Raw genomic sequence first — 144,179 nt, 5'->3', positions numbered from 1 at the left:
AATAATATTTTATTAAAGGTGTTCGGTAAGGGCTCCTCTTTACTTCACAGGATGGGAAAAAAACAATATCTAAAGATAATTCTGTAAGCACAACAGCATCTTTGGGTGGCCTGCTCCTGCAGGGCTACAACATACATGAATGCCTTTTTCTCAGCAGGAATTCTTACTAGTCTCTGGCCTTGTCCCTGGATCCAGAGTTACCAGCACAATCTCTAGCAGGCACAGAAGGCTGGCCTACAGTCGGCCAGGTCAAAACACAAGCTGTTCAAGATTCCAAGCTGAGCTAGTCCTACCTGAATATAGTGGTTGCAGTTTCTCAGCTTCAGGATGAAGGTATCTGCAGTGGCCGGCGTGACTTCCTCTGGGTTCTTTTAACCTAGCTCTGGCCAGGCCTTTTATACTTCCTGGGTCATGCCTTCCTGGCTCCACCTCTCCTGTGTCACTTCCATCTCGGGCGGGACTAAGGGTTTTAAGGTGACCCTGACACTATGGGGAAGTGGTAGCATCATATAGATTCCCTCACAGAGGCCTAGTGACTAATAACTGGAGTTAACAATAAAATAACATGTTTTAATGGTAGCCCCTTTATCTGTTCATTTTGGAAATGAATGCATGTAAAATTTGATTTAAAATATTAAAACAATTTTCTTGTACATAAATTAACTTTACAATTCAGAGATTTTATGTGTGTAAAGTCAATTTAGTGTGCATTCTTTATGCATATAAAAGTTTATGAACCAAAACTAGAAATAAATGAACATCCTTATATTTTACTCACTGAAGTGGGACCTTTGAGTATTGCTCAACTTTTCTGTTCAAAAAAGTATACATGCTTTTCAACAATGCACATACTTTGTGGATTTTAGAAACATTCCTAGAGATAAAGAGAGGAACAATGGGTGAAAGTTTGATTAATCAAACTTTCATGCACTGTTTCTGCTCTAGAAATTATCTGCAAAAAACTCATGTACAAAGCCACAGACTTTTTTTCAACATCGTTGAACTTTTTTTTTTTATCTGCTTTTGTCTGTTTTACCATTTTTTCTTTTGATCCAGTTGTTTGATAAGAGCTTTTATCTTATGTTTTGAACTGATCAAATATATAACCACAAAAACAAATATACACACTTTTGACTCGGCCTGTGGCTTTGGAAAAACAGCCAGTAGTAGAGAAAGTATGATATGTCATTTGATAATTTAGAAAGAAATTATAACATCTACTATGAACAAAGTGATTAAACAAATTGATGCCAATTTGGACTGAAAACTGGAAATTGCTGTTTTTCAAGTAGCAAAACTAGTTTCTATGGATCAAGAAAACAGTAAGCACTTTGATGAATCAGAGATGTGAGCTGGAGAATGAGCTGAGAACTGTGTTGCAACAGCCCTGCTTGACAGAGACTTCTAGAAATCTATAAACAGTAGGGATGCACCTTTAACCTGAATGGATGCGAGTCTGGTTTGAACTGAATCCACATTCATTTAATTCATTCTTGGCAGCATACTATGCTTGATGGGAGGGGGGGGGGGGGGTGAGCAGACTAACTGGAGCCACTTTGGGAGGTAAAGGCAAAAAGCATGAGACACTTCAGTAATTATGCTGAAACTTTTTGACAAGCAGCCAAACCTCCCAGCCCTGCCTCCTACCATGGCTGATGATGTCATAGGCACCTGACTAGGAAAGTGAAACGAAGTTGCAGTTGAGCGCACCATTTTCTTCCCTGCATTCAGAGAAGACAGAGAAAAAGGTACTTGTCTGTAAAAATTTGCTTCAAGTTAAAAACATGAAAAAAAAGAATCCAGTGACAACAACAAAACTTCAACAGACAGGATTCTCAGAGACCGAAAGAGGCAGCAGTTTCTCTCAGTGACATAATAAAACCTAAGGGCTGTTTTACCAAACAGCGGTAAAAAGTGACCTTAGTGTGTACCTTTACGCAAAATCTTTCCTGAATGCAGGTGGAATTTCCCATTTTTTTGTAGTAATGGCCATGCACTAATTTTGCCTTTTGTGTGTGGCCATTAAAACATATTAGCACATGAACCCTTACCGCCACCCATTGTGTAGGAGGTAAAGGCTCATGTGCTAATCACGTGCTGATCGGTTAGTGCGTGGATAGTGCGTGTACATCCTGAAATTACCAGGGGGAATCCTTTTACATATCTAGTACATAATGTGCTCGATGGTGAGAGGTTCAGTAGCTCACCGCAGCACTAGTTGTATAAGGAAAAGACAAAGGGAGGTCAAAGAGGCAATATTATCCAGATAGAGGCAATTTTCAGCTCTTATGAATAAGCTAAACAGCAGACTTAAACTAAATATATAGTAATTGCAGCAAAATGGATAGCCCTATGGTCTTTATCAGTTTCCATTTTGATATGTTTCTGTGTGTGCTATGTTTGCCATAATTTTTCTCTGTTTGTATGGGGCCCATTTTCAAAGCTGCGGTAAGCACTAGCGTGTGCTTATCACAGCAAAATATGTCGTGGGATATCTTACACCGACCCACTTGCATTTCTTTTCAAAGAAACAAAACCATAGTCTCAGAGGTGGACGTTCAGTGGCAAGTGGACTTAGTAGATCTGTCAGTGCTGCCTTCTTTTAACAATTGCTATAAATACATACTGACAATTATCAACATCTTATCCAAATATGCTTGGGTTGTGAGTCTACGAACAAAAACTGCTCATGAAGTGGCTGAAGCCTTTGAAAGAATATTTACTTTAAGCTGTAAATCTAAAAAAAATACAGACAGACAAGGGTAAGACATTACTGAAAAGAAAAGGAATCCATCATTTTCTAAACAACAATGACATAACAGAAGCTGTGGTGGAGAAGTTTAACTGCACCTGAAAGTCTAAAATGTGATGGTACTTCATGTCATGTCATGTCACGCTAAGTAGATGTATTGCAGGCCTATTATAGGAACTGTTTTGTTTATCTGAACTGTTTTGTACCTGCAATCCACTGCAGAGCCATCTGTGATTTTTAGCAAATCAACTGGGTTCCGTTGTATCTGGTGACTCATAGTCTGTGTGCCTTTAAGGGCATGTCTGTAGAGCTTTGGTAATACCTCAACAAGAGAACACTTAGATTTGTGCCTGCCAGAGAGCTAAGCAGAGAACAGTCAAATGGTTTGGTTTAGTTTGAGTCAGATTCTGGATTTTGTTGGAGAGCTGTGCAAACGATACAACTGTGGAGCAAGGAGGGCATTCCAGATATCTGCACTTCTTAGTGTTGTCTCGGTAATGAAGCTAGTCTGATATACTGTAGGTGTAAGATACTGATTTTATATTAAGTAATATTAAGTAATAAACAAACCAAAGAAATAATTTCTTTACTCAACTTGTAATTAAACTCTGGAATTCAAATTCACTTTTATTCTTATCTTCTTATGTATGGATTTCCTCTGTTGAAAAATGAATGTTTATCTGCATAGCCCAATGGTTCTAATCTGTGGTCGAGCAGATTAGAACCACTGATAAGAACATAAGCGTTGCCATACCGGGACAGACTGAAGGTCCATCAAGCCCAGTATCCTGTTTCCAACAGTAGCCAATCCAGGTCACAAGTACCTGGCAAGATCCCAAAACAGTACAATACTGTGGATTTTCCCAAGCCCATCCAAGTCCTTGCACATTAAAGTCCTGTTGGCATGCCAGGTCACCACATCTATTGAGCAACGTTTTTCCTACAATGCAATCAGGTTCCTTTTAACACTTCTTGAAGAACAGGGTCAGGTGCCCCATTATTATCTAGCGGGGTCTCTGTTTGTTGATGACCTTGTTCGGGTAGATACAGGTTTATTTTTTCTCTTTCCATTTCCCTTTGTCTGGCAAGTGATAGGTAGCACTGTAACACGGCTAAATAATGTTTGGTCTTTACATAGTCAGTCCAGAACTTTCAAGAATACTGCTCATTTCTTTAGTAAGCTTTTGGACGGCATTCATTCTAATATTTTCCAAGGGTCCAGGTGGACCTCTTAAATGATCTAGCTACTGGCTAGAGACCAAGTATATCTTTTCAGTGTACTGCATTGCCTATAAAACTCATAATCAGCAGCAAGGCAAAACTTAGCAGGGGTCTGATAAAACCCCCAGATTACATCACCAGCTTCTTCTTTGAAGAATGTGGATATTTCTGTGTTCTCTTCTAGGTGTTGATTTTCACACTGCCCTTGTACATGTAACTGCAAAATTCATAGGTACTTTTTTACCTGTGGACTTTCCATCATTACAGGAGAAAGTGTATAATTGACTCAATCCACGAATATATGATCTACCATTAGGTCTGGGTTATTATCAAATAGTAGGTTAAGCTTTAAACAGTGTCATAGTGAAACAGGTGGGAAATCAGAAGACGAAAGGCAAATATTTGGTTCCAAACAAGGCAACTTTATTGCTAGCAAGTGAACAGCACCGAGTCGTCTCGGGACACTGTGTGTCATAAACCATCTGACACTTACATTTATACTTCCCTACTGGGCCTGCGCATTTGGCCCCTTACACGTCACAACCGACATGCGCAGTAAACATTTGTAGTTCTTACAGTACAAAATTGTAGTCTCAGTACGTACACACGTCATAACACTGAAATGATACTGGCAAGAAAAACGAAACTTAGCAGCTTATTCTTTACACACACAATGCTCCTTTCTAGCACATGAGATAAGGTTCGGCTCAGGAATGCAGGGGGGTGTCAGCACCCACCAAGGTCGTCTATTCAGATGGCGTTGCTACATGCAAGCTGGTCTTGTATAAGCCTTGCTAACTATTGTTACAAGCTATATGTCTAATAGCCCTGCATTCTGTCTGTACATTAGTAAACAGCAAACTTCTTTTGTTAGTAAACAGTAGAACTGGATAAGGCACAAATGTCCAGTGCAGTAATAGGGTGTGGCTAAACAGCCAAAAGCAGAGGTAGAGTGCATAAGTATAAGTTCATCAGTAGGCACAAAACATGAGGTTGTCCTGTTGCTCAGTAGTATTCATAGTATTTGAACAGTATCCGGCGTTCCACTCCTTCATTCCCCCCTTTTGATACTTGAACATCCATTTTTGTGGAGAGTATCACCTCCATGAGCCCTGAAAAGGAAAGAAAGGACAAGGGTAGTCAGCGAGAGAGGCAACAAGCGAGCCCTAAGCCCTTGCGCAGCCGTTGGTTGCTTCGCCGGGGTTGAGACGGAGGGCCCCTAGTGGAATCCCCCCCCCTTTGTATCCGGTCTTGTGCTGACACAAGGGTAATGGCCCCTTAAGTGACTCAGGAGGTTCAAAGTGCACATCAGCCACAAGGTGCTTCGTCGTAAGCTTCATCAGACTGGGGAATGGGGGAGTACATCTGGAGAGCCATGAGCTGGGCAGCAGCCCGGCGGTCAGCGATGCTCTCCATGGTGGAGCGGAAACATCTGAAAACAAAGGGAAGAGATAAAGGAATTAGTAAGCAGGACAACAAAAACAGGCCACCCATGACAAGGAGGCCTTGCAGGCTCCCGGAGGTTGGCAACCAGCTGGTGAGGGAGGAAGTCCAATCCCACGCACTGTTCCAGGTCTGGACGGGGACGTGGGCGAGTTTCACCATCCGGTCAGTTATTTCTCTGATGACATGGCTCTGGTCATCAATTTGTAAGCAGCAATTACTGAGGTTAAACTTGCCACACACCCCCCCCTCCTGGGCTAAGAGGTAGTCGAGAGCCAAGCGATTTTGGTAAACGGCGGTAATGAGCTTAGTGTTCTGTCGAGCTAGGATATTGAGGGCAAGGGCCGAATCGTTAGTGAGGATTTCGAGTACGGCCTGTAGGCGAATAATACGATTCAGCATATAGATAGGGGTACGGTACCCGTATGTACCATCTTCAGCCCATGTGGCCGGTCCATAGTAATGAATGATGCGTTCAGGCGGCCACTCGTTGTCTTTCCAGTCTCCAATTTGGACTTTGGGCTTGGTATCTAGGAAGGACCGTTTACGTCTGGCCGGGTTATCTGGCCCCTTTTCCACGTATAGGGGGATACCCAAAGTTTCGCCAACTCGCAGGGGCAAAAGGAAAAAGCTAGGTCGAACAGTGCCCAAGAGACAGGTACCGTACCAGCGGGCCGGGAGCTGTTCGTAGGCCCTGCGCCCGCAGATATAGTAGTAGCCCGCTGGGGCTACCCACTTGAGGGAAGCGTTGCCTCCGTATGTCCATGTCGTGTTCAAGGTGGGTTCTGTCCAGATAGGCTCCGGGGCGGGCAGGTTATCCGTTTGCCACCAGGTCGTCCGGCTTCCATTATACTGAAGGACCCCCGTGCAAGCAGAATCTCCCACTGGTACAGAGTACCGCTTCGATGGCGCTCGACTAGCGCAGAGGGTACCTATTATATTTGTTCTCAGGGCCCATTCGTACGGCTTCGGCCGTTGGGGAAAGGTAATGTTAGTGGTGTTGAGCGCATCCCATGTTTGCTGTCGGATCTCTCTCACTTCCCAGGGCCATTGTTCACCCATGTCGGTTCCTCCACAGACGAAACAGTTGGCAATTCCGAGGGAGAGGGCGATGTTTTCAGCCAAGTTGAGGAACATATTCCGGGCTTCTGGGGAAATGGGGAATTTGGTCTCGGTCTGCTCAGCACGAGCAATTTCATCGAATACGTCTTGGTAGCCGACAACAGTAGTCTGGTAGTGCGTAGGAGGCTTCGTTTCGAGACTCTGATATATGGTGATATATGTCAACGGATCCATTCCTCCGCCGTCAATACCGAGGCCCCACGTCCCTCTCCAGGGCATGTCGTGTCCTCGAATGGGCCAGTCTAGGGACACATAGTTACCAGAACCTCGACGAAACTCGCCCAGGCCGGTGCATCCGGCATATCCTCCTCCCGTATAAGCACATACTCGGTCCCAGCCCGAGGCTCGAGTGTCGCCGGCGCATGGGAGCCAAACCCACGGGGAGCAGCATCTCATGTCTGGGCTGAAGGGGCAGACATACTTGTGGTCGTTAACATATGCCGCACGCCAACTTTGGCTGCCACACTTGCGAGACCAAGGGTGTTTGTCCATGGCGGCACAGACATCGAAAGTTAGGGTTGCTACAGTTTGGATGCCACCGACAAGGATGCGAGTGGAATTAATGTAATACAGAATGCCATCTCCCTCGACTCCCGGAGGCCCGGCCACATACGCAGGGAGTCCTACGCTGAGGGTGACATTGTAGTATCTTGATTGGTAGGGCTGTGGCAGATAGTGAGATTTCCTTGGAGGCATCTGTGGAACTGTTGGAGGCCATTCGGAGTGATGAGGGCACAAGTCGGGAGAAGCTGGCAATCGCCTTCCGGGGGCTGCGTCTGGTGAATGAGGGTAGTGACTAGGTGATATCCTCCCTCTATACGGTGGCGCACGAGGCGCAAACATTCAGTGCAATTCAGGCTCAAAGTGGCAGGATAGCTCGGGGCTGCACACAGGAGAAGGAAGATGGTCAGCATCATATATATGGTGGAAGGTATCCAAGCTTTTGCAGCAAGAAGATAATGAGGCCCACGATGAAGGCAGCAATAAACAGAGAGCCGAAAACGCAGTGGGTCCAGAAGCTAAGTTCCTGTTGCTGGGCAGGCATGAATCTGGTGGTTTACGTCTTCCTTAGAGTCAGCCGTAATGGAGCGTCAGGATGTTGGTGCGCAGTCCAACGCTTCAGGGTGCTGCTAGTGGGAGCAGCAGGTTTCAGTCGGGTCCAATGTATCCACACTGGGCTTCCTGCAATTTTAACAGCGGTTGAAGTCGTTAGGAGAACAAGGGAGGGCCCCTTCCATTTGGGCTTTAGGCAGTCAGATTCATCCCACTCTTTTACCCAGACCTCATCTCCTACCCTGAACCGATGTGTGGGATTGGAGAGAACCAAGGGAGCTACTCTTTCAGTGTATTGCTGGATGTCTTGCACTACCTGGTGTAAAGCTCTCATCTGTTTCACTAAGGAACTCTCACCCTGTATCTGCAAGGAGTCGGGAAAGGAGGGTAGTGGTGGTGGCCTAGCATACATCATCTCGTAAGGAGTAAGGCCGGTAGCCTTGGGGGTACACCTAAGATGCAGCAAGGCCAGTGGAAGCAGGTCGGGCCATTTGGCTTTTGCTTCTTGGCATAGCTTGGCTAGCTGGTTCTTCAGGGATCGGTTAGCCCTCTCCACTACCCCACTGCTTTGGGGTCTCCAGGCACAATGCAACTTCCAATCGAGGCCCAGTCTGGTACTGAGCTGTTGTGTTACTTCGCTAGCGAAGGCGGGACCGTTGTCAGAGTTGATTTGCTTGGGGAGACCATATCTGGGTAGGATTTGATGAAGTAGTAGGGAGGTAACTTCTTTAGCCATTTCCGTTCTAGTGGGCTGGGCTTCAATCCATCCGGTGTAGGTACACACGGCGACGAGGATAGCTTTGTAGCCGCGCGCCGGGGGCATGTGTGTGAAGTCAATCTGGCACACGTGGAAAGGGCTGGTGCCTCGGAGAACATGTCCTGGCATAGGGCCGGGCCCCGTTCGAGGGTTGTTCCGGGCACAAGTCGCGCATCGGCTGGAAGCGTTTTTTGTCCACAGGGATAGTTTGTTGATGTAGTAGGTCTTTTCAAGTAAGCGCCCCAGGGCGTCCCTTCCCAGGTGGGTACGGTCGTGAGCCTCCTTGGCCACCGTCCAGGCCAAGGCTTCGGGTATCCATATGCGCCCATCCTGCAGTATCCACCAGCCATTGCGTGACTGTAGACCCTCTTGTTGGGCCCATTCCGTTTCTTGGGGGGTGTAGATAGGGGTCTCCGTAGGGAGCTGGACGACGAGTACGGGGTCAGAAGGGTGAGAGGAGTGGGGGAGCTGACTTGCCCTTTTTGCAGCGTCGTCTGCCCGCTGATTTCCCCGGGCAATAGGGTCCGTTCTCCCGGTGTGGGCCCTACAGTGCATCACAGCCACCTTCTTCGGTTTCCATACTGACTCAAGTAACTGGCAGATCTCAGCGGCATTTGCAAGTCCTTTCCCCTCAGCTGTCAGAAATCCCCTCTCCTTGTACAAGGCTCCGTGCACCTGGAGGGTGAGGAAAGCGTATTTGGAGTCTGTGTAGATGTTAACAACCTTTCCTTCAGCCCACTGGAGGGCTCTGGTGAGGGCAATCAGTTCCGCCTTCTGGGCTGACGTTCCGGGCGGCAGAGCCATAGCCTCGATCACGTGGTCCTCAGACACAACAGCATAGCCAGCTCTTCGAATTCCCTCTATCACCTGGCTGCTTCCATCGGTAAAAAGGGTAATCCCCCCTTGCCAGGGTTGGTCCTTCAGGTCAGGTCTGCTCGAGTGCACAGTGGCCATTACCTCCTCACAGTCGTGGAGTGGTGATTCAGGGGCCGGAAGGAGGGTGGCAGGATTAAGGTTGGTTGTGTCCAGGATCCGCACCTCCGGATTTTCGCACAGGAGGGCTTGGTATTTAACCAATCGGGAGTTGGTCATCCATCTAGGTCCGTGGCTCTCGAGTAGGCCGCGGATGGCGTGGGGTGTGGTCACAAAAAGTGTTTGGCCAAACGTGAGTTTATTGGCCTCGTGTATCAGCAGACAGGCCGCCGCAATGCTTCGGAGGCAGCCCGGCCATCCTCGTGCCACGTTGTCCATGCTCTTGGAGAGGTATGCTACAGGGCGTTGCCAGGTGCCGACCAGTTGGGTGAGGACTCCAAGGGCCAATCCCTTCTTTTCGTCGATGAACAAGTGGAACGGCTTAGTCACATCTGGCAGTCCGAGCGCTGGTGGGGCCGCAAGGGCATCCTTAAGGTCCTGAAGGGCTTTCAGTTCGCTTTTCTCCCACCGGAGATCTTGGCCCTCGAGTTCAGGCCCCTTAAGTTTGGCATACAAACTGTGGGTCAGGATAGCAAAATTGATGATCCAAATGCGGCAATATCCAGCGGCTCCGAGGAGTGCCCGTAGTTCCTTCTTATTTGCAGGAGTGGGTTGGTTGCGGATGGCTTGGGTTCGGGGGGTACCGAGCCTTCGGGTTCCTTCTCGGAGGCGGAAACCCAGGTATTCGACTTCGATCTCGCATATCTGGGCCTTCTTGCGACTGGCCCGGTACCCCTGGGCTTCCAGGGTTTTCAAGAGGTAAAGGGTAGCCTCTGCACAGTCCGTGTATGTTTCACGGGCCACCAACAGGTCATCCACGTATTGGACGACAGGCCCATACTCGTCCTGATACGTCTTCAGGTCCTGGGCGAGTTGGTCGCCGAAGAGGGTAGGCGAGTTCTTGAACCCCTGGGGAAGACGGGTCCATGTATATTGCTGCTTGGTTCCCGTCTGCAAGTCTTCCCACGTGAAGGCAAACAACTTTTGGCTGTCAACAGCAAGAGGGATGGAAAAGAAGGCGTCCTTCAAATCAATGACACTGTACCACTTAGTCTGGGATGGCACTTGGGCTAGGATGGAGTAGGGGTTTGGTACGAGGGCAACTATGTCGGCTACCTGGTTGTTGACTTTTCTCAGGTCCTGGACGGGTCTGTATTCTGATGTTCCTGGCTTCTTGACGGGCAACAATGGGGTATTCCACGCGGATCTAGTCGGTTTAAGGACCCCTTGTTGGAGGAGTTTCTGTAGGTGAATTTGCATACTATGCCGGGCCGCATAGGGGATATGGTATTGTCCTTGGGTGACAACTTGAGCGTTCGGTTTGAGCTCAATCCAGATAGGGATAGCGTTAACGGCCAGTCCTCCGGGGTTCACTTCTGCCCATACATCAGGCACTTCATCCATTATGGCTCGTCTCTGCTGGGCAAAAGAGGTATTCTGGTCGTAACGGCAGCTGCCAGGCCCTACAGTTGGGGGAGCGTGTAGTCTCCATTCTTCTCTTACTGGGCAGATGAGTGTCACTGGCCGATCTTCAAAGCGAGCTTCTACCTCACCCGTGGTCTTGAACTTCAAGGTGGCCTGGAGCTTACAGAGTAGGTCTCGACCAATTAAGGGGACTGGGCATCCAGGGATGTGTATGAACTGATGGGACACCATCGTCCCTCCGATCTGGACTTGGCGCTCTTTGAGGAGGGGGGCCGCAAGGGATTTCCCGGAGGCTCCCACAATTGGTATAGTTTCTTTCGTGGCTGGGGCTATGGCGGTGGTGATAACAGATCGCTGGGCCCCCGTGTCTAGTAAGGCCTTCATAGATTCTGTCCCCACCCGAATTTCCACCAGAGGGTCAGTGGGGACTCTGCCCTCCCGGTTTCTTCATGCTGTGCTGTCTCGGGTGGCGTCCACAGCCATCTGCCATTCCCTCCGGTCATCCCGTCCTCTCTCTCTTCGGCCCCTTCCCCGGCCTCGCCTGGGGGCCCCCGCACGGTCGCCTGTCTCCTCCTCTCTCTGCCGGTCCCATGATTCCTCTTCTCTCGGGCTGTCCCGTATCTCCTCTGGACAATCAGCCCACCAGTGTCCTTCTTGTCGGCAATTTGCACACTGGTTACGCCCTATGGGGGACCGCGTTCCTCTTGTTCTCCTGCCCCTCCCTCTTGGTCTAGACCTCATTCGTTCTTCCAGCACCGTGGCCAACACATCTGCCTTCTCCCGCATCCGCCTGGTCGATTCCTTCCGGGCCTCCACCTTCTCCTCCTGGTCGCGATATCCGAATACGCGATCAGCTATAGCTTTCAGTTGGCTGAGGCTCATCCCTTCGAACCCCTCCGTTCTCTGTAGCTTTCTTCGTATATCCGGTGCTGACTGGCTAACAAAACTCATAACCACGGTTGGGAGGTTCTTAGGGTCTTCGGGATTTATCGGGCTGTGCCTCCTGAATGCGTCCATAAGTCGTTCAAGGAAGTCCCCTGGACTCTCGTCCTTCTGTTGGACCACACTGTGGATTTTCCCCATGTTGGTAACCTTCTGCTTCCCCTTCTTTAAGGCGGCCAGGTACGCCTGCTGGTATCGGCGGATAAAGGTTTGGCCTTCAGCGGTTCGGTAGTCCCACGTAGGGGCAGCGATGGGCGCCTCCGTTTCTATTAGGTTCTGTAAATTGGCATGGGCTGGATTAGCATCCCGGATGGCTTGCTCCATATTTTGTTGTAAAAGGCGGCGTTCTTCAGTGGTCAGGATGTGGGCGCTCAACTGCCTAAGGTCTGCCCAAGTCGGATTATAACTGTATATAATGCCTTCCACCAGCTCTACCAACTGCTCGGGTTTCTGGTCGTAGGACGGCCCATGGAATTTCCAGTTATACAAATCGGCACTTGAGAAGGGAACGTGGCTATAAACTGTTGATTCAATGGGCTGGCCCCCCCCTTCCGCCGGGTTAGGGGTATAGGTGGTAGACTGTCGAACTGGGAATAAATGGGAGGTTCCCCCTTTTCGGCCGGACGGGAAGGCCTGATGCGGACTCGATTGGGGGAACCGAGTAATGTTCTTCACAACCCGTTTACTTTTCCGTGTGGTTGCGGGGCCAGGTGACTCAGGTGAGGCTGGTTGGGACGTCTCCCCGGCATCTGACTCTGACCCGGAAGTCTCGGCGTCAGCGGGGCCTTCTGCTAGGCCCGTAAGGTCAGGGTATATAGGGGCATATGGCGGCGGCGCAATGTCGTCTTCGTATGCGTCCGCCGTAGCAAGTATCGGGGCTTTTGGAGGCTTCTTCTCGGGCGAACCCTGAACTTTCCCTGCGGTTTTCTTTGGGGGTTTCTTTCTAGAAAGTGTGTTGGTAGTACTGGGCGTGGTTCCTGCCTTGGCTATGGTAGCAGGGGGGGTGGTCTCAGTGGCTTCAGTGCTAGGGGCGGTAGGCCGTATGGGGGCGGTCCCTGCGGCCTTCGGGACGGCAACGGTTGCCGAGCTTTGGAGAGCGAAGGCATGGGTCGGCAGGGTTCTAAGTTTAGTTTTCCGGCCTTTTCTCTGCTTTACCAACATGAGGGCGGCCTTTTCTACCTTCCGTTGGGCCCAAGCCGGCGGATCCCGGACTACATCCAACCACGCTTCTATGTATGGAATGTCCTCGGGACAGCCTGGGTTTCCCTCAATTATAACAATATTCATGACCGCCGCCACTTTTGCATACTCGAATGACCCTTCCGGGGGCCATCCAGCAATTCCTAGCCCCGGCCACATAAATTGACATCTCTGTATCATCCCGGCCCTGCTACATTTATCTAGGTCGAACACTTCGCTAAAGTGTTCCGTCATTAAATCTAACGGTGAAGACCCACCCCCGCCCATCCTAACCTGAGTGCCAAAGGACAGGTGACGGACAAAGGGGGAAAGGGGCGGTGGAGGAGTAAGGGGTCTCGTTCCACCAGACACAGAAGGGTCAACACTCGGCCTGACCAGGACGCGGTCGCCCGGCCTGGAACTGCAAGCCCATTCACACACTTTCATACGCCACAAGAAACCCTCCCGTTCGCCGCTCGGTTTCGTCGTCGGAGCCTAGTGAGTTTCGGGACCTAGTCGGATACCAATAGTCCGTATTAGTCACTGGCTAAAAGAGGGTGATCACGCCTCTTCTTCGGTCCTTACTGGGCCGGTCACTACGTAGAGTATACTCGCCTGTCCGCCGGGGTCGCAGGCCGCGCCGTCGTACGCTTCTCTCTGAAATAGAAAAAGGTGCCTTGTCGGAACCACACAGCCCCCTCCACAGTCAGGCGGAGTTGATCGGCCCTCCTCCGGGAGATGGACGCTGAAATCAGCGGTGGCCACTCACCACCTTCGCGGGTGGGGGTCGATGACCCGGTCCGACCGCAGTGGGGGAGGGGAAGAATATAATCCGATTCCCCTTTCTACTTCCATCCCATCTGGGTCGCCAATGAAACAGGTGGGAAATCAGAAGACGAAAGGCAAATATTTGGTTCCAAACAAGGCAACTTTATTGCTAGCAAGTGAACAGCACCGAGTCGTCTCGGGACACTGTGTGTCATAAACCATCTGACACTTACATTTATACTTCCCTACTGGGCCTGCGCATTTGGCCCCTTACACGTCACAACCGACATGCGCAGTAAACATTTGTAGTTCTTACAGTACAAAATTGTAGTCTCAGTACGTACACACGTCATAACACTGAAATGATACTGGCAAGAAAAACGAAACTTAGCAGCTTATTCTTTACACACACAATGCTCCTTTCTAGCACATGAGATAAGGTTCGGCTCAGGAATGCAGGGGGGTGTCAGCACCCACCAAGGTCGTCTATTCAGATGGCGTTGCTACATGCAAGCTGGTCTTGTATAAGCCTTGCTAACTATTGTTACAAGCTATATGTCTAATAGCCCTGCATTCTGTCTGTACATTAGTAAACAGCAAACTTCTTTTGTTAGTAAACAGTAGAACTGGATAAGGCACAAATGTCCAGTGCAGTAATAGGGTGTGGCTAAACAGCCAAAAGCAGAGGTAGAGTGCATAAGTATAAGTTCATCAGTAGGCACAAAACATGAGGTTGTCCTGTTGCTCAGTAGTATTCATAGTATTTGAACAGTATCCGGCGTTCCACTCCTTCAATAGCATCCAAGAACTAATCAAGGCAAGACATGTATGAACCAAATTAGCAACTTGCGACAAAGAAAAGGGAACTGGGATAACAACAGAATTGTTATCAGCATAACTGTGAACATTGATAGTTCTAAACCCAGGGAATGCAGAAAGAAATTAAACATAGTGGGCGATAAAGGGGAGCCCTGGAGGATACCACAGGTATTACTCCAAGTATCTGACAAAACTGCATTACTCTTAACCCTATAAGAGCAAGACAACAAAAAGCCTCTAAACCAGTTCAATACTCTCCCGTCTATACCAAAATGATTTAATTCAGAAAGTATCAAGTTGTAATCTACTAGATCAAAAGCAGACAAGAGATTGAACTGAAGTATCAAAGCTTTGTCATTTACAGACATCATTTGACGGGCAGTATCACAGATAGAAATTACTTCCATCTCAGTACTAAAGATCGAACACCAGACTGACTAAAGTGGAGAATGTTGTGTTTTGGCAAATATAAGTCTGAGAACAAACCAAACCATACGGCCAAATCAGCGCACACAACCTAAGGAGCCATTTATAGAATTTGGGGATTAGTGTTGAGAACATCCTATTTCCTTAAATTTCTTTGTAAATGTCTAGTGTCTCATAGAGAAAATTCATGTTTTTCTTGATCCCCTACAACTAGAGAATTTCCAGAGAATTAATAAAACTAATGTAACTTGTTTTATGATATTTTTATTTTTAGTCAACATGGTTAATTAGGAATCAGATTGTGATTACCTCTCTCTTGCATATTAATTGAATATTTGGATTTTGGTGCACTTTCCAGGTTTGGGGGAGGTTTTCCTTGAAGTGGGCTAGAATGTGTTAATGTAATCCTTTTCTTTGTGGGATTTGTTTTCTTTATTTCTCTTTGATGTATTGTTAAATCCATTTTGAAATTTATAAAAAAACAAAAAACAAAAACTATTAGGGGTACAGTCAACATACACAAATATACAAAAAATTAACCACCAGAAATTAACCACCAGAAAAGTGTCAGTGCATATTAGAGAGTTGCACGGGGACAGAAATCTTACCCATCCCCGCCCGTCCCCACTGGAATCTTACCCATCCCCATCCATCCCCACAAAAATGTAACCCATCCCAACCCGTCCCTGCAAGAATTTAACCCATCCCCACCCGTCCCCGCAAGAATTTAACCCATCCCCACCCATCACTGTAAGAATTTAATGGTACATAAAAGAAAATTCAGTCAGCTCCCTCAGTCTCTCTCAGGATTTGAGCTACAGCACTGTAGGCAAGGAAGGAATGGAAGCTGAAACTTGGAACACTCTGGTGTGTACATGTAAGATTTGTCTCTGATTTTCAGGCACTGTGTGCTGAGAGGTCACCACATGCACGCGCCAGTAGATCAGGCAACATCTGATGCTCATGCCTGTGTCAGAGCTGAGGTCTGCTTATCAGCCCAGGAGCAAAGAGGATTAATTGTAACATAGTAAGTGACAGCAAATAAAGACCTGAATGGTCCATCCAGTCTGCCGAATAGTCACACTCATTATCAATTCATGATTAAATCAACCAGTGTGATATTATATACTTGATTATGGTCTTTCTTTTGTGTTTCTGGAACATAGACCATAGAAGTCTATCTGGCCCTATCCTTATGTTCCAACTGCTGGAGTTGTCATTGAAGCCCACTCCAGTCTATTCATCTTCTCATTTGTGGGACACAGATCGTAAAAATCTGTCCAGAACTATCCTTATGTTCCAGCCACTGAAGTTGCTGTCTAAGCCCTTTCTAGCCCATCCTAAACCAGACTTCCATATATTAGACACAGACCATACAAGTCTGCCTAGTATTGGCCCTAGTTAATTACAGCCAGAGTCGCCATGTAAGCATTACTTCACACATTCACACACATGCAGCCATTTAAGGTTAGGTTTTATATAACTTCCATTTTCTAATTAGAGATCCTCTGTGTTCATTCCACACCTTTTTGAATTCCATCATCATTTGTGTCTCTACCACATCCTTAATGGAAAATTTTCCACATTTGTGCTGTTAAAGCAAGGAGGAAGAAGAGGAGGAGGAGGAGGAGGAGACAGCACTCAAAGAACTTGGTACTCGGTAGATGAGAGGCTGGTGCAGGTGTAGCTTACACTTCCACAGAAACCCCGCAGAACTGCTTCTGTCCCTGCGGGAATCCCGTGGGTTCCATGGGATTCCCACAAACATCGTTCTGGTGCAGCTCTCTAGTGCATATACCTTTTCATCATCCTGTCCAGTTCTGCTCAGTTAACTAAGAATCAATGATAATTCCCATTGTACTCCATTTAGGATTTTGTAGATCTGAATCATATCATATCATACATATCTGGTTACAGCTTCCGTGTGCACTCTCTGCCCATGCCCTGCCCCCTCCTCCCCAAAATTAAAAGAAATACTGCATTTGGCCATTTTTGCTGTGTTAGGCATGTGTTAGTTGTTGGATTATTTGTAGTAAATAATTAGCAGATTTTAGTACACACAGCTTCAGCTTTAGAAATGTTAATTTCTTTCTTCATCTCTCTCTCATTCACCCCTGAATAATTCACTGCTGAGTCACTTTAAAGTTGAAGTAACAAAACATCTGTTTACTCACAGTTTGTAGTTAGATTATAATCAGACAGGCTTATATTTACATATTACTATACATTTGTCTTATCAGCTCCTTCCATGTGCTTAGATGGTAATGGATGCTCACACCACCATAGATCCTCTCAGGTTAGGAGAGATCATGAGCTCCATGTGCTCCATGTGCTGCATCTGCTGCATCTAACCCCCACAGGAAGTTGCATAGCTATGTGACCTCTCTAAGTAATTCACATCAGAGGTCACAGAGTAATCACAGAGAAATAATAGGTGACAGGCAATGCATGTAAAATACAATAACATTCCAACAAACCCCTTCTCATGCATAACTGTCATGCAATTATTTATTCATACAAAGTCCAAGCTTTATACGCAGATTCACAAAATGTTCTCTGGGTAACGGTTTGGTCATGATGTCAGCTGTCATCTCACTGGTGTGACAATAGTGTAGACTGATGACCCCTTCTTTTGCCAACTCTCGCACGTTGTGGTATTTCGTTGCGATGTGCTTGGTGCGTGACTGAACCTTGTCATTCTGTGACAGTCGGATGCAGCTCTGATTATCTTCCATTATCTGGATTGGTCTCTGTTCAGCTATTCCGAAATCCAGCAAAAGTTTTTCAATCCACATCAGTTCTCTGCACGCTTCCGATACGGCCACATATTCAGCTTCTGTAGAAGACAGACTCACAATACTTTGTTTATGACTGGCCCATGAAATTTGTACATTTCCATACATAAACACATATCCACTTGTGGATTTATAATCAGAATGATCCCCTGCCCAATCTGAATCACAGTAACATATTAGTTTTGGATTACTATTGGCTGAAATCTTTAATTTACAATCAATGGTACCCTTTAAATACCTTACCATCCTTTTAACTGCAGTCCAATCTGATTTGGTAGGTGAGCTGACCCTTCTGCTCAAAATTCCTACTGCATTTGCTATATCAGCCCTGTATGTGGTAGCTAGATATAAAAGCTTACCTATGGCTGATCTATATTGGATGTTATCTGGTAAAGGTTCTCTTACTGTTTCATCCTTCAGAAAATCAGTGATCATGGGAGTGCTTACAACTTGGGCATCTTGCATACCTAAACTTTCAATAAGCTCATTTATTTTCTGCTTCTGGCTTAGAAGATAAGAACCATCATTTTGTTTCTCAATTTCTATACCAAGATAGTATGACACATTACCCAGTTCTTTTATCTCAACATTGTGGTTTAAACATTTTACAATGTCCTTGTACTCTTGCTCACTTTTGCTTGCAATGAGCAGATCATCAACAAAAGCTAAAATGTATGCATATTGTCCATTTGTGCACCTAGTGTACAAGCATTTATCTGCTTCACCTTGCTTAAATCCTAAATTTGTCAATATTTCATGCAATTTTTCATTCCAACATTTTGCACTTTGCTTTAATCCATAAAGACCTTTGTTTAATTTACACACTAGCTGTCTTTGTTTTGTATTTATGAAACCTGTTGGCTGTTCCATGTACAAGTCTTCAGTTATATCTCCGTGAAGAAACGCTGTTTTCACATCAATGTGGTTGACTTGCATGCCTTTTGAGACTGCAATGCTCAGAAGTGTTCTTATTGTCGTGTGTTTCACTACAGGTGCAAACACTTCATCAAAATCTTCTCCATATTTTTGAAGATATCCCTTTGCCACTAATCTGGCTTTATACCTTTCCACTTTTCCTTGTGCATTCTTTTTTTAACTTGAATACCCATTTGCATCCTATAGCTTTCTTGCCAGGAGGTAATTTTGTAAGAATCCAAGTATTATTTTTATCCAATGCATCAATTTCTTCTTGTGCAGCTTTATGCCATTCAGCAGCTTCTTCTGCTGGCATTTTCTCAATCTCATCCCATGTTAAGGGCTCTTGAGCTTCTGCTGACTTTGTTAGGTAAGACAGTCTTGGGGGTGGAACACCTTTGTTTTCCCTGGATGAGCGTCTGACAACAGGTTGGTCCGACCTTTCTGCATCCTCTAAATCTGAGAGTCCTTCTCCAATTGATTCCCCTTCTCCAACTGTACTGTCTTCTTCAATGATCCTTTCTGTGTCTGTTTCCTCTGCCTGTTCCTCGTTAGATACAGATGAGTTGCTTTCAGACATCTGCCTTGGTATGGCATTTATATACACTGGCATGTCTATTATGGTTCTAGTTTCATATTCTGGATGATAAGGCTCATCTGGGATAATCCAGCCTTTATCAACCCTTTTGTTTTCATCAAAATATGTAACATGTCTTATGCCAACAATGCCAGTTTTCAGATTCAAAATTCTATATCCTTTGTGTCCTGGAGCATAGCCAACTAAAATGCCCCTTTCTGTTGTGGAATCCAGCTTATGCCTTCTTTGCTTTGGTACATGAGCATATGCTGTACTTCCAAATGTTCTTATGTGTGACAGGTTTGGCTTCCTACCATGCCATGTCTCATGTGGTGTGCGCTCAGCGCCTTTAGTTGGCATTCTGTTTTGTAGGTACACTGCTGTGAGAATGGCTTCCCCCCATAGTCTTTTAGGGAGATTGCTATCTGACAGCATACATCTGGTCATTTCCACAATTGACCTAAATTTTTTCTCTGCAACAGAATTTTGCTCTGGTGTATAAGCTACTGTTGTGATATGTTGAATGCCTTCTTGTTCTAGAAATGTGCGCATGCTTTGTGAAGTGAACTCACCACCATTGTCGGTCTGAAGAACCTTTGGTTTTCTTTCAAATTTATTGCTCACCATGGCTACGTATTTCTTCAGCATGTCTGTGACTTGACTTTTCTCTTTCAGCAAATAGGCCACACAATATCTAGAGAAATCATCCAAGAATATTAGCACAAATCTGTTATTTCCCAATGATGGGATATTAAACGGTCCACATAAGTCACTGTGTATTAAGTCCAGCACTTTATTACTCCTATTTCCTGTGTATGCAGGAAATGAGGGTCTCACACCTTTTTGAGTAACACAGTCTATGCATTTCTCCATTTTACCAGCATCTGCACTTATCTGAATGCCGGTGGCCAGTTGCTTACTGTAAAGATCCTGGATCACCTTAGAATCACGATGTCCCAGGCGGCGATGCCAGATTTCCAGACTACATTTACCATCATTCTTCCTTACTTGCGCCATATGTGAGGCTTCACCTGAAATGTTCAGCTTATAAACATCATTATGCATAAAAGCTTCAGCATACACTTCATCATTTTTAGAGATTGTGCACTTACTATTTTCAAAATGAATCACAAATCCCTTCTTATCTAATGTAGATACACTAAGCATATTACAAACTGCTTGGGGAATATACAAGACATCACTTACAGGAATTTCTTTAACTTCATTAGACACTTTGCATTTTAAGAATCCAATACCTTTTGCTTGGATCTTAGCAGTCCCTGCGTTTGCAGTTTTAAGAATACCTTCCTCTGGACACATTTCCTGAAAGAAATTCTTACAATTGGTTAAATGGCATGTGCTCCCTGAATCCAAAATCCAAGTACTTTCATTTGAATTATTATTTACCATAGTCAAAGATTTTTCTGCCATTAGAAAGCCCTTGTGTTTATCTTTGTCCTTCATACATTTCCTGGTTTGAAAATTCTTTAGTTCCATTGGCTTAGGTGAGCTAGAGGGAGTGTTTTGTGTTTCCTTACACCATTTAGATACATGTCCCTCCTTTCCACATGAGTAGCAAATCAGCTTGCCCTTGGGTGGAGTTTTCCCATAGCTCCGCCTTCCTCTGTTCTTTGCCAAGAAATTTGTTTCATTTCTCTCTGACTGACTTTGAGAACACATCTCCTCAGAATCATTTATTATGCATTCCTGCCTTAGTTTTGATGTTGCCTGTTCAAAAGATTGCCCTTCAATGGCCTCATTTACAGACCTAAAAACATCAAACTTCTTTGATAGTGAGGTAAAAAGAAATGCTCTTTTCAATGCATCACACATGGGAATTCCAGAAAGTTCTAGCTTTTGAAATGAAGACATAAGATGCATAATGTGATCATTACATTTACTTTTATCCCTTAATTTGGTTTCATTCAACTCTGCCAACCAAATTGGTTGCTGCTTTGCATATGTAGTTGCATACATAGTTCTCAGTTTATATAAAATGTCCTTTGGTGTATCTTTTCCCTCCACTAATATGGCTTGTTTCTCTGAGAGAGCTTCCAAAAGCATGCACTTCACATAATAGTTTGCATTGTCCCATTCAGCCATATTTTCAGCTGTTCTGTCTTGGTCTAAGCATATACCTAATCTTTTTGCTCGAAGGAAACATATGAATCTTAATTCCCACTGCTGATAATTAAACTCAGTTAATCTAGGCACCTTGAGAGAATAGAACAATGGTGAATTTCTTCCCTCAGCCATTTTCCTAGCCTTCTGTCTGCTGTGTGGGGGGAGAGAGAGACAGACTGAATCTTTCCTTTAAAACTTAAGAGAAAAATGTGGCCTTTTTTTCTGCCTGGTAATATTTCTCTTCTTTTTCAATTCCTGAGCCCTGGGCCCATAACCCTTTTGTTGGATTATTTGTAGTAAATAATTAGCAGATTTTAGTACACACAGCTTCAGCTTTAGAAATGTTAATTTCTTTCTTCATCTCTCTCTCATTCACCCCTGAATAATTCACTGCTGAGTCACTTTAAAGTTGAAGTAACAAAACATCTGTTTACTCACAGTTTGTAGTTAGATTATAATCAGACAGGCTTATATTTACATATTACTATACATTTGTCTTATCAGCTCCTTCCATGTGCTTAGATGGTAATGGATGCTCACACCACCATAGATCCTCTCAGGTTAGGAGAGATCATGAGCTCCATGTGCTCCATGTGCTGCATCTGCTGCATCTAACCCCCACAGGAAGTTGCATAGCTATGTGACCTCTCTAAGTAATTCACATCAGAGGTCACAGAGTAATCACAGAGAAATAATAGGTGACAGGCAATGCATGTAAAATACAATAACATTCCAACATTAGTGCCTAACGCAGCTAAGTAAAAGGGTCCCTTAATCACCTCACTTGTTCCCATTTCTAGATCATTAATTAATATGTTAAATAGCACTGCTCACCAAACAGATCTTTTTTTCCTCTATTTATCTTTCTCCATTGAGAAGATTACCCATTTAACACTGTTTTCTAACCTGTTTCCAGTGAACAACACAACATTGCCTCCTATCCCATTGCTTTACACATGCTCAGCATCCATCTCTGATCAGCCCTTCAGCATATTTCCTTTCTTCCATTGTGCAGTTTAACCCCTACATGCTGCCCTGCAGGAACAGCCCTGCTCCAATTGTTTTCATCATAGAACTGGTGAGTGGTGATGCCTCTGTTTCCCCCCTCCCCCACTTTGTTCTTTCCTCGCCACATTGATTGGCTGAAAGATCCTGTTATTTATTTTCCAACTGGCTGGTCCAACCCTACCATGTAGCTTCTGATTGACTTATTTAAACGGGTGGTCTTCCCACACTTACTCTTAGCCACTGATTGGCTGAGCTGAGCCTGCTACTCTGTTCCTGATTGACTAGGTTGGAGTGTCAGTGGCCCCTCCCTTCAACAGGTTTAAGTATAGCAAACCCAAGAAGTTTTTTTTTTTTTATTATAGCATTCTCTCCAGAACATAAGGGTGCAGGACCATAGCAGATTCAGTGCCTCTTACTGCCTGAAATGGGGTTCAACGAATCTTTTCTAGCTGCTTCAACTTTCAACATTCTACAGTTTTAATACCAACCTAATCTGAACTTTTCTCATAGCTATAAAAAAGAATAGTCTGCCACATAAATTATACAGAAACCAAAGTGAAATAATAAAAATTATGGATCTGTGCCATTATACATGCAAAACTTAGACCTTAATTGTCTCATTAGGGAATAAAATGTATTAAAAATGTAATTTGTAATCTGCCTTTGACAAAAAGTATAATTAATACAGTCCTATTGTCTATATATAAGGCCCCAGCTTTATGGTTGTATATCAAATGTGAAATTATAGTTGAAGGATGACACAGCTGGTACAAAAAGATGCACTTCTTACAGATATGATATGAATATCCAGCCTGGAAAAGGTTGCCAGCTACTGCTGAGTGGCTTGAAATTCTGGTGCCACAGAAATGGGGAAAAAAAATAATACATTGTTGTCAGGTAAAGTCATTAACAATATATTCGCTAATAAAATAGAAGTCAGCTTGTACTGCATCCATTGAGTGTATATCTATTTCATGCAAGTTCATGAGAAATATTTATTTAAACATAGCTACAGAGAAAAGTGAAGGTAGATAAAGACTATGTGGCCTATCCAGTCTGCCCATTCCTTCCTCTCTCTTAGAGATCCTATGTACTTATCCCGAGTTTTCTTGAAAAATCAGATACAGATTTTGTCACCATTGAACAGACTTGGAGCCAGTAGCTGCAAGTTGTGCTGCAGAGCGTGCGGGAGAGAGAGCTACTACTTTATCACATAGGTAATACCTATGTTTTACGCCTAGTGGTATATTGATATGCTTCCATTGTGTTTTTAGACTCCGACAGGAAGGACACAATACGGTGTAAGTTCAGTTTGACCCCTGATACAGGCTTTTACAGAAACACAGTCTGTTTCAGGTCCTTGAATAAAAATTCCTGGAATTATGATTGCGCCTGTTGGTTTCATCTGAGGCCCTCTACACTGGTTCTGCTCCACATTTATTTGTAGTTGTTGTTTCCTTCTTATTTGGTTTGTCATTCTAGATAGAGAACAATTAAAAAGGACACATAATTCAAATAAAAATTAGAAACCTCCCAAATATCAAAACACATAAAAACAAAATAATAACAAACACAAATTGTATCTAAAAGTGTCAGAACGAACCAGAAGCTAGGGTTGCCTTGTTTCCAGATCCTAAAGTAACACTGCTCTTTTCTGAATTCCTTTGATAATTATTCCGTAATTGCAGACCCCTAAGCAAAATAACTCTGTCTCTGGTAATTTTCAAATTTGCCTCCTTTGGAGGTGGCACCTGCAGCAAAAGCTGATAAAATTTGAAGACAGAAGGGGGTGAGCTGGAATGCAATCCTTGAACAAATTCATTAAGGGATCCTTTTACTAAGCTGTGGAAAAAAGTGGCCATAGCGCTAAGGCCATTTTTACTGCAGCCATAAAAATTGCCTTTTTAAATTTTTTGTATTAACGGCTGTGCAGTAATGTTGCCATTAGCATGAAGAGAGTAAAAAAAGTTTTACCATGTGAGCAGTTACCATCCATTTTGTTGACGGTAAAGGCTGACACGCTATCAGTATGCTAACCATTCACAGAATCTATGACAAGGCTGAATTGGTGTGTAGAGCCTGAGCTCTTTCATTAAAACTTGGGGGTCCATGGGTCAATTTTAGCAGACAATGGAAAAGGTGCCGGTACTCTGTACCCCCAACTGCCCCCTCAAAAAAAGCCCTGGTTCAGCTGCTCCATTTGTAGCACTTCTAAGATTGTATATGGCAAGCCCAAATCTGTAGCATTCCAATAATCTAAAGAAGAGAGCAGTACTGCTTGTACAGTGATGTGCAGACCCTGTGCTGCAATTATATACTTCAGCTTCAAATCATAAGAAGCTTTAAAAAAAACTACCTAGGCTACCGATTTAAAGTGAACAATCTGAGAAACTGAACCTAGAAAACTGGCACAATTCAGAGAAATTGTTTTCACATCACTGGTCCAAATGTAATTTCTACTAATTGTAAATCTTTATCTCAAGTTGTTTGATGACATTTCTGCAAGGAGAGAAAGTGCTGTCAGTCCATTTCTCAGTGGATATACAGTGGTGGAAATAAGTATTTGATCCCTTGCTGATTTTGTAAGTTTGCCCACTGACAAAGACATGAGCAGCCCATAATTGAAGGGTAGGTTATTGGTAACAGTGAGAGATAGCACATCACAAATTAAATCCGGAAAATCACATTGTGGAAAGTATATGAATTTATTTGCATTCTGCAGAGGGAAATAAGTATTTGATCCCCCACCAACCAGTAAGAGATCTGGCCCCTACAGACCAGGTAGATGCTCCAAATCAACTCGTTACCTGCATGACAGACAGCTGTCGGCAATGGTCACCTGTATGAAAGACACCTGTCCACAGACTCAGTGAATCAGTCAGACTCTAACCTCTACAAAATGGCCAAGAGCAAGGAGCTGTCTAAGGATGTCAGGGACAAGATCATACACCTGCACAAGGCTGGAATGGGCTACAAAACCATCAGTAAGGCGCTGGGCGAGAAGGAGACAACTGTTGGTGCCATAGTAAGAAAATGGAAGAAGTACAAAATGACTGTCAATCGACAAAGATCTGGGGCTCCACGCAAAATCTCACCTCGTGGGGTATCCTTGATCATGAGGAAGGTTAGAAATCAGCCTACAACTACAAGGGGGGAACTTGTCAATGATCTCAAGGCAGCTGGGACCACTGTCACCACGAAAACCATTGGTAACACATTACGACATAACGGATTGCAATCCTGCAGTGCCCGCAAGGTCCCCCTGCTCCGGAAGGCACATGTGACGGCCCGTCTGAAGTTTGCCAGTGAACACCTGGATGATGCCGAGAGTGATTGGGAGAAGGTGCTGTGGTCAGATGAGACAAAAATTGAGCTCTTTGGCATGAACTCAACTCGCCGTGTTTGGAGGAAGAGAAATGCTGCCTATGACCCAAAGAACACCGTCCCCACTGTCAAGCATGGAGGTGGAAATGTTATGTTTTGGGGGTGTTTCTCTGCTAAGGGCACAGGACTACTTCACCGCATCAATGGGAGAATGGATGGGGCCATGTACCGTACAATTCTGAGTGACAACCTCCTTCCCTCCGCCAGGGCCTTAAAAATGGGTCGTGGCTGGGTCTTCCAGCACGACAATGACCCAAAACATACAGCCAAGGCAACAAAGGAGTGGCTCAGGAAGAAGCACATTAGGGTCATGGAGTGGCCTAGCCAGTCACCAGACCTTAATCCCATTGAAAACTTATGGAGGGAGCTGAAGCTGCGAGTTGCCAAGCGACAGCCCAGAACTCTTAATGATTTAGAGATGATCTGCAAAGAGGAGTGGACCAAAATTCCTCCTGACATGTGTGCAAACCTCATCATCAACTACAGAAGACGTCTGACCGCTGTGCTTGCCAAACAAGGGTTTTGCCACCAAGTATTAGGTCTTGTTTGCCAGAGGGATTAAATACTTATTTCCCTCTGCAGAATGCAAATAAATTCATATACTTTCCACAATGTGATTTTCCGGATTTAATTTGTGATGTGCTATCTCTCACTGTTACCAATAACCTACCCTTCAATTATGGGCTGCTCATGTCTTTGTCAGTGGGCAAACTTACAAAATCAGCAAGGGATCAAATACTTATTTCCACCACTGTATGCAGAATTTGTAATACACTGCGATAAATATACTGCTGTAGTTTGTGCTACATTGAGTACACTATTTAAATTTTGCTCTATGAAAATGTTCATGCAATAGATTTACTGAAAAAATGTTTTTCTTCACTTACAGTATGGTGATGAAAACACACAGGTGGAGGGGAATTTTCAAAAGAACGTTGAAATCAGAATTGGATTGTCCTGCTCATAACGTCCAAACCCACCCCCTCCCCCACAATCTATCTCACAGTCATTCTCAAACAGGAAAAATGTTGGCATTTCCTGTTAGAAAATATGTGAGAAGGATGTTCTTCTTCTGAAAATGTCCAAAATGAACAGCCATTGTCCAAAATGAAATGTCCAAAATATGAACACCAAAAAAGCAGGCACAAAAATGTCTGTCTGGCAACATTTATTCAAAAATGACCATACAAATGTCTCTGCAGAGCAGAGGGGCAGCCTAGTGGGCAGTGCAGCGATCTTTAAACAATGGGACCCAGGTACTATTCCCACCTTAATTCAGTTATATGTTACTGTGAGTCTTCCAGGAACAGATAAAAACCTACTGTACCTAAAAGGTATATTCCTGCAATAGCCATCATGCTTGCAGGTGTCTTATGTATTCAGGTACAGTAGATACACCTGGGTCCCATTGTTTAAAGTCCACTGTACTGACCATTAGACTACTCTTTACACTTGCTTGCTGCTCTATTAGGAATGGCCAAATTACCAGAGAGTCATAGAGCCTAGTATCCACTGACACTTTCACTTCTTGGGGGAGGGGGTTAGGAGGGGGTCAGTAGCCATTGGGACATTAAGGAGGGGTTATGCTTTCATCCCTCCAGTGGTCACCTGCTCAATCAGGGCACTTTTTTGTGCCATGGATATGACTGAAATAGGTCTAGACAAAAACATTCTGCTATCTTGCCTTGGACGTTTCTTCTTGTTCTGTTATTGCTGAAAGACATCCTAATTTGGAGCTCACCCACAACATGCCTCCAACACTACCCCTTGCTATTTGGATGAACTGCAGTGTAAAATACGCAAATTCTGCCTTTCGAAAACAACCTCTTGCTATTTGGATGAACTGCAATGTAAAATACACAAATTCTGCCTTTCAAAAATCGAGATTTGGGCCTTTTGAAAATCGAGATTTGGACGTTTTTGGCAGATGGATCTTTTTTGGGGGGCCAATTTGAGACATCCATCTGCTTCAAAAATGAGCATCATAGAGTACATTAGAAAGCTGGATGGGACTTACATATGGTGTGGTCATAACACCAAATATTATACTCCACTTTTTCACACACAAATATTTTTTTATTTTTTTATTGACTATATTGACTGTTTTGTGCTAAAATTAAAAATCGTTATTCACATTAGTATATGTTTCACACCATATAGAGGTGCTGAGTTTCCCGAACGCTGCTGCATTGTGAGGTGCGGGGCCTATCAGCACTTTCAGAGATAGATTCCTGCTTAGGAAACATCAAATATACACACTATTTTGGTTGATCTTGGCATGGGTGGCCTTCTTTATCACACATGCTGTATGTCAAGGAGACGTGGATGGGCATTTTTGATATGATGTCTAAGTCCAACTTTGTACATTTTGCTTAAAATGTCCAGAATCCGAATAGCAAATATAACAATTTTTGAAACAGCAAAACGTCTATCTGTTTTTTTTTTTTTTTTAAATAACTACTTGTTAGATGTTTTTGTGCTCTGTGTGTTTATGTTTTTGGTCCATTAAAAAAAAAAAAGTCCAAGTGAAAAACACACAAAATCAAGCCATTGGGATGTAGTAGGAGCCAGCATTCCTAGTAGACTGGCCACACAGACATCTCAGCAGAGCAGTGGGCACCCTAGGAGACGCTGCAGTGGACTTCAAAGCTCCCAGGTACACATCTCACCGTTGCTCTCTTATATTGTATAGTGAGCCCTCCAAATCCCACCAAAAACCTACTGTACCCAACTGTACACCACTACAAAAGCCCTTATGGCTGCAGGTGTCACCTATATGTGGGTATACTAGGTTTTAGGGGAGTGTGGGAGGGCTCACACTTTCCACCACAAGTGCAACAGTTAAAGTGGATTATGGGCCTGGGTCCCCTTCTCAATAGTGCACTACACTAACCACTAGGCTACTCCAGGGACCTGCTTGCTGCTGTAATAGGCCTGGCTATAACATCTGAGGCTGTCATAGAGACTGGTATGTACTGTTTCTTTTACATTTTGGGGGTGGGGAGGGGGGAGAGGGTTAGTGACCACTGGGAGAGTAAGGGGGGTCATTCCTTTATTCCTTCAATGGGCATTTAGGGCACTTTTGTGTGGCTTAGTCATTATTAAAACAGGTCTAGCTCAAAACATCTTAGTTTTTGCCCTGGATATTTTTGTTTTATTCCATTATGGCTGAAAAACATCCAAGTCTTAGGAACACTCGAATCCCACATGCCCCTGACAATACCCCCTTGAGATATGGATGCACTGCAGATGAACTGCATAGAAAAATGTCTGGAAAATGGGCTTCAAAAATACCGATTTGGACGTTTTGGTGAGAAAAACATCCAAATGCTTCTTTATGCCACTTTTTAGATGTTTTTCTCTTTCGAAAATGAGCCCCATAGAACCCTTGTAGTGTTGTTCTCAGTACTGGTAAAGTATGTATTCCTACCTAGGGTTAAGATCTTTATTTAAATTTTATATATCACCAGTAACAAGAAAACCATTACCTCAAAGTGGTTACATAAGAACATAAGAATAGCCATACTGGATCAGGCCCAGTATCCTGCTTCCAACAATGGTCAATCCAATTCACCAATACCTGGCAGAAAGCCAAATATTAGCAACATTCCATGCAAGCAGTGGCTTCCCTCATGTCTATCTCAATAACAGACTATGGACATTTCCTCCAGGAACTTGTCCAAAACATTTTTAAACCCAGGTACGCTAACCGCTGTTACCACATCCCATGGCAATGAGTTCCAGGACTTAACTATTCTTTGAGAGAAAAAAATATTTCATGCTGTTTTAAAAGAATTTTCATATAATTTCATTGCGTGTCCTCGGGTCTTTGTACTTTTCGAAAGAGTCAAAAATCGATTAATTTATACCCATTCTACACCACTCAGGGGCCGATGATCAATTCTCCGCACTGTTCAGAAACAGCGTCCTAAAAATAGCACTGGAACAGCGAGGGGAATTAACTACCCAATGATCAACATTAATAACATGCAAATGTATTAGTGTTGATCATCCAGTGGTAGTGCGGGAGGATTGTGCCTGAGGATGCACTCAGTCACAATCCTCCTGCACTCGTTAGACATGTCTGGGCTGTGAAAAGCTTGATCTGTCAAACAGGGGCTGGAGGTCCATGGGACCTCCAAACCCCCCTCCAAAAGCGAGGCCCTGGTGGCCTAGTGCCCCCCAAGCTCCCCCATCCCTGGGACAGTGACATGAGGGGTTATTGGTCCGATGGATCAAGCCCCCCTAACCCCCAACCCCCCCTCAAAATCCATGGTGGCCCAAGTGGACTGCCATACCAACTCTCCACCTTCCCTGGTGGTGTAGCGGACCCCTTTCCCCTCCCCCTGTACCTCTGTGTTAGAGGAGGGAGTAGCACACTCCCTCTTCTTTCCAGTGCCACCTTCAAAATATCCTGAGATGCACTGGGCTGGGCGTCCCAACCATATAAGGGAGTTTCTTATAAGGATATAAGATATAAGGATGCAGAGAGTGGCACCAAGCTATGGGCTACATGTACTATATATCCATTGTGAGCACTCACTGCCCTACCACCACAAATTCCATGTCATCACTGGGATTTCAAAGGAGAAGGGGAACCTCGTCAGCTAAAGATGGGTTGAAGTAGCTTTATTCAGCACCAGACTTGTATGTGACCCGACACGGGACTGTGTTTCGACAGATTTACCGTCTGCCTCAGGGTTCAAACACTTGTGATGAAAATCACAGAATGTGAGTGCAAAAATAAAGAAAAGTAACTGATGATGATCTCTGCAGTGTTTGACCCCTGAGGCAGATGGTAAATCTGTCGAAACGCGGTCCCATGTTGGGTCACATACAAGTCTGGTGCTGAATAAAGTTACATCAACCCATCTTTGGCTGATGAGGTTCCTTGGATCACCCCCATTCCCTTGTTTGGCTGTTGGTTTACACATGGAGGTTTTCCTACCATAACCTGTTGGTTGCTGGTTTGACGCATCACTGGGATTTCACCAGTTTCTGATTTCCTAGCTTCCAGCTAAAAGAATTCTGGTTCCACTACAGTACAATCATATTCTCTTTGAAAATAGGCATCCTGCTTTTTTTTATAGCAGAATACAGAGTACATGGGGCTAGGACATAAACAAGACACAATGATGACACAGGCTCACTGCCAATATTCATTACAAACTCTGTTGTTAGCTCTGCTGCTGTCAGCGCTTTCATAAGTTCGTAAATGGTGATGTACTTCATTTCATTGTTAATACTGGCCAATACATACAGCAATAACATTAATATTGGCGGTGAACTCCTATGAGAGATATAAGCCCGTATTCCAGAGCTTAGTAAACCAGAATAGCTCCTTTATTAAAGTGTGTATGTCAATGCCAGCAGAAGAGCGTAATGCAAATATCTCATTAGAACCTGGGTTTTGAGGTTTGGGTGCAAAACATGAAAGGCGGCTTAGCAGAAGTCACACATTTTTAACTTGAAAATTAAACCATGACCGTCAGTATTAAAACCTTTAAACCCAGAACTTTTACCTGCATTGTAGTGGTGTTTCGGGGGGGGGGGGGGGGGGGGGGGGGATTACATAGGGGAATAAAATAACATACACAGATCTGCTGCGAAAATAACCCTTTAGAAAAAGGAAGTGTGAATCCTTGGTTTGCTTTTTTTCTTTGGCCTGTGCTTTCACTTTGGAAATCAGTGCAAAGACCACAGGCTAAAAGTATCCCCAGGTTTTGCAGCAATGCAGGCAGCTGGACACTTGCACTTTAGAGCTCATAAGTACATTTTATTGCCATACTGGGAAAGACCAAAGGTCCATCGAGCCTAGCATCCTGTTTCCAACAGTGGCCAATCCAGGTCACAAATACCCGGCAAGATCCCAAAAATCAGTTTTCTTAAATGTTTAACTTAAAGGGGAAGTATTGTGCTGTTTAAAATGAAGTACAAATGGTGCTATTTAATTTATTACATGCTGCAAGCATGCAAACAGCCAGTTTATATTTTCCTGCTTGCAGTGTGGTTTTTTTTTGTCTTATCTCTCCTTATGCCGATTAGCATCCCGAGATATATCTCTCCAAGGCATTGGAGTACTCTTTCCTATGCTGTCTAAGAACTGCAGTGCAAGTGTTCCCTCAAACATACCTCCAGCTGCTACACCTCGGTCCCCTGAGACAGAGTGTACAAACCATGTATCTGCATAAGATGGCAAACCCTGGGGATGAAAAGAACAGTGATGTCATGTTTTTGAACTTGTTGGAACGGAGGCTGCTGCTGGAATATGCTGCATGTTGCCTTGTCACCAGGGGCGTAGACAGACAACAGATTTTGGGTGGGCCTAGGTAAGAAGTGGGTGGGCACCAAATGTTCTCCCCCCTCCACACACACAAAAAAAAATATCTCCGCTGGCAGGAAAATGCTTCTTTCCACCTTGGTAGTCTGCAGCAGGCATGCGCTGAAACCTGAGCATGCGCAGGTGCCAGTATTGTGGAGAGTAGAATTCTGTTACTATCAGGGGAAAGTCTTCAGCTGACAGAGCTTGGGATCTCCACCAGCTACCGCTAAACATGTGCTACTGTTGGGCGGACCCGAGCCCTAAGTGGGTGGGCCCTGGCCCACACAGGCCCACCTGTGGCTACGCCACTGCTTGTCACAACAATGAACCTGCTAGTGGAACAGAAAATGTCACTGGACTCAGATTCTGAGCAACAGCACATGAAACTCCACTTATGATATCCTTCTGCCACTCAGCCAATAGAGAGGCTGTGCTAAAGTAGAAGTAAATCAGGAGAGGCTGAGATCTGCAAGAACCAAGGCACAGAGAACCACAGTAGATCGATACCACAAACCACAAGAAATGCAAAAACTTGAACTATAACATTTGGAGATGAACCTAAAAAATCAAAATCCAACATGGCCACGTTTCGTCCGCATAAAGGTCTGCATCAGGTGAATAACACCAATAAGAGGTTAAGGGAAGATTCACTACAAGACTGTGTTGCTTTGGAGAAGATACTTTGCATTATCCTGATACTCAGTATCTGTGATTGAGGAGGTTTTGGTGAATCTTTCCTTAACCTCTTGTGGATCCCTGAGCTAAAATAGCAGCAGCACTGGTGAAGTGGCATGCATCTCGAGGTCCTCTGAGGCAAGAAAATAAGTGAAAGAGAAGGTGGGGCAGTTTGTTGCTGCTGGCTGCTCCTTTCCATCATTTATTTATTGCATTTGCATCCCACATTTTCCCACCTATTTGCAGGCTCAGTGTGTCTTACATTATGCCGTAATGGCGATCGCCGTTTCCGGAATGAGAAATACAAAGCGGTATTGCATTAAAGTTCATAAGTGACAGAGTAAATTAAGCAGTCAAGTATAGAGAGTTCATTTCCGGAATGAGAAATAAAATGGTATTGTGTTAAAGTTCATTAGTGACAAAGTAAATGAAGCAGTCAAATATAGAGAGTTCATTTTTGTCCAGTTCTGGTATAAGTTTCGTTGTCTGGTGTTTAGGATGGATCATTGTGGTATGTTTTTGAACAGGTTGGTTTTTAGTGATTTTCGGAAGTTTGTTAGGTCTTGGATTGTTTTTATGACATTTAGTAGTGCATTCCATAGTTGCGTTCTTATGTAGGAGAAGCTGGATGCATATGTTGATTTATATTTTAGTCCTTTGCAGCTGGGGTAGTGGAGATTCAGGAATGTGCGTGCTGACCTTTTTGTGTTCCTGGTTGGTAAGTCTATGAGGTCTGACATGCAGACTGGGGCCTCGCCATGAATGATTTTATGAATCAGGGTGCAAATTTTGAACGCAATACGTTCTTTAAGTGGGAGCCAGTGTAGTTTTTCTCTTAGGGGTTTGGCGCTTTCGTATTTTGTTTTTCCAAATATGAATCTGGCTGCTGTGTTTTGGGCAGTTTGGAGCTTCTTAATGATTTGTTCTTTGCATCCGGCATAGATTGCTGCAGTAATCTAGGTAACTTAGCACCACTGATTGTACCAGGCTGCGGAATATTTCCCTTGGGAAGAAAGGTTTTACTCTTTTGAGTTTCCACATTGAATGGAACATTTTCTTTGTTGTATTTTTCGCATGGCTTTCTAGTGTGGGATTTCGGTCAATTGTAACTCCAAGAATTTTCAGGCTATCTGAAACAGGAAGGGTGTCAGGCTATCTGAAACAGGAAGGGTGTAGTCTGGGGTGTTTATGGTGGTGGGTTTGTTCGTGTTATATTGTGATGAGAGGATGAGACATTGTGTTTTTTTCTGCGTTGAGTTTTAATTGAAATGCATCCGCCCATGAATTCATGATTTGGAAGCTGTGTTTGATTTCATTTGTGATTTCTGTTAGATCATGTTTGAACAGGATGTAGATCGTGACATCATCTGCGTAGATGTAAGGATTAAGGCCTTGGTTGGCTAGCAATTTGGCTAGAGATGTCATCATAAGGTTGAAAAGGGTCGGTGAAAGTGTTGATCCTTGGGGTACTCCACATTCTGGTTTCCATGGTGATGATGTTTTCGAATTTGATATCACTTGGTATGTTCTTGCGATTAGGAAGCCTTTGATCCAACTAAGTATGCTTCCTCCAATCCCAAAGTATTCTAGGATGTTTAATAGTATTTTATGGTTTATCATCATGGATCCACCTATCCTTCTGATATGGTATAAACCCTCCGGTGCCTCAAAGATCCCCAAACATTCTAGCAGAACCTTCTTCTGGCACTTCATGGATCATTGCGCTTCATAAGCAAGGCTAGAGGGAACTACAGGAACTGAGTTGGACTGCCAGAGATTGCGGAATAATTTAGAAGGAACTGCAGGATTAGAGCAGAGTGTCTGTCTGCAGTGTGAAGAGATCCCCCCGTCATATAGGATAAGAAGGATGATGTCAAGTACAGCATCTGACATGTAGGCAGAAGGAGGAACAGCATAAGATGCAGAGCCAGAGAAAAGAACAATCCTGGACACTGAGCCAGTATTATAGAAGAACTGCTGGAAATTTATTTTATTTTATTTTTTAAATTATATTTATACCCGCAATTATCCCAAACTGCCTTGGGCTCAGTGTGGCTTACAAGCAACAGAGTTGACTAACAATAAAAGGTTAACAGTAAGCATAGATTATTAAATCATGCTAAAAGACACAGGTTATTACTATCGGAGAAGTGTTGAAGACAGATAAGAACATAAGAACATAAGAGTAGCCATACTGGTTCAGAACAATGGTCCATCTAGCCCAGTATCCTGTTTTCCAAACAGTGGCCAAGCCAGGTCATAAGTACCAGGCAGAAACCCAAATCGAGGCAAAACACCATACTACAAATCCCAGGGTGAGCAGTTGCTTCCCATGTCTGCCTCAATAGCAGACTATGGACTTTTCCTCCAGGAATTTGTCCAAATCTTTTTTTAAATCCAGATACATTAACTGCTGTTACCACATCCTCTGGTAAAGAGGATAATATTGTTAACAGATGAATCATATTTTGTCGGTATTAAAAGCAGTACTCATGAAGAATGTTAGCAGCTGTCGGTGTGATAATGCCAACACAGCCCATTCAAAGTGGATGGAGAGTTTTCGGAGAAAGAGGCCCGATCTGAGCTACCAAATTGAAATGGAGGATTCCTGAATGAGTGGCCACATTCATGCACAGTATATGGAATGGACTATGGGATGATCCATCCAGAAGCATCATGTAGAAGCGCCAAGCGCCATATCACAGCGCCAAGTTCCATGGGGTTACCCGCCCCATTCGTGGTGGAGTGATGGTGCAAAAGCCTGATCTGAAATGTTGGTTGAGCCCCAGTTCATGGATTCTGTTGAACTTTGTTAACTAATGTTACTTGTTGAATTACTTGTAACCTGGATTAGCCACTGTTGGAAACAGGATGCTGGGTTTGAAGGACCTTCGGTCTGTCCCAGTATGGCAACACTTATGTTCTTATGACATTCATCAACTAATTCTAAATGTTGCAACTGGGCGATGGTAATGCATGCTGAAACATCTTATTATCATTATTGTTTAATAGTTAAGACAGCAATATTTGTCATTTTAGGGGGCATCTGACAAAATCTGTGTCTATAACAATAGAAATTATTTTAACCATGTTGAACCAGTTCTAAGTTTCATACCATGTCAGGACACCTCCTACATATTGCACGAATTAGCACATTGCAATGCTAGCTTGGAAAAAATATCTACACTGCTCAATCACTGGTTACATTGGATGTACAGTTGTCAGGCAGAAACATGATGACCAGATGACCATAACCCACTTTTTAATGGAATGGTTTAGTGTAACGGTTAGTTCAGTGGAATGAGAATCTGGTGAACTGGATTTGATTCCTACTGTAGTTCCTTGCTACCTTGGGCAAGTCATTTACACTAGGAACAGAGAAAGCACCTGCATATCATAACTGGGGACTTTTATAAATATCACTTAAAGTTAGGTAGTAATTCCGAGCCCAATTTTCAGCACAGAAATGTGTTTTAATGGATGCAAGGCATTGAAATGGGGCTGAAATGGCAGATCTGCAAGGAAATACACTTACGCTCCCAGTTATAGGATAGCATCTAAGTGTATTCATGTGCAACTGCAAAGAGGGCGTTCCTATGGGAGTGACATGGGCAGGTCAGAGGTGTTCTGGAAAATTACATCCACACACATGCAGCCATTTAAATTTTGGGGTTTTTAACCATCCATTTCCTAATTAGAGATCCTCTGTGTTCATCCCATGCCTTTTTGAATTCCATCACTGGTTTTTGTCTCTACCACCTCCCTCGGGAGGGCATTCCAGGAATTAAACAACCCTTTCTGTGATACAGGTATATAAATTACTGAGTGGAGTGGAACAGGTAGACGTAAATCACTTGTTTACTTTTTCCAAAAATACTAGGACTAGGGGGCACTCAATGAAGCTACAAATATTTCTTAACTCTACATGTAATTAAACTCTGGTATTCATTGCCAGAGAATGTTGTAAAAGCAGTTAGCTTAGCGGAGTTTAAAAAAGGTTTGGATAGCTTTCTAAAAGAAAAGTCCATAAGCCATTATTAAAATGGACTTGGGAAAATCCACTGCTTATTTCTGGGATAAGCAGCATAAATGTATTGTACTGTTTTGGGATCTTGCCAGGTACTTGTAACCTGGATTGGCCACTGTTGGAAACAAGATACTGGGCTTGATGGACCTTTGGTTTGTCTCAGTATGGCAACACTTATATGCACCAAACTTGCGCAGCAGGATTTACATCTGGTTTCAGGTTAGTTTAAGTTCTTGTGCCCAATGCTATTCTATACAGAGCGCTTATCCTGGAGTCCCTTTATAGAATAGCACTGGGCACTCTTTATTGAATCTTGCCCTTAATGTAAACTGCTTTAGTTGTACCACAGAAACACAGTATATCAAACTGATCCTTGAATATCATTAACCAACAGTGAAGAAAAAATGAATAGTTAACTTTGTCACCATTTTCTTATATTTATCCGCTGGGGAGGACTTATTGAGCATGTATGCAAACTTAGGAAAATGGAATTACCATTTGAAAACATGAGAGCCCAGGGATGTAACGATGGTTCACATATGAAAGGAAAACATTCTGGTGTCCAAAAATACATTTGTGTCATAAATTCAAGAGCTTTCTTTGTTCTGTGCACCTGTCAGCCTTGGGTGGTACTGCTTTTAGCACTGGAAAGGCAGTTAATAAGTACCTTTAAACAAATAAATAAACAATGAATGATATTGCAATGGCTTTCAGAGAAGCAGTTCCTCTCTTTGGAAATGTTCAAAAAATATATAGTTTATTGCCTCAAATTATCATTGGAGTGGGAGCCAAGTTGGCATCCTAAGGGATGATGTGTGTAAGAATTCTGGGAGGCTCTGCATGGAAATGTTACCTTTAGCCTCTGGATAATGATTGTTGCATATTTATTTATTTGTGGCATTTATATCCCACATTGTCCCAAACAAGTTTGAGTTCAATGTGACTTACAATAAACAATATTGGATACATAACTAAGAAAGTAATTTGTTGTAAGAATCCAATTTTACAATACAGTATCATAAACATACTGGGATAGGTATGAATGTTTAACATTTAGAAAATCTATTATGAATGAGAAATTGTACATGAAGCAAAGAGAAAATTAATGGTAAATAGAGTATTAACCAATTCAGGTAATAATTAATTGTTTGAGATATGGTTGTTCTTTGTTAGGGTTTGTTTGAATAGGAACAATTTGAGGATTTTGCAGAATGTAGTATATTCCTATATATTTATTATTTTGGGTGGTAAGGAGTTCCACCATTTGGTTCCTAGGTAAGTGAAGTCTGCAGAGCGGACAGTTTTGTAGATCACATTTTGCAATTTGGGAGGTGTAGTCTGAGATAGTTTCCTGCCTCATATTTAGTGTTTCTTTGGAATATGGAAGGAGAGAGTCTGTGTGAGTCCACTACTTGCTCCGGAAGACCTGTACTTTGGTTGAATACAATCCTCAAATAACTGCAATGCCTTTCAGCCATTGTGGCGGAGACAGTGGGAACTCCCTCTGTGTGAGACAATGAGACATCTTTGGGGTTGGATCAGGTGATGTTCTTAGGAGGATACAGGCTGTCATTGGAATTTCAGGTTGTGACGGGGGGGGGGGGGGGGGGGGGGGTCACAAGTGGATTTTTCTTTTGTTTGAGCATCAACTGGAGCCACCTCTTAATTAACAAAATTGCTCTGAAACTAAAATTTATAAAAATAAAACAAAAAACTCACAAATGACACAGTAAACTAACCAAAACAAACATTTTTGTGCCTGCATATCCTTTGCTATAAGGGTCAAAGTCCAGCAATAGGGTCTTGTAAGGCTGTCTTCTCCACAGATTCTCTTGGTGTAGAATAGAGGAGAATGCAGCAAGAGTTTTAAATTCACTACTTTTAAATTTTCCAAAAGTTTCTTTGCTTGTATTTGTTGCTGTATTTCAAAAGTAGCTGTGGGAAATTCTGAAAGTCCCTGAGGGTCTCCTCTCTCCTATACTGCCCTGCTAAACGAGAACGCTTTATCTGCAGTATATCACAATTCAAGGAATGTGAACTTTGCTAAACATTCATGTACCAACCTGACAATATATTTTGTTTCCAAATGTTTTTATAAAACATACACACTCACGTAAACCACCCAGATCTGCCATTTAGCTATAGCGGTATGGAAAGTTTTAAAAACATAAACAAACACACACAAACTTATTGAGAGTGCTTTAACCTTGTGGGTGACACTTGGAAGTGAGTGGTTGGGGAAGCCTGTATTTAGGGGAAGCTAGGGAGATGCGAGCAGGGGACTGAAGGATTGAGGGGGGATCTGAGAAAGGGAGGGATTGGAGCAGGGGGGTTGGATCGTGGGGGTGAGGAATGGATGGCACCACCACGAGTACCTGTTGAATTGACAACACCTGTACTGTGTTACATGTCTTGGTCAATATGTGTAGAGGCTTTGCTATCTGCCCAGTAAAGTAGTGCCTGTGTGGTACCTCTGCCCTGTGCGGTAAATGAAGGGAGAGCAAGGCACACACCTCTTGCATTTATCAAATAGGCTTTGCACTCACTTTCTTTCTGGGTACAAAGTGCCAATATTCCCAGCTGTGTCATCCACTACATAGAAATTTATACATGCCTTCCTTTAGCTTCAACCTAGGGCTTTGGCCTTAGGTATAAGTTTTTCCTAAAATGTCTAAGGAAATGTTTTATGAAGTCTAAAGGTCAGGAGTAGCGTATTTTATATTTGAGCAACTGTATGATATTACGGACACACCTTGTCACTTTTTCTTAGCGTTGATGTTAACTCTTGTCTTTCTAAATTTTATTTTAAAAGTTCAAGAAATATTGAATTGAAAAAAAGATGTAAACTTTATGGGCCTGATATTCGGCTTCTGCATTGAATTTCCAGGTTTGTGGAGTTGGCTAATGCATATACGATTAAGTGCAATATTCAGCACTTAAGTACATAAGTATTGCCATACTGGGAAAGGCCAAAGGTCAATCAAGCCCAGCATCCTATTTCCAACAGTGGCCAATCCAGGTCACAAATACCTGACACTTAACTGGCTATGGGCCACCGCATTAAGGCAAAACTGACTTTTATGCATTCCTATTTATGTAGAGATCTTGGCTGGTTAAACATAGTAAATGATGGCAGATAAAGAGACCTGTACGGTCCATCCAGTCTGCCCAACAAGATAAACTCATTTTACATGGTATGCAATACTTTATATGTATACCCAAGTTTGATTTGTCCTTGCCATTCTCAGGGCACATACCGTAGAAGTGTGCCCAGCACTGTTCTTGTACTAAAAGTTCTGAAGCTAACGTCGAAGCCCCTTAAAATTTACACTCCAGCCCATCCATATCTATTCAGTCATGATCAGGGCACAGACTGTAGAATTCTGCCCAGCATTGGTTTTGCTTCCCGTTTACTGGTGTTGCCACCCAATATCCGCTAAGATTCCGTGGATCCATTCCATCTAAACAGGATTCCTTTGTGTTTATCCCACGCCATGTTTGAATTCCATTACTGTTTTCATCTCCACCACCTCCCGTGAGAGGGCATTCCATGTATCCACCACCCTTTCCATGAAAAAATATTTCCTGACATTACTCCTCAGTCTGCTCCCCTTCAACCTCAATTCATATCCTCTAGTTCTACTGCCTTCCCATCTCCGGAAAAGGCTGGTTTGTGGATTAATACCTTTCAAATGTTTGAATGTCTGTATCATGTCACCCCTGTTTCTCCTGTCCTCCAAGGTATACATGTTCAGGTCGGCAAGTCTCTCCTCTTACGGTTTCCAACGCAAATCCCATACCATTTTTGTAGCTTTTCTTTGCACCACTTCCACTCTTTCTACATCTTTAGCAAGATACGACCTCCAAAACTGAACACAGTACTCCAAGTATTATGAACATCGGCATTTAACTGGTCAAGTGCCGACTGCACCTCCAGAATACCCCCAAAATAGCCAGTTTTGAGTTTGGTGCTAACCAGTTTTTTTCAGTGGCACTAACCGGTTAAATGCCACTGAAAATAGCAGTTAGCTCCAAATAGGTGATTTAACTGGCGAGGATCCATTTCTCACTGGTTAAATCACTTTGACCTCTATTCAATACCGTCTTGATTATCTGACCTACATTAATTTGATCATCTGGCATATCCAACAGGCCCCCCCAGTGACATCATTGCATTGCTGTGCTGTGTATACTGCTCTGTATTTAAGCTTAAATTGCTTGCAATACAATGAGGGGCATAATTGAAAGGGAAGGCCAAGTTTTGTTGAGGACGGCCTCGCAAAATGTCCAGATGGAGGGGCGGGGAAACCCGTATTATCGAAACAAGATGTACATCCATCTTTCGTTTCGATAATACGGTCGGGGACGCCCAAATCTTGAAATTTTGGTCGTCCTTAGAGATGGTCGTCCCTAGACTTGGTCGTTTCTGATTTTCTGCAATAATGGAAATCAAGGACACCAGTCTCAGAGACGACCAAATGCAAGCCCTTTGGCTGTGGGAGGAGCCAGCATTTTTAGTGCACTGGTCCCCCTGACATGCCAGGACACCACCAGGCACCCTAGGGAGCACTGCAGTGGACTTCATAAAATGCTCCCAGGAACATAACTCCCTTACCTTGTTTGCCGAGCCCCCCCCCAAAACCCCCCTAAAACCCACTACGCACAACTGTACACCACTACCATAGCCCTTACAGGTGAAGGGTGGTACCTATATGTGGGTACAGTGGGTTTGTGGTGGGTTTTGGAGGGCTCGCTGTTTCCTCCACAAATGTAAGAGGTAGGGAGGCGGATGGGCCTGGGTCCGCCTGCCTGAAGTGCACTGCACCCACTAAAACTGCTCCAGGGACCTGCATACTGCTGTGATGGAGCTGAGTATGACATCTGAGGCTGGCATAGAGGCTGGCAGGACATATTTTGAAAGATGTTTTTTGAGGGTGGGAGGGGGTTATTGATCACTGGGGGAGTAAGGGGAGGTCATCCCCGATTCTCTCCGGTGGTCATCTGGTCATTTCGGCCACCTTTTTGTGCCTTGGTCGTAAGAAAAACAGGATCAGGTAAAGTCGTCTAAGGGCTCGTCAAGGACACCATTTATTTTTTTCCATTATGGGTCGAGGACGTCCCCCTTGAACTTTGGCCGTCCCTGCGACAGAAAGCAGTTGGGGACGTCCAAAATCGGCTTTCGATTATACTGAGTTGGACAACCCTGTGAGAAGGACGCCTATCTTCCGATTTATGTTGAAAGATGGGCGTCCTTCTCTTTCAAAAATGAGCCTGATTGTTTTTCATTTATTTGTGTTGCTGATTCGTGTTAATAGATAATATTTTTAAAATAAAGTATGTTTTGTGTGTATTGTTTGAGGGGTCACCATTGTTTTCCCGTATTATCTGACTTTTCACTTATCCAACAACGGGTCGGTCCTGTTTACGTCAGATAATCAAGAATGTACTGTATTTACAATTATGAAATTCTACTGTGTATTGTCACTCAAATGCTCTTCAAAACTTAAAAGTTGGAATGGGCAAGAAAAACTGAAGTGAAGCCTTCAAAAAAAATAAAATGTATTTTTGGGCAGCTGATGATGTTTTCCAAGGAAGTACTAAGACACCTGTTTATTAAACTGTGATAAGCAGTTAGTGCATGCTGTTAGTACATAATTGTGACACCTGTTACTGTGCTGGCATGACAGTATGTGTTAATTCATGCATTAAATGTATACCATGCTACAGGGCAGGAACTGGGCAGATTATCAGAAGAGAATGCGTGTAGACTGCAGATTCAGGGACCAGTGCAGGAACATTGAGCTAGAGCTGTAATGCCAAAGTTTTGCTCCCTAATGTAGTAACCAAATAGGGAGTAATTTTCTATAGATCATCTAAAGTTAGGTGACAGGATGATGCATCCTAAGCACAAATTCTGTAAAGACAGTTGTGCGTGCAGCTGCTGTTATAGAATACCAGTGTAAATCTGCATTTACATGTCTAACTTTAAACTAGCACAATGGCTGGTATAAATGCTGACACCTAACTGTAGGCAGTTAGACACAATGCAATGCAATTTAATCTTGTATACTCCATATACTGTAAGGTTCAATGCAGTTAACAATCAAAGAGACCGAAGAAACCATTTGGAATTACATGATACAATTATAAATGTTAAAAAAGAAAGTAAAGAAAAAAACCAAAATAAAAGTTAATTAAAATACTTTCTAAAAAGATAAGCCTTTAAACATTTTTTAAATAATAAATAAGAACCTATTTTCCTTATAGAAAATGGTAATGAATACCAAGTATGTGGAAGTAAGTAATGTAAAGGAGACACATAAATGGTAGCATTCTATAACTGCCCCCCCCCCCCCCAGCTCCATGCTCCCCTTGGAACTGTGTGCGCCAGAATTTGAGTGTGCAATACCAACTAAGGGCAGTTACATGTCTCACTGCAAATTAGTGCCAATTAACACTGATTATAGTCAATAATTTTTATTTTTTTACATTTGTACCCCACGCTTTCCCACTCATGGCAGGCTCAATGTGGCTTACATGGGGCAATGGAGGGTTAAGTGACTTGCCCAGAGTCACAAGGAGCTACCAGTGCCTGAAGTGGGAATTGAACTCAGTTCCTCAGGACCAAAGTCCACCACCCTAACCACTAGGCCATTCATTAAGTGGGTCTTTTACAAAGGTGCACTAGAGTTTTTAGCGCACACTAATGATTAGCACGCGCTAAATGCTAGAGGTGCCCATAGGAATATATGTATATCATATAGTACTCAGCTTCAACTCTAACTTAATATCAATACCATATTCCATAGTCTGGTTCACCCTTTAATTGGATCATCAGATCCGCGCATCTGCCTCTGTAATGGCTAAAATGAGCCAAGCATATCTTGGAGGTAGTGTCGTAATCCTCATAGATCCTCTTATTATATTCTTTTTTCTATTTTTCTAAAGTTTTTCTCTTTTTCATAACTTATCAATAAGCTTAACAGCTAAATACTTAGCTTTTTTGAGTATTACTCTTCAATATGCATAGGAATATACGGGCATCTCTAGCATTTAGTGCACGCTTATTTTTTGCACACGTTAAAAATGCTAGCGTGCCCTTGTAAAAGGGGCCCTAAGTTATGCACACAACTGACCTTAAGAACATAAGAATAGCCATACTGGGCCAGACCAAAGGTCCATCTAGCCCAGTATTCTGCTTCCAGCAGTGGCCAATCCAGGTCACAAGTTCTTGTTATAAATTAATGTCTGCTTGCCTGTGTTGGTCTCCATTTGTCTGCTTCTACTTATTTGCACTATATCCTTGTGTCCCACACTCAAAACTTCTCTTTAGAGCTAGCTAACACAAATAAATGGGGTTATTCAAACACTTAACACAACACCCATCTGTTTCAATGTTTCTCATGCCTTTTAAACTGCTGAGTGCTTCCATTTCACAGCATCAGTTTAGCAGTTCAGATTTCTTACTAGTTCATCAAAGATTAATTGCCATCATGTTATAAATGGCCCCTGCCATGACAACAAAATTGACAAATTACATTAACAAGATGAAAGGTTAGAGCAAGTTGCTCCGGATCTCGCAGAATATATTTATGTAAAAGCAGAAGCATGAGAAATTCTCAGCAGAGAGTTTACAAACTCATTTATAGGAAGCGTATGGGGCTCTCTTACTAAGACCTTGTTCTTATAAGTTGCATATGCAAATTTGCACACTAGCTAGAAATTTGGGCATGCAACTTTCTAGAACTAGGGGATAGTGTGCAAATAGGCCTGGTACAAATGTATGCTAACTTGGGAACGTGCACTGGACAGATGCATACATGGGTATGAAGACAGCTATGTTTTGCCTCCAGATTGGCACCCGGAGTTGCATGTGTACACATCTGTGTATAGGCTGAAATGCTATTCTGTGCCCAAAAGTTTTCTAATACTAATATTTATGCGCAGAATAGCATTCCAGCACATGCACAGATATTTGTACATGCAAATTCAGGTGCCAATACAATTATTTTGTGCACAGACATGCACTCATGTAATTCTCAACAGTCCAACATATTGCTCTTTGTTCCAATATACCCCATTCCCTTTTTTAAAAATTTTGGCTATACTTTCTGGAAGCTAGGAAAACGTTTCAGATCTATATCCTCACAAGAAAGAAAATAAACAGAAATTAAATCCTCTCTAATGTTGACCACAGACGAATGAGTTAACCTATTACCCCTCTTCAGCCCTTGCCTTAAGGCCTCAGCATTATGCTCAACTTTTTGATCGTCTGCATACTTCTCTGCATCTGCACTGAATAGCTAATAGCTTCATTGTGTGCTGGTGGTTACGGAAGGCTTTGTGCATGTTTAGCCCATGTGCAAAACCCATTTTTATTTATTTATTTGTTACATTTGTACCCCACATTTTTCCACCTATTTGCAGGCTCAATGTGGCTTACATGGCGCCATGGGGCGAAAGCCTCCTCCGGTCAATAAACAAATATAGAGCAATGTATTACAAATGAAATTGATATGTGTAGACACATTAGGAAACATAGAGAGGGAAGTTATGTAAAGTTCACTGTTCAAAACAAGCCTGGGTTTACTTGAGTCGCTGGATTCAGGTGATTAAGTTGGATCATTAGGATATGCCTTTTCGAACAGATAAGTCTTTATTGATTTACGGATTTTTGTATTTTGCACCCAGAAAATTGTGCATTAAAGCCAAATTATGCCTTATGCACTTTTCTGCAACACCCCCCAAATTAACTTATGCTACTTGAACTATCATGGCTGCTAATAGTGTGGGTGCAGTCACTGTCTCAACAGGAGGCATTAACCCCCTCATTCTATAACAGGGTGCTTAAATTTAAGTGCCATCCAATGGATTGTGTATAGGTTGCATATCCACGAGTAAACTAATTAGCTAATTAAGCACAAATTATTGGAGTTAACAAGCACTTATTTGGCAGTAATTAGGAATTACACACAGATTTTCCCTATGCCCTATTCGATGGCATGTGTGCCTAAACTTCATTGCGAGTCCCAAAAAGCAAGTAGGTAAGCGATCTGCAAGATCCAATATTGTAAAAAAAGAGGGCACATCACACAGAAAAATCTTTAGTAAAATTTACTCACCACAAGCATAAAACTCTAGAACACCCATTCACCACAAGCAGCATAAAACTCTAGAACATTCATTCACCACAATAATCATAAAAGTCTAGAATGCATTCTAGAATGTTATGCTTGTTGTAGTGAATACATTTTACTAAATACTTTTCTGTGAGATCTGCCCTCTTTTTTAATACAAAATTTAATAGCGTGCAACTCCAAAGGGGGCGTGGCCAAGGGAGGGCAGGGGCATTCCCAGAAATTAGGTGCAATGTTATAGAATAGCTGCATTTGCGCTCCTAACTGCCATCAGTTGGGTGCTAGCATTTACACCAGTTTTAGCATTCCACCCAGAACACCCTTTATAGAATATTAACTTGGCATGGATCAGCGCCTAATTTGGAGTGCCATTTATTGAATTTAGCCCCATATGAATGCTTAAATTTATAGAATTCTAACATGTGGGTGAATGTACACTGACACATCGGCGATATTCTATAAAGTACATGCACAAATGCAAGGGGGCATTCACTGGGGAGGAACATGGGCAGGGCATAGCTAGGGCTCCCACTTACACAAGTTCCACACTTAAGTGCCTATCATGACTTGGGGCTTGGTAACTAGAAGCCCCAATATCATGGAGTATAACCCTGGCACACCAATCACCTGAAGTCTCTATTATTTTTTTGAAGTCTATTTATTGAATAAATCACAGATAATTTACTCACAGATAGATGTTCAGAGATGCTGCTTCAGGATGCAGAGACTTCTTAATCTGAAGGCTGTGGGAGGTGGAGATCTGAGGAGAGGTAGTTGTATTGTGGGGGGGGGGGGGGGGGGGGGGGGGGAGATAATTGAACAGGTACAAATAGTCCAAAGCTGGGTGACTGGAATGTGCAATATCTCATTTGGAGGAGATATTTTCAAGGTAAAAATCCAGGTTCGTTACAGGGAGTTTCAGCAGGACAGAGCTATCTGGCATAGGATGATGCATGCTCCATGTCTCTGGCTAGATGGTATTAGAAAGCCTCGTGGCTGAAAGGACAAAGAGGTGTTGGGGCTTTACACAGGCTCAGGGAGGAGCAGATAGAGGCCAATGGGAACAGAGCCTGCCATCGGGTAGCAAGGGGTGGTCCTAGAGATAGGAGGGAAAGGTCATTCATGGCTGACCTCTCAGGACAGAGATAGTAAGACTGAACAGGAAGTGATAGCAGGAAGACAAAAGAGCCAAGCTCAGCAGAGAGAGAAAGGAGGTCTGGGCAGCCTCACAACCAGTGGTAACAGTTCTTGCACAACCAAGCAAGTGTGGTTGCACTGCCTGTGAACTACATTACCCGCAGTGCCTTGCTCATGTATCTTTGCAATGAGAGACTGCGGCAGCGAAAGTCCTTAGAAATGAGAATAACAGTAAAGGCATTACACACATTTCAGTATCACGTTATGAACTAGTGCAAGGCTGTCTGGGGACAGAACAGTGCCACCTTTAGGCAGGCACACTGATGCCAACCAGGGGCATATCTGTAATGGGACCACGGGGGCCAGGGCCCCCGTAGATTTGGCCCTGGACCCCCTACCAACGGCCCTCGCAACCCCCCCTCCCGCCACCTACCTTTGCTGGCGGGGGACCCCAACCCCCACCAGCCGAAGCCATCGTCCTTCGTTCATTTGTTTTCTTCTTTCTGAGTCTGACTCGTCTCTGACGTCCTGCATGTACACAACGTGCAGGACGTGTGCAGGACATCAGAGTCAGACTCAGACTCAGAAAGAAAAAAACAAATGAACGAAGGACGACGGCTTCGGCTGGCAGGGGTTGGGGTCCCCCGCCAGCACAGATAAGTGACAGCGGGCAGGGGGGTCGAGAGGGTCGTCGGGTGGGCGACAGTTGTTGGAGGTGGTTCTGGTTCTGGCGGTGGTGGCGGGGGGAGGGGGTGGCGGTGGTGCCGGGGGGGGGGGGGGCTAAAATGTGCCCCCTCACCTCGACTCTGGACCCCCCTACCGGCGAAGTCCAGATACACCCCTGATGCTAACGTATGCTAATATTCTCTAATAGTATCTTGGTGCATAGAAGCAGTTATAGAATTGGTGCTCAGCACGTGACATCAGCGTACCTGAGAATTTCCCCCTTGTGCACCCATGCATTGGCATGCCTTTACAGTCACTACTGTGAAAATAAAAACCTGATTATTCTAATCAGCACTTTAGTAAACAGGTCCTTATGTGTCATCTTAAATTAGGCTACAAATATGCGCCTTCTTGGTCTTCACACAAGTTTTTCTAGAATTACCCTCAAACCCCCTCATTCTATAAAAAGTCACCTACATTTAAGTACCTTCTGTGCACTTAAATTTAGAGAATATTGCCATCCACATGGGTAAGTGTACACGTTAAGGTGCATAAATGGCAGTAGCAAACCTAACTGCTATGGACATGTTATTAGCTACTGTTATTACTGCTAATATACAACAAAAACCACAGGAGTGGAAAGAACACAAAGAATCACAGGAAAAAACAAGGAGTGGGAATGGAGTCAGGCTTATCCAAAAAGACCAGAGAGGTAAAATTTTTCTTAATAAGGGATGACTCAACAAGGTACCATGTTTCGTCACACAGGGTGCCTTCTTCAGGAGTGTTGTTTTTTGTGTCTAAAAATCTGGATCCACAATTTGTGAACTCTAAAAGGAAGTGGTCTTTAAAAAGACCTTTGGGCGGTAATGGTAAGTTTTGCCACTTCTAAATGCCGCTATGGAAAAATCACACAATGGTTACTTTCTCCTTTTAGTGGGCATCTGTTTGTAATATTCTTAAATATGAATAGATTATAAAGGAATGTAATAATACTTTATGCACTTTTCAAAAAACTTGGGATTCATGGATTGTATTTTGTAATACTACTTAAGTTTTTTAAATTATCACTATTCTTTTGTCTGTACCACTTATGCTTTATCTTTCCCCCTTTATTTTAATGAATGGATGATTCTTTTTTTTTCTCATTTGATAGCAGTACTGTATACAGTTGATGTTACCTTTATCAGGTTATGTCATTATTCTTTGCTTATTTTTGTTTGTGTATTTATATTAAAATGTCAATACAGATATTTGAACTTAAAAATAATTACATGCTAAAATAGCATAGTATGTTATTGTTAGAGGGGCATTCGCAGTGGAGCAGTGTGGGTGGGCCATGCTTAAATGTGGCTTTTAGGCTCCAATATTTACGCAAACCATGGAGCTGTCGTAAATGTGCACACCTACATTTTTGGGCATTGATGTGGCTTTACGCTCACTCTCTACCCATTGCCTCCAAAATATTTATTAGCTGCTGAACTCTCATTTATCTACAGGAATCCATTTACTGAGGTTCTGCTGGCCTGCGGTAGTTAACCTTCTTATATTTATACTTCACGGTATAAAGGAAAAGCTATGAAAATGAGACTTGTGGGGATCTTTGCTTGCCTGACCTTTCTGCTGGTACGAAACTCCTCTCTGGCCCAACAAAACAAGCACTATGGATCCACTACACAGGTAAGATTAAAATGGTTAACTAACAGAAACAGTTTATATCTCATTCATTTTTGCACTTGTAGAGTCATTGACTAATGGTTAATACACATTATCGCCATTATCATGTATTATCTGCTGAACTGTATAAAGTGGGCAGTTCAATAACTGAGCACCTTCAGGTGGGCACTCCAGAGGGTGTGTGATAGGAGCCTAATCTATAATGGAATGTAACCAGGGTCTCACCTCCAACCAGCTCACTCTCACCACCAAACCCGGCCCACAAACATTTATCTGTCTTTTTTTTTATTTTATTTTATTTATAAGAATTTAATTTTACAAGCACTAAAATAACGTGCCAGAAATACAAACAAAATAATACAAGAATTATTTCAATCAGGTAATTATAAACTCTTCCTTAGACCACAAAATAGGGAGAGTGAAACAAGACAAGGAGATCAATTAAACAACAGTAAACAAAGAAAATGTGGTATTAACCTGATTATCCCCAGTTATTTATTATCTGAATCATTATTCCACATTGATCATCTGGTTGGCTTCTTCAAACCCAAAATGGTGTATAGTCAATTTATTTTGTTGGAAACATACTTATTGTCCAATATTAGTGGAAATAATACAACTGATTTCATTTTTTCTCTTTTAAAACCAGAAATTATTTAACAATACAAACACTTGAGTCGCTAATTCAATTCCCACTGATTAAGGTAATCCAAGTTTCACAGGCTTCACTCCTTTTGAATAAATATACTAAGAGGAATCATATTTAGCTGTCTTTATCGCTCTCACAGTGTCAGTTCTCAATCACACAAGCTTGGGGGCAGGCCAGGGCTGGACTTACTCTGGTAGGCTGTAGGATATTAAACTGGGCTTTAGTTTCAGTATCCTCACCAGTCCTGGAGTCATCTTTTTACTCACTCTCTCGTTCTCTGAAAAGGATACTCGGCACACCCAAGGATTGTCTTTTAAGCAAATACTTACTAACTTCTGCAACGACAGTAAATCCTAACTTCAAAATCTTTATGTACAGTCAGCATTTGGTTTAAGAGGTTTCTTTGGTTTTAATCCAGCCAAGACTTTTTGGTACAGTCTTATTCACTATTTAACATTTCTCTTTTAATCCAGAGCTATGTACAATTATACAACTCCTCCTGTTCATCTTCCATCCCTTAAGGCTTTATAAACCAAGGCTGCTCCTGATGTCTCTGATCACAATCCACTTCCCTCAGGATCAGACCTCTATGTCTGTACTCCATACAGTGATGTACCTCTCAGGGCTACACCCTGGCCTTGAACAGGCTTCCTCTGCTCCAACTCCTGCTCCCCGACTGGGTTCCCCTTACCCACCCGGAGCTCCTCTCGCCCTCTCAGTTTCAGCTCTTAGGTGCAGAAACTCCTCTTTAATTTCAGCTCAAGTTTATTCTGCCTTTCTAGGATACCCCTTCTCCTCCTAGGGTCCTGGCAGGGGTGAAGGCAACCAAAGACCCTGTGCTTCAACAAACAGGAACTTTTATTACCTTCACATGCCACCCTGTCAGTCACAAACTAGAACCATTTCTTTCTTCAACATCTAATATAATAAAACGCACCGTGAATGTTCTGAAGACAACGTTCTGAAGTCACTCAAACACTCCCTGAAGGGTTCGTGGATTCATGTGGTGAAGCCAGCCAGCCGTCTCTGCCCCGCCCTCGCGTCAAACGGATCGCACCCACACAGCGAAGGTAAGGCTAGACGTCGGGAGCGCCGCCTCCTTCCCTGACGCTGCGCTGCCGGAACCGCCACGGAGGTAAATTTAAAAAGAAAAAAAAAAGAAAAGGGATGTTGGGGGGAGAGAAGAGGGTGGGCAGTAAAGTTGAACAATGGGAGCGGGAGGGCAGGGGAGAAACGACAGCATGGATGCGAAGGGGGGGGGGAGAAGAGGGCGGGCCAGGCTGGGACATGGGAGAGAGAGGAGCATGGATGCGAGGGGGGGGTCATGGAAGGGATAGAGGGGAATTGCTGGAAAAGGATGAATGGAGGGGGCAGGGGACAGAGGAGCATGGATGGGCATGGATTGGGAGGGCAGGGCTAAGGGAGAGAGGGGAATTGCTGGAAAGGGATGAATAGAGGGGGCAGGGGACAGAGGAGCATGGATGGGCATGGATTGGGAGGGCAGGGCTCAGGGAGAGAGGGGAATTGCTGGATAGGGATAAATGGAGGGGACAGATGGGCATGCATGGATATGGATTGCAGGGCAGGGCTCAGGGAGAGAGGGGAATTGCTGGATAGGGATGAATGGAGGGGGCAGGGGACAGATGGGCATGGATTGGGAGGGCAGGGCTCAGGGAGAGAGGGGAATTGCTGGAAAGGGATGAATGGAGGGGACAGGGGACAGAGGAGCATGGATGGGCATGGATTGGGAGGGCAGGGCTCAGGGAGAGAGGGGAATTGCTGGATAGGGATGAATGGAGGGGACAGATGGGCATGGATGGATATGGATTGCAGGGCAGGGCTCAGGGAGAGAGGGGAATTGCTGGATAGGGATGAATGGAGGGGGCAGGTGACAGAGGAGCACACACACACACACACTCTCTCTCACACTGTGTCTCACATACACACTTGCACACACTCTCATTCTCACACACACACTCTCTCACAAACACACTCACACCCAGACTCACTCTCTCTCTCTCTCACACACACACACTCACACTTTCACTCTGTCTCTCACACAGTCACTCTCACATACACTCTCCCAAACATACACACTCCGAGGAAAACCTTGCTTGCGCCCGTTTCATTTGTGTCAGAAACGGGCCTTTTTTACTAGTATCACATAATACACTCCCTTGGGCTAGGCTTTCCTCCCACTCAAAGACATCCCACATGCTGACCCCAGAGACTCCAGGGAAAACCCACTTCACTTAGTAATCCCCATATAATGGGGGATTATAGGAAAATAGGTGCCTATTTTGTTATAGAATACTAGTGTAACTAGGTATTAACATACCTAATATTTAGGGGTTTGCAGTTATACCAGCACATACATGTAAGTGCCTAAATTATAAAATGTCCCTGAAAATGGGCCCTCAATAGTAAATTACCCCTAATGTTTAATTCCTCCCCTTCCTTTCTCTTAGCTCCTAGAGCAAGGAACTAAGGCCCCAGGAGCTTTCCAGGAGGTATTTCCCCACCTACTACTCCTCTAGAAGCTCCTTGTTAGACGCCCTCTGAGGAAGGAAGGACCTGGCTGCGCTCCTCCGGGGTCCAGCTCCAGGGGCAGTGACGTGAGAGGCGAGAGGAGCGGCTGCAGAGCCGACAGCCAATGCCTGATGGTTGTCTGCGGTGCAGCGCTTGCTTTTTAAAAACATTTTGAGTTGTTTAATTAGCTCTTTTTGCTTTTGTAGCGACCTCTGCTGCTTAACAGGAGAAGCAGCAGTGGCTGAAAATGGGAGCTGGCGCCGTGTGTTTCGCGGGAGACTTGGCAGGTCTGTATTGGGTGGGCGGGCCTGGAGGGAAAGTGGCTGGGCCTGGGCCTGTCCAGGCCCGCCCATGGCTATGCCCCTGTTTGGTTTTCTATAATTTCCTTGCAAATGTATTATAAAGTATGGACCTAGTAAATATGCTTTTTTCTCTTTCTTCTCAGCCAGGGGCGTAGCTATAGGGGGCCACAGGGGCCTGTGCCCCCGCAAATTATGTCCAGAACCCTAGTTTGGCTGGTGGGGGTCCCCAACCCCCGCCAGCCGAAGCCTTCTTCAGCGACATCTCCAGAAGCCGCGTTCCTGCCCTGTTCTTCTTGCTCCTCCTGTCAGCGTGCACAGGACAGGAGGAGCAAGAAGAACAGGGCAGGAACGCGGCTGCACTGGAGATGGCGCTGAAGAAGGCTTCGGCTGGCGGGTGTTGGGGACCCCCACCAGCAAAGGTATTTGTGAGGCGAGGGGGGGGGGTGCGAGGAGGCACGAGACGGTGGCGGGGTAAGTGAGACAAAGTGAAGCGTGGTGGCGGGGGGCGACACTCAAAATGTGCCCCCAACCTTGGGCTCTGGCCTCCTCCCACCGTAAGGTCTGGCTACGCCAATCTCAGCTATCTTCATTTTTGGTTAATAAAAGGGTGAAGAGGCTCTGTAGCTCAACTCCCATTGCACTGTATAGAGTAGATACCTAGGGTAAGTGGGCCTATATCTTCTGTTTTTAATTTTCTTTTCATGATTTTTTTTGCAACTAATCTATACTGGATTTTCTTCATTAGTTTTATATCCTTTCTTTGATTTTCTTATTTGTTAATGGTACACATCATACACTTTCTGAACAAGCAAGATTTTGCTTGGATGGAATGTTATAAATTTGAAAAAATAAAATTGAAAACAAAATGTAAGGCAGCAAATACCAAAATTCCAGAGCCACCTTAATTAAATGTTTTACTATTTAAGGGCTGGATTCACTACAAAATTGTGTTACTGTACACAAACACTGCTACAGCACATTCTTCTTCATGAATAGGCAGGGCTTTTTTTGAGAGGGCACTTGGGGGTACTGAGTATCGGCACCTTTTCCATTGTCTGTTAAAATTGATCCGTGGACCCCAAGTTTTAATGATAGAACTCAGGCTCTACACACCAATTCTGTCTTGTCATAGATTCTGTGACTGGATGCAGGGGGCCTGGCTATTATGGGGTGGGTCTCTCAGTGATCACCCCAATCCTGAAGGGTGGCCTAGCATTTGAGTACCGGCACATTTTTTGCTAGAAAGAACACACTGTGAATAGGTCCCATTGCATAACACCAGAATGCTAGATCTAAATGGGCTATTTTAGCTCCTGGAAAGAGTCCACAAAAGTCTGACATGATATGTTTCATGTCCAACTGCTGCTTCAGGGACTCCATTCGTATTTTCATCACTTACAGGTGCTTAACTTAGGGCAATGTTTACTTATGAGCGCTGAGAGATAGTGTGTACTAATTCTCATAGGAATAACATAGGTGCAGTGGGGGTTAGAGTGCTCTTTACTGAATATGGCCCTTAATATGGTGAGTACACTGACTGAACACTGACTCCTAAATAGATAAAACTTTTAAATTAATTAAAGTAAACCTGTAAATATTATACTAGATTTATTTATGGTGCATCCTTGGCTATTATAGGTACAAAAGAAACAAGCTTAGAATGTCTGGCACAATGGCTAATGCTTTACAGTTATTTTTACAAACGTGATTTATCAATAGCAATTCCTTACAAGATCATGTTTTGTTTTCTGAGTAAAGAAAGATAAGCATGCCCAGTAACATTCACCTTCTGATGCAAACTATGTTTATGTTTCTGCATTTTGTTTTTGTTTTTTGTTCTGATATGTTCTGCAACCCTGCCAGGCCCATTATGGAGGGTTCAACCATGCTTATCAATTTTAACTAGAAATTGTTGGCTAGGTACCAGAAGCAGCTGGGAGGGATAGGGGAGCGAGAGAGAAGAAGCAGATTCTTGTGCTTAATGAGGAGGACTAGATATCTAAACTCACAGGTTTGAATCTTTGCTGTGCTACTGACACTCTCTGTGACCCTCGGCAAGTCATTGCAGCTACCTGAATCTCATTAAGGGGTCTTCCTTTTTTAAGGCACATTAATGTGTGCCTGTGATGGGCAAAAGGGAACCTCTTGTCAGTCAGCAGCATTTTGGATCTCAGCACAAATAGGTCAGGACAAACTGAGCAGAACCTCTGTCTTGGTGGGGGCCTAAAGGCTTCCATTGGATAAAGTGGGGGGGGGGGGGGGAATGGAGAGTATGGTCAGAGGTCAACAAACACAGGAGAGGGTGGAGAGCCTGGGGACTTTCCTGGAGGATGTCTCTTTAAAAATTTGATACAATATACTTAACAACTATTGCATTTATTTTTATCTTTATTACATCAATTAATCTCATAAACCTAACAATTATTGTCTAAAATCCCCATATATCTATCATTCATTCATTCATCCATTCATTTGATGAGGCAAAGCTTTTAGATGGGGAGGGGCTTTTTCAAATTGAGCTGTTTAATGAGGTGACTGTCAATGTCAAGAAGTTGAGAGGGAAATAAAAGTAGAGGAAAGAAGAAAGATGAGGAGAGGAGAACAGAGGAGTAAAACATTGGAAGAAAGAAGAGGAAAAGTAAAGAGTGGTAGAGGAAAGGGAAAATAAAGGAAGAGCAGCAAAATATAAGGAGGAGCAGGGAAGAACAGGAGATGATGGGAATAAGACAAGGCAAAAAAGCAGAAGAAAGAAGAGGTGGAAGAATCATTTCTACCAAGTAGCTGGAACACTGGACAATCACAAGCCAGGGTTGTCTCTGAACTCTCAAGGAGGGGAGAAAAAGACTAGGAGGGGTGCCCGGAGGTCCCCTCATTCCTAGACTGAGGAGAGGAAGGAGCATTAGAGCTGGTCCCCAGGAGATACTCTTGCAGCCCATAAGGCAATCCTATTCTATTTAACACAGGAACTCACCCTCAGAGCCTAAAAAGGAGCGAGTGAGAGGAATGCAAGGGAGAATCAAGTCGTCTTGCCAAGAGTGGAAGAGAGTAAAGCTGTTGTATATAATACTGTAGGAGAAATTATAACTACTTCAGGTGTCCCCTTTGCTGTTATTCAGCTTGATTAATGACTGTTCCAAAAGTTTGACCCTCCGCTGCATTACTATTAAATTCAGAGTTATATTATTTGACTGTGTACGGAGTGGACTTATTTCTTGGAGCATCCATACAGAAGAAGTCAAGGTGATTTAACTAAATATTGTAAGAGGTCTGTTAGAGTGAGGCCCTTGAAGATAATTCTTCCCACCACTCATGGGGCACAACATCTGATTGTGCTGCCCCAGATAACACCCTTAAACAGAGGTCCACCTGGGGGTCCCTATAATTACAAAACTGAACCAATTGGCCAAGTCAGCTATTTGATTATCTAAGTATAATTATATCATAACTAAAACTGCATCTGTACTTATACAGCATGATTTAAACAATTTTCTTTAAAATCTGACATTGTATTTGAATGTTTTCAGGACAGCCTGGAGCTTGAGAGAAAAAGAAGCCACAACTTTTATGCTTTGAAACAATATAAATATAAAGGTACTGTAAAACTTAAGAACATATTAGGCTGCTAGAGGCCCATATCCAATGTTTTTTAATGCTTTTGTGTCACAGGGAAAAGGATCTTTACAGTGTCCTTTAGCAGCAAACCTATGTCAAATCAAATCAATTCTTCTATACCGCTAATATCCCCTTTCCAGGGTTTAGTGTGGTTTACATTCTAAGTGAGACAAAAGCTGATAATGTTAGTATGAGGTATGAGAACAATTAGAGACCATTGGTGTAATGCATGAGTATCTTTCAGTTGAGCACAGATACATAGTAATAGCAATTGCACATTATAAAAGGTGTGCACACACCAATATTTTTTTTATTTTGTTTCACTTTGGTGGGCTTTTCTGGGGTTTTATTTTATTTTGGGGGGGTTTGTTCATTTTATTTTGTTTTTTATTTGGTTTTAACATGTAGTATTTCTATATAGTGCATGCTGAAAATGAAATGAAACAACATGAAACAAGCAGGAAAAGTATGCACAGGCATGGTTTCATGAATGTTTTTTTAATGTAGATTTATAGAAAGGGTGTGTGTGAGTGGCAGGAGGTAGGGAGGGAGTAGGGTGAGGATGGAGGAGGTTGTGGTACGGTTATGTGTGGGGGGAATGGATGAGGTTGCATGTGTACATGGGTGGGAGGGTGTATGTGTATGAGTGAGATATATATGACTGAGATATGTTTTGGGGGAAATGGAGGGGTGTGTGTGAAGGGGGTACAGGTCTCTCTTTTGGAGGTAATTTTATGACACATTGCCAGTGGCATACCTAGGGTAGTTGACACCCGGGGCCGGTCATTTTTTAACACCCCCCCCCCCCCCCAAAATCCAGTACTAGGCATACCGAGAATACAAAACATCAGGACCTATAGAGCAATTCTACCATACCATAAGCAGTAATTTCTACGAGTCACACAAGGAAAAGGAAAGCATCTTAAACACTACAGTGAGCACTAGAACATCAATTCACCTATTGTAAAATGAAACCAGACAGAATAGTACAGATCGTAGATCCTGCACAGTCAATGCCAACTGAAAGCCATGTCTTTTTCACAAACACAGATACACCCTAATCCACTATAGAATAAGTAATCTATTTAGACAAAAATTAAACTGAACCCCCGATGCCAGACTCTGCATACAATGCAATACCACAGAAACAGAAAACGTCCCCTAGTACTGTGCAAAATATAAAGACAGCAGATGTAAATTTGAAAAAACTAACAAATACCAATCACCACTTTACAAATTAACAAATAGAAATAAAACAAATAATATCATTTTATTGGACTAATACATTTAGCTTTCAGAGGCCAAAATCTCCTTCCTCAGGTCAATACAGTATAGTGCTGTTACATTATTCTATCCTGACCTGAGGAAGGGGGTTTTGTTCTCTGAAAGTTAAGTCAAAATGTATTAAAATTAGTCCAATAAAAAGATGACCTTATTTACATGTTCTACTTATAAACATTTATTAACACAGCTACAATACTATATCCTAAAGCAAAATAATTAAAATATATATTTACAGTTTGTTGTCTCTGGTTTCTGCTTTCCTCATCTTCTTTTCACTGTCTTCCTTCCATCCAGCATGTCTTCGCTCACTCTCTGCCATCCAGTGTCTGCCCTCTCTAATGTCTCTTCCATCCAGTGTCTGCCCTCTCTCTCTGCTCCTTCCATCCACTGTCTGCCCTCTCTCTACCTTCCATCCACATCTGCCCTCTATTTCTGCCCCTTCCATCCACCATCTGCCCCAGTCTGCCATCTCTCTCTCTCCCTTCCATCCACATCTGCCCTCTATCTCTGCCCCTTCCATCCACCATTTACCCCAGTCTGCCCTCTTTCTCTCTCCCCCTTCCACCCACCATCTGCCCTTTCTCTCTGCCCCTTCAATCCGTCTGCCCTCCCTCTCCCATCCATCCAAGGTCTGCCCTCCCTCACGCTCCCCACTTCCATCCAGGGTCTGTCCCCTTTCTCTCTCTGCCCCCTCTTTTCAGCCCCCTTATTCCACCTGCCCCAAGTTCCAGCCCCAGCCCACATCTCCCACCTGCCCCCCTTTTCAGCCCCACTATCCCACCAGTCCCCAGCCCTTTTCTCCCATCAGTCCCGAGCTTCAGCCCCAGCCAGTTCTCCCTGTCACCTTTAAAGCCCCCAGTTTCATCCCCTGCCCCGTTTCAGCCCCCAGTTCCAGTACTAGCCCCCTTATTCCCAAATACCCTCCTTTTCAGCCCCCAGTTCCAGCCCCCTTCATCCACCACATGCCTTGCATCCCCCCTTTTCAGCCCCAGACCCATTCTCCCACCTGCCCCAGGCATGGACCCATTTTCCCTCCTGCCCCCTTGTCAGACCCCCAGACCCCTTCTCCCATCTGAGCACTCCCCTCCCCAATCCCCTTCTCCCCTATGACCACCCCACCCTCCCCAATCCCCTTCTTCCCTCTGAGCACCCTCACCCTCCCCAATCCCCCTTCTCCCCTCTGAGCTCCCCAATCCCCTTCTCCCCTCTAAGCACCCTCCCCAATCCCCTTCTCCCCTATTAGCACCCCCACCCTCCCCAATCCCCTTCTCCCCTATGACCACCCTCCCCAATCCCCTTCTCCCCTCTGAGCTCCCCCACCCTCCCCAATCCCCTCTCCCCCTATGAGCACTCCCACCCTCCCCAATCCCCTTCTTCCCTCTGAGCACCCTCCCCAATCCCCTTCTCCCCTATGACCACCCACCCCAATCCCCTTCTCCCCTATGAGCACCCCCACCCTCTCCAATTCCCTTCTCCCCTATGAGCACCCCCCCACCCTCCCCAATCCCCTTCTCCCCTATGACCACCCACCCCAATCCCCTTTTCCCCTATGAGCACCCCCACCCCTCTCCAATCCCCTTCTCCCCTATGACCACCCCCACCCTCCCCAATCCCCTTCTTCCCTCTGAGCACCCTCCCCAATCCCCTTCTCCCCAATCCCCTTCTCCCCTCTGAGCTCCCCCACCCTCCCCAATCCCCTTCTCCCCTCTGAGCACCCTCCCCAATCCCCTTCTCCTCAATCCCCTTCTCCCCTCTGAGATCCCCTACCCTCCCCAATCCCCTTCTCCCCTCTGAGCACCCTCCCCAATCCCCTTCTCCCCAATCCCCTTCTCCCCTCTGAGCTCCCCCACCCTCCCCAATCCCCTTCTTCCCTCTGAGCACCCTCCCCAATCCCCTTCTCCCCAATCCCCTTCTCCCCTCTGAGCTCCCCCACCCTCCCCAATTCCCTTCTTCCCTCTGAGCACCCTCACCAATCCCCTTCTCCCCTCTGAGCCCCCCTCTCCCATCTGAGCCCCCCCCTCCGTCGAGAGGCCTGAGCCCGCTTCACCCTAAAGCCACCACCCTGCTTTTTTTTTTTTTTTTTTAAATCCGTGCAGCGATGCAGGCAGCGCCTCGCGTCTGCCCTGCATGAACTGAAAAAAGGGAATCGCTTTGCTGACGTCGGGCCTTCCCTCGCTTGTTGTCCCGCCCTCTTTTGAGGTAACTTCTTATTTCCTCGAGGGCGGGACAACAAGCGAGGGAAGGCCCGACGTCAGCAAAGCGATTTCCTCTTTTCAGTTCATGCAGGGCAGACGCGAGGCGCTGCCTGCATCAGCGATCGCTGCATGGATTAAAAAAAAATAAAAGCTGTCGGCTCTCGCGGAGCACCCCCCACCCGCTGACACCCGGGGCGGACCGCCCCCACCGCCCCCCCCCCTTGGTACGCCACTGCACGTTGCCTATGTGTGAAGGCCAACTAAGCATCTATTTTTAGCTGCTTTTATAAAGACCCTTAGGTGCTACTAGCAAACTAGATGAAATCGTGCCTAGACTGATGCCAAGAACATTTACACCAGCTCAAGAACAGGTATGTACACTATCACCTAAAGTACAGTCATACACACTTATCTCATAAACTACATGTATAAATTGCGACTTCACCTATGCTCTGCAAAGTCTCCACCTCTGCCTACATGTGGGTCACAAAAAAGTGTATGAGGGCAATTCTATAAACTGGCACCTCAGTCTAGGTGCCCCAATGCCATGCGCTTGGTGCCAATTCTATAATGGCTTCTTGCCACCGGATTCTATTATAGAATAAGTACATAAGTACATAAGTACATAAGTAGTGCCATACTGGGAAAGACCAAAGGTCCATCTAGCCCAGCATCCTGTCACCGACAGTGGCCAATCCAGGTCAAGGGCACCTGGCACGCTCCCCAAACTAGTGTAAGGTCAGCATTAGTGTGTCCATGTGTAATTGCACCCTCTTACACCATGTCAATAGCAGGTGTAAGTTGGCGCAGGTAGGTGCGCCAAGTGACGTGTGTAATTTATAGTATAGCCTCTACATGCATTCCTGACAAACACACCCATGGCCCACGTATGCTCCACCCATGTGTAGGTCCCCTTGCAGTTACGTGCTGTGGCATTTAGGCACTACCTTTTAGAATAGTGCCTAGTGCATATAGGCATCTACCTGTCAATTAATGGTGCCTTTGACACACCAAAGTGGCTCCTACCTCTAGGCGCCACTTTATAGAATTGCCCCATGCCTTTTTCTTACTGGGCATACATTTATGGATGTTTCCTGTGAGGTACTTCTATGAAAGTTCTTTTACACTCCAATAGTGTACCATGGGGTCTGCAGCACTCAGGCCAATATTTATATTTGTGCCTTCTCAACACGCACTACATCGTAAAGGCCACATGCTTTTGATTTTTGACCTTTGAACTACTCCTTCAGCTTCCCTTCCTCCCAGACTGGTACCTGGGGGTCATGGCCCCTTCCCAATCCCTGCATCAGTATGCCATTGTTATGCATGTAAAATCCCCCCCCCCCCCCCCCAATACAAAATCTTTTATAAAATAACTTCCAGAGTGTAAGGGAGCATATCTGAGGGTGGATGTGTATGGAGCATATATTTGCAGGGGACTTTGTGAGTGGAAAAGGGTAGGTCGTATGAGTGTATGGAGGATATGGGTTATGGGCTAGATTCTCTTTACAATGCCTAAAAAATTGGGACCGAAAAAAATACACCTAGGTGTATTCTATAAACTATGCCTAAATTTAGATGTGGTTTATAGAATATGCCCAGTGCTCATTTCTAGGGATATATTTAGCTGCGGTCATATAAGCCAACTAAAATCTGGTGTAGATGCTGACGCCTAAGTTACCCATGGAACGGGCATATTGTATAACACTGCACACAAATTCTAGGAATGCCCACAACCTGCCCATGCTCCTCCCATGACCATACCCCATTTTTAGATCTGTATCTTAGAATTTTTTTTATTTTGTTTATTTATAACATTTATATTCTTTACAAGCATCACTTGCAAACTGAAATACAGAGATAAATTGAACATATAATGAAGAAAAAGAAAAATATTTTAAAGGAATTTACAACCAATCTCTTTCTTAGACCACAAATACCTAAATGGGGGGGGGGGGGGGGGGGAGTGATTTACAGATGAGGAGATCCAAGATACCACAGGAAAAACAAAATTATTAGTAAATGGCCAGGCCTGAATAATCCCACCCTATTTTATACTTAATCAGTTGTTCCATCTATCATTCCTTCAGTCTACTAGCTAGCTTCTTCATATTCAGAAATGTTCAAAGTTGTTCTGGTTCAAAGAAAACATATTTATTGCCCAAGAACCAAATTAGGCATTTGCATGGATATGCCTGTAGAAATGTTGCTCCCAAAGCCCTTGTCTCTTCTCTAAGAGCTAGAAACAGCTTCCTTCTATCTTGCGTAGTCTTTGTCACATCTGGAAAAATCCATATTCTATGACCACAAAATGTTTTTAAGGAATTCTTGAAGTATAACTTTATTACCGAATTTAGATTTTGTTCAAATACAAACGATACTATTAGTCCATCGCAAAGTTACTTCATTCAATGATTCTTCCAATGGAGCGGATATATCCTGAATTCCCGGCTCAGGTTCCTGAATTTGAGGCAAATTCCCAGAGCCCACTGGCTCTACTCCGCTCCGAGGAGATAGTGGAAGATAATAAATCTTATTAAATGGAGGGAATAGCAGAAGAAAGATACTGTAAAATTTCCACAAGATATTAAAAAAAAAAATCCATTGAATTTATACCTTTAGCCATGGGAAAATTCAGCACCCTAAGATTAAGACGCCTGTTATAGTTCTCTATTTGCTCTATTTTTCGGTATGTCGCGGTCTTATCTTTTACCAATACATCAGTAATAGATTTACAATTTTTAACCTCTGATTGCATCTGTAAGGCTTGATTCACTGAGTCTTGTTTAACTTTTTCTAACAATAGAGTTAAGGTATCTACTTTACTCACAAGAAGAGATGAATCTTGAGCAAATTTGGTAACCTCAGTTGTTAGTTCTTGAATTGCTTTCCAGATAGACTCCAATGTAGCCACCACTGGAGCAGCAGGCTCCAAGCTCACTTCCTCTGCGGTTTAGGGTGGTGCACTGCTGACAAGGGCCCTGCTGCCACCGGATCCCGATGCAGCTGGGCCTTCTGCTGTACCCCTAAAAAACGCAGGACATGGTGGAGGATTAAGCTCTGGAGAAGATAAAGATGTTTCTGTCCCCAAGAGGGCCATTGCTCCTCCGTTGGCGCTCAAAGCAGGGCTCACCGTTCCGGTGTTAAGTGGGGAGCTCGTCGCTTATCGGTCTAGTGTCTGCTGGATCAGACATGAGGTTCTGGCCAGCGGCAGTTGGCCTTTCACCATCCCCTTTCTTTTAGTATGAGGCATCAGGCAAAGAAACTACAAGAAGAAACACCAGAGAACAACTCAGACTGCTTAGCAAATGTGCTCAGGCTGCCATCTTGACACGCTCCTGTATCTTAGAATTTACGTGCATCACTAAAGTTGTGCACGTAATTTCTAATTAAAGCCAATTAGTGGCAATAACTGCTTGTTAAGTGGCAATTATTGGTGCTGATTGGCTTGTTAAGCCAATTAAGTTGTGTGCACAATACAGAACATGACCAGATTTGTGTACGCAACTTAGGTTGCACTATATAGAATTTGGGGGTATGTGTGTTGTAGAGGTATGTGTTTGTTGTACAGAGTATTGAGACAAAGGAGTGTATGTGATGGTGCTTGTAGATGGGGCTATATGTGTGTGTGGATAGGCTTTGTGTATGTTGGATGAGGTAGGAGGTGAAGGAGTGTATGGGGGTGTTTGTTTTGTAGATATGGGTGTATTTATATATGGGGACGAATGGCAGTGTGTTTGGATGTATGTATATGGAGGTGATTATGTGTTTGGTTGGGCCTTGTGTAGGTGGGAGATCTGTGAGTGGTTAATGTGTGCAAGATTGTGTGTTAAAGAAGGTTTGGGGTAGAAGTATGGATTGCATAGTCAGACAACTGAGTATCTCCAAGTGGACTAACTGGACAATGGACGCGTTATCTAGATATAAGAATCTAAGAAGAACCATGCTAGGACAGACCACTGAGACAAGCATCTTGCCTTTGACAGTGGCCATTCTAGATCACAAAAAGTAGATCTGTTTCTCATAGTTCATTTCATAGTTCTATTTGGTTCAACTTTCCCAAATTCAACTTTCTATACAAATACCTACAATGCACTCTATAAGCACACTCAAAACTTTGAAAGCCTTTCAAATTATTGTGTTGGTGCTCAGAACATCCCACAATCTCCCACAGGGATATTATGGTATCCTGATGAAAACCATTGCACCATGGGGCCTAATATTTTCTGCTCAAATATGTTGAAACGTAATGAAAGATTTCTTAATTTGCTGGCTCCATGGCGACTCTCAATGATGTATCAATCCCTGAGGGTTCCACCAAAAACAAAAAGAAATCACCTCGTGTTGTGCCGCCCATGATGAAATTAGAAAATATTCAGTCTGATCCTGATAGTGGAACTGCAGTCTGCCAAAACAAATTGTTATATATATTCCAAACTTTGCTGTTAGGATGTCTTAATACTCTATTCACTGTGTGATCTCCTCCAATCTCTCCTCCTCAAACTGTTGAAGCTGGTGTTATTTCAGATGAGTCCCTACAGAAGTCCCAAACGGGATTAAACAAAAATAGTTGCAAGTTCTCTAACTGCAATATCTTCCACCAATGTATATAATAACCATCCCAATTAAATCATCCAGCATCCGTCTTCATTCCAGAAGGAAATCTTTATAAAAATGTGTGCTTCTGCTTAGCTATGATTAAACTTTACCAAGTTTAATACTGTCCTGGTCTCAGTGTCATCAGGAGACCAAACTGCAAATAAGTTAGCGGTTGCTCCGTGGGATCTGGAATCCATATCTTAACAGCATGGCCAACTAAGAAGTACAAATTTTTATAAAGGTTCCCTTCCAGAATGAAGACACCAAGATGGTTGAATGATTTAGTTGGGATAGTTATTATATACATTGGTGGAAGATATTGGTATTTATCCCAGCAGTTACTGAGCGAGTTATATCTAGTGTAGGCTGGAATATTGGTAAAAGGAGCATAATGTTGTCATTATATAATAGCAGGAGTTCGCCTAGGCCCAGGTGATAAGACCCCAGAGAGGACATGAAGAAGTTTAATATGATTGGTGAAAGTGGAAATCCTTGTGGGACACCACACTCTGGAAGCCAGAACTGGGAGAGAAGTTGGTTTTGTTTGACAGCATAGCTTCTGTTGGACAAGAATTCCCTGAACCAGCTGAGAATGGGACCTGAGATGCCAATTTGGTCTAATCATCCTAGCAGCAGTGTATGGTTGACGGCGTCAAAAGCTACTGATATGTCAAATTGAAGGCGAATAACCTGGTGTCCCTTGCACAGGTGTTGTTTGACACAAGTGGTTAGGATGAGTAGCAGGGATTCTGTGCTGTGTACTGGTCTGAAGCCAAATTGTGAGCAGTGTAGGATTGAAAATCTTTCCAGGTATAAGGAGAGTTGTCTAGCAACATATCTTTCCAATATCTTCGTGAAAAGGGGAATGCGATAGCGGCAGAAGTTGGGTCAAGGCCTGCAGCCTTCAGCAAAGTTGTCAGGACTATTTTGCCCATGTCTTGAAGTAGTGAGCCCATTTCTAAGAGGTCATTGAGCCTGTCAGTCATCCATCTGACTACATCAGTTGGGATCGATTGAAGTAGAGATGTGGGACAGCAGTCAAGGATGCAGTGAGAATGTGCACATTTCAGCAATAACGGCATCAGTACCTCTTGTGTGTGTGTGTGATTGGAATGAGGTCCATGTTTGTTTAGACTTAGCCTCATGAGTAGGACATACAGTAGTTTTTTCCACATAGCATTGAAGTAAGAATGTGTAATTTTGATAAATGTGTTTTATATAATTTATGTATTTATTGTCTTTTTTTGGTTGATTTTAGTTATATACCTTTGAGACAGCCCTTGGTGGGCACAATCCAGCTTATAATTGAAAAAGAAAAACGCCTATATTGCGACCCAAATCGGGAGATACACGTTTATCTCACAAAAACGAATAAAGCGGTATAATCGAAAGCCGAATTTGGACGTTTTCAACTGCACTCCGTCGCGGATGCGGACAAAGTTGATGGGGGCGTGTCAAAGGCGTGGTGAAGGCGGAACTGCGGCGTGGTTATCGGCCGATCAGAGATAGGCGCCTTTCGCCGATAATGGAAACAAAATATGCGTTTTTAGCGAGAATTTAGGGCACTTTTCCTGGACCCTGTTTTTCCACGAATAGGGCCCCAAAAAGTGCCCTAAATGACCAGATGACCACTTGAGGGAGTCGGGGATGACCTCCCCTGACTCCCCCAGTGGTCACAAACCCCCTCCCACCACAAAAATATGCCGTTTCACAACTTTTTATTTTCACCCTCAAATGTCATACCCACCTCCCTGGCAGCAGTATGCAGGTCACTGGAGCAGTTATTATGGGGTGCAGTGGACGTCAGGCAGGTAGACCCAGGCCCATCCCCCCCACCTGTTACACTTGTGCTGGTAAATGGGAGCCCTCCAAACCGCCCCCCAAACCCACTGTACCCACATGTAAATGCCCCCCTTCACCCCTTAGGGCTATAGTAATGGTGTAGACTTGTGGGTGGTGGGTTTTGAGAGGGATTTGGGGGGCTCAACACCCAACGGAAGGGTGCTATGCACCTGGGAGCTGTTTTACCTTTTTGTTTGTTTTTGTAAAAGTGCCCCCTAGGGTGCCCGGTTGTTGTCCTGGCATGTGAGGGGGACCAGTGCACTACGACTCCTGGCCCCTCCCACGAACAAATGCCTTGGATTTATTCGTTTTTGAGCTGGGCGCTTTAATTTTCCATTATCGCTGAAAAACAAAACCGCCCAGCTCACAAATTGTCGAATAAAACATGGACGTCTATTTTTTCCCAAAATACGGTTCGGTCCGCCCCTTCACGGACCTGTTCTCGGAGATAAACGCCCATGGAGATAGACGTTTTCGTTCGATTATGCCCCTCAATGTGGACCATGTCGGTTTTTTAATAAAGAAAACTTTTTTATTGGAATCTGGAATTGGGGCCTTCTATTTGTGTAGTCTGACTTTTAACCAATTATCTTGAACTGAATAGTGCTTAATATTGGTTTATCTGGCAAAAAAAAAAAACCCCACTAGTACCTCTGATCTGCCACTTCTAAACTCATTATTTTTTGGCTAGACATTGAGTCGGTTGCCAAAAGTTGCCCAACATTTTAAAATGGCATAATTTAGCCCCTTAAATCCCTAGAGATATTCACCTTTATCTGACTTTATTGGCCAACTATTCAAAATATATGAATATTATAGTATGAAAACATTTCTACTACAGACATCCATTCCCTTTTCAAGTTCCAAGGTACCTAGTTCTTAAGAAGAGGTGATACAGACAGTGGTTAGGGCTCAAGATTTGATTGTTTCATCGAGATTGGTGGTATCAAGCAAAGTCATTGGCCTGATATTCAGTTAGTGGTGGGCAGCACTTTTGTTGTTCACTGCTAGCATTAAATCCAGATGTTCAATGCCAGGCCATTTCCGGCAATTGATGTTGAATATCCAGGGTTTTTTTGACCAGATAGGCTGATATTCTAATCAGTTAAATTTTAAACGGTTAAAGATAGGCCTGCTATATATGCAGCCTATTGTAACACTAAACATAGCCAGTTAAGTGCTGAACATCTGTGCTTAACTGGCTATGTCGCATAACATAGCCAGTTAGTAGCCACCAACAGCAGATATTTAGTGGGTTATAACAGGTTAGGCGCCGATATGCTATTTAACCAGTCAGCAGCCGTGTCTGACCAGTTAAATAGCTTTAAATATTGAGGGGGGGGGGGGGGGCGGAGAGATTGAAATTGAAAGAGACAGAACACAAGAAAGGAAAGAAAACACTTTTGGAAAGTATTAACATAATTCTTTTTCTTTCCATAGACCAATCTGTAAGATCTAACATTTTTGAATATGAATTGGATATTGAAGTGATAGTCCCCAGCTCACATACTGTAGATGATCTGAAAGGCTTTCTGAAGACACTGGAAAATGACCCTATCCTAGCTGGTGATGAATCTCACAATATTACTAATGTACTCTTAACAACTGGTGAGTAAAATGCATAACTTTGCAGTGTTAGCATGGACTGCAAGAGTTCTCCAATAAATTATTCTTTACTTCCAATAAATTATTTACTTTATGTGAATAAATACTCTATAGTTTTTATATATCAACACATAAGTACCATTAAAGTTTGCTTATCAATGAATGAAACATAAAAATATATACACAATAGAGCATCTTTTATTCAAAGTTTAAAAATTAAAAAGTTCTCATTATTAAAAAAAAACAAAAACTTTGGCTCATATTCCATTATCCAGAACAACCTATTTGAAAATTGGGCCTGTAGAGATATCACCACCAAGAATCTCAGTTTCATCTTGCCATGCTTAAAAGCTGTTATCACAATATTATCCACACATCATAAAAAATAAGTGAAAAAAGCAAGTATACAATCCACCCAAAAACAAAATATAAAAGATGAATCACTGGATGGGACAGGCCATCCAACTAAGACAAATACATCACAATATTTCTTAGTAGGGTGGTCCCTGCTCCCATCTGATGATTCAACTTTTACATTTTGTTTTTGGGTAGATTGTATTCTTGCTTTTTTCATATCTTTAGTATTGTTTTTTATGATGTGTGGATACTACTGTGATGACATCAGTTTTTGCATCTCATAAGAATTTGTTTAGTTCATTGCTTAAATTGGTCATTTAGAGACACAGGCATGGCTGATCAGAAATGTTGTACTACCAGTGCTCAATGTCAATTCAATGTAACACTTATATATCTCTATATCCCCTTATGGGTTCAACGCAGTTTACAAATTAAAATATGAAATAATACAAAATCAACAGAATACAAAATAACCCCACCCAATTCCAATAATCCACAGTTGTCATATAGGAAAGTTTTCAATTTGTTACAAAAAAATAAATAGCTAATCTCCAATCTAACTAAGGAAGGTACAGAATTCCAAAAAGAAATTTGTAAGAAATGGACATCCCTAGAATTTGGGGGCTGAAATATTAATAAAACACACAATCGAGAGGAGTGACTAAACAGAGAGGTACTCAATAAACTAAACAATAGTTCAGATGTAAGCCCACAGATCATTTGAAATACTAAACATGCTGATTAAAAAAAAAAAAAATCCTTTTATGTATTGGAAGCCAATGCAACTCTGCCAAACATGATGAAATACAATCAAACTTCTTGATCTTATAAATCAATCAAGCTGAAGTATTCTGAATAAGTTGTAACTTGTTCAACAGCTTTGATGATAGACCCAAGTACAACACATTGCAATAATCTATATGGGACAAGATCAACATCTGAACCAGTAGAGCAAAGGAAGCTTGATCAAAATAAGGTCTTATCAGACATATTTTGTCTCATCTTACAAAATGTCTTTTTGCCAAAGATGGTTTATTTGAGGCTCCATAGTTAAATATGAATCACAAATAATTCCCCAAACTTGAGATTTATCCTCAGCAGAAAGGGACGTGCTTGATGGATGTTCAATGGTGTTAGGAACATTAATTAGCTTAACTTTACTACTCCGCCAAACTACCTAGCTCAGAAAATCATCTTTCTATAACTATCTGCTTAGATCTCTCTTCCTATCTATAAGCTTTTTGCAGTACCAATTGTATTTGACATCCTGGAATAGTGACGCCATAACAGGTCTCTGTAAGCCACATTGAGCCTGCAAATAGGTGGGATAATGTGGGATAAAAATGCAATGCAATAAAATAAATTAAAATAAATTAATTCCAGGGTTCTTAAACCACAAAACTTTAGTTTTACTGGTTTTAAGCTTCAACATATTGCTCATGGCCCAGTGCTGAATCTTATCCATACACGATGACAATTTAGTAATGGTGTCACCTAAATTATCTAGTGATTATCACTAATATATCGTCAGCATAAGAAAGTAACAACTCATCTGCTTTCAACTTAATAGACCCTAAAGATGTTATGAATAAGTTAAAAAGCAAAGGAGATAATGGAGATCCCTGGAGCACTCCACATCCAGGAGACCAAAACTGAGAGACAGTTTTATTTTTATAGAAGCAGTAGCTTTGATTAATTAAAAACTTCTGGAACCACTCAAAAACTGAACCTTCTAGTCCAGTCTCACTTAGTCTTTCCAACAATAGATTATGATCCAGGGCATCAAAAACCACAGAAATACCAAACTGAAGCAAACTAGTCTGCCTGCCTAAAAATAGCTGTCTTTTAATATGAAAAGTTAAAACTAATAGGGCCCTGTTTACTAAGCTGCATTATAGGTGGGTTAACATTTTTAAAGCGCATTAATCATGTACGTGCCTAGCGCGCGTGCTAAGTGTAGGTATGCTAAAAACACTAACACACCTTAGTAAACAGGGCCCATAGTAAAGTTTCAGTGCTATGAGCAGACCTGAAAGCAAATTGAAAAGCATAAACAAGAGAACCTTTCCAAATACACAGCAAACTGTCTACTAACATGAGTCCCCATTAATTTTGTGAAAAATGGTATGCTAGCAACTAGCAGACTGTGAAAGATCCAAACCAGATGCTTTAGGTATTGGAGTCCTTCTTTGAGTGCTAATACAGGTATGGAAACTGAGAACATGCAGAAAAACCCAGCAGAAAGTGGAGGAGCTTCAAAACCTCGATCTTTATTAAGCTCCCTCAAAGGTAAGATGTTGGTCAAAAAACAATTTATGATGTAAAAGCCCAGGAAAAACAAGGTTCTAAAGTCATATGCTGATAGGGAGTCTAATGGGAACAGCTAAATTCAAGGCACTGGGATAACTTGCACTGAGCAGAGTTTACAACTCAGAATAGCAACAGTGTGATTGTAATGGACTTCCATGAAAACACTCGGATAACCTACATAGAGTAACGGTTACAACCCAAAATAGCAGTGGTGCAGCAGCATTAAACTTCCAACAAGGCTGGAAGTTTAATGCTGCATTGTCAGACCATTCTAAAAGCCCAAACTTCATTGAGCATGGGAAAGCTGGATTTTTTTTACAACAATCTCAATAATCTTAGTGGATCTGGAGATTATTACAGACCTTTGGCCATAAGACAAATGGGGTCTGGGTGCTGGGTTAAATACTATCTTGTACAAATGAAATGGCGGGATGGCCTTCCAGCAGAGGTGGTGAAGGCTATCAGTGTTACAAATTTTGGGCATGTTTGGGACAAGTATGGAGGAAGTGATAGGCAAAAAGTGAAAACCTGGAGTAGATAGGGATTGGTCTTAGATTGTATATGGAAATGTCTATTGGTGTTTATCTACCCAAAGTGGGTGAATCTTAACTGGGTAGACTGGATGGGCCAGTATATAATGGCAATAGTCCATTAAGTCATAACCTCATGTTACAAACATGTATATCATTTTTGTTTGTATACAATAGTGCAGTGGGTTCCCAAACCTCTCCCGGGGAAATTCCAGCCAGTCAGGTTTCCATGCTTTCTGCAATGAATATTCATGAGTTGGATTTCCATGCAAATCTAACTCATAAATATTCACTGTGAATATCCTGAAAACCTGACTGGCTGGGGTTCCTCCAGAACAGGTTTGGGAATCACTGCAATTGTGAAAAAGAAGGTATAATGTGTCAGATCTGTATTTTGTTGTGAAGACAACAGTAATGCATAACGTGCCTGAAATCCAATTTGTTTGTTTAGTATGTGAAACCACATCTGATAAAAGGCTTTGCTCCTGTGAAGATGGATACAACTGGCCTCCTACAATGTGCAGACAATATTCTCCATGCAACTCTCCTTCAAGCAGCCCAAATTGTGACTGTATAAGACACTTATCAATGGATGACAATGTGACATATTGCTCTGTGCCAAGTAAGCCTATACATTACTGGAACTATTTGTTTTGGGTATCAAAGCACATTCAGTAGTAGTTTTTTTTTGGTACAGTATAGATAGAATAACTGAGAATTAGCAAAATTTGCATTATGTGGAGGGGCATAATCGAACGGGGCGCCCAGGTTTTCCTGGGGCTGTCCTCACAGGACTCATTATTTAAATATATTTCTCATAGTATTTTGTATATGTTTATCATATTATTACTTAACTGGCAGCGAAGTGCTTATCACAACTTTCACCCGCTAAGACCCTCAGCCGACTTGGCCAGGTTTCGAGACTTCTTCAGGGCGGAGGTTCTCTGCAAACAACAACATGTGCATTAGATATTTGTTCTTCACTCCTCTGCATTCATACAGCCTACAATATTATTACTAATCAACATTTCTTCCTTCTACAGCATACCTCGTACTTCTCTCTCCTTCTCCTTGTAGATCAAACTGGCTGTGGCGTCTACGTTCTGCGCCTGCCTTTAAATCTTAGTCAGCTGATCGTATGTATCCATATTCCGATTGGTGGGCTACTGCGTGCTTTGCACCAATCAAATGACAGACTGATTTGCCACTAGATTTGCGGATAGAGGATATCCAAGGAAGGTAATCAGGAAAGCTTATCTAAGAGCCAAATATTCTCAACGGGACCTGCTGCTACAATATAAACAATCGATGGAAGAAGAGAAATTAGTGGCAGTAATTCCTTTTTCTCCAGCAAGTTCTGCAATCAATGCATCCATTCATGCAAATTGGAGCACTCTGCAAGTGCATGAATGCTTTGAGAACCATCTGATATGTGCATACCGTCGAGGTAGAACAGTAGGTGAGATGTTGACATACAAATGGTTGGATTATAATAACAGTCAGGAGGAGCTTCCAGGACATTTCCAATGTAATAGTTGTCAGTGGTGTGTTTCCACCATGAAAGGGATAGATTGGGAACACCCAGTTTCAAAACGACGCATTACGGCACGAACCAGAACTAATTGTACATCGAAGAATGTAATTTATGTAATTATATGTCCATGCCCCTTTTTATATATAGGGAGGTCATCAAGAGTGATTAAAAAACGCTTGAATGAACATAAATCAAGGATAAAACATGCAGTAATGACTGCGCCTCTAAATCAGCATTGGATAGAGAAGAAACATGAATTGGAGGATATTAAATGGAAGGTCCTTGACAGTGTCCAGTTGGGGTGGGAGGGAGGCAACTTGGACTTTTTCCTTAATTTGAAAGAACAAAAATGGATTTTTGATCTAAATATGCTACATCCAGCAGGACTGAATTCAGAACTAGATTGGTGGTCTGTTATTTGATTGGTGCGAAGCACGCAGTAGCCCACCAATTGGAATATGGATACATACGATCAGCTGACTAAGATTTAAAGGCGGGCGCAGAACGTAGACGCCACAGCCAGTTTGATCTACAAGGAGAAGGAGAGAGAAGTACGAGGTATGCTGTAGAAGGAAGAAAGGTTGATTAGTAATAAAATTGTAGGCTGTCTGAATGCAGAGGAGTGAAGAACAAATATCTAATGCACATGTTGTTGTTTGCAGAGAACCTCCGCCCTGAAGAAGTCTCGAAACCTGGCCAAGTCGGCTGAGGGTCTTAGCGGGTGAAAGTTGTGATAAGCACTTCGCTGCCAGTTAAATAATAATATGATAAAGATATTCAAAATACTATGAGAAATATATTTGAATGATGAGATATGAGGCATGAAGGCATAAAAAAAGAAAAAAAAGGAGAAAGAAAAAAAATAAAAAATTAAGGGCAAGATCCACTAAACGAAACGAGCCTTTAACGAGCCTTTAACCAGCCTTTGATGAACAAGTTTTTAACTCTGGCATGTACTAAAGCCCAATTTCCGACGATGGTAGCAGCAAACGAAAACGGAATGCAGATGAGCAAATTGTGTAGAAACCCTATTGAAATGAGATGCACTAAGGTTTTCTGCTTGCCCTAACGCTGGAAAACTCCAGGAAAGCTAACGAGAGGTCTGTACCTCTCGTTGGGGCTGCCCGGCTTCCAAAACAATGTGAAAAAAAATCGTTTGCTGCTACCGTTGTCGGAAATTGGGCTTTAGTACATGCCAGGGTTAAAAACGTGTTCGTTAAAGGCCCATTACAGGTTCGTTTAGTTTAGTGCATCTTGCCCTCAGTGTGACTTGATTGCTTTTAGTGGTTTACTACGGCTCAAGGAGGTTTTTCCTTAAAGGTCAAATTTGGGGTTAATATGTAGCAAGTAAAAGACTGCTCCATTCACATAGAAGCTGATCAGCCATACCCAGAGTAGGGATTCACCTTGGGGGGATCATTACACCATCTGCTGGACCACAATCACTTAGAAAGCTGATAGGCTCCAACACCCTGCTTGGGTTGCTACCCAAAGAGGGATTAGTTAGGTAGTCACTCCTGGTAAAACCTGTACAATTCTGATCCTTAAGGCCTGGTTTGAAGAATGTACACAGTGAATACTCATTAAGCTTGTTTGCATATTTTGGTCTGAAAGCTAGATTAATTTATATAGCTCAGCTGTCTGGAAAATTAAACCTGTTTGTGGTTTTTGATAACCAGGATTATGCACCTCCATCCTAGGAAAGCCCCACCAGTTTGCAGATTACACAGACCACGATGTCCACTTTAAGATTAATCCTGCTTAAAAATGAACTATTGCATAACAAAGTTAATTAACATGAAGAAAATGATAAACAAAGCTCTACACAACTTAGATATTTATAACCCAATATTTAAAAGTATTTATCTGACTAGTGGCACTTGCTACCTTGATAAATGCTACTGACTTGTGCCCGGTCACTGATTTCTGGTGGTATTATTCAGACCAATCCACAAACAAAAGGCTCCTTTTACAAAGCTGCGTTAGTGATTATCGCGGCAAATGCGATGAAGCCCATAGGAATTGAATAGGCTTCGTCACATTTGGTGCGCTAATAATCGCTACAATGGTTTTGTAAAAGGAGTCCAAAAATAGCTGCAGTTGGAGTGGAATGCTCCCATGCAAGACACAAAAAACATGATTTCACCCCTTCCCAAAAACCCTGAATCCGTGCACAACTCCAAAAAAGGTGAAACCACTCTTCCGAAATTAGTACCCCCAAATCTCTAGTGCACCCCTCAGGCCAAACCTTCACATTCAATGGGGGTAAGTCAGCTTGAAAAAATCTTATAGATCCTAGAGGGTCAGCGTTTAAAAGGAATGCTGACTGCGGAGTTTAAATGCCGAGCAGTTACTTCTTTGGAAGTTGTAAGTACTGACATTGTATATATTACCACATGTGGTGGGTCTATTAAAAGGTGAAATTACTAGTGGACCAATAGGTGAGGTTCAACTATTATACTGACATTTGGAATAATTTACTATAGCTATTTCATTTATCTCTTAACAGAAAACATTTTGTATGGGGTTTGTAAAGTGAACAGCGAATTCACGGATGAGTTTTTGAACATTTATTCTGTAATATACAGAAATTATAAGGATGATTTTGAAAATGCTGTAAGTATAAGCTCTATTTTCATGTTGCATTCAGAAAATACACTTTACAGTTTGCTTATTTTTGTTATTGTGTGCCTGTTAGTGTTAAATAAATTATCTAGGTTTACTTTTAAAACTGGAAGCCAAATTTTGGTGTGTTGCTGTGAGATGAATGTGGCATGGCATGGTGATGAAAGTAGAATTGGATTTCCATAGATGCAATTCATGATCATCTTCTAGAAATAAATTTAGAGATGGGCAGAAGATAATAGATCACAGCCAACTTGAATCTCATGCTTATGTATTATTTATTTAAAAAAAAATATATATATATATTCCACTTATTCTACGGTTCGTGGCGGATTGTAATTATAAACAAAAAGTAGGTAACACAAAACAACAAACAAAACAAAATATGAGAGCAACATCTAGTTGTTAAACCAGGACATTTAAGGCCCCTTTTGCTAAGCCTTGTAAGCGTCTATGAGTGCCCAACGCACGCCAAAATTGACTTACCGCCTGACTACTGTGTGGCTCTTGCAGTAATTTCCTTTTTGGCTCGCATCCGATACGTGTGTCTGAAAACTAATTTTTATTTTCTGGCACACATAGCAGATGTGCACCAAGTGGCATCTTACACGCGTAGGTCCTTACTGCCTAAATTCTTTACCGCTAGGTCTATGGCTGACAGTAAGGTCAGAGATCCAAAATGGACGCACGGCAATTTTGATTTTGCCACACATCCATTTTTTGGGAAAAAAAGAGGCCTTTTTTACAGGTGTGCTGAAAAATGGATTGGTGTAAGCCCCAAACCTGCGCCTACACTACCGCAAGCCACTTTTCAGCACGCCTTTGTAAAAGGACCCCCTTAAACATTAAAGCATGCGTATGCCAAATGAGTAAACATCGTGGAAAAGCTTTTTGAATGTCCTGAGCTGCTTTCTGAATGACATAAGAGAATCAATTTTAGGCAGTTCCTAAGCCATAGTTTAGGATAGGGTTTACCATATTTGCAGAGACAAAAAAAAGAGGACCTCGCAAATATTAATGTTTGTACCTTTGTTAAAGAAATATTTAATAGTAGCAAATGTTTAAATGGCTTTTAGTTAATGAACACACATCAAATAGTGACTGACTTATGGTACAGCAATAGACAATAATCTACTTTTCAAAAGCTGCCGGATTTGAGTTTGACTGAGTTTGAGCCCAATGGTACTTATCAGAAGAGCAGATATCCCTCAACAACTTTGCCTGGCATCTGAGATATGTCTGAAAGTGTGAAAGTCTTTGCATATATGCATAAAGTTGTGCTGCACAACCAAAATTTCTTTGACTGATTCAACCAGCAGGGAAACAGAGAGATTAGATCGGCAATGCCTTTCTCTCTCTTTAGCACCCCCATGTGTCCAGACTGACTAATAGGCCAGAGATGGTTTCTCTCATAATGTGGGTAGATGTGTTGGTCATAGATACATAAAAAAAGAGGATATTTTCCTACAAATTAAAAAACCTGGAGGATATTTTTGAAGTCCAAAAGAGGACATGTGGTAACCATAGTTTAGGGCAATCACTTGAAATATAGATGAACAAAGGCCAAGGAGACTAATCATATGAAAATGGTATATAGTATGGCATAGTATGCTACTTACTAATCATACTAGATGGTACTATATGTAGGCGGCCTGACTGAGTAGAGCTTTTGGAACATCCATTCAAAAGAAGAAATGAACATTATACCAAGCATGAGTATGATGCTCCTTAACTAGTGTAAGACACGATTTAAGCATGCATTTTATAAAATATGCATGACTGCACATATTGGAATCAATTCTAAAACAGGGTACCTACATTCAGCTGGCCTAATAATGTGAGTAGTTAGCCTATTCTATTAGGATGCTTGGGCACTCAAGTGTCCTTATGGAATACCAGTGTAAACCTGGCATCAGTATGCTGAAATGTAGGCACAAACATTTATGACAGGTCTATGCCTTGCATAAATGTTCACACCTAAATGCAACAGGAACGTGTGCAACTTAGAGTATCCTATAAATTTCTCACATAAATGTCGGCTCCACTGATGGCCCGCCCATGCTCCTCCCCTGTGTATGCTCCTCTAAGAGTTACATGCTGTGCTGGTTGAGTGTATATTTTTAGAATAGCAATTAGGCGTGATGCTGTCATTTAAACAAGAGAGTTTACACTTTTACCTATGTGGATGGTGGTATTCTATAAATTTACATGCGCAACAGGCATGCAAATTTAAGTAACCTGTTACAGAATCAGGGGGACTGTACATGTGTATGTCTATACCTGCTCTTGAGTAGGCATAATCCCCCTGATTCTATGCGTTGCCAAACATTACACATGCAAATTTAGGCATGGCCCCAATTTGCGCACGCAATTTAATGGAACAACAAGCCAATCAGTGCCAATAATTAGCTTTTTAACAAGCAATTATTGGTACTAATTAGATTTAATTGGGTCTTACACATGTAAATTTAGAGCTAGATCTGTGCCTAAAATTTGTGCATGGCCTGAAAAAGGGGGCAAGGAAATGTGAGGGTCGTGGGCATTTCAGGATAGATCGGGGGTGTGGTTTTAAGTTATGCACGTAATTATAGAATATTTGTGCTCTGTACGTAAATTTAGACACAGGCATTTGCACCATGTTTTCATTGGTGCAAATGGCGGATCCTAAATTTACGTGCAATCTCTCTACTTAACCGTTATTCTATAAACTGTGCCACACTTTAGGCGCGGCTTATAGAATACCGCTTAAGCAGGTTTTTTTCAGCACCGATTTTTTAGATGCCATCTAGAGAATCTAATCTAATATACGTGCCCCAAGTCTAAAGTGTAATTTTTTGCAGACTTTGTGCTAGTATTTTAAAGAGACACATGGAGGGGCATAATCGAAAGGGACGCCCAAGTTTTGTTGAGGACATCCTTGCAAAACGTCCAGATGGAAGGACGGGGAAACCCGTATTATCGAAACAAGATGGACGTCCATCTTTCATTTCAATAATACGGTTGGGGACGCCCAAATTTTGAAATTTATGTTGTCCTTACAGATGGTCGTCCCTAGACTTGGTCGTTTCTGATTTTCGGCGATAATGGAAACCAAGGACACCCATCTCAGAAACGACCAAATGCAAGCCCTTTGGTCATGGGAGGAGCCAGCATTTTTAGTGCACTGGTTCCCCTGACATACCAGGACACCAACCGGGCACCCTAGGGGGCACTGCAGTGGACTTCATAAAATGCTCCCAGGAACATAGCTCCCTTACCTTCTGTGCTGAGCCCCCCCAACCCCCCCCTAAAACCCACTACCCACAACTGTACACCACTACCATAGCCCTTACAGGTGAAGGGGGCACCTAGATGTGGGTACAGTGGGTTTCTGGTGGGTTTTGGAGGGCTCGCTGTTTCCTCCACAAACATAACAGGTAGGGAGGGGGATGGCCTGGGTCCGCCTGCTTGAAGTGCACTGCACCCACTAAAACTGCTCCAGGGACCTGCATACTGTTGTGATGGAGCTGAGTATGACATCTGAGGCTGGCATAGAGGCTGGCAAAAAATATTTTGAAAGATGTTTTTTGAGGGTGGGAGGGGGTTAATGACCACTGGGGGAGTAAGGGAAGGTCATCCCTAATTCTCTACGGTGGTCATCTGGTCATTTTGGGCACTTTTTTGTGCCTTGGTCGTAAGAAAAACAGGACCAGGTAAAGTCGTCCAAGTGCTCGTCAGGGATGCCCTTTTTTTTTTTCCATTATGGGTCGAGGACGTCCATGTGTTAGGCATGCCCAAGTCCCGCCTTCACTACACCTCCAAAACGCCCTCTTGAACTTTGGCCGTCCCTGCAATGGAAAGCAGTTGGAGACGTCCAAAATCAGCTTTCGAATATACCGATTTGGATGACCATGTGAGAAGGACGCCCATCTTCCGATTTGTGTAGAAAGATGGGTGTCCTTCTCCTTCGAAAATGAGCCTGATAGGCAAAAAGAGGTGCCTTCCTCCCCTATTAACCTAGGTGCCCAGTTATAAAATAAACCTCCCATATGTGTTGATTGGTTCTTCACTAAGGCAACTTTTCAATTTGCTGCAACGGATTTTGAAGCAGATTTCTTTATTTCTTTGGATTACAAATGCTTCTGATATGATTAGATTGACTTAGAAATCCTAATATTCTTCTCTTCACTTTTTTTTTTGTTTAGCTTTTTGAAGCTTACAAGACCATTCAAGGGTTTTTATCCATAGAAGTCACTGATATTAGGTAAGTGTGCCAGAATGAGTTGATCCACTAGTGGCTGTTTCTCTTCATCTGACAAGAAAAATTCTTGCAACATAGAAATGTGGAGACACATTTTAGGAGGACATGTAAACCAGAACTGAGAGACAGAGGTGTTGCTAGGTGGGGTGCCCGGGGAGTGACCCCTCCCCCAAATGGACTTCTGCCGGCACCTATTTTTCAGGCGGTCTGTCATGCCTATGCAGTGGATGCACAGGCCTACGTAGTCTGCTCTCCACTCCTCTTGGTGTCACAACCTCACTACACTTCTGCTGAGAGATCCAGGTCAGGACATTATAATTTCCATTAGTATTTTACAACAGGATCTGCCAACGTAGAGCCTTGTTCTAAAAAATATGGAGAAATGGACATTTATGTTCCAGTTACATGTGGCAGGAGCATTCATTTTAGAATAATAAACATCTAAGATATATTAATGAGTCATAGTGTGCACATAAATGTTTATGTGGTTGCATTTAAACATTAATGTTTGTTAGGATTTATTTACTACCTTTTTGAAGAAATTCACCCAAGACAATGTAAAGCAAGAACAATCTGGGCCCAGACAATTACAGCAGTAAAAATATTCAAATAACAGTACATAGTATGGCATCGTATGTTACTTACAATGTCAACACAATACAGAATAAAGCAAAGTTACTCATCTGTAGCAGATGTTCTCCGATGACAGCAGGCAAGATATTCTCACATCTGGGTGACGTCATCCCACAGAGCCTGGTGCTGACCCCATCTAGTGTATACAGCAAGTAGAAAATTCTAGCAGCATCCCATTGCACATGCATAGGTGCCCTCCCACCTATGGTGTGAATGCAGATCCCTCAGTCAGGTAATATGGGAGGACATGTGAGAATACATAGCTTGCTGCTACAGGTGAGTAACTTCGCTTTCTCTGAGGACATGCAAGCCCAGCTGTATTCTCACATCTGGGAATCCCTAGCTACCAGGCTCACCGAAAACAAGAACACTAGGTCAACAGTGTCTTGAAATGTCAAGGCCTCAACGTCAACTAACCTGAATTTATAAACATACTAGTTGTGAAAGTGCAGACTGAAAAGGAACAAAACTGGGCAAGGATGGTGAAGCTGGATTCTAGACACCAAACAAATTCTGCAGGACTGTCTGATCGAACCGGCTGTCACATCAGGTACCCTGCTCAAGATGTGAATATGTGGACTGAAGACCACATCACAGCTTTGCAAATCTCCTCTATTGAGGCTAACCTCAAGTGGGCTATTGATGTAGCCATGGCTCTGACATTATGAGCCTTGACATGACCCTCAAGAGTCAGCCCAGCCTGGGCATAAGTAAAGGAGATGCAATCTGCTAGCCAACTGGAAATTGTGCATTTGTCGATGGCTACCCCCATCCTATTTGGGCCAAAAAAAACAAAAAGTTGGGTGGACTCTCTATGGGCTTTAGTCCGCTCCAGATAGAAAGCTAAGACTTGCTTGCAGTGTAAGGTTTGTGGTATGCTTTTGCCAGGATAGGCATGTGGTTTTGGGAAAAATGTTTGCAGAACAATTGACTGGTTAAGATGAAACTTTGACACCACCTTAGGAAGGAACTTAGGGTGTGTGCGAAGAACTACTCTATTATGATGACACTTAGTGTAAGGTGGATCATCTACTAGGGCCTGAAACTCACTGATTCTGAGCCAAAGTGACCACCACCAAAAACACAACCTTCCAGACGGATACTTCAGATGACAGGATTCAAGCAGCTTGAAATGAGTTTTCATCAGCTGGGCGAGCTTACAGTATTTGTGGGAAAGCTTCTACGACTCTCATTGAATGAGTTTGTATTCATATTTGTTTGATTATACAATCCAGATTGACAGGTTGACAAATCACAATGCACTCGTGCCCAATGGAATTTTTTTTATGTCTATGGTGATGACTCCTGATGCAGGCCATATAAGCCAAAACACAGCCGTGTTGAGTCATATCAAGTTCATTAAAATATTGTCTGCTTTTTATCATCATCTATACTGTGTTGTTTGTTTGGTGCTCGATTGTGGAGTGTGATTCTTCTGTGTTTGTTTCACATGTAAATCTAGGTGTCATTTATAGAATTGTCCTTCGTGCATTTAAAAACATAAGGCCTGATGTTCAAAGCCATTTAGCTGTTCTCTGGACAAATGGCTTTAGCTGCAAGTATCTGTGACTGTTGAGAGGTTCTAACTGGATAGTGACATTGAATATTCTCACAGAGTGCCTCAGCACTATCAGGAGTGGCAGGGGTTGAAGGACAACTATGAGAATAAAGTGGGGGAAGGGAAGATGGAAGTGACCTGGGGGAGATCTCAAGATAATCTAGTGAACCTGTCATGGAAGTACTCAGCCATAGTTTAAGGAGAAAGTGAAGGGGGGAGGGGTGGTTGGAGGAAGAGGAACTTTGTGGAGAGAGTTCAATGTGGCAAAGAGATGGCAAGGGTTGGAGCTAAGAGAGTTTGTCAAATGAATGTAATAGTTATGCTTTGCAAGTGCAAGAAAACACTGGAAGGAGGTCAGCAAGAAATTGAAATGTATGAAGTCAGCATGGACACGTGAATTTAGTCAAAGACCCTCAGCACAGCAGGCACAGAAGCATAGGTAGTGGACCCTGGACATCAGCCAAGTCTGGAATTTGGTACCTCTTACTAAACAGGAAATAAGAGGAGCAAGAGTGTTCAGAACAGAGGAAAGAATAGTATTATAGGAAGAGACAACCTCATGACAGACTTGGATAGCATAGTGGATGAGAAGAGAGGTGAAACAATGGTGGAGACAGTGTAAGGGTCAATAGCCTGAAGAGTCCTAAAATGTTGATGGAGATTGGATGAGATTGAGGGGGAGGGTGATAAAGTGTGAAGATTATCAGATGATGACCAGAGAGGGGAAGAACCGAGGTGGAGAAATTAGAGCGTGAGCAGTTTGAGAAGAAGACAAGATTGAGACAGTGACCATGCTGGTGAGTTGGGGTAGTGGAGCATAGGGGATGCTCTTGCTTTATGGAAGGGACTGCTTCCTGGAGAGCTGGGAATTCCTGAGAAGTGTTTTGGAGCACTTCATGTCTAAAAAGCTAAGCTTTTCTGAATTTATATATTTTCAGATTTTTGTGTTTGGATTGATTCATAGATTCTAAACTGCTCTCTTACCTGTGTGTCCCTCTCTCTTAATATCTTCCTTGATAATATGCTGACTTTATCTCCATCTATCATTATTTATATTTACAATTCAGCTAAAGCTGAAGACAGGTCTAAGTGATTTATAGGCTAAATACAAGATTAGAAAGGAACTACAATTTCAAACTAGGAAAGTTCAAAATATAAGTGCAGTCACCTAACAAATGGTAAATAACCAGTAGATTTAAAAGGAGGGAAAAAAACAGTATGATCACATAGTAGGCTAAGAGAGAGAAGGGAAGGGTGGACAGTGGGGGAAGGACAAGGAAACCAAGGATGCCCAGCTAATCTCCAAAGGCCTGATGAAATAGCCAGGTCTTAATAGCAGTCTTAAACCTGGGAAGGGACAAGTCAGCACAAATGCCAGCAGGAAGGCTATTCCATAACACTGGTGCGAGGAAATAGAAGGCACATTTTCTAGTTTTCTCAAGTCTAGCCTGCCTTGGCTCAGGCAAAACCAAGCAATGGTCATTAAGAGAGTGTAGCATGTGAATTGGATAATATGGAATAATGAATGAAGCAGGGTAGGACGGAAGGCCTTAAAAGCAAGCAGAAGAATTTTGAACTGAACTCGGGAAGCAAACAGCAGACAGTGATGTTCCTTGAGGAGGGGAGAGGCATGATCGAACTTAGTAGTGCAGCAAAGGACCCCGACAGCTTTGTTCTGAAGAGCTTGTAGTTTTTTAATAACTCTCTGATTTGCACCTACATATGATGTTGCAGTAGTCCAATTTACACATCACAAGTAACAGAAAAATGTATGAAATGAATCATGAGTGAAATATTTATGAATGGAATGGAGATATGGAAGGGTGAAGAAGCAGGATTTGACTAAAGAGGAAACATGTGAAGAGAATGATAGCTGGGTGTCAATAAGAACTCGTAAATAACAGAAGGAAGTGACTGGGGTGATGGCTGTGCCAAGGAGAGAAAAATCCGAGGATGGCAGTGATGTTTACCAGTGATTCAACAAGCCACAGTCTTGCTAGGATTGAGTACCATACCTCGGGAAGTAAGCCAGTGAGATACTGTGCCCAAGCAATCTTGAAAAGAAGCGATACATAGAGAAACCAGGTCATTGTAGTAGAGTAAAATGATGTACATAGAGATGCAAAAACTCTGGATAACAGTGGCTAATGGACTGAAAAACAAATTGAAAAGCAAGGGGGAGAGAATTGAGCCTTGAGGGACACCACAGTGAAGGGGATGAGAAGAAGATTCAGATGAGGAAACCATGACCTTAAACGAACGGGATGATAGAAACAAGGTAAACCATTGTAAAACTGTCCCAAAATAACAATGGAGACCAAGTGAGAGAGAAGAGCATGGTCAATGAGGTCAAAAGATGCAGAGATATCCAGGGATATAGCCAGAGCATATTGACCAGAATCTATGAGTGTGAGTACACTAGCAAAGACTGTCTCTGTGCTATAATGCGCCCTGTAACCAGACTGTCTAGGGTGAAGCACAGGAGTATTATTGGAAGAAGAAAGCTGCTGGAAGGCTGCTTTTTCCAGAACTTTAGAAAGAAAACATAAGTTAGGCCGGTAATGTCCCGGGATAGACGGATCGAGGGATGGCTCTTTGAGGATAGGGTAGATTAAGGTAGACTTCTAAGGTTGAGGAAAGTGACCAAGTGAAAGGCTGCTATGGAAGCAGAAGTGACGATATATAGAATAAAGTTCATAAGAAGGACAAATCGCTGACAAGATGCGATTTTGAAAATAGGATGCTTTAGCTGTTTAAGGTGGTGATAATAACTCACAAAGACAATTTCTACAGGCAGCTAGATGGATGGCAGACCTAGATTTACACCAAAGATGTTCAAGACAATGAACTTGATGCTTTAAAAGGCATAAATTGGTATTATACCAGGGGGCAGATACCCGTGAAGAGGCAGGGTGCAACTTATGAGGTGCAATTGAGTCTAAAGAGGACCTAAGGGCAGTGGTAAGGGAACTAGCCTGCAAGTCTAGAAGCAATTCATGTAAATTGCTTGGACTACAAAATTGTTGAGGAGAGAGAGAGAGACTCAGGATCAATATGCCTAAAAGATCTGGCCCAGTAGTAGCCCACTTGTGGGGACTTGCTAGACACACAGGCACAATGAAGCATGAAAGGAAGAGCAAAGTGGTCAGTCCAGGACAGTGGAAGAGAGGTAAAGAGAAATGGGAAAAGAGGAACTATTTGTAGACAGAATGAGATCCAGCTTGATGAGTTAGAAAAGTAACCCACTGATGAAGACCTAGTTCAGCAAGAATGAATGAAAAATAGCTAACTCGAGGATGTTGGGGATCATCAATGTGAACATTAAAGTCCCTGAGAATCATGAGGTCTTTAAATCTAAGAGAAGCATCTGTGAGGGACTGAAGAATTTTATCCCAAGATAATGAAGACAGGGAAAGTGGACAGGAACAGAGTAAGATATGTAGTGGAGAAGCAGCATAGACTTTTAGGAGCAGAAACTCAGAAGAAAAAATGGGGGGGGGGGGGGGGGGGGGGGGGAGAAATTCAGTAAGATAAATATCCGTGGAAAAAAATGACTGCTAGGCCACCTCCTTTCTTGGCAGCTCTAGAACAAGAAAAATATTCATAGCCAGGAGAAAAGTAATCCAAGTAAAAGGTGGTCTTCCCCAGGTTTCAGCCATGTCTCAGTAAGAAAAAGGATTTGTGTCTGAGTATGAAGCAAAAATCTTTTAGAAGGGTACGTGATTGAATGACAATTATGTAAGGCAAATAAGAGGGATGTACTGGTAGGATGGATAGACAATAAAGGTTTGATAATAGCGAACTTACCCCACGTGTCCAGTGATAATAATGTGGGTGGGGTTGACATTAGCTCCAGATAACAGGGATTGCACAGACCTTGAGCAGATAAGAGGAGGCTGTGAGAGCATCAACACGAAACCAGCAGAGAATGGTTCAGGCTAGGAGAAAATTAGTCAGTACCCAGAAAGGATGCATAGCTGAAAGAACAGACATTACAGTAGGGATACCATGCCAAAAACTGAGCGTACTCGCCCCTTGGAGACTTGCTTCCAGGAGCTTGACCAAACAGCACTACCTACTTGCTCCTCAAGTGCACCCTGCTACGTTGTGAAACACCGCAGATAGTTTCCTAATATAGCAGAAGAGTCCTCAGATACGGGTTTACGTCTTGTGTCAGCGTCAATGTCATGTGAGTAGGAAGTCGGGTGGCCTTTGGTAATCAGTTGTGACTCCAATAGGTGAGCAGGAGACCTATGATATCATACAGCACAATCAAATATGTAAGAAAAAACAGGTTGGAAACAAAGTAAAATGTCGCAGATAGTTTCCTAATATAGCAGAAGAGTCCTCAGATATTTTATCTACAGACCTCTGGCACAAATGGAAAAGCTGGACAATGATCAGATCAAAGAAATCCGTAAGCTTGGAATGAAAGGGGAGGTGCTGTTGCTGTGAGATTTCAACTTGCCTGATGTAGATTGGAACATCCCATTGGCAGAATCAGAAAGAAGCATAGAGATCGTGGATGCCTGTCAAAGTGCTTTGCTCAGACTAATGATGACGAAATCCACAAGGGAAAGGTCAATGTTGGATCTGCTGCTCACAAATGGAGGAAGTGTTTCCAACATCTGGGTGGATGCCCACCTAGACGAAAGTGATCATCACAAGATATGATTTGATATAAAAGCAAAAGCAGAGCACAGATGCACAAAACTCAAAGTACTGGATTTCAGACATGCTGATTTTGGTAAAATGGGGGAATATCTGAAGAAGGAGCTGATGGCATGGGTGGGTATTGGAGAAGTGGAAGTGCAGTGGAACAAGCTGAAAGCTGCTATAAATAGGGCAACAGATCTTTATACAAGGAAAGTAAACAAAAAGAAGAGAAACAGTAAGCCTATATGGTTCTCCAAACAAATGGATGAAAAATAAGGGCAAAAGAAGCTGTACTCAAGAAATACAGAGCACAAGAGGATCATGGAAAAGAAATTACCAGATTAAACTTAAAGAAGCAAAGAGGAAAATATGGCTAGCAAAAACAGGTGGAAGAAAAGATGGCTAAAGATGGTGACAAGACCTTCCTATATAATAATTCTCACCTCCAACTTTCTGAGGCTGCCTGGAACCGTGGCTTCCGCTGGAGGTGGTCTGCTACCTGGAGTAGATCACTGATGTCATGAATCCAATGAAGTGCCACTGATTGGCTGCACCTTGGGTGAAGTCACCAGCCCGACACCCAGCAACAGACCGCGACCCGCACAGCAGCAAACACCGACCCAGGCAGCGGGAGGAGTAGGGAAACACGCAGAGCATGTTTCCTTACTCCTCCCCCTGCCTAGGAATCGCTGGAGACTGGCTGCCAACCTCCGGAACCACCCGCACACAGTAACTGCCCTCAGAAAACCGCCGCCGCCCTCCCTCTCCAAGTCTGGATTCGGACTGTCGGAGAGGACGAAACTCCCGAAACAACCGCGCACCATAACCGCCCTCAACAAACTGCCGCCACCCTCCCTCTCCTCTCAAAGTCTGGATTCGGACTGTCGGAGAGGACAAAGAGGAAGGGCGGCGAGACAGCGAGCGAGCGCCTCCGGCGACTGGCCAATGTGGAGGAGGCGGGTGAGGGCTCAGGGCGGGGGTCGGAGTCCAGTAGTGGCGAGTCAGAGGAAGGGGAAGGGAAAGAGCAGCTGGTCCGATTCCAGCACAGCCGTCATCCCCGTTCACTCAAAACAAAGCAAGCAAACCTATGACATGCTGCAGGACGTTCAATAGACAAGAGTGGAAGTGAACAAAGCAAGTCTATGGTAAGCAAGGAAGCCCATTGGTTAATCTCTGATTCCACTCCCCTACGCAGCTGTCATTCGTATACACTCAAAAAAAAGAGGAAACCTAGGAGCTGCTGCTTCTCATTGTCGTTTTTAAAGCTGTTTCCACTGGATAGACAGTGCCTTAAAACGTGGAGGACAAAAGGAGGGGGGAGACACACAGACCCTGCAACTGGTGAAAAAGGAGGAAGGGAGGGGGGGGACCCTGCAACTGGAAAAAAGGGAGGAAGGGAGGGGGGGACCCTGCAACTGGAAGGGATGAAGGGAGGGAGGGAGGGGGGACACCCCTGCAAATGGGAGACAGACCAGGGGACGACGACCCTGGAACTGGGAGAGAGGGGGGACCCTGGCACATACTCTCATTCTCACACACACACTCGCACCCAGTCTCACACTCTCTCTGTCACACACACACACACACACACACACACACACACACACACACACACACACTCGCACATTCACTCTCTCTCACACAGTCACTCACACACACTCTCTCAAACATACACACTCCGAGGAAAACCTTGCTAGCGCCTGTTTCCTTTAAAACAGAAATGGGTCTTTTTTACTAGTTGTATGATATATTGGAGAAAGGAGAAAAGCTAGGAATGGAATTTTAAGATTGAAAGATGCTGAGAATAATTATGTGGAGAGAGATGAGGATAAAGCAAACATGCTGAACAAATACTTCTCTTTGCTTTCCATGGAAGAAAATCCTAGAGAAGGACCCTGATTGGCTGCCAAGGGTGTATCTGGGAATGGAGTGGATATTGCACCACTTATGGAAGAAAGCATCTATAAACAATTTGAAAATTTGAAAGTGGACAAAGTTATGGGGCTAGATGGGATACATCCCAGGGTACTGAGGGAGTTCAGAGAAATCCTGGTGAGACCTCTTAAGGATTAATAGGTCTTTAGAGACAGGAGAGGTTCCGCTGGATTGGAGACGAGCTGATGTGGTCCCTCTTCACAAAAGCAGGAACAGGGAAGAAGTGGGAAACTACAGGCCGGTAAGCCTCACATTGGTGGTAAGAAAAATAATGGAAATCACAGCTGAAGGAAAAGATAGTTAATTTTCTAAAATCCAATGGGTTACCAGATCCGAGGCAACATGGCTTTACCAAAGGAAAATCCTGCCAAACGAATATGATTATTTCTTTGACTGGGTGACCAAAGAACTGGATAAAGGACACGCACTAGAAGTAATCTGCTTGGATTTCAATAAAGCCTTTGATATGGTTCCTCACAGAAGACACATGAATAAGCTGAGAGGGCTGAACTTAGGACCAAAAGTGGTGAACTGGATTTGAAACTGGTTGAACTGGATTTGAAACTGGTTGACAGACAGGTGACAGAGGTGGTGGTAAATGAAATCCACTCAGAGGAAAGGAAGGTGAGTAATGGAGTGTCTTAGGGGTCAGTACTGGGGACAATTCAGTTTAATATATTGGTGAGAGACATTGCTGAAGGGTTAGAAGGAAAAGCTTGCCTTTTTGCAGATGACACAAAGATAGCCAATAGAGTAGACAATCCGGAGGGAGTAGAAACCATAAGAAGACATCTCAAAAAATTAGAAGAATGGTCAAATACCTGGCAGTTAAATTTTAATGTGAAGAAGTGCAGTGATGCACTTGGGGTGCAAAAATCCAAAGGAGATGCACCAGATAGAAAGAGAGAGATTGATAAGCACAGCTCAGGAGAAGGATCTTGGGGTGATGGTGTCTGAGGATCTCAAGATGATGAAGCAATGCGACAAGGCAGTGGCCACGGCCAGAGGGATGCTAGGCTGCATAGAGAGGAGAAGGAAGGCGGTGTTGATGCTCCTGTACAAGTAATTGGTGAGGCCCCTCTTGGAGTATTGTGTTCAGTTTTGGAGGCCGTATCTTGCTAAGGAAGTAAAGAGACTTGAAGTGGTTCAGAGAAAAGTGACTAAAATGGTATGAAGTTTGCATCACAAGATGTATGAGGAGAGACTTGAGGACCTGAACATGTATACCCTGGAGAAAATGAGAGGGGTGATATGATACAGACATTCAAATATTTGAAAGGAATTAAGCTACAAACAAACCTTTTCCAGAGATGGGAAGGTGGTAGAACTAGAGGACATGACTTAAGGCTGCAGGGGGGCTAATTCAGGAATAATGTCAGGAAGTACTTTTTTACGAGGTGGTAGATACCTGGAATGCCCTCCCATGGAGGAGATGAAAACGATAATGGAATTAAAAAATGTGTGGGATAAATGCAAAGGAACTCTGTATAGAAGGCATGGAACCAAACAAGCTTAGCAGTAATTAGATGGCAACACCAGTAATTGGGAAGAAAAGCCAGTGCCAGGCAGACTTCTACGGTCTCTGCTGGAGAGATTTGGATGGGCTGGAGTGGGGCTTCAATGACAAATTTAGAACAAGGCCAATGCTGGGCAGACTTTTATGGCCTGTGCCCTGAAAATGGCAAGAAGAAATCAAGATCAAGTATACATGTTTAGTATCACATCATACCTTATGCTATGAGTTTATGTTGTTGGGCAGACTGGATGGACCGAACAGGGCTTTATCTGCTGTCATCTACTATGTTACTATGTTTATGCAGGCAAAAGTACTCACATTGTAGAACAATACATATAGTTTTACCTGCAGTGATAGTGGGCAATTTATTGACCTCAAAATTAAAAAAAACCCTTTAGAGGTCAATGTTCAGCAATCAACATGAGCAGTGAAAGTATCTAGATAATGTTATTTGGATAAGTCTGCCACTGAATATATTCAATTAAGGTTATCTAGATAAAGCTAGTCAGATGAATGTAGGTCTACCCTCTGCATGATCAGACTTACTGATGAGTGATTAGCTGAAACTGACAATGATAAGATATTAGTTCTGTTTAAACAAGGGAATCAGGAACTCCGAGGTCTCCATACTTAATGGAAGCCACTATGTTCTTTACTACTGGGCTTGGGAGAAAGCAACAAAATCCTTATGTGGATGGCAGTTCACCAACCATCATCAATGAGTGCATAAAGGTGTCTCCTTCTACAACCATAGGCTTCTCTTCATCTGTAGACTATAGGAGCAAGAGGTAGAACAAACCTGAAAATTCTTGCTCAGATCTCAGAGGAGATACATCCAAGATGCTAACTGGTGCAAGTCTTCAGGTCAACGTTCCAATGATACTTTTTTTTCTGTCCCTAAATTGTGGTACATCTAATAGTAGTGAAGTAATGTACGTGGAGAAATTTCCCTAAATTTGTTTTATGTATTGGATATGCTACAGCAAATCAAAGACTAATAACATTTCTCTTTTGTTGGGAAAACTAGGAAAGGAAGCATTATTTTGGACTATGAAGTTAGGGGCATTAATATTCCACTCTCTGAAGTCTTAAAAGCAACCCCAAAGGCAGAAGACATGCTTAAAGACAAATATGCAATAGAAAAAGGATCTTTTGCTGTAACAGATAAGCCAGGTAATGATATGTGTGATTCATGTAATTGGTCTCTACTGTATATGTTAAGTAGAATTGGGAGGAGAGCTTCCTTCAACCCCATTACAGAAATAGGTGGTACAGTGTCAGTGATTAAAGAATATTTTGGAACTGAAATTCAAAAGATATGTCCAGAGAACTTCAAGATTTCTGCAAACATATCTTTGATTTTGAATTGTCTGCCCTGCAAACTGGTTATCTTTGAGAGGTTTAACTATAACCAGATAGTGCTGGTTGAAAAACTTAGTCCTAAACCAGATAAATCTAAGATAATCAGATGTTAACTTATACCTTTCATTGGCTGATATATTCAGAGGCCCAACTTGTGTATGGTTCATTTAGGTTAAGTTGGGCTATTCTACATACCTGTCAATGAAAGGTGTGATCTAAATCTAAGTTTATCAGATTTTCTGGCTTATGTCTGCTTATGTTGCCCAGGCAGCTCCTTGTGACTCTGGGCAAGTCACTTAACCCTCCATTGCCTGCCGCATTGAGCCTGCCATGAGTGGGAAAAAGTGCGGGCTACAAATTTAAAAAAAAAAATTATGCTGGTCAATATTCAGCCGAAGGCAGTCAGCATTTTTTTAAAGTGCTGACCATGGCCTGCTAGATTAGCCTTAAACATTCAGGCTTCAATGCTCAAAAGCAAATGCGGGCACTAGAGGCCATTAGCTCTGGAGTAGCACCAGCATTTGCTGTAGCTGAATGCTCGGAGGCCTCTAAAGCAGGGAACAACAACTGCGCCAGAGGATAGCAAAAGCAGCATGCAAATCACATTTTAATAAGGTCATTATCAATTCACCCCAATGCTCAAAGAAGAGTGTCCTGAACAAGGGCACTCTTACCACCAAGAACCTTACTCCAGCATGAGATAGCAGCCCAGAAAGAATTATAAAGCCATCCATGAAAGTGCATGCTCACCGCAGTTTCCTCCCACTTCAGTCTGGACGTCCTGCTTGGCTTATGTGCCCTGATGCAGACTGCACATGGCTCCCAGCATATGCAAAACAGAGTCATGTATGGGGGGGGGGGGGGGGGAAGAGTGGTTTTGGAGCCAGAAAGCAAAGCAAGTATCTCTCCACCAACCGGCAACCAATACCTCTTCCTCCTTCCCCCCTCCCCTCTGGCATCTGGGCATGCGCACAAGAGCAGTGCTTAATGCACAACTCTTGAGTACCTGCAACAGACATCATCTTGCCCCTAACTCCTGAAAACTCCCTCATGCTTAATGCTATGACAGCACGTATATTTGCAACTTATTAGTGTTGAGCATTAGGGAGTAGTTCAGATGTACTGATTTGGCAGTATTTTCACAGTGCTGGAGTTTTGAGCATCTGGGTACCAGTGCTAGGCCATGCATTGAATATTCAGCTCTCACCAGACATGTGCTGGCCATAGGGAGTAATGGAGGTCCAGGCCAATATTAATATGAGATCCTCATAGCACTTACGTATGCAGGTCCTGAATGAATATTGGCTGGGATCTGCATAGGGGGAGCTTACATCTCCCTCCTGCTCCCCCTAGCAGTTCTGATCCCCCCTCCTGCCCATCTCCCAGTCACAGCAGTCTCTCTTGGGCCTACCTTACCTAGCTTGGTGGTCTAGTGGTCGACAGGGGCAGAAGCAAACCTCACTTGGTCCTGCCCCTTGCAGCTCTTGGTTGAAAATGGCTGCTGCGACCTCCAGTGGTAGACTTGCAGTACTAGTAGAACTGCGAGACTATCGCTAGAGGTCACAGTGGCCATTTTCAACCAGAACCCTCAAGGAGCAAGAGAGAGTAGGGATCACTTCTGCCCCTATTGACTAACAGGCCAGGTAAAGTAGGCTGGGGGGGGGGGGGTTGTTTGCTGTAACTTGTGGGTGGGCAGGAGGGGGGATCAGAACTGCTTGTGGGGGCCCAAGGAGGGGAGGAAATCGAAATGCTCATGGGGCTGTGCAGAAGGGGAGGTCACCTCAAGTCTGCAGGCCAGTACCTAGAAGTTATATGGGTACTGGCTGATATTCAGTAGCATTGTCTAACTGCTGCTTAATATCAGTGGCTGGGCAGGCACATGCGATTTAAATGGGCAGGAGGCTTTGAATATCAACCAGATATATTTCTATTTCCTAAAAGAATAAATGAAGATGAAAATTTATTGCACAAGTTATTAGCTTGATGCACTTTGAGGCAACTAGTTCTTTTATCAACAGAACTGTGCATTGCTCTTTCTGCTTAGCAAATCCCTTTTAATACTGTGTTTAAAATAATTCCTATGCGGTGTGTGCTGTTCTTTTCATAGCAAAGATATAAGCTGGGTCCTAAACTTCTCTAATGCAAAAAAGGGACCAATGTCATCATGAAATACCTTACAAGCTGATAAGCAACGCTTACAATTGCATCCACCTTTAATTTGAACTAAATCTACTCCTTCTCCATTATACACAATTGACTTACTAAATATTTATAATATTTTCATTTTAGGGGTTAATTTTACGCATACATCTATTTTTTATGTACAGTTTTTGCTGAATATTCAAAGAGAAAGTACACATGTACTTCTGCTTTGAAAATTAGCCCTAGAAAATTATGCTCTTTGGGACACGCACATTTTCTGGTTAATTTCTATGCATACTGTTAAATTTTCAAAAGTGCATGCCTAGGTAAAAATCTCAATTTGACCCCATCCTTGGCAATGCATCTTTAAACAGTGGGGAAACTTACATTTCAGATGGCAGTTTTGCAATGGGTTATTTCCTTTGGAAATGCCTTGGAAATTTATCCTTTAGATTGTCAGTTTATACTTGGTATATCAGTTTCATAAGAACATAAGAGTTGCCCTTCTGGGGCAGACCAAGGGTCCATCTAGGCCAATATCCTGTTCTCAACAGGTTACACATAAGAAGGGGGCATGTGGGGGAAAAAAGTAGCAGATCAACTTATGCCACTATTCATCTGGGACTTGCGAAAGTATTTCATACATGTCCCGGCTGAATATGGGCCAGGTACTGAATATCCAGGCCTAAGTTTAGCTGATGACAGCATTTTAAAAAAACGCTGACTGCTACTGGCTGAATATTGACTGAGTTGTTTCTATGTTCATGAACCTACTCTTTCCACCCAATATGTAGCACTATTTAACTAGTCAGAATGGATGCTGACCAGTTAAATAGGGCTTAACTGTCTACCCTCCAATATTCAATGGAGGATAACCGGCTATCCTCCACTGAATATCATAGTAACATAGTAGATGATGGCAGAAAAAGACCTGCATGGTCCATCCAGTCTGCCCAAGACAAACTCATATGTGTATACCTTACCTTGAATTTGTACCTGTCCTTTTCAGGGCACAGACCATATAAGTCTGCCCAGCAGTATTTCCCGCCTCCCAACCACCAGTCCCGCCTCCCATCACCGGCTCTGATACAGACCGTATAAGTCTGCCTATCCTCGCCTCCCAACCACCACCCCCTCTTCCCCCCAACTGCTCCGCCACCCAATTTCAGCTAAGCTTCTGAGGATCCATTCCTTCTGCACAGGTTAGCAGCTGATGGATAACTGGATACATCACATGGAGGTGTATTTTCAAAGCACTTAGACTTACAAAGTTACATAGAAACCTATGGAACTTTGTAAGTCTAAGTGCTTTGAAAATGAGCCCCATGATATAACTGGCTATCTGCCGATTTTTAAACCGGGTTTGGATGTCATATTTGGCTGCGTCAAACCCTGGTATATATTTGGCCATGTCTGAATATCGACATTGCTGATTATCTTCAAATCAGCCAAGAAAACCCAGATATTCAATGTTGGTCACTGGAAACAGCCTAGCATTGAATATCCGTGTTCAGCGTGGACCGCAGGAGATTGCCTGGCAAATCTCCTGCATCTGAATTTTGGGACCTTTGTATTTACCTAACATTTTCACATATTGGGAACACCAAATTCAGGAACAATTATATACAGCCAAGCTAAAAGATGAGTTTTCCAAAAAGGTTGTCTAAAAGGGAACTCAAAACTCTTCCAGATTTACACATCCCTAATGAAAATGATCTGAATATGGCACTTGCAAATCTTCATTAGAATGATATAAAAGTGTCCTTGAACATGTTATTGCTTCTTTAAGCTTACTCAGCTTAACTTTCTTATTGCTTGTGTTTTTCCCCAGGTGGGTGTAGAGACCATTCACATGGATTTGTAAATGAAAATGCCATTTTTAATGCCTCATGTAGTGAGGGATTTGAAGGCTTCATGACCCTTATATGTAAAAATGGGAAGCTGGAAATAGATAAGGAGAGATGTGTATCTATTGATCTCACACAATTCAAGCAGGTAATTTACTTTAAACATTTTGGAGGTAATTATTGTTACTTTATTTTGTTATTGTTTTTTTAAACAAAATGTACCCTGTAATACAAGGTAAAATGTTTCCCGTGGTTCTATATATTAACGTAGTTGATCTTGGGTCGTGGTAATTTAGAGTTAACTTCCTCCCTCATTTTGGAAGTAAGTTTAGGTAAGTGTAAAACTTTTCCATGTGTAAAACGGAGCTTTATACATGGAAAGAGCCATCTCCAAAATACTGTATCAGATACCTGCATAAAAGTACTTTTAAATATCAAGTGGTGATTCCCAAGGGCTGGAGTTGGGTGGAGTTTAGGATTTGCAGAATTCAAAGTACACCTGTAAACCTGGGCAGATACACAAATGTACCCTTATGCCTCATTTAGGGGCCCTTTTATTAAGCTGCAGTAAAAGGGACTCTGAGCTAGTGGAAGTAGCCATTTTTGCCGTGCTTCTGGGCCCCTTTTACTGCAGCAGGTAAAAAGGCCCAAAAAAATAAAAAGGCTGTGTGGTAAGTTTGCACTTGCCACATGGCCATTTCAGGGGAAGCTCTTACTGCCATCCATTGAAATGGCGGTAAGAGCTCCCGTTCTAACCCAGTGGTAACTGGGTAGCGTGCAGCACTGCCCAATTACTGCTGGGTGACCCCTGTGCTAGAAAATCAGGTCTGATTTTCTATAGCACTGAAAATGGCGCATGCTGGGGGGGGGGGGGGGGGTGGAACTATTGGCGGTGCCTGCGTTGGGCCAGCGGTAGTTCCGGGTCGCCTTGAGGCAGCCCTTTAGTAGATGGGCCCCTTAGAGCAGGCATGAATATGCACATGTGCCTGCTGCTACTAGGTATATGTGTAAGTGGCTGGTTCTACAATTGCCTTCTGTGTTCTTAGTTGGCTCAGATAACTGAGAAACTGAGTTCTTGTAATGTCATTTAATTAGAAATTGTAACTAAGGTAATGGCCAATCAAATAGCTTTATGTACAGGGTACTCTTTTTATTTCCCTTGTTTTTCCTTGTACATTATTCCAGATGGTTTGGCATGGGCAGGACTAATATGTACACATTTATTCCCATTTTACAAAGAAAATATATATGCGTGGGGGAAAATTTGCCACATCAGGTTTTACTCCCCCTGAAAGGTATGTATAGGTTTAAAAAAAAAAAGTAATTGTTTCAGTCAAGGCTTTACATGTGGGAGTAGGGGAGTCAATATCCTTAGTCCCATGTAGTTTATATCCATTTATAAAAAAAAAACCACCTTAAAATTGCAGCCTTACTATTTAGTTGGTGGCATTTACAGGGTGTAAGTTTGAAAATGGGGGCAGCTATGTGTGGAAGTGTCAACACTTGCATATATGAAAGTGACAAAACCACCACTTCCAAGTGTAAGTGATGACACCTCCACATGGAGACTGCCGGACCTGTACTGTTCATTTTTCAACAGGTATCTTTGTAAAACAGCTGTTTTCTTTGTGCCAGAAAATACATGTGCTCTCCTGCAGGTAGTTTCGAAAAGGCTTTCACTGGCAGATCCTTACTAAAATACCATCAACACTGAGTATGTCTCAACTTGGATGTCTTAATTCTAATCTCTATCTATATAAATAATTCTCACCTCAAACATTCTGAAGCTCAGTCTGTGGCACGGAAACATTGAAGCCCTGCACTGTTCGTGGGCTAGGCTGTCACAACCACTCACTTTCACTCATGCACCACTCACTCTCACTCATAGCCCCGCTCTCAGCCACGCCCCTTCCGGACATAATTCGCAACCCCCAACATTCTAAGTGAAGCTGCAACTTCCTCTTGCATGGTGGTGTAGATTGGAATGTCTCTTTTTCCCCATGCCTGTCTGCCCCGCCCTCACGTCACAACGTTATGATGTCGAGGGCGGGGCTATGACACTCAACGAATCGCTCCCCCCTCCCTCTGTCCGATGTCTGCTGTCTTCACAAAGAACCGGCCCACCGCACCACCCCACCAACAGCAGCAGCGAGGAACTGAAGAGTTATGCTAGCCCTTGCTCTCAGTAAAATACAGGCCAATGGCTCATAATAAGAGCTAGGCTTCTTAAAATCAAAATCATCTCTGTTACAAAAGAGAGCTAGCTTGTAAAAATCAGAGATCACCTTTGACACAGTTACATTTCACTGTAGCAAGTGCTGAGCTGGCAAGGGAGGGGGGCATTTGCTCTGGGACTGGCACCTGCAAGACGTCATGAGCAAGAGTTGCTATGGTTATGTAGAGATAGTACTGAGTCAGCTGCACCCCGGGTGAGAACATCCAAAGGGGGGGGGGGCTAGAGGAAGGTTTGGGAACATATGAAGTCATTCTGATCAACTGATAAGAACCAAGAGCCCTGGTGAGAGAGACTGGGGTCCATTGGAACCAATGGAGTCAGAATCCTATATAATAATTCTCACCTTCAACAGGATGTGCTTGGGACCGTGCCTGCTGGAAGTGGTCTGCTAGGCAGGCAGGCACTGACCTCAGTGACATCAGTGACAGACAATTTGGCAAAGCAAAACAATCTGAGTGCTGGCCATTAGGACACAGGGTTGATTGGAGAGTTTTAAAAGACTGAAGGAACCAAAAGTGTTAAATGGGGGGAGGGGGGGAGTTCTGAACGACTGAAAGACATGAACATTTGGGAAAGGAAAACAATCTGAATGCTGGCCATTAGGACACAGGGTAGATAGGAGAGTTTTAAAAGACTGAAGGAAACGAAAGTGTTAAACTGGAGAAGGGGGGAGGGAGTTGTGAATGACTGAAAGACATGCAAATTTGGGACAGGAAAACAATCTCACTGCTGGCCATTAGCACACAGGGTACATAGGACAGTTTTAAAAGACTGAAGGAACCAAAAGTGTTCGGGGGGGGGGGGGGGGGGGGCAAGTTTTGAATGAATGAAAGAAATGAAAATTTACGAGAGGAACACAATCTGAATGCCGGGCATTTGTACACAGGGTAGAAAGGACACTTTTTTAAAAAAATGAAGGACATGAAAGTATTACATCTTGGGGGAGGGGTGAGGAGGAAAGTGGTGGGGTATCCGAATACTGGGCGTTAGGGCCACGGGGGTACATAGACTTTTGAAAGCCTTAAGGAACCCAAAGTGTGGGAAAGGGGAAGAAAAGGAGGGGAGGGAACGGGGTGAGGGGCATTAGAAACAGGGGAGGGGGCCCTGTCACACACTCTCATTCTCACAAACACACTGTCACACAGACTGTCACACACCCGCACATTCACTCTGGCTCTCTCTCTCTCAAACATACACACTCGCAGGAAAACCTTGCTAGCGCCCGTTTCATTCGTTCCAGACACGGGCCTTTTTTACTAGTTGTATATAATCAGCAATCTGAGGGGTATTAGATCAGAAGAAGAACAGAGAAGGAAGACTCTAGAAGGCCAGAGAGAGAGGATGTGCCATGTAATGCTGTTCCACCATGTGACTGATTTGCTTGTACTGCTATTGGTAAGATTGTAATAAACTATCTTTTTATATCTACTGAATACTGGGTTCCTTTCTAATTACAGACCTAGCTACAGCCTGGTCTGTGCAGACCTGCCATGAGCAGATACAGGGTTGAGGTAATTAAGTATCTAGAGGGCCTATGCAGTTCCTTCCAGGCTATTAGAAGGGCCATGGCTTCCGCTGCCCAGATAGAGAAGGCAGCTCTAAGAAATAAACAGAACACCTCACACAGCACCGCCGCACCACACCCCCCCCTCTGTCGTCAGCTATGTTAAAATGAAGCCGCCCACCGCTACGAGAGCAGCGGATTCACAGCTCGCACATCGACACTCCTCCCCCTCCCTCCGTCCGACGTCAGCTGTGTTCACAACGAAATGCCCCACGGCTGCGACATGACGAGCGGGAGGCACAGCTCACACCACATCGCCGCAATGGCTGCCAGCGGTGCCCCGCTTCCTGTTTACACGCATTTCGGAAGACGCCCTGGTGGGGATTGGAGTCCTCTGCCACCACAGGTACGCGATGGCCACACAGGGGGCCAGCAACTACGAGGGGCGGGCGGAAAGCGAAGGCACGGAGGTGGGGTCTGCAACTCGGAGCGGGAGGGATGGCTCTGCAACTCCGATGGGGGAGTCTGGAACTGGGGGAGCATGGGGGACCTTTCTAGCACCCGTTTCATTTCTCCCTGAAACGGGCCTTCTCTGCTAGTGTTCTAATAATCTCTACGTTCTATGTAAAAGTGGGGCGGTGTCATACTTAGAACTACTGTGAGTGTGTTGCCATGGAAATGAGACATCCTCTGATAATCGCTTGTCCTTGCTAGTCAATCAGGGCTGGCTTTCAGTTCCTCTTTCAGTAAAAAGTCCAACAAATTATAAACCAAGGAAAACAGCTTGTGGCAAACTCCTGGTTTAATCATATTTTCTCAGGTTCAACGAAAACCACGAAGCAAGAAGGCAAGCAATCTGCAAGATCCAAGATGGCACAAACAAACAGCAGACCAAACAAAGAACTTCAGTCACCAACATTTATTCACCACAACACAATTAAAATACTAAAAGCTTTGGTGAATAAATGTTGGTGACGGATATTCTTTGTTTGGTCTGCTGTTTGTGAACAAAAACCAAGTGCATGAGTTATAGCCCTATATTTCTAATGCTATTTTAAAGTCAGCTTTTTTAGCGACAAGTTCAGTTAATCACCCCCTCACTTTCCAATTCTGGGCAGATGCAGACCAGTTAAAAAAACAAAAACAAAAAAAACCCCACAAAAATATCTTCAGAACATTTATCCCATAGGAGCTTAAAATCCTGCTGCTTTTATCAAAAGCCTTTTAGGGTGGCTGGCAGAGGCATAGCCAGGTTTTCAAGTCAGGGGGAGCCGGCTTTTGTAAAATAGGTACTGGTGAATGGAATTGGAGGTTACTTAAACTTGGGACCTGGAATATCCAGGCCTATTCTTGTTATAATTTCTGCTAGTATAGTAATTTCATAACTGTGATTGTAATGTTATGGGGTGTTCTATGTTTCATAATCGGGCAATGTAACATCTTTTTCTTGTCATTAATAAAAAGTATTTACCATAAAGGTCACATTGAAGGGAGGGTCAACAGTCTAGATGGGGAGGGGAGAAAAATTGCAAAAACCTTGATGATACAATGTGTTATCTTGCTTCAGTTTGATGGGGTTTTTGATGTTCAATCTGTTGAATATTGCAATGCCTGGTTTTGGTGGTTGGGTGCTATTTAGTAGTTTTTTTAAAGTTCAAATCAAATTCCAAATAGTAGTAAGTGGTTCCCCAAAGTTCACAGTCTTAGGCTTTCTTGCTCTCCAAGATAAGGTTGTCAGAATAAGGCTGTTTTACATACTTCTACCAGTTCAGGTTTTAAAACATCTCAGTCAGAGGTGCCTCGGACTCCTCTCCACAGTTCAAGCCAGAAACTTCTCTCGTCCATTGCCTCTTTAAACACCCTATATGTAAACTCTTTTCTCTGGGTATTTCCCAATAAAAGGAACCTGTCTCCCCTTTTCAGATTCCATGTCACTTTTAATTCATTTCAGCAAGGGTTACAGCAGTTGCTACATGGAGCTGGTCTCTGGCTGCCCTCCCTCCTACAAAACACAGTAACACTGTTTATTAAACAGTGGGGCCTAAGTAAGTTCTTTTTATAAATCCAAGTAAAAAGAAGTAGTGGAGGAGTGGTCTAGTGGTTAGGGTGGTGGACTTTGGTCCTGAGGAACTGAGTTCAATTCCCACTTCAGGTACAGGCAGCTCCTTGTGACTCTGGGCAAGTCACTTAACCCTCCATTGCCCCATGTAAGCTGCATTGAGCCTGCCATGAGTGGGAAAGCATGGGGTACAAATGTAACAACAACAAAAAATACCTTGTTTAGCTTGTCCATTTCTTCATACAGCAGTTTGCTGTGTAGTAGGCAACCATTCCACATCCTCCTCTGCACTTGGGTCCCACATTGTTAAGGTCAGAATGGCCAAGTTACCCAGTTCCAGGCTGGAGATTTTGGGACAGTACTGGATTTCTGACCACTCCATCCTGCTGCATTATGGGACTTCCAGCGCTGATTTCAATGGGCAGGATCAGGCACTACAAATCTCACACTGCTTTGGGATATAAGTTCAAAACCAGGATTGGCCAAAAAGTCTTCTCCCTGGAACTAGGTGACTTGGCATCTCTGCAAGAGCTCAGGAACATTTCCTAGAACTCCCCAGAAGCAGTCATTTGGTCTTGAGTGAAGACTATACTGCTGCTTGTGTTCCCATGGGAACTCACTGCTGGTCTCCCTCCTCCCTCCAGAATCGTGTACAATAACTACTGTTTTTAGAATCGTGTACAATAACTACTGGTTTTTTTTTTAATTGACTTCAAATGGGTCTGAGCCTCTCCCATCCCCCACCTAGAGAAAAAGGGTTTTTTGCTTCTGAGTTTCTAACTTAGAACAGTGCTTTTCAACCCAGTCCTTGAAGCACATCTAATCCCATCTGGTTTTCAGGATATCCACAATGAATATGCATGAGATAGATTTGCATGTACTGCCTCCTTGGTAAGTAAATCTATCTCATGCACATTCATTGATATCCTGAAAACCTGACAGAATTAGGTGTGCCTCAAAGACTGGGTTGAGATGCACTGGCCTAGAAATTTGCTGGCCTTAGAGCCAGGAGAGTTATCCTGGCAGAGAGAACCCAGGGATGGTCCTTCCTTTCCTTGTCACAGGCTCTGCATGTAATAGTGAAAATGGTCTCTTGTAACTGTGAAGTGTCTAGCTTAGTGCTTCTCAACCCAGTCCTCAGGGCACATCCAGCTAGTCAGGTTTTGAGAATGCTCACAATGAATATGCATGAGATAAATTTGCATATCAAGGAGGCAATGTATGCATATCTTACATCATGCATATTTATTGTGGACATTCTGAAACCCAATGGCTGGGTGTGCCACGAGGACTCCGTCTAGATCCTTTGTTTCTATTTCCCTGTATCTCTACTACCAGGGTTGTTAAATAGTACTATTGAAAGAATTTTCCATATCTAAAGTGAATAATGTCAAGTTTGATTTAACTTACAGGATATTTGAAAACTTTTCTTAATTATAGAATCTCACTACACATGTCATTAAGCAAAACCTATCTCTAGTGGTGAAGAGCCTTTCAGAATTGGTGACTCAGGGACACATCGCTCGAACTGCTGGAAACCTTAGAACCATTGTGACAATTTTGAGAAGTATTTCATCTCTCTCCCTGCAGAACATCACTGGCTCAACAATGCAGGTATAGTCACTCCAGCACTTTTGTGAATTTAACCACTTTTAAAGTTTGTACCATTTTGGCTGAGCATTATAATGCCTAGAGCAAAAATAACTATGAAGGAAAGGAGAGACAGGGGTGATATGATATATACATTTGAATATTTGAATGGTAATAATATACAAACCTTTTCCAGAGACAGGAAGGTGGTAGAACTAGAGGACATGATTTGAGGTTGCAGGGGGGCCTACTCAGGAATAACATCAGGAAGTTATTTTTCACAGAGAAAGTGGTTGATGCCTGGAATTGTAGAGATGAAAATGGTAAGGGAATTCAAAAATAAGTGGGATAAACACATAGGAATCCTGTATGAAAAGCATGGAACCAAACAAGCTTAGTGAAGATTAAATGGCAACACCAGAGAAGCAAAACCAATGCTGGGCAGACTTCTACGGTCTGTGCCCTGGTAGTTGTTGGACAGATTTGGATGAGCTGGAGTGGGGCTTCAATGACAGCTTCAACAATTGGAGAACAAGTGCCGGGCAGACTTCTGTGGACTGTGTCCTGAAAATGACAAATCAAGATAAATATTCATATGTAGAATCACATCATATGGTATGAGTTTATCTTGTTGGGCAGACTGGATGGACTGTACAGGTAAGTTACTATGGGGCTAATATTCAAAAAAGAAAAAAGTCCAAAAAGTGGCATAAAGCTACATTTGGACATTTTTCTCCTGGCCGGTTATATCGCTTGTGTGGGGACAGGCTATCCTCTGATATTCAGCAACATGTAACTGGTTAGTGTCACTGAATATCAAAAAGTAACTAGTTAGTGTCACTGAATATCAGTACTAATTGCTAAAGTTGTAGCCAGCTATTTAATGGACAGTCCAGGGGCAAAGCTGGCACTTGTGCAGTTAAGTGCTGATCACCACTATTTAACTGCCTAAGTAAACTGGTCAAATTGGATCTGTGTGCAGCCTAACCAGCGCGTATAAGACCGGCACACAGATTGGAGCATCCAACAAACTGGGTGGGCCTGGGCCCACCCAGGCCCACCCATAGCTACGCCTCTACATGGTAGGACTTACAAAAAGAGGTTGAATTAGAGCAAGTTTGAAACTTGAAAACTGGGGCACTAATCATCGAGGCTTCCTCTCCTGACTGCACATTCTCTCTCTCTCTCCCTCTCCCGTGTTTCTGCTTGTTGCCCCTCCAAAATTTTGTCTATAGGTAATTCAGCAGCACTATGAATCCTTGTCCCTCCTTATTTTTGTTTACTTGATATCCAATTTTTCCTTTCAGGTATTCTAGACAGTTTTCCTGACTTTTAACTATTGATGTACATAAAGAGGCAGAGTATCAAGATTAGTTAGCTAGTGCAATTGCAACCACTGTCCTACCTTTCCTGTAACCCACCAATAAAGAGAATTAGTTTTAGTGAAATATAAAGGCTGTAGTTTATTGATAATAGCCCTGACAAGGAAATCTAACCTGCGTACCTGAACCATAAAGTTGAGTTGTCATCTGAAACCTCTTTCCTACTATTCTAACTCATACAGGCATGACTAAAAACTCTTGCATCAAGTGTCCTGAGTTTTCCAGGTGACCCGTTCTCACATAAGCAAGGTCATTAACTCCTTGATCCTTGTTTTTTCAAAACTGAATTTTTAGGTCAGACACCTTACCATGGGCCTGGGGACCAGCACTAGATGGCCCAGCATCAAGTTGCTTGACATGTTAATGGTTGTCAAACCCCTTTCCCTCCTTCTATACGCTTGGATGGCCATGGGGAGGAGGTATGACATTCAGCCAGACTTCGAATGAAATGGCACAATCACAGACTCCCAAATATAGCTACAGCTCTTGCCATGAAGCTTAAAATGATGGTTGCCATAGATGCAAGGTAGAAACAAGTGATCTTTTAATGCTGATGAAGAATAAATCTTGTCATGTTGGATAGCTGCACACCATCTTGATATAGGTCAGCGCACTTGACCAAGGTCCAATATGACTTAAATAGATAAAAGTTACTGTATGAATTTGGCAATCTGGTTGCTGAGTTTCACAATTGATCTACAACTTGGATGGAACAGAGCCCAACAAAGATGAAGACTATCTCAGAGCACAAAATTCATGTGCCTGACATACAAGATGCTTATTTATTTATTTATTTGTATTTTGCTCACACCTTTTTCAGAGGTAGCTCAACATGAGTTACATTCAGGTACACTGGGTATTTCTCTGTCCCTGGAGGACTTATGATCTAATTTTGATTCTGAGGCAATGGATAGTTAGGTGACTTGCCCAAGATCACAAGGAAGAGCAGTAGCAGTGGGATTTGAACTGGGCACCCCTGGATGGCAAGACCTGTGCTCTAACCACTAAGCCACTCCTCCACCTATTACTTATGACATATTATTCCTGATAGTATTCACTAACTGCTAGCTGGAGAGATCACTGCACCCCAAAACATGCCAACAGTCAGCTCTCTAATTATGCTCTCTGCAGAACCTGATGATGCACTGGAATCCATGGCTATAAGCTCTGCAGGTATTTGTGGATCTGTACAGCAAGTCCCATGCCTCCAGCCTCCTTAGGCCCATAGACGATCTGGCATTGGGGTTCCATTTTCTGCTGCTCTTGGTGCCAGCATCCTGAATAAGGATCACTTACTACAGGAAAGACAGCCAGAATTCTAATTATGAAACCCTAGCACATGCAGAGACATTGTGACGTCACTAGATCAGCAGAAGTTCCCTAAAAAAGGTCGGACACTAATACACATTTTGCAGACTGACAGTTAATAACATCAACTAAAGCCAAAATGTACATGTAGGCACCTAATATAGAGTATATTTTATATAGTAGGCACCTACTTGCCTTTTCTAGAATACTAGTATAATCGGGTATATACTGTGACAGGCAATGTTCCCTGTAAGCCAGGGGTTCTCAACCCAGTCCTCAGACACACCAAGCCAGTCTGGTTTTCAAGATATCCACAATGAATATGCATGAGATAAATTTGCATGCACTGCCTCCATTGTATGCAAATCTATCTCATGCATATTTAGTGTAGGTATCCTGAAACCTGACTGGCTGGGTGTGTCCTGAGGACTGAGTTGAGAACCCCTGCTCTAAGCTGTGCGAGAGTCCTTCAACTGGTGGAACTCTTCCAAGAGAAAGGAGACACAATGAAAACTACATGTCCTTCTCAAATCCCTAAAAGTTTTCCTGTTCATAAAGTTTTTATCTCAAGATACTAATTCATTTCAGTATTTCCATTGACCATTATAACTTTGTGCAACCCCTGGTTAAGTGGGGAATTATTGAAAAGGGTAAGCCCGTAGAGAGTCGTGGAGGGGGGGGGGGGGGGGAAGTGACGGAGTTCCCTGGCTGGGAGAAATCCTCAGCCTGAGGGGGGGGGGGGAGGATATATGTATAAAGTATAGAAGAATAGTGCCTTCATTTGTAGAGTTGTAGGTTGGGAGGAGTTTGGGAGGAAATGAAAGAGCAGGAGTTGAGTGGGAAAATGTCCTTGGTTGCCTAAGGTTTGAGCTGCCTACAAGCCCCATGCTAAATGACCTGCAGAAGAATAAGGGGGGTCCTAAAGTGCCAACTCCAGGGGCAGTTGTTATAAATGATAACAGCAAATCAGAACTTATCCACATACCTGTACCACAGTTATTGAATTTCTTTTGTACCTTTTGGGGGTAATTGTATGAACTTTTTTCCTCAGGTAAACTCTAATCTACCTACAGAAAAAAAAACTTTTATAAAATTTCTCCAGGGGTTAAAGTAGGCTTAATGCAGCTTGAATATAACATGTTTGGGGGAGGAGTTTGGGCAGATTAGTGATGCAGATATAAACAGGATGGAGTCGGTCCAGAGGGCAGCTATAAAATTAGTAAGTGGTCTGGAACATAAAAAAAATATAGGGACAGGCTTATGAACCTCAACATGTATATGCTGGTAGAGAGGAGATATGATAGAGAAGTTTAAATATCTCAAGGGCATTAATGTACAGGAAGTGAGCCTTTTTCAACTGAAGGAAAACTCTGGAATGAGGGGGCATACGATGAAGTTAAGAGGGAACAGGCTTAGGAATAATCTAAGAGTATTATTTCACGGAAAGGGTGGTGGAAACATGGAATGGCCTCCCGGTGGAGGTTGTGGAGTCAAAGGACTGTGTCAGAATTTTAAAAGGCATGGGATAAGCATGTAGGATTGCTTAGGAAGAGTTAGGGGTTACCGAGGATGGGCAGACTGGATGGGCCACTTGGCCTTTATCTGCCATCATGTTTCTATATTTGATAACGTATGTACATATGTACTGTCAGCAGGCCATCACCTTCAGGCCTTCCTGCAGGTATGAACTCAGCTGGCCCTGGAAGGACCCTTCCCTGGACAGAGCACTCCCAGAAGCAGACTCCAAAAATATGCTTAAAACCGCTTTATTCCATCAGCAAGGCCAAGACATTTCCTCTTCCAGACACAGTCCTTGGTTACAGCACATATCACCCCTTGTTCTTCCCCCCCTCCACACCGACCACAGTTTCTGGATACAGTTTAAATCATTCACTGCTTCCCCAGCATGGCCTGATTCCTGGACACAGTTTTAAATCACTCACTGTTTCACCAGCATGGCAGTGTTCTGAACACCGTTCCAGTTATTCACTGTTTCCCAAGCCTGGCACCACTTCTGGACACAGTTTAAATTACTCACTGCTTCCTAGCATGGCATGACTTCTGGACACAGTTCAAATCACTCACTGCTTCCCCAGCATGGCCAGGTTCCTGGACACAGTTCAAGAAACTACCTTTTTCTCTAGCCGGGTCTGACTTCTGGCCACAGCTGAAGTCATTCACTGCTTTACAGCACAACACCTCTCTCAACCTTGAGTGGAACAGCTGCTTAACTTTTCCTCCAAGCTTTCCCCAGCCTTGAAGAAGGTTTGTTATGAAGCCTTTCAACTTCTTCCCTTGTACCTGAGCTAGAGCAGCAATCTCCATGGGCTCACTTTCCCAGTCATCTTGGGCTTGGATCTCTTCTCCGACCTCTTTTTCCATCTCCCATTCCATGGGCTCCTCTCCCTTTATGGTCCCCAGCTGGTCCTATCCCTCCTGATTATTTCTCCTCAGCCAATCCCCCTCCTCTCCTTCGAGATCCTGGGACTTGTAGTTCCCTTGCTGCTCCCTTTGCTTGCCCCCTGGGCTTTGCAGGGGTTCTTGGGAACTGTAGTCCTCCTCCCTTCTCTGGCTCTTGGGAAACTTATGCCTCTGTGGGGGTGTGGCTTCCCAGCCCCTAGGATCCTGGGACTTGTAGTTGGAATCCCAGGTATGAAACCTATCCATCTTGCTCCTCTCCCGGATCCCTTCTTCCCTGACCCTCAGAGGTTCCTCACAGTACAAAAATTTACATCAGCTCCTGGCAGGCTGCAGGATTTGTGAAGATATTTTATAAAGACATATGCACCTGCTTGGACTTTCAGACTAAGTAACATCTTCTAAAATTGTACTGAAAGATTATGATATCAATGCACATATACATGTCTAATGCATTGTCTTTGTGTTTTATAGGATTTTATACAGACAGTAAGTCACATTCTTGACTTTCAAACACTGGCAAACTGGACATTGCTACTTAAGGATGAAAGAGATGTTAGCTCACGCTTGTTACATTCAGTAGAGAATTTTAGTCGGCATCTATCTCCAGATCATCTCCCTTTCAGTGTAACTAATGACTTCATCAACTGGCAAGGTGTGAAAGTGTCTGCAAACAATTACGGAATGGACTATAATGTCATATTTAACACAATAGGATTTAATGTCACTGGGAGTGTGTTACTCCCCAAAGAACAAATCATGAAGCTGCCTATAAACACCCCTATAGTTAGCATTGCTTATTCTACCCTTGGACAACTGTTGCCAGCTATCTTAGATGGAAATGCTTTGGTGAATGGGCTAGTAATGTCAACTATTGTCAAGACCAGTTCCCAAATAAAGGATGTTTTTCTAACATTCGAGAAAATTAATGGTAGCCTAGAAGAACCTCAATGCGTCTTCTGGGACTTTGATGGCACGCAGTGGACAGATACAGACTGTCATCTTGAAAATGAAACACATATGGCTGTTGTATGTAGATGCACTCATCTGACGTCGTTCTCAATCTTGATGTCCCCCACAACGCCCTCTGATAAAGTTTTGACTTACATTACCTACATAGGCATAGGCATCTCCATGGCCAGTTTAATTTTGTGCCTTCTTATTGAAGCTGTAGTCTGGCGACATGTGACAAAACATAAAACAGCTTTCATGCGCCACGTTTCTATGGTGAATATAGCCATATCTCTGCTGATTGCTGACATCTGGTTCATCATTGCTTCAGTAGTAACCCAGTTAACCCAGGAGTGGTCAAATAGCAAAATTATTGAGAATGCCTGCATAGCATCTACATTTTTTATTCACCTTTTCTACCTCTGCTTATTTTTCTGGATGCTCACATTGGGTCTCTTAATCCTATATAGGACAGTTCTTGTCTTCCATGAAAACAGCAAGTCGAGAATGTTGTCCATAACATTCTGCCTGGGTTATTTGTGTCCTCTGTTGATATCCATCATCACAATTGCAAGCACTCAGCCACATACTAGCTACAGAAGAAAGGACGCCTGCTGGCTCAACTGGAATAATAGCAGATCACTTCTTGCTTTCATTATCCCTGCATTTCTTGCAGTTCTACTCAATGTTATCATTGTTGTGGTGGTCATGTCCAAGCTACGAAGACCAACAATTGGAGAAAAAACAGTTCAAGAAAAAAATACCTTGGTTCAGATTGGAAGAAGCATTGTAATTCTAACACCACTTTTGGGACTTACCTGGATCTTTGGAATACTAATAGTTGTTTACAAAGCTTTACCATTCCACATTGTGTTTGCTATACTTAATTCATTCCAGGTGAGAACACATTGCATATTCCTTACACCAGGCCAGAAAGTTTATTGATAACTTTGGTGTTCTTTTTTTAGAGCCCTGTTTACTAAGCCATACTATAGGCACGCTAGCGTTTTTAGTGTGCACTAAAAATTATCGTGCGCTAGAGATACCCATAAGAATATATGGGTGTCTCTATCATTAGCGTGTGCTAATTTTTAGCACGTGCTAAAAACGCTAGTACATCTTAGTAAACAGGGCCCTTAGGAATTTAGTGGGTCAATAATCAAATGTCATGCTCAGCATGTTTCTTAGATACTGCCTGCAGCATTTAAATATATTATATGTATTCAGCGGTGTAGTTACCAATGTGGGCTAACATTAAGATGTCTTATTTTACCACTATCTCATACTGTTTTAGTACAGGTCTCATTATATGCAATAAGACCTTCTTACTAATAACTGAGGTTAGAGGTAAAATAGAGGTGCATAATCGAACGGGGCCGGCCATCTATATGGGCAGCCATCTCTAAGACCGGCCCCGTAAAGCGGCATACCCGACCGTATTATCAAAACAAAATGGCCGGCCACCTTTTGTTTCAATAATACTGTCGGGGCCGGCTAAATCTCAACATTTTGGCCGGCGTTAGAGATCGCCGCCATTGGTTTCTGCTGATAATGGAAACTAATGGCGGCCATCCCAAACCTGGCCAAATCCAAGTCCTTTGGTCATGGGAGGAGCCAGCATTTATAGTGCAGTGGTCCCCCTCACATGCCAGGACACCAACCGGGTACCCTAGGGGGCACTGCAGTGGACTTCAGAAATTGCTCCCAGGTATATAGCTCCCTTACCTTGTGTGCTGAGCCCCCCAAAACCCACTACTCACCACTTTACACCACTACCATAGCCCTTACGAGTGAAGGGGGGCACCTAGATGTGGGTACAGTGGGTTTCTGGTGGGTTTTGAAGGGCTCACATTTACCACCACAAGTGTAGGTAGGGGGGATGGGCCTGAGTCCGCCTGCTTGAAGTGCACTGCACCCACTAAAACTACTCCAGGGACCTGCATAGTGCTGTCATGGAGCTGGGTATGATATTTGAGGCTGGCATAGAAGCTGGCACAAAAATGTTTATAATTTTTTTTTTGGGTGGGAGGGGGTTGGTGACCACTGGGTGAGTAAGGGGAGGTCATCCCCAATTCCCTCCAGTGGTTATCTGGTCAGTTGGGGCAGTTTTTTGTGGCTTGGTCCTAAAAATAAATGGACCAAGTGAAGCTGGCCAAGTGCTCGTCAGAGCCGGCCTTCTTTTTTCCATTATCGGTCGAAGCCGGCCATCTCGTAACCATGCCTCCGTCCCGCCTTCCGTACCCTGCCGAAATGCCCCCTTTAACTTTGGCCGGCCCTGCGATGGAAAGCAGTTGAAGCCGGCCAAAATCGGCTTTCGATTATACCGATTTGGCCGGGTTTAGGAGATGGCCGGCCATCTCCTGATTTGTGTCGGAAGATAGCCAGCCTTCTCCTTTGAAAATAAGCAGGATAGTAACATAATGGTTAGTGCAATGGCCTGATAACCAGGGGAACATGGTCCAATTCCCACTGCAGCTCCTTGTGACTCTTGGCAAGTCACTTAGGGGTCCTTTTATGAAGCTGTGGCAAAAGGGGGCCTGCACTGGCATCGGTGTGTGTTTTTGACGCACGCCGAAGTTTCTTTTTTAACTCAGCAGGTAAAAGACAGGTCTTTGTTTTTTTCAAGAAATGGCCATGTGGCAAGCGAAGCACTTGCAGTGCGGTCACTTTGAGGGGGGCACTTACGTGGTGGTAAAGGCTCCTGCACTAACCCGACTGTAAGTGGGTAGCACGTGCCCTGCCCAATTACTGATGAGTATGCACCAGCGCTACAAAAATTAAAATATTTTTGCAGCACTGGAAATGGCGCATGCTGGGGGAGGGAATACCGCTGGGCTGCTGCGGTAGTCCGGCGGTACTTCCCTTTTAGTAAGCGGTAAGCCCAATGCATGAAAGGACCCCTTAACAAAATAAGTACCTGTATATCATTTGTAAACCGTTTTGATTGTAACCACAGAAAGGCGGTATATCAAGTCTCATCCCCTTTGCCTTGCCTTAATGGTAAGCTGCATTGATATCTTCTTCCCCCGTTGTCTCTAATCAGATAGAGAGTGCTGCTGAATACACATGGACAGCAGTGACTACCACTGACCCTAAGATAGGACAATATCCAGCCACTGTACAGATAGCTATGAAGTTTCAGACAGCCATTTTGCAGCTTTACCTTTACTTGCATAGTTATATGGTAGTAGCTGGATACAGTGGCGTTCCTAGCCTGGATGACACCCGGGGCGGATTGCCGATGCACCCCCCTGGGTGCAGCGCCCCCCCTGCGAAATGACACCTCCCCCCCCCGGCGAAATGACCCCCCCCCCGGGTGCATGTCGCTGGGGGGGGGGGGGGTGCCGTGGCGCATGCCTGTCGGCTCCGAGTTTGCTAACTTTGCTCGTTTGCTGTAGCTCCCTCTGCCCCGGAACAGGAAGTAACCTGTTCTGGGGCAGAGGGAGCTGCAGCGAACGAGCGAAGTTAGCGAACTCGGAGCCGACAGGCACGCGCCGCGGCACCCCCCAGCGGCGTGCACCTGGGGCGGACCGCCCCCACTGCCCCCCCCCCCCTGTTACGCCACTGGCTGGATATTGCTGACTTTGCACAGAGTTGGTTATGTTCTACCCTCACTCTGCTCCAGCACTATCCAAATTGTCTGTAAGAATATTCAATGGCACTATCTGAGTAATGCCTTTTATTATTGGCAGGTAAAGGTATGCAGCTTGAAAATGTTTGTGTCATGTTTCCTGTGTTGTTCATGGGAATGTGCGTTTTGTTGTGGGGTTTGGCATTGTTTTCATTCCAGGAGCAAAATCATTTAAAAATAGGACTGCTCTATATGTGGCTTGATTTTAAGCGGTTTACCTATGCGATGAAGGGCTGAATATCTGCACTTAACTCCACTCCTGGAATGCCCATGAGATAGCTGCTGTTGAATTCAGAGCTAACCAATAATTTTCAGTGGAGATAACAAAGTGCTGCTGAAAATGACCGGATAGCCATGAACAAACAATTTAATCGTTCAGTAGCCATTTCTGACTGGTTAGACCATTTTGAATATCAGCCAGCTGGCCGTTTTCCATTTTTTTAATGGCAAAGAGATTGTTACCCCTGGTTGCTGTCAGTGTTTCTATTCTGCGGTGAACTAATTTATAGCACATACTCAATTTTCTGTCTATCCAGTCTGCTAATATTTTTGAGGAAGTGATGAATCAGAAACTACGCTATGGAAGCAGTAAAGGCAAACTTTGGAAGGTCTATTGCCAATCAGATTACTTGGTTTCCCCTAGTTATTTAAGTATTTAATCAGAGCACTTCCCTCTCACAAAGCTAAGTGTTTTGTAAATATCATGTGGAATTAATTGTTTAAGGCGCGCCTAACTTCCCTCATGTATTACCTTCAGCATATCCCAGTGGGTCCCATTCAAATATGAGACCCATTGTTCTGATTTCATTTCATGACACCAGCGACCTTACCCTTTTGTTGACTAAAAGATGGGCAAAAAAGAAATTCTGACTCCTTGGGATGAAATGCTTTAAAATCCTCCAGTCACCTAAACTTATCCTGCACGTTAATTAAATATAGCTTTTAAATCTTAGCCGTGGTCAACCAGAAATTACTGACAGTAATATTTTTACCATAAAAGTAATCATCTGAATTCATTTGTCTGCGTGGAGTTTTAAAACAGCATTAAACTTGTTTTAATGATTTTCCTGCTATAAAAGGCTTTCCATTTATTGAAAAGTGGAAGAATAATAGAAAATTATAGACAAAAAGATTACTTTATTCTGTACTTTAAAGTAGGTAAATAAAGTCACAAAATGCCAGACTTGCTTCTTAATGAGTTCTCCCTGCAGGGAGTGTAGCAACCAAGATGAAAAAAGTAAATACAGAACAGAATACTGGTTTGGCTTAACTACAGTTTAAAAAATGCATAATTGCAAAGGTTCATGCTAAAAACTACACATGGCAAAATAGAAAGAAAACGCTTTTACAGTGAACATAGGAAGACCAGGTTCTAGAGGTATTTATTATCAGTAGTGGGGCTTAATTACTAAACTGCCTTTGGTGTTTAACATGCAGGTCAAAAAGGATTAACATGCTGCACTACCTGATGAGCAGCATTAACTGTCATGCAGAACATATAACATGGGAATTCTAATTAGGGGGTAAGGAATGGGTGAAGACTGTGCCATTTGTACCGCACGCCAATTTGGAACTACGGCTGGGCTACCACAGGAGCCTAGCAGTAGTTTCCACCCCTAGCGAATGCCATTTCCAGCACTATAAAACTATGTCCTATTTTTATAGCACCGGAACTTAACTGGCGATAATCAGGCAGCGCTATGTGCTGCCCAGTTAGTGCGGGAGCTCTTACCGCCATCTCAATGGGTGGCGGTAAGGGCTCCCTACCGAAATGGCCATGCGGTAAGAGGTTCACTTGCTGCATGGCCATTTCTTTTTCCCCAAAATGGACAGCCTTTTACCTGCCGGGGTAAAAGGGGGCCTCAGCGTGTGTCATAAACACACACTGATGCTAGCACAGGCCCCCTTTTACTGCAGCTTAGTAAAAGGACCCCTGTGTGACCTGACCATGCCCACCCACATTTAAGCCCCTTTTGCAGCTGCATGCTAAAATACTTAGGTGCTAATTTATAGAATAGCTCCTCAGTGCAGTTAACTGCCTAACTGCCATTTACCCCCATTCGGGCGCCTAACTTCCATTTGAGCTCCTAAAGTATGGTGCCTAATTGGCATCTAACTTGTGATGCACTATATAGAATTAGAGGGCTAGTGTGTTATGATTAGTGTGAGCTAACTGGATAATGCAGACTTTAGTGCTCTTGTGTCAATTTTTTGCAAGTCTCATGTGCTAATGGGAAAGTTAGCATGGAATATGCAAAAAAAAATAGGGGCCAATATTCAAAATGATCTAGCTGGCTTCTGACTGGTTAAATCGCTTGGTTGGGGCTAGCCACTAATATTCAGCTAAGTGCTGGGGGCGTTCCAGGGCGAAATCAGCACTTGCCCGCTTAAGTTCTGATATTCAGCACTTAAGTGGCCATGGTTAGTGCATAAATGGGACCGCATAAATGTCTGTCATATTTTTATGCAGTAACTCATGGCTGCTTAAGTGATGAATATCGAATTAAGCGGCTATGTGTTAGCCAGCTTAAAAATAACCGGCTATTCAAAGATGAAGCTCACAGAGGGAATACGCTCAAAATGCTTACTGCCAATGCATGAATATTGATCCCATAGTGCTTAAAAAGCCCAAATTACTGCTGCATTAGATTTGGGCTTAGCACGCGGGAAAGCCCCGTGTTAAAACCCAGATTTTTACGTCCTTTAGTAAAAGGGCCCCTTAATTTTTATCCTATAGTTAGAAAGAGGCTGAGTGATAAATACAGAGCTAGAACTAGGAGCTATCTTGCCTTATCTGCCAATTCTATGTCTCTAAGCACAGGAAGAAGGGTTCTGGGAAAGGCTCTAACGATGACTTTAGTGCCAGTCCTCATGGGTCAGAAATAGGTTTATCATTTATGGGATTACCAAACTCTACAAATTATCCTTGTTCTTTCATATGAGAATAAATATTTAAATGTTTGCTTTTCTTTTTAGGGTTTTTTAATTCTGTTATGCGGAACTCTTTGGGATAGTAAGGTATGTGCTTGTATTTTTTTAGTAGTAGGTAATTCATAAAGTTCAGCAAAGATGTGGTTGTATATAGATTGTTAATAATCAGGTTTTTGTTTTTTTTTTATCTCTCTGTCTTGTAAACTTAGGTACTGCAGGCATTATTGAACAAGTTCTCTTTGTCCAGATGGTCATCACAACATACAAAGGTGATTCTTAAAAAATGATATCTATTTATCTGTCTATATTTAGATCTACTGACTGACAGGTGATGCTTTACCAGACTTCACTATGCCTTTCAATTGCCAGAGGAAGGAACTCATAGCCGAAGAGTTGATGGAATTAGGTCAGGGAGCTATTAAGGATTTGTAATATATAACAAAGAGTAGGTAACTATTAATATAACAGCAGCACATGTCATATTTTTGAGATAATACAACACTCATGCTTCGGTCTCATCGAGGGTAATTTTGTTTCTCTGCAGACACACTCTGGGGGTGATGTCAGTAATGGATCCCTTGTGCCGGAACTCTCCTCCAGCTAAGGGAAGTCTTTTCAGACTTCTTTGAGCCTGCACGGGGGGTTCTCACACACACACACACACACACATACACACACACACACACACACACATATATATATATATATATATATATATATATATATACAGTGGGGGAAATAAGTATTTGATCCCTTGCTGATTTTGTAAGTTTGCCCACTGACAAAGACATGAGCAGCCCATAATTGAAGGGTAGGTTATTGGTAACAGTGAGAGATAGCACATCACAAATTAAATCCGGAAAATCACATTGTGGAAAGTATATGAATTTATTTGCATTCTGCAGAGGGAAATAAGTATTTGATCCCTCTGGCAAACAAGACCTAATACTTGGTGGCAAAACCCTTGTTGGCAAGCACAGCGGTCAGACGTCTTCTGTAGTTGATGATGAGGTTTGCACACATGTCAGGAGGAATTTTGGTCCACTCCTCTTTGCAGATCATCTCTAAATCATTAAGAGTTCTGGGCTGTCGCTTGGCAACTCGCAGCTTCAGCTCCCTCCATAAGTTTTCAATGGGATTAAGGTCTGGTGACTGGCTAGGCCACTCCATGACCCTAATGTGCTTCTTCCTGAGCCACTCCTTTGTTGCCTTGGCTGTATGTTTTGGGTCATTGTCGTGCTGGAAGACCCAGCCACGACCCATTTTTAAGGCCCTGGCGGAGGGAAGGAGGTTGTCACTCAGAATTGTACGGTACATGGCCCCATCCATTCTCCCATTGATGCGGTGAAGTAGTCCTGTGCCCTTAGCAGAGAAACACCCCCAAAACATAACATTTCCACCTCCATGCTTGACAGTGGGGACGGTGTTCTTTGGGTCATAGGCAGCATTTCTCTTCCTCCAAACACGGCGAGTTGAGTTCATGCCAAAGAGCTCAATTTTTGTCTCATCTGACCACAGCACCTTCTCCCAATCACTCTCGGCATCATCCAGGTGTTCACTGGCAAACTTCAGACGGGCCGTCACATGTGCCTTCCGGAGCAGGGGGACCTTGCGGGCACTGCAGGATTGCAATCCGTTATGTCGTAATGTGTTACCAATGGTTTTCGTGGTGACAGTGGTCCCAGCTGCCTTGAGATCATTGACAAGTTCCCCCCTTGTAGTTGTAGGCTGATTTCTAACCTTCCTCATGATCAAGGATACCCCACGAGGTGAGATTTTGCGTGGAGCCCCAGATCTTTGTCGATTGACAGTCATTTTGTACTTCTTCCATTTTCTTACTATGGCACCAACAGTTGTCTCCTTCTCGCCCAGCGTCTTACTGATGGTTTTGTAGCCCATTCCAGCCTTGTGCAGGTGTATGATCTTGTCCCTGACATCCTTAGACAGCTCCTTGCTCTTGGCCATTTTGTAGAGGTTAGAGTCTGACTGATTCACTGAGTCTGTGGACAGGTGTCTTTCATACAGGTGACCATTGCCGACAGCTGTCTGTCATGCAGGTAACGAGTTGATTTGGAGCATCTACCTGGTCTGTAGGGGCCAGATCTCTTACTGGTTGGTGGGGGATCAAATACTTATTTCCCTCTGCAGAATGCAAATAAATTCATATACTTTCCACAATGTGATTTTCCGGATTTAATTTGTGATGTGCTATCTCTCACTGTTACCAATAACCTACCCTTCAATTATGGGCTGCTCATGTCTTTGTCAGTGGGCAAACTTACAAAATCAGCAAGGGATCAAATACTTATTTCCACCACTGTATATATATATATATATATGGCTCTAAACCAAACCAAAAGTACCTTCACTGACACCCATTAACATTCTCTCATGGCCATGATACCACCGATGACTGTTACTTCTTGAGTCCAAACCATAATGAACGTAACAACATTAAAGCATGGAGAATATAGCAAATCTGCTCACATCCCTGAAATGCCAGAGGCTGTTTCTTTATTGGCAGTGGCTGGAGGCTCTAGACCGCAATATTGGGACCATGGATCCCCATCACCCCACCCCACCCCCACCCAACCCAACCATGACCTGAGTAGCAGAGTCAGATTTCTCTCAAACCTGATTCAGGGCACCACAAAAAGGAGAAAAAAAATACCTTCCTTAAAGCTGCCCAGCCTTCAGCAAAGGTCCATAGCAGCAGAAGCAAGGAGTCAAGGGCACTTCCTTGGCCATCACCTAACTTGTTAAATTCTCCAATTGTGCCTTTCACAGCTCCTTAAGACAGTTCCTACAATGCTCTGACTGCACTCTTAAGCATTTTGTGTAGGTTATATGCAAGGCTGCTAAATGGGAAGAGTAGCCTATTGGTTAATGCAGTGGACTTTGATCCTGGGGAACTGGGTTTGATTCCCACTGCAGCAACTTGTGACTCTAGGCAAGTCACTTAACTCTCCATTGCCACAGGTACAAATAAGTACCTGTATATACCATGCAAACCGCTTTGAATATAGTTGCAAAAACCACAGAAAGACAGTATATCAAGTTCCATTCCCTTTCCCGTTACAAAATACTACTGGGACTGGGAAGAGCATCAACCAGGTTGTCTGTTTCTCACTGATACCTGGTTATCATGTGATGATGACACACATATTAATGAGTAGCAAGAAGTGTTAGTCCACTTTTAAAGGTAATCAATAGAAATAGAATAAAATAAAACATAGAAAAGAAAATAAGATGATAAAAAAGGTATCATCTTATTTTCTTTTCTATGTTTTATTTTATTCTATTACTATTGATTACACATATTGATGAAATCTGCCCACTGACACCCTGATGCTCAAAGCTTACCGTTCTTACAACGTTGATTTAGACTGGTTGTAACCGGTCTAGCGTGCACATTATTCAGTGTCTAATACACAAAGGGGTTGTGCATTGCTTTTGCCATTTGCGGTAGCAGCTACTTATAATCATATGCAAATGTATTACGAGTTCATTAACCTACTTTTTAACATTCAAAATGTTCCGGCAGGTCTGGAGCTGTCACTGCATGAGGGCAACTTATAGATGGAGCTATCTGCTTGCATTTTTTAATAGTATCTGTATATGTGTGTGAAATTTGCCATGTACGTGTATTATATGTGTGTCCATGTGCTCATATGTGTGTGTCCCATATGTATATAGAGTGGTTCAGGTGTGGCCTGTATCATTAAGAATTTTTAAAATATATCTTTGATGGTTTTTTTTCTTAGCTCTGGAATTGGAAATTTTGGTATTCCAGCTTACAGATAATACTATTACTGATACTTTGACTTGCTATGCTATGCTATATGATTTTTATATTCCGCTAAGTTCAGAAAAGATTCTAAGTGGATTACAAACAATAAATCCTTCTTCAGGAGAATGTAGAATTGCATATTATACCGCTATGGATTTACAGCCTGCTTTACTGACACAGACTACTCAGTAATTAGTGTGGATTCTTTTGGATTCATATTAGGTAAATGAGACCTTTATTAGAGGTTCTAAAATCTACAATGATTAAAATATATATACAATGATTAAGACATATACAATGATTAGCTATATATACACAATGATTAGCTATATAACTAAAAAGAAACAGTACCTATCTATAAACAATCATTACATCACTGGTCTCTACATCTAAGCAATGCTAAGAGTTCCTAGACCAGGAAAAGAAGCAATAAAACAATCATCACTGGTCCTTACATCATCCAGGCTCTTATCATCAGCTGGGGGGGGGCCATGTTCACAGCGAAAGCCAGGAGTTTCTTTGACCAGGAAACATGGTTCTCTGCGCAGTTCGTACGTTACTCAAAGATGAGCTCCCAATTTAACTGAAAGAAACTCCCCTTTTTATTAGGCTTAGAACTCATGTTCAGAGCTAAGGAAAATTACAGGATGCTTCTCTGTTTAGGTAAACAAGCCATACTATGGGAATGTGGTCACATGTTTCCTAGTCCAGGTGGCCAGTCTGAACTCGAAAACAGGCCCCATCTTTCCCTTCACATAACAAATTAATTAGAGCTGTGTCTTATTCTACATTCCAACTTATTTTCACACAATCAAAGTTAAACAATCATTTTTAAACAGAATTACTTCTAATCACAAATACAGACCCTGAGTGCACTGGTCGGTCAAGGCAGAGTTGAAAAACAATCTTTAAAATTCACTTCCACTACACAAATCTAATATATTAAAACTAAAAAAAAAACCCCATCTTTCTCATCAATTGTACATCTAAAACATTAATTACAGTTGTATATCTAATACAACTAAAAAGCATGTTTTATTCTTCTGGGAAAAGGCAAACCGCTAAGTCTCAACTTTAATTTGACAATGCAGCATTTGAGCAAGCAGTCTTGCAGAATCTGTCACAGAATACTTAAGGCAGATAGCGACCATATGGCCTATCCAGTCTACCCATCCATGCCACCTACTCTCCCTTTCACTCCCTTAGAGATCCTATGTACTTGTCCCAACCTTTCTTGCATTCAGATAGAGTTTCTGTCTCCACCAGCACCATCAAAAGGCCATTCCACAAATTCACCACTGTTTCCATAAAGAAGTATTTTCCCAAGTTACTTCTGAGTCTATCCCCTTTCATCTTCATCCTATGCCTCCTTATTCCAGAGCTTCCTTTCAATTGAAAGAGACTTGCCTCCTGTGCATTTATGCCATGCAGGTATTTAAACATCTCTATCATATCTCCCCACCTCTGCCTTTCTTCCAAAATATACATATTGAGATTTTTAATTCTTTCCCCATACGCTTTATGACGAAGACCACTGACCATTTTACTAACTTCCCTCTGAACCGACTCCATCCTGTTTATATCTTTTTAAAGGTGTGGTCTCCAGAATTGTACACAGTATTCTATATGAGGTCTCTTCAGTGTCTTATACAGGGGCAATATCACCTTCTTTTCCCTACTGGTCATTCCTTTCCCTATGCACACAAGAATTTTTCCAGGTTTCGCCGTTGCCTTTTCTACCAGTTTGGCCACCATAAGTCATCACATATGATCACACCCAAGTCCTACTCCTCTTTTGTGTGCAAAAGTTCTCCCCCCCCCCCCCCCTAAACTGTAGTGTCCCCTCAGGTTTTTCAGCTCCAATGCATGACCTTGCATTTTTTAAGCATTAAACCTTAGCTGCCAAATTCTGGAGCATTATTTAAGTTTCACTAGGTCCTTCCTCATGCTACCTACACCATCAGTGGTGTCTACCCTATTGCAAATTTTGTTGTCATCCACACAGAGGCAAACCTTACTAGACAGCCCTGCAGCAATATCGTTTACAAAAATATTAAAAAGAACCGTCCCAAGAACTGAACCTTGCGGTACACCATTGGTATCGTCCTTTTTCTTAGAGTAAGCTCCATTTATCACTATCATCTGTCACCTTCCACTCAACCAGAGGAAAAGAAGGCCACTTTAGGGCCCATACTGATGACACTCTATTTATTACTCAGCTATGTAGTACCATGTCAAAGGCTTTGGTAACATCTAAATACACCACATCTAGCGGTCTCTCTCTGGTCACCCAGTCAAAGAAATTAATCAGTTTTGTCAGACAAGACCTACCTCTAGTGAAACTGCATTGCTTTGGGTCCTGTAATCTATTGGATTCCAAAAACTACTATTCTCTGTTTTAAAAATGTTTCCATTAATTTACTTACCACAGAAGTCAGACTTACTGGCCTTTAGTTCCCAACCTCTTCTTTACTTCTGCTTTTGAGGAGTGGGACCACATCTGCCTTTCTCCAGTCCTCTGGGACCACTCCTGACTCTAGAGAAGCATTGAAAAGGTCAGCCAGCGGAGCCACAGAACTTCTCTTCAGTACCCTTGGATGTATGCCATCTGGCTCCATCGCTTTCTCTAGTTTAGCCAGCTTCTCATGAATACAGTCCTCTAAAAATTGTTCAGGGACTACCACGCCTTCATTCATATTTGTGTTTGTCTTCTGCGGTCCTGCTCCCTGTTCTTCAGCTATGAACACAGAACAGAAATAATTGTTAAGAAATTCTGCTTTATCTTTATCAACTTCTACATATTCCTCCACTTTACCATTGAGTCTCACACTGCCACTTTTGCTTTTTCTCCTGTCATTAACATATCTAAAAAAATGTATTGTCCCCACAGTTTACTGTATTATCTATTTTTTTTTCAGTTTGCATCTTTGTATACCTGTCTATTTTACCAGCATCTCTTAGCTTTTCAAAATGTTGTTGCCTGTCTTTCTCTTGTAGTTTATGAAGGCTAATCTATTTTTTCTTACCTTTTCAGCTACTACTTTAAAGATACAGAGTGGCCTTTTTTCCCCCTCTTATTCTTTCTTTTTTTTTTACCTCTATGATGTCTCCCATGCAGTATGACTGCATTCTCCTGATATCTACGGAGAACCCCTGTTACAGTTAAGCAACTATGCTAACAGGCCACACAGGGACCTGAAAAGCTGTAGAAATTGTGGCAAAAATGAAGCCTTGGACATGTACGCTAACTTGGGAACAGGTGTAAATGCTCAGGAACACATGAGTGTGTGTATGTCTTATAAAATACATGCAGAAATCGAAACTCAAGCTATGTTCCACCCCAAAGCCTGCCCTCAAACTCACCTACACTAGACTAATCTACAAGTACTAGGTGTAACTCTTTTTCTGTCTTTAGCCCATTTTACTGGAATGTCTTACCCTCAGATTTAAGGTGAGAAACTAATAGAACTCAGTTTAAGGTGGGATTAAAAAGACCCTGGGATTGAAATTTGTTCACTTATTACATTTTAAAATCTACACTGCCATGATGGAATCTTAATGGCTCCATATTACATTTTCATAAATAAATAAATATTCAAAGCAATTTAATCAAGCAGGAGAGGCTGCACCATAATTTACATTCCTGCACCTAAATTTACATGCGGAACCCTCTTATTCTATAGCTGACCGCGTAACTAATCCACACTCATACTCCACCCAAAATGCCTATGACCCTCCCATATCCATGCCCCCTTTTCCAGGATGTGTGTAAAACTTCTGAAGACAATTCTTTTTTAAAAATCCTCCTTTTTATTTAATCAGATGATATAATTGTAATTCCCGAGGTTTCTACTGGTTTTTTGTTTTATATTTTATTGTAAACTGCTTAGAACTTATGGGTCAGGTGGTATAGAAATATAATGTAATGTAATATACTGCAATATATGCATGAAAATACATTTACCCCCTGTTTACAAAGCCGTACGGCAATGCCGTCACAGGCCAATCAAAGTGAATAGGTTGTGTCAGCATTAGCGCACTGGCAGTCTCTAGTGCGGCTTTGTAAATGGCGGGGAGGGGGTTATAATCATCCCCTGGGAAAACTGACCCCTGACTGATGAAATTGTTTCAATATTTTTTTTTAATCCCATGTAGAATTCGTTACAGAATTTCTCCAGTGATCCAATGCCAAAAACATTCAGCAAAGTGTTTCACAAAAAAAGTAAGTATATATATATTTGAAGCGGGGGAATCGGAGAAACTAAACAAATTCTCTGTAACCTTGGAGGATGTAATGGGTCAGTTCAGCAAGCTGAAGAGTAGTAAATCACCGGGACCTGATGGTATTCATCCCAGAGTATTAATAGAACTAAAAAATGAACTTGCGGAGCTACTGTTAGAAATATGCAATCTGTCCCTAAAATCGAGTGTAATACCGGAAGACTGGAGGGTAGCCAATGTTACTCCGATTTTTAAGAAGGGTTCCAGAGGAGATCCGGGAAATTATAGACCGGTGAGTCTGACGTCGGTGCCGGGCAAGATGGTGGAGGCTATTATTAAGAATAAAATTGCAGAGCATATACAAAAACATGGACTGATGAGACAAAGTCAGCACGGATTTAGTGAAGGGAAGTCTTGCCTCACCAATCTAATGCATTTTTTTGAGGGGGTAAGCAAACATGTGGACAATGGGGAGCCGGTTGATATTGTATATCTGGATTTTCAGAAGGCGTTTGACAAAGTGCCGCACGAAAGACTCCTGAAGAAATTGCAGAGTCATGGAATCGGAGGTAGGGTATTATTATGGATTAAGAACTGGTTGAAAGATAGGAAGCAGAGAGTAGGATTGCGTGGCCAGTATTCTCAGTGGAGGAGGGTAGTTAGTGGGGTCCCGCAGGGGTCTGTGCTGGGTCCGTTGCTTTTTAATGTATTTATAAATGACCTAGAGATGGGAATAACTAGTGAGGTAATTAAATTCGCCGATGACACAAAATTATTCAGGGTCGTCAAGTCGCAGGAGGAATGTGAACGATTACAGGAGGACCTTGCGAGACTGGGAGAATGGGCGTGCAAGTGGCAGATGAAGTTCAATGTTGACAAGTGCAAAGTGATGCATGTGGGTAAGAGGAACCCGAATTATAGCTACGTCTTGCAAGGTTCCGCGTTAGGAGTTACGGATCAAGAAAGGGATCTGGGTGTCGTCGTCGATGATACGCTGAAACCTTCTGCTCAGTGTGCTGCTGCGGCTAGGAAAGCGAATAGAATGTTGGGTGTTATTAAGAAGGGTATGGAGTCCAGGTGTGCGGATGTTATAATGCCGTTGTATCGCTCCATGGTGCGACCGCACCTGGAGTATTGTGTTCAGTACTGGTCTCCGTATCTCAAAAAAGATATAGTAGAATTGGAAAAGGTACAGCGAAGGGCGACGAAAATGATAGTGGGGATGGGACGACTTTCCTATGAAGAGAGGCTGAGAAGGCTAGGGCTTTTCAGCTTGGAGAAGAGACGGCTGAGGGGAGATATGATAGAAGTGTATAAAATAATGAGTGGAATGGATCGGGTGGAGGTGAAGCGACTGTTCACGCTATCCAAAAATACTAGGACTAGAGGGCATGAGTTGAAGCTACAGTGTGGTAAATTTAAAACGAATCGGAGAAAATTTTTCTTCACCCAACGTGTAATTAGACTCTGGAATTCATTGCCGGAGAACGTGGTACGGGCGGTTAGCTTGACGGAGTTTAAAAAGGGGTTAGATAGATTCCTAAAGGACAAGTCCATAGACCGCTATTAAATGGACTGGAAAAATTCCTCATTTTTAGGTACAACTTGTCTGGAATGTTTTTACGTTTGGGGAGCGTGCCAGGTGCCCTTGACCTGGATTGGCCACTGTCGGTGACAGGATGCTGGGCTAGATGGACCTTTGGTCTTTCCCAGTATGGCACTACTTATGTACTTATGTACTTATGTACTTATGAACTGACAAGTAAATTTTGATTCTGCCTTCTATAGGATGAAGTAAAAACAATAGACTCAATAATCGAGACCATCTATCTAAATAATGGCAATATTATCCTGCCAAATGGTTTAGATACTACTATCTATGGATGTTCAGCGGCACTGCCCAGATCATCTCAGCACTATCTGGATTTGCTGGGACCATGAGCTAGAATGTATCTGGAAAGCAGCGATATTCAGCCTGCTCTCTGGATCAGTGGCGTAGCAAGGGTGGCTGCCACACGGGGCAGTTCGCCGCTGCGCACTCCCCCCCCCCCGGGTGCAGCATGACACCCGCCCCTCAGCGCATCACCCAAGCCCCCCCCCCCTCGGTACATCACCCAAGCCCCCCCCCCAAGTGCATTCTTGCCTGCCGTGTGCATGCCGCTGGGGGGGGTGTCAGTTCCACTGGTTCCCTGCTCCCTCTGCCCCGGAACATCCAGCGGAGCTGACACCCCCCCCCCCCCAGTGGCGTACACCCGGGGCGGACCGCCCCCACCGCCCCACCCTTGCTACGCCACTGCTCTGGATAACTGTCTACATGACTTATCCAGAGAGCTGGCCGAGTATTGCCACCTTCCAGATATTTGCAGTAGAGAACAGCACAAAGCAGACCATAGATATAGAAAAAAATACAATTTATTCAAAACGAAGCACCCAATGTAGTCACATTTCACCTCAACAGGCTGCTTCAGGGGTAGGGTTGCTAGTTCGAACATACACAATTAGAAATCAAATAATATTAATGAAATAATAAATAATCATAGAAATTAAATTAATGTAAGACTTTATTTCATTAATATTATTTCAAATATTGGTGGTTACAACTAAGCTAAAATATTTGGAACGATATGTGGTAGAAAAAGGTTGAAACAGTGAAAAATGTGTATATTAAACTAAAATGCCTAAACAAGGGTCAATGATACATAAGTCTACCAAGATCAAAAAGCTTCTAGAGAAAAGTGTTCTGTCTCATCCATTTCCCCTCATCCAGCTCAACAATTTAATACTAAAATAGAAGAGTGTGTGATTCAGCATTTCTTGCAGCAGGTATATCAGGAGTAAATGTATTGAGATCAATACACAGCAAGGCAGCAACTTGCTCAGAGATATCTGGATAAGTTGTCTGGGTATCTTTAAATGGATTTTCAGCCAGTCTGTTCATTGAAGTCAGACCACTGAATACGTGGTCCTAATTTTATAAAGGTACAATTTCCATTTCTTATTTGTGTGGTCCATTTAAATCAACAGAAGTAATGCCTGAATATTGCCATTATCGGCATAACTTTTGGCCCCACCTCCAAAAATACTCTTGTCAACCTAAATGAATGAAATATGGCAGTATATTGACTTGTACATACAACTTTTGGGCTCTTTTATTAAGCTGCATTAAGTAGCTAACATGGGTTTTACTGCCTAACATGGGAGTGGGTGGGATCTGGGCATGACATGGGCTGGCAGAGGTGTGGCCAGCTTTGACAACTAGCGCATGGGTTGTTACCATGTGTTAGCTGCAGAGGCAGACTGACCATTGGGACAACAAGGCAATGCCCAAGGGCCCACAACCAGGGCCGTGCTAACGCGGTAAGTGAGGTAAGCATGGCAGAGGGGCGCCGTCCTCTGGGGGGCGCCCCGCCGCGCCATGCTTGCCTCGCCCTCCCGCTCTCATGTCCCAACTGCCTGCCCTCTTCTCCCCCCAACAAAATCTCTTTTAAATTTACCTCCGTCCGGCTGGCAGGGCAGCGAACGGCGCAGCGTCAGTGAAGGAGGCGGCGCTCCCGACGTCTCTACTAGTCTTCCATTTGCTTAATGTCCCGCCTTCTTCTGACGTCAAGGAAATGACATCAGAAGAAGGCGGGAGATTGAGCGAGGGGAAGACTAGTAGAGACGTCGGGAGCGCCACCTCCTTCACTGACGCTGCGCCTTCGCTGCCCTGCCAGCCGGACGGAGGTAAATTTAAAAAAGATTTTGTTGAGGGGAGAAGAGGACGGGCAGTTGGGACATGGGAGCGGGAGGGCAGGGGAGAGAGGACAGCGATCATCTTCACGGGGGGGGGGGGGGGCGCCCTAACCGCTTGTCTGCGGGGGGGGGGGGGGCGGCACCCGATCCCCTGCGGGGGGAGGGGGGCGCCACCCGATCTCTTGCAGGGGGGCGCCACAGACCCTTGGCACGGCCCTGCCCGCAACAATAGAGGCCTACTGTCCCTGATCCTCCAATTAGTTTAATCACTTTTGACAGGTGGTTAGAGGCTCAGGACCCTTATTGCCCAAAGCACTGTCAATCTGCCTCTGGCTAGCTTTCATGACTACAATATTGCAGCTGAATTTACCACCACCTCAAGAGGAGGCGATATGTGTAGCTGCACTACCGACTGGTAGTACAGCACACTTTCAGTGGCGGTGTTGTGGTGCTTTTCCCCACCTTCCAAATCCCTTGCACTGATCCCCCCAGTCACACTCCTGATTCCCCCACGACACCTGAACCCTACCCTATATCCCTCAATCACTACATCACAACCCTCTGCACTCCCTAACACATCAAGCAACACCCTTCCCAACAAACCAGCCCCTGAAACACTAACCAGGAAATCCACATTGCCTGCCAGCAAAAGCCCTCTTCCTAGTCCACCTTCCCCCATCCCTGATTCCTTCTGGGACTCACCCTGGGGTTAGCATTGGTAGCCAGAGGTCCCTGGGTTGGTACTGGAATCCAAAATGGTGCAGATGACCTTGGCAGTTGTCTTGTGGTACTACTACAGTGGGACTAGCTCTGGGTCATTGGCACAATTTTGGAGTCTGGTACTGACCCAGGGTAGCAGTGAAGCAGGATTGCTACCACCTGGGACCGCTGACCACTAATGCTGACCCCCAGGGTGGGTCTTGGAGGGGGGAGGGTAGGCCTGGGGTTGAGATTTTGCTGGAAGAGGGCATGGCAGTGGGAGGGATTAGTGTGTCAGGGGGCTGGGCTGTTTGGGGGTAAGAGTTTGATTTGTCAGGGTCGGGTGCTTGATTTTGTGATGGGGGCATGTGGGAGGGTCATGATATAGTGATTGGGGAGATCAAATGCTGTGGAGGGTTCAGGTGTTTTTATCTGAGGGGATTGAGGGAAAGATGAAGAAGGGGGAGAGCACCACCTCACCAGGCCCTTTAAAATTTATTTACTTATGATTGGCCTTGTACTGCATTACATGTGTGGCAAGTAGTGCTGTTTCTGCTGTGCTATCTGCAACAGCATTTAACATAATGCCATGCAGTGCCATACGTGTCTGCCCTGTACACTAAACACAGGGCAGATACTAGACACACCCCCTTTATTCACCACAAGTTGCGGAATGTTCATTTTTGCAGTAAATGTGTGGTAACTGCAAAATGTATCACACTTTAATAAAGGTGCCCCTTTATCTTTGTGCTGGTTGAAATATTTAAAAAACCTCTTATGCTGGTTGCTCTAACGCTGTTGAATTTTGACCATTTTATTTCTAATGCTGCATTTTTAATTTTTTTTTTTTTTTAGAAAGCTGCAAAATTTCCAAAGGTGCCACCTCTTGAATTTGGACCCTGGCATCTACCGATCTACTACGAAAGACCCTAAGAAATAAATTGAACTTTTTGAATTCATGGGAGTGACTCCCTGATTTGTTTGCATTTTGCTAAATTTACACAAATTTTGTAATGAAGTGTATATGAAGAGTTTATTATTTTAAAAGACTACAGATTTTAGAGTATGAATAGTGAACTGTACATCATGATGTGTAGCATTGTGTTTATGCTGAGTGTTATTGATCAATCCACTGGGGAAGCAATGCTTTAAAACCCAGAGACTGCTCTTCCAGCTGACGTTATAGTCTTTCTTCTGATAAGGATTATGCATCTTGATATGGCAAGTGTACTGCTACCAGTTAAAAATAAGGGGAGTTGATAATCAGCAAGATTTAGGGGCCCTTTTACTATACAAGCCGTGTAGGCATGTATGCGCATCCTACGCACGTCAGTTTTGAACTTCCGCTCGGCTACTCCATGGACTGGGTGGTAATTTCATTTTTTATGCACGTCCACTAGGCGCGCTGGAAATTTTCCGGTGCATGACACTAACCAGGCGGTAATCGGCATTGTACATATGTAGACCATTACTGCCCAGTTAATGCGTGAGATTTTACCACTAGGTCAATGGGTGGCAGTAAGGTCTTAGGCCGAAAATGGATGCACGCCAATTTTTGTTTTGCCACACGTCCATTTTCGGCCCAAAATAATAAAGGTCTTTTTTGCAGACACGCTGAAAAATGGACCTGTGCATGTCCAATACACATGTCTACACCAGCCCAGGCCATTTTTCGACACACCTTAGTAAAAGGATGCCTTAACTGGGTAGGAAGTCTCCTACCTGGTTAAATCCAGCTGACTGGCTCCTGTTCTGGTATTCAGCTGCACTTAACTGAACAGTACCTCTCAATAGCAGCAGAAACTGCCACAGCACTATCCAGGTTGGTCTGGGGTTGGAGCAGAGGTGCCAGGATTTAGGACCACATAAACAGCAGTGCTAACTTGCTGGATAGCTATCTTGCTACTGGATCTGAATATCCGCAGTACCTGGAGCTGCTGATGACCTAGTGCACAGAATATGAGAGACTTCAATGATACATGGCGGGCCAAGAGAGTGCTAATTATTAGACAGAGGGGCAGGACAATCACTGATACATAATGAAGCACATTCAGATTTTCCAGTTAATGATGAAGGCACCTATTTTGGCTCTGTTTTATAAAGGTGCATACCGCCCGATATTTAAAACCATTTAACCAGTCAAGAATGGCTCCTGGCTGGTTAAATAGCACTTAACTGCCTATCTGACAATATTCAGCTGGAGATTGCCGGTTATCTCCCGCTGAATGTTTTCTGGTTAGCGCTTAGCAGATAACTGGTTATATTGTGCAACATAACCGGCTATCCGCCAATATTCAGTGCATGGCCCACTAAGTTTTGCAGCCAAATTAGGCCACCAAAATACCTGGAATATCTTTGGCCGGTTTCAACTTAACTAGCTGGCGCTGAATATCGGCTTGGCCGGTTAAATTGAAACCAGCCAAAAATAAGCTGAATATTGAATAGCAGCCACCAAAACAACCCGGCATTGACTATCTAGGCCCAGTGCTGATCATGGGAGGCAGATCGGCCAACTGCCACGGTCTGAATATCAGGCCCATAGGTACCTATCTGTCTATGAAATACTAGCCCAAATCCAGCAAAAGGAGTGAGGGAGAGGCGAGGCAGTGCTTCCTCAGTGATAGTACAACAGGGGGCCGAGGTTTTTGTTAATGTGCGTTGCAGTAAAAAATAATGGGGGGTCAATATTCAAAGTGATTTAGCCAGCCAGAAACTGCTCCTGGCTGGTTAAATTCACCTGTTCGGGGTTAACCACTAATTTTCAGTGGCACTTAATCAGTTAGCACTGAAATGAAAAATCTGGCTATTTGGGGGGTGTTCTGGGGGCAGTTAACACTTGGCCGGTTGAGTACTGATATTAAGCACTTACCCCCAGAATCTAGATAGCACGCCTAGAAATCTGCACCAAAAGCAACGCGGATTCTATAACAATGTACGTAACTCAACAAGCTTAACAAGCTAATGAGTGCTGATAACAGCACTTGACAAGCAATAACGAGCACTAATTGGCCCTGATTTTAATTTATGCACACAACTCAGTAAGAGAATTCTGTAACGAAGTGCGCTGAACTTCTAATGCACGCAGGCAAAAAGTGGCATGGTTATGGGTGGGGAAATGGGTGTTTCGTGGGCGTTCTGAAATTTACACATGTAGTTATAGAATATGGGATCAGTGTGACTAAATTTACATGCTGGGATTTACGCCACGTTTTCACTGGTGTAAGTGGATGTGCGTGGTTTTAGGCGCTGAGATATCAACTAAGCGTATTCTATAATTGGAGCCTAAATTTAGACACTAATTATAGAATAGGCTTACTAGGCAATGAATTCAGCACCAATTTTGTTTTTTAGGCGTCATATATAGAATCTCCCCCTTAACTGGCTAGGGTAACCACATAAATTGGACTGCATAAGAGTGAGTCCTATTTTTATGTGGTAACCCACAGCCAATTATGTGCTGAATATCGGACTTAACCAGCTATGCGTTACCTAACTCTAAAGCCCCCAAATTCAATGCTGGTGCCCGGCCATGGCCTGGCATTGAATTTCTGGGTTTAACACTGGCGGCAGTCAGCAAAATGCTGATCAGTGTCATCTGAATATTGGGCTCAATATGTTAAGAGCAAATAATGCATGTTTTGGCAATTAATGTGATATTTGGTTAAAAAAAAAAAAGAAGTGTTATTTCTTTATCACAGCTCAGTAAAAGCTGCTTAAATCATGCAGTGGTATTCCTTGCATTTGTATTAACACATTTTAATAAACTGGCTCCTTGGTTTTATCAAATTAAAGGGCTCTTTTACTAAGCAGCGCTAAAACCAGGCCAGCACTATCCCCAATGTGGGTTTTATCCTGCATGTTGATGCCACTTCTAACGTGGTGATAAAATGGCCCTATTTCCATTATTCCTATTAATGGCCATTAGCAAGTGAGGACTTACCAACACCGATTTTCTAGGTCATAAGGGCTCACGCACTAACGTGTGGCAATATAGTTCTGCTAACCAATTAGCACAGAATGCACCTACTCTCTGCCCCTAGACATACCCCCAATGCTAAAAAATTAAACCTATTTTTTAGTACGTGGGTAGCACGTGCCAATCCCAAAACTACAGTGGGATGTCTGAGGGACCCTTTTACTAAGGTGCATAGGCACCTACGCGCATCCAACGCATGTCAATTTGAAACTACTGCCCGGCTACCATGTGCCCCGGGCGTTAATTCCATTTTTTACGTGCGTCCGATACGTGCCTCCAAAAATATTTTTATTTTCTACCACATGGCGCTAACCAGGTGGTAATCAGCAGTGTATGCGCACTGACAATTACCGCCCGGTTAATGCTTGAGACCTTAACGCTAAGTCAGTGGGTGATGGTAAGGTCTCAGGCCCAAAATGGATGCGCACAATTTTTATTTTGCCGTACATCCATTTTCTGCCAAAAGAAAAGGCTTTTTTTGCAGGTGCTCTGAAAAATGGATCAGCGCGTGTCCAATACATGCACCTACAACAGCGCAGGTAATTTTTCTGCACACCTTAGTAAAAGGATCCCTAAGTGTGCCCCGCGATAAGCACGCATTACTGCTTACCGCAACTTAGCGAAAGGAACCCTAAATCAATAAGTGCTCTATAAGGATGAAAAGGTTTTTGCCTGTACAGCAGTCATATTTATTTTCAAATATTTTAATTTTAATATGTATACTTTGATATTATTTTCTGACTCTGGTGTACTATTACACAGTATTTTTGGATCAATTTGTGTAAATATACTATTGTATACTGTAGAATCATCTTAATTTAGTTATTCATATGTATAGTTTATCATTATTTTATGATTATAATATATGATATTAAAAGTATGCTTATTTAAATTTTTTTGTATAACTGTTTTTTTTTAATTATTGTCATTTTATCCTTATTTCTTTTACTGCCCCACAGCTATCTTGACAACCATGAGTTTTGTTCTCTAGCTGAGGGCAGGAAAGGAAATCTCCTTTGATTCTGAATACTTCGCTGGCCAGTTATCATAAAGGGATCAGTTTTCAAAAGGGTTAACTAGCTAACTGTGGAATGTAGGGGGAGTGGCAAACATCTACCCTGTATTTACATATAGGGCGGGCATGGGTGCATCTGACCTATTTGCTGCGGCATGTAACGTGGGCCCCAGGGCACACCTACAAACAAAGAGGGAAATTCTATAATAGAATGCCTTGAATTAGTCATCCAGAGGGCACGCGGTAGAAGTCTCTTCATTAAAGGAATGCAGTACCTATGCTCCTTTATAGAACATAGAATAGAAAAAAAAAACATAACTCCTATACATAACTCCTCTTCTCTATACCATATAGCTGAGGGGCCAAGTGCAGATATATAGATGGGGATGTTGTATATTGAGCTTAGGGGTCAGGGATCAGATGTGATCATTACCCTAGACATATAGAGATATACAGAGCTACATTTATTTTCCCCGGAATGCCCCACAGAAGAATGTACTTTGGTTTGAAATGACATGAAAATATTAATGATATTCATTTTGTTTGGTATTGTTTCCAAAATAACTTTTATTTTTGTTCATTTTTCTATGATAACACATGCTAAAAGGACAAAAAAAATTTAAAATATAAATCAACTCATTTCAAGCAAAATTAATAATGAAACAAAAGATTTTTCCCTTCAGTCCCCTTGCTGTAAAGACCTTAATACTCAGAAGAGACCAAGCAACTATGATTCTCATAGGTCATTACTTTCCACGGTATATTTGGATTCCACTTCCTCAAGGAGCTGTCCATCAGAAGTCAGATCATCAGCCTGCAGCCAAATCTGTATTCTTATGATAATGATGGTGGTTATGATGACTTTGAAGTTCCATTGACTCTTCTTAATTCTTTAGCCTTTTTTAGCAGCATGCCTCTATCAATCGTAACTCACATTTTATGAATGCGAAGTAGATGCTTTTTAACTTTCTTGATTTGTTGTGGTTTTGTAAGGAGGTACTGTATGTCTCACATTGTTCTAGTAGTACATGATAATAACAGGGTAGTGGTAAGCAGTGTTAGCTTGCACACATAAGTTGAACACTAAACTCAACAAGTTCAGCAAATATAGGGGCCATTTTACTAAGCCACGGTAGATACTACCGCATGCCTACTGTGTGCCAAAAAGTACTGCAATGGGATGCGCTGAGGCATCCCGTGGTAGTGTGCCAATCAGTGCGTGCTGATCCCACGCTAAAAAAAACAACAACCCATAACTCCTATACATAACTCTCTTCTCTATGATTCCCAATGTGTCGAGAACACATGAACCTTATCCGACTACATTGACTCCTTGTATTTGTTTCTCTACCGGAGATGGTGAACGCCTCTACGGTGCAATGTGAGCCACATTGAGCCTGCAAATAGGTGGGAAAATGTGGGATACAAATGTAACAAATATATATATTTTACAAGGGGAGTACATGCAAGTGCTAATAAAGCAGCAGATGCCAAAGTATGCACCTCTCACTCACCCTCTACAACCCAGAATGCAGTCACTAACCCAATCTCCCCCCAACAACCAAGAAACCCATTCTTGTTCACCTGATTCCCCTCCACAAGAGGCCAGACCTCCATAATATTTAAACCCAACCCAACTCTTACTTGGAATCTCCCTGTTGCCTATTCGGAGGAAGAACTGATCTCCTATTATTCCTATTCCGTTGGCAACTTGGTTCAAAATGGCACTAGTCAACCACTAGTGACAGTCTCATGTTACTATTTTTCCCATATGCATCTTTTTAAAATGACTGCTCTGGCATAACACACCAGCAAATACCTTTATATTTTCTGATGTCCTTTTGTAAAATAGTGAGGGAACTGAAAATGTCCTGACCTGGACAACTTAATTCCCACTCCAAGTTCTATGTAAGATGGGGCTTCACATCTAGGGAAATTAATAATAGGTCTAGGAGCTTTGATTGAAGATCATGGGAGGAAGCCTGGAGGTAAAAACAGTACCTTGAGGCATCAAAAGGAGAATAGGGCAGTGTTAATTGAAGCAATGTCATAGAAGATACCAAGAGAGGCTAAAGTGGCACTAACACAACAGAGACCAAGACATCAAAAGAGGCAAGGCCAGATTTAGTCATAGTAAAACTAAATATGTGCCTAGAGCCCTAACATTTGGAACATTTGGCCCTGTTGGATATGCTAATTCAGTGGTTCCCAATGAGGGTGATCACCAGTGTCATCAGACTGTCTATTGCCCTCCAGCCAGCATGACGAATCAGTGAACAGCACTCCTTAACTAATGCTGCCTCCTCCTCTGCCAGTTTTTCTCTGCAGTCACAACCACGTGGTCCGTAGTCCCATAAGACTCACCGACCCCACGCAGAAACTGACTGCAGAAGAAAGCCAACAGATAAGCATGAAGAGGAGGCTGCAACAGGAGATCAAGCACAAGGAGATCAGGTGTGGGATACAAGAGTGATTATATTGAGGGTAAGGGATAAGGTGGCTTAGAAATGTTTTTGTATTATGGAGCCCAATGTGTTTATTTGTCTAGAGCCTACCAAAAGGGCAGGACATTAGGAGCAATGGTATGTACTGCAACATTGATTAGCTAGTTCTTTAAAAATGTATCACAAGCCCCAGATTATTTTCTTTAGGAATAATAAAACTCTTCTTAATGCAGTAAATATATCTATAAGACATATTATATTCTCTCGGCATAACTGTACTATTGTGTCTGAGCATGCAACCAAACCACTCATCTATTCTCTTATCACAACTCGCTTAGACTACTACAATCTGCTCTTTGTGAATCTCCCAATGAACCATCTTTCTCTGCTATAATCGACTCCTTCAGTATGTCTGTGCTCCGTCTAAGATGTGTGGGAGTCTTTCATCTACAGTCCTGCCAGTGTGTGTGTGTACGTGGGGGGAGGGGTGCTGTTTCACTATCACATTTTCAAAAGTGAGGGACAGGCAAGCTCTGCAGGACTCCAGGGAACCTGCCTGTTTGTTGCAATTGAAAACATAATATTGAAGCACTATCCCCACCCCCACCCACACCCACACACACACTGGCAGTATATAAAATAATGAGTGGAGTGGAACAGGTGGATGTGAAGCGTCTGTTCACGCTTTCCAAAAATACTAGGACTAGGGGGCATATGATGAAACTACAGTGTAGTACATTTAAAACAAATCGGAGAAAATATTTCTTCACCCAACGCATAATTAAACTCTGGAATTCGTTGCTGGAGAACATGGTGAAGCTGGTTAGCTTAGCAAAGTTTAAAAAGGGGTTAGATGGTTTCCTAAAGAACAAGTCCATAAACCACTACTAAATGGACTTGGGAAAAATCCACAATTCCAGGAATAACATGTATAGAATGTTTGTATGTTTGGTAGGCTCGTCAGGTGCCCTTGGCCTGGATTGGCCGCTGTCGTGGACAGGATGCTGGGCTCGATGGACCCTTGGTCTTTTCCCAGTGTTTTACTTATGTACTTACGTACTTATGTAATGCAATTGGAGAACAGTTCGGTATGAACATGGATTCCCATCTGTTTCCATATACAGTTTAAGCTTCTCTTAATCACCTAGAAGTACATTTACCCTATAGCTCCCCATTACTTCTGTTTCCTTATTTCTTCCAGCATCCTTCCTCAATTCCATGAACTTAATTTCATTGGGGAAGTGTCTCTCTTATTTGTGTCCTTCAATTACAACTTCTGGCTCCTTATTTTCCATCTTGCTGTGCCATATGCCTAGAATAGATTTTCAGAATCAATGTATCATGCTCCCTCTGTGACAACATTCAGGTTCAGACTAAAAACTCACATTTTAAATCTTAACTATTAGAAAAACATTTTCTGTACACTCTTGTTTGTCGTGTATGTTTGCCCTCAGTAGACTGTAAGCATCCCACAAGCAGGGACTTTCTTGGCACTTTAGAAATAACTAGTAGCAACGAAATTATAAATACTCCTGCCATTATTCAATGCTATTTAACGGCCAGGATTGGTTCCTGGCCAATTAAATAACACTTAACCAGCCATTTAACCAGCTAAGTGCTAATATTCAGCATGAGATAGCTGGTTATCTCTGCTCAATATTACCGCTTAGTGCATAGCGGCTAAGGAGCTATATCGCACAATATTACTGTCTACCTGTGAATATTCAGCAGATCGCTAAGTTCAGTGGCCAAATTGGGCCGCCCGAATAGCAGGCCTATCTTTGGCTGTTATAAACTTAATCGGCCAATGCTGAATATTGACTTAGCTGGATAAGTTTAAACTGGCCAAAAACAAATTTTAAAAAAGGATATTCAATGCCAGAAATTGCTCGTCATTGAATATCCAAGCTCAGCGCTGATCATTTTATTTATTTAATAGGATTTATTTACCACCTTTTTGAAGGAATTCACTCAAGGCGGTGTACAGTAAGAATAGATCAAACATGAGCAATAGGCAATTACAGCAGTAAAAATATTCAAGTAACAATACAAAGTATGGCATAGACTACTACTTACGTCAACACAATATGTAATAGAATATTATAATTAATAGTGAAGGGTAAGGCAAAGATGTAACATATAGATAGGTAAGAGAGTAAGAAGAGTTAGAAAGTAAGGTGACTGATTTAAAGAAAGTGGCACATGAGGTCAAGAGAGATGGATAAATATTATCTCAGCTAGGGTAGGAGTGGGTAAACATGTTCTGCTGCAGTATGTGCAGCCCGAGTCACTCCTTGTGTGTGTGAGTGAGACTTACATGTTAGTTACTTCCACCATTAGAGGCCTGGTTGAAGATCCAAGCTTTCACCTGCTTCCTGTACAGATAGTCTTGTGTTAAGTGGAGCCTTTCAGGCAGTGCATTCCAGAGTGTGGGGTATCATAGCATTTAATGTCTTTTAGAGAGGGTGTGGTTAGTGATAGTCCTTGAGAGCACCTTAATGTCCTTGGTGGTGTGTGTAGGATCATCATATTCTTCAGGTACTCAGCAGGGGCATAGCTACGGGTGGGCCTGGGTGGGCCCAGGCCCACCCAATTTCAGCTCAGGCCCGCCCACCCAGCTGATCTCTCCAGACTCGCAGGTTCGAACTGGCGAGCGGTGGCACTAAAGCATAAAGCAGCCAAGCTCTTCGATGCCGTCCTTCGCTTCCAGGCTACCTAGTAACATCGCGTCACGCGATTCGCGTAAGGCTGCATTCTTCTTCCACCGCTTCTGACGCAACTTCCGGGCGGGACGAGTTCACATCACGACGCGTTGAGGAAGGCTGTGGTGGGGTTGAATCCCTGAAGGAAGCGGTTTAGTTAGTGCTGGGACGGGGACGGGGATGGCGATGTAATCAAATTAGAGGGACCGCTGGGAGGGAGAGGGACACACGCTGCATTGGTGGGGGGTGGGGGGGGAGAGACTAGCTAGACTGGAGGAGAGAAGGAGAAGTAAGAGGGAGAGACTGAGAGTGACTGTACTGGAGGAAAGGAAGAGAGAGGGATGTGGGGGTCGGGGAGAGAGAGAGAGACAGTCTGAGATTGACTGGAGGAGAAGAAGAGGGGGAAAACACTGGAGGGGAGAGCTGGAGGGGAGGGAGAGAAAGTGGAAAAGTGCAGGGGAGAGCCAGGGACATGGAAGAGAGCAGGGAAGAGCTAGAGAGAGATGGGGAGAGAAAGAGGGGCGATGGAAAAGAGCAGGGGAGAGCCAGGGACGTGGAAAAGAGCAGGGGAGAGCCAGAGAGAAGATGCTGGATGGAAGAGGGGTACAGAGAGAGAGATGAGTGAAAAGATGGGGAGAGAAAGAGGGGTCATGGGCAGGAGAGAGAGAGAAACTGCTGGGGAGAAACTGGGGGAGACCCTAGCTGTCAGACGGAGAAATGCAGAATGAAAGGAGGGAGAAAGAGGGAAAATGCTGGAAGGAAGGGGCAGAAAGAGGGAAGACACTGGACAGAAGGGTAGGGAGGGAAAGAGGAAAGACACTGGAAGGATGGGGAGAGAGGACATGCTGAATGGAAAAGGGTTCAGAGAGAGAGAACTGTTTAGAAGGAAGGGGAGTTAGAGGGAGACAACGGACGGAAGGATTGGGAGAGGGTAATGGGTAGAAGGATGGCGAGAGAAAGAAGGATGACACTGGATGGAAGGGTAGAAGAGAAAGAGGGAAGGTGCTGGACATGGATGGAGGGGAGGGAAGAGAAGAAATCTGGACATGGAGTGGACGGCAGGGAAGAGAGGAGAAATGTTGGACAAGGATGGAGGAAAGGAAAGACAAAGGAAGGAGACGCACACGGATGGAGTGGAAGGGAGAGAGGAGGAATGCTTGACATGGATGGAGGGGGGGGAAGACAGAGGAAGTACATGCACATGGATGGAGGGGAGGGGAGAAATGCTGGATATGGATGGATAGATGGATGGAGGGCAGGGGAGTTGCTGGACATAGATGGAGGGAAGGGCAGTGGAGAGAGGATGGTTGCTGGACATGGGTGGATGGAGGGGAGGGCAGGGAGAGAATTGTTGGACATGGATGGAGGGGAAGGAAGACAGAGGAAGGAGATGCACATGGATGGAGGGGAAGGGAGAGAGAAGAAATGCTGACATGGATGGAGGGGAGGGAAGAGAGAGGAAGGAGGTGATATGAGGGAAAAGAAAGGAGAAAAACTGCACATGGATGGAGAAAGTAGGCAGAAGCTGGATCCACTGGACAGTCAAGTCTGCGGAGGACCCAGCTTTTACTTGGATGTAGAGCAAGAAATGAAGGAGAAAGGAGGAAAGTAAAGAAATAAATGGAAAGGAAGCCCTGGAAACGGAGTTAAGAGGACAGATAGCAGCAGAATCAGATACTGGGCCAGCATGATGAGAAAAACAAAGTCACCAGACAACAAAGGTAGAAAAAATCATTTTATTTTCATTATAGTGTTTGGAATATGTCCACTTTGAGAATCAGGTGCTCAACATTAAAAGTTTATATTTATTTATTTATTTACTTGTTTATGGCATATTATCCCACATTAAACATGAATTAGATTGGAACCTGGGATCATTTAATTTTATTTTTCCTGGAGAGAGTAATGCATTGCCTCCCCCCCTCCCAGGCTCTCTCCCCGGCTACAGCCAGTTCTGCAATTTTGAGGAGGGGGGGCGCAGAGGTGGACCGGGGAGAGAGCCTGTTGTTAAACATTTACCAGCAAACCACTGTCTAGTGCCCACCCATCCAACCTGTTGGCCCACCCAAAAATTGACTTCTGGCTACGCCACTGGTACTCAGGGCCATTTCCATTTAGGGCCTTGGACTGAGCTGGCCTGCCTCCCACGGGCTGAATATCGGGTGGACTGTCTTTAACTCAAACCAATAAAGGAGGGAAAGAAAAATGAGGTGAGTGTATGCTGTCTTCCATTCTAGTCACCGGACAGCTTTACATCATCTTTGCCTGCAGTGGTCTCACTATGCAGTTTGTGCTGATTCTCAAAGTACTGAGAAATATGGGAGGAGAGGCAGTAACATTAACACCCTGCAGAACTGGGGCCTCATTGTAGAAAGCTGTGTGTTAGAATAGTGTTGAGCTAAGTTCTAGCATTCTGTTTGCTAACATACCCAAACATATTTTATACCCTATCGAATTAACTAATATCATACAAATTACTGCTACATTAAAAAATGTGCATTAACAGAAAAAAAACAGTGCACATCGTTGCAGTAAGATGTAGCCATTTTCTGTATTAGGAGTAAAACATTTCCCTTCAAGTCAGTGAATGAGCAGGGATTGGCTCACACACTGACAGAAAGGGAAATATAAAACAAATCAGGCTTGAATTTTCAGACTCCCCCCCCCCCCCCCCCTCACAAAATTTCCCTGGTAGCCAAGTAGGCTGCAGACCATCAACATTCCTCGCCCCTCTTCCTATCCCACAAAAAATCCCTGCTGGACCAGCTTCTGTCCCTGACCCCACCCTCAAGATTTACTTGGTGACTCAATGGCCCCTGATCCCCGACCCCCCATCCCCATTTGCCTGGTAGTCCAGTGGCCCCAGTCCCTAACCCCTCCACCCCTCTATCCCTACCCCTATCCATACCCCAAACATTTCCTAGTGGACCTCAAAATAACCTTCCCTCCTGAACCTTGTGACCAGTCTGGAATCAAGTACACCTTCAGAGATGGAAAGCAAGTGAAATACCAACTCGTTCCTTTCTCTGTACTGCCATCTTAGAAAATACTTGCATATAACCTCACACACACTATGTTGGAATGCACCATGCAGAATCAATCTGCCAAATAATGGAATCATTGCATACATTTTGCATGCCCAGTATGCTACCTTTTAACGCTGATTTTCCTGCACTAATCTTTCTTCTTGTATCAGGAGCAAGATTAGTGCAAGAAAATCAAGCATAAACCTCTGTGCTAATTGGTAGTACAGCTGGAAACATGCCCCTAAATGCTCCCATCCTGCCCGCTGGCAAGGAAAGCCAATGGATAAGGCATAAATTTAGTGCCCCTGCTTCCCTTATGCTCTGTGCACCCACACCAGTCACACGTGAGTTGGCTACTGCCCTGGTGCAGCTTAGGGCATCAATTCCTGGGTAAGGGCCAAGGTCACAGCAGCGGTAACATCAGTATTCCAAGGCACTGAGTGAAAAATAAAAGGAGCAGGGCTGTCTTTCAACACTTAGCTAGACAAACCCTTAAATACTGTTTGTAGCAGTTTCTGCATTTTAATACACCTGAGGGTGAAGCAACTTACTCACACTTACAAAGATCATCAGTGGGCTCTGGCGCCTGCTTAGCTTGCTTCTCTGATTAGTAGGCTACTTCTTCTGTGACCAAACGAGTGCATTTCACATGATTTACCCTACAGGCTAAGGGCTCCTTTTATCAAGCTGTGCTAGAAAGTGGCCAGTGCAGCAATTACCACATGGGTTTCCCACGCGCTCTGGTCACTATTAAGCGTGGCACAAAAAAGGCCAGAATTTCAATTTCAGTCCTTAATGGCCGTGCGTTCATTTCACAATGAATGTGCAGCCATTACCATCTGAGCCCTTACACCACCTATTTAGATGGCGGTAAGAGCTCATGCGCTAACCCTGCGGTAATCAGGTAGCATGTGGTGATGGCTGCGCGCTACCCAATTACCATTGGGCATGCGCACTCCCCATCCCCCTCGCTAGAAAGTAATTTCTATTTTCTAGTATGGGAATCGATACGTGCTGAATGCAGAACTACCACAGGACACCTCAGTGTGCCCCTCAGTAGTGCTGTTTTGGCACGTGCTCCCCCTGCGGTAGCCCTACCTCCTAACTCCTCCAGGCATCCTTCATTCCAAATGGTTTGCTAATTAATGCATTAGCTTTTTCAGTGGTAGAGGAGTGGGATTGGGAGGCATCAGGGGATGGAGGGGAAAATGAGTAATCTTTCCTTGTTCAGTACATTTACCCATCTTATTTCAGTTCAGAATTGCACTGCTGGTACTTCACAAATAAATTGCAGTAATAGTAGACAGCATGTTTAATGTGTTACTGCTCACAAGTTATAGGAACCTCGCCACCTGCTATAGAAAAAAAAAGAAAATGATAACATTTTGAACATTTCAATAACTTGCTAAATGCATATTCACAATTACATAAAAGTAACTACAAGGCAGGCTATTACTGTTTGAATTGTGCAAGTAGATTATTTTCTCTGAGAAAGAACAACTGTAACAAAGACATGCGACATTCCTGGTTCCTGTAATCAAAAAATGCAAACGTTCACAAGTTTCCAGGCTTATTAAGAGCTTCCTATTCCATCTATCAGTAACACCAGCTAGGCAGCGTACAAAAAAAGTTAGAAAGTTAGAGAAAACAAAGACACATGAGTAAAAGTGGAAAGGCAGGGGGAACTACAATATTCAAGACAGAAACTTGGGGGATAAGGGGACACACATGAAGGCGGGGGCAGGCTCAGGGTGGTCAAAACCTGCAGTAGTCACTATGGGAATGCTTTCTGAAAGAGGTAGGTCTTCAAATCAGTTTTAAATCTGTCCAGGGATGACTGAGTATGTAGATGTTCTGGGAGCTTTTTCCAGATCTCAGGGCCCTGTACTGAAAAAAATGCAGTGCTTTATTTTAGCATGAATGATATCTTTATGTGAGGGAACGATCAGGCATTGTTGCGTCTGTGAACGGAGAGAGCGTGCAGCGGTATAAGGGGACAGCATGTGTTAGGAAGGCAGGCTCTCTGGTGGTCTTAACTTTGAACACCAAAACTAAAATTTTGTAGGCAATATGTTGAGGGAGCAGTAGCTAGTGAAATGATTTAAGCAGGGGAGTTACATGATCATATTTCTGGGCCCCATGAATAGCCTTTATAGCCATATAAAGTCCTACTAGCGGAAAAACAAATAAATAAATAAAAGCGAACGTTTGATAACTGCTTTTTTCCCCTCTGGGTAGATGAACATGTTTGTGTGGGAAAGGGGGGGGGGGGGTAATTTTATAACAGGTACCCAAAACTATTAAAAAAGCATCTATTCCATTTCTATTTTATAAAGGTAGATAAACTAAAAAAAAAAAAAGGTAAAATGTACAGGTAAAAGACTTACTAGCAAGCAAACAAACAAACAAACAAACCAAAACCAGCTGAAAATCCAATATCAATCAAAATCTACATTTTTCAATGCATTTCAGCCAACCCTTTATAGATTTTTTTATTTTTGATTTACACATTACAAAAAAAATGCTGGTTCTTTAGAAACCTCTTTGTACTTTACAGAACTCACAGTTCTACTGTTCTGACCCACTCCCCGATACTTACAGCTCTGCCTCGGGGCCTCTGTGGGATGACATCTACCCCACCCATCAACTGGGTGCTGCCTTCCTGGGATGCATGAGCACACGCTGCAGCCCATGTTTTATCAGGCTAGCGGTGGGAGTCTTCCTGGGTGCGTTCAGAGTGATGTTATGGGTCCAGGTGTATTTCAAGGAAGCACAGACCCTCTTCCTGTGCCTTTGCAACTCGGTCCTTAAGTTGGCTTGAAATGCAAGCGCAGTGTCATCTTCAGAGAAAGCAGATGTGAAACGGCTCTGTCAGGACCGCACTGCTGTTTGTTTTCCCACTGAGATTGAACCGCTGACTACACACACATGGCACTTCAAAGATAAGTTTCATGAATATTATTCAAGATTGGGACTGTTAAATTAATGATGTTTTTTTGTAAAGGAGGTTTTTTGAGATCCACGATTAATAATTTTTTACTGTGTGCAAATACAACCACTGAAGCTGAAGCGGGGGTTCTTTTTTGAGAATTGTCACAGTATTATGAGGTCTTTTTCCTCCTTCATTTTTGCATAAAATGTGAGAGGGTTGACTGCATTATTCACTTGTGTGTTTTGAACTATTTCAGAAAAAGGAGGACAGATTGAGTCAGTCCAGACTTCCATTGCTTTCAATGGAAGTAAAATCCAGACTGGCTCAATCTGCCCTCTTTTATCTGGAGCCATATGGTAACCCATGATGTATATCTGTGGCCATATTCTGTGTTTCTACAAGGGTTAATGGCTGCAGTGTTCAATTCACAATTCTGGGGTTGAAAAA

General features: G+C 43.2%; 1 protein-coding gene across 1 annotated transcript; it reads left to right on the top strand.

Moving 5' to 3' along the window:
- Positions 1 to 49,207: 49,207 nt before the first annotated feature.
- On the top strand, positions 49,208 to 129,035 carry ADGRF1 (adhesion G protein-coupled receptor F1). The gene is made up of 14 exons (XM_030195581.1): positions 49,208 to 49,326; positions 56,328 to 56,394; positions 67,776 to 67,943; positions 71,589 to 71,759; positions 75,181 to 75,287; positions 79,481 to 79,539; positions 90,862 to 91,007; positions 95,170 to 95,333; positions 102,425 to 102,598; positions 108,157 to 109,530; positions 115,241 to 115,282; positions 115,405 to 115,464; positions 123,141 to 123,207; positions 128,493 to 129,035. The coding sequence occupies exons 1-14, from the start codon at positions 49,225 to 49,227 to the stop codon at positions 128,525 to 128,527; spliced, it is 2,736 nt and encodes a 911-aa protein (XP_030051441.1). The 5' UTR covers positions 49,208 to 49,224; the 3' UTR covers positions 128,528 to 129,035.
- Positions 129,036 to 144,179: the final 15,144 nt, after the last annotated feature.

The sequence above is a fragment of the Microcaecilia unicolor genome, chromosome 3 (genome assembly GCF_901765095.1).
Source record: "Microcaecilia unicolor chromosome 3, aMicUni1.1, whole genome shotgun sequence".
Lineage (NCBI taxonomy): Eukaryota > Metazoa > Chordata > Amphibia > Gymnophiona > Siphonopidae > Microcaecilia > Microcaecilia unicolor.
This window is presented reverse-complemented; position numbering and strand designations above follow the sequence as displayed.

Excerpts from the sequence above, each read along its gene's own strand:
- ADGRF1 (XM_030195581.1), top strand. The coding sequence starts at position 49,225 with ATGAAAATGAGACTTGTGGGGATCTTTGCTTGCCTGACCTTTCTGCTG. Across the intron at positions 49,327-56,327 it reads ACTATGGATCCACTACACAG|GACAGCCTGGAGCTTGAGAG; the intron begins GTAAGATTAAAA and ends GAATGTTTTCAG. Across the intron at positions 91,008-95,169 it reads TGCTGTAACAGATAAGCCAG|GTGGGTGTAGAGACCATTCA; the intron begins GTAATGATATGT and ends GTTTTTCCCCAG.